The following is a 108,106-nucleotide window of genomic DNA, read 5'->3' on the forward strand; positions in this document are numbered from 1 at the left end:
CCCTGCACTACATGTTCCTTGTACCCAAGGATATAACAGATGAAAAAGGCTTGTGAAAGGTAGAATTCAAAGCCTGAACAACTTCATGAAAATCTATAATGAAAACAGAGCTATCAAATTGTGAGAACATGTTTTTTTGAGGAAGGTGGCAGTACTCCTCTGGAAAAACAACATATTGCAATGTCTTATCTGAAGTGGAGTCATCTAGCAGGAAAACATCTGTTAATTGGAGAAATTAGTATCGAACTGTATTATTTGCCTCCCCCCCCACCCCGGAGTCTTCTATATACAGTATTACGAGTAGCTTCCCCTGAAGAGAAATAGCATTATGAACAGCACTTCCAAGACCTTACACTGTACAGTTACTCGGATGGTTGTACATGACTGACCCAAGTTTTTAAAATGGGTGATCCCCATGTTAGCACACAGGTGCTGTTGACTAGCGTATGCTCCAAAAGCTAATATACTTTCCTGTTTATTCTTAGGATAGCTATCCAATGCAATAACATACTTTCCAGTATCTTCTTTTTTGTTTTTCCTCCTATCAGAATAGGTTTGGTGTTCTCTCATAAGATCTGGTTAGGAGCCACATATTGATTAATGTATTGTTTACCTTCTATCACAGGACCCTGCTTCCTTAATATTGTTTCTTCAAAACCTCAAAGTACTGCAGTATATCCTATTTTGGGGTGTTTTTTTTCCCCCATTAGCATGGCAATACTTTGGCCATTGAGTGTTCTGAATTCTGTTTTTAAAAGCAAGATGTATTGCTCAATACTTCTAGAAGCAAGGACAAATGTTAGTCTTCTATATGTTTTGGTTTACTTCTTGTTTCACATTTGCTTTCAACCACCTAGCAGTTCCACATAAAAACATGTCCTGCTGGTCAGATCCAGTAGTTCCAACAAACGCAGAATTCTGTCTCCCACAATCACTAATGAATTGTACCCGAGAAGCTACGGTACAATATCTGTGTACTGTCACCATCTGGTAATCAGAAGTCTTGTCCTTGAAGATGAAAGATTGCATTTCTGGAAAAGAACTGAAGATGGACTTCCTGGTGAACTTATCTGATTATTAATAAGAGTTTGTAGCATGGCAAATTTATTATTATTATTATTATTATTATTAATTTGATTCAATTTGAATTTATACAGATAAACTCACTCAAGCCTCCAATGGCTCATTTGTTCACAAATGGCTGTCACATTCTGCCTATTTAGAGTCCTGTAGCCCCAACAGTAGCTGGTCTATACAATGAATTTGTGTGCATGTCTGTGTGTGTGTTATCTGGGACCAGTATAACGAGCCAAACAGGTATTTTTACCACAATGTAGTGCTGGGGCCTTGGGCATAATTGCTCTACAGCTGCAAAGCTTAATTTTTGCTGTGAATGGAAGGGACCAGACCTCCCTCCTAGAACAGTGAAGAATTAGTGTTTCTCTAAATGTTTGCTGTTGCCAATTTTGTTCTTATGAACTTCCCACTGTGTATTGCACAATCTGTAGCTGCTTGCCATCCAATCCAGGAAGCAGCCTTTTCAGCTAATGTTGCTGACAGATGAACGACTGCGTGTCTGGCAAATCTTTTGACTTTCTACTGCTGTCGCTTCTAATGTAAATAAATAAATTGTGGTAAGAGAAATAATGGATTAGATTTTCTGGTTTAGCTCTATGGACACAGCACAGAATTGGTAACACAGGTTGCAGCCAGTAACTGGTAGGATAGTTATTCAGGACACAATACAATTATTTGTATACCCTGGAGAACATAAAAATGATTGTTTAAACAAAGGGGGAGTGTTTGTTCCAGAGTTGCATCACCATAGGGGAACACAGAAAATCCAGCTAACAACTTTGGGTAATTGCAGCTCCTTCAAGCAGATGCATTTTCATGTATCCATAGTGACAAGTTTCTATTTACATGTGTCATATTGGTACTTTTTTAAAAAAGTAACCACTTATTAATTACTCCTAATTGGACACTACACAAGTTCTACCTGATTTTTATGTATTTTACTGCCAGCTTTGGGTGTTAAACCTCCAAGGCTCCGAGAATGCTACGACAAGATGAGATTTTCCCCCTCCCGTCCCTGCCTTTGAAAAAATGAATGTCAAACACCATGAGAAAATTGGAAAAAGTCCTCTTTGGATTGGAAAAATGCCCCAAACCACAGCCTGGTAATATCTTTATTAGAACCGACCAAAACGACACAAGGTCATGATTGGCAGACTTTAAAGTCCTCCAGATCTCTCCCCTCAGGCTGAATTATACATCTTAGTCTGCAATTTATAAGAGAGCTGAGCTAAACTGCAGATGGTGATATGCAAACTCAGTTTAATTGGTCTCACTAGGTGCTAGGCACAATGTCTTGATTAGTGCTGGAGACAGAAATATTTCACTTCAATTTTAGTGTTTCTAAAAATGAAACAATAATTGCTTTGTTTCAACAGCCTTGGATGCATCCTAAAAACTGGCTGGCCACCTAATAAGGCTAATCAAATTAAATCTGTGTAACTCCTGTTTGATCCCTTAGAGACTTCTATAAATGGTGGTCTTTGGGGCTCTTGCACCATGCCCAGCCTCCCCCCTGCCCCCACTTTCTTTTTGTTCTAGAGAATTCAAAAGCTTGCTGCTCATGACTGTCATTTTATTTTGTCCTAAAAATCTGCTAGCAGGTTGTGGTTTCAGATTCCCCACCTCCACCCCCAATGAACCAGCATAACTACCTATGACTTTTGTCTGCAATGAAGAGCACAGTGTGCCATAAAGCTGAATGTCACAGGCATGTAGTTTCTGAAATGCACGAGTGTTAGAGTCAAAATCTTCGGATATAAATATGCTCTGAACATATTCAAAGGGTTTCACTTGCCACTGAGTGCAGCTGACTTGGAAGGTGATGATGGCTTTGCTATTGTGACATTGACTATGAGTCCTGTTAAATTCCTGCCTACAAGAGTCCCTGTGTGCTCAATAGGATTGCTATATCCGGTTCTGTTTCAGGCTCTGGAAGTTTTTCCACACAGGACTTTTAAACTCCTTTAGCTCGCATCTCCTCTGGAATGGAGGGTGTGTGTTCATATATTGGGCAGATTTACCCTGAAGTCCCCGCGAGCTATCAGGGAGCACTCCACACGTTTCTGATTTTTCACAGCACATTAGAGTGCAGTCCGATTTATATCCAGGGTGAAAAAAACCACTTTTTTTGCATTGGGTTTTTGGGATAACTTTTGAGTTTGCAGTAAAGCCTTCCAGAAAACTTGCAGTAAAGCCTGCTGTGTGAACTCCCTGGTGCCTTATTGGCTTTGTATCAAAGGACAGCTCCAGCAGGGAATACACAACCTGCATGCCTCTTTTAGGGTACTGCGACTATGTACTACAGTAAGCATATAAGAAGTCAAAGAGTACTGTCCTGTATAGAAGGCTTGTCAGGAGCACTTAGAAGAGTGAACTAGACCTGAAGACGGTGAATATGGCTTCTGTGATTGGAGTGTGAGACAGATCAGGTTGGGTCTACTTACCAGCCTACTTACATGATGTTGTGGGTTATCTACATTGCTAGGAAGCTGCACACACCCCAGTGCACTTATTACAAAATGTAGCAATTCCCCACCGCCCCCAGCTTGTATACTAAAGCAGTGCTTGGTTGTGCAGTTTACACAGAACTTGGTTCTGTTATCATTAGGTTCCCCAGTTAAGCCAATTCAGCTAGACCAGAATGCATACTGTCTTAATATTTTGATAATTTAATTCATCTATTTACATACTTAGAAATACCTGAAGACCAGTGTTCGCCATTTTTAGGAAGTTCTATCAAAGTAGTATCCCTATTTTTAAAATGTTGCTGTTCTTTTCATTTGCTGTGCTTGCAATTAAGATTAAGGTTCTCATACAGAATATTAAATTGGCCAATGTAACTTTTTTGGTTTGGTGCAGATGCATTGTGTAAAGAGTTCTACCATACTGCAGAAATGCTAAACAGCTCCTCTGAAAGTTTTTATTTTATTTACTTAGAATGGGTGGAGCATATTCATTAAGTCTGCATTCACAGAGATGGGGTTACCAACTTGTGACCCTAGCTCTGCCCTCTAATCTAGGGATTCTCAACATTGGGTCCCCAGACGTTTTTGGACTTCAACTCCCATAATCCCCAAGCAAAGGCCACTGGGACTGGGGATTATAGGAGTTGAAGTCCAGAGAAACATCTGGGGAGTCCCAACGTTGAGAATCCTAATCCATATTTGCATTAATGTTTTGAGAAACATCCACCCACCCTCGTCTCTTAAGTTGAAGCACAGCTTGGTTTCTCTCTGTAGCAACAAAACAGGTTCCTTAAGAGAGATCCCACTTTTCAGACATCCTTGAAAACAAAGGAGAGAGGATAGTAAAAGATTATTCGTTTTAATAACGAGCCTGAGGCAAAACTGTTGAACAGCGAGTGGTCTACACAGGGTTTTCATTAAAACAATACTGCCCCCTAATGGAAAGAATGAGTGGCTTCAATTTGTGAGTAGTTGTGTAATAACACCTTGCCGCTATTGGATATTCAAACGTATGTGGGAGGAGTTATCACTCTTCTTCTCTCATACACTCACTCACACGGTTTCCCCTTCTACCGTAAGAATTTGAAAAACGCTCCCTTGCTAACAATATTTCCTAAACTAGGAGGTGACCGTAAACTGCTCTGGAAATTAATCTTGCAGTCTACATACACTAATATCTAATATCATATCGTAGATAGACGAACACATCTATTAGAAGGAAAAGCCACTTGTTTCTTTGCTGCAGTTTTGTTTGCCACTTGTTTCTTTGCTGCAGGTCAAAGGAAAAATCTACTTGAGTTATTTTTAATCATAGTTGTGAATCTGAAGGACCCAGAAACAGACCAACAACTGGATCCAAAAGGGGCTGCCTGCCTTGGAAGTTATTCAATTTATTGGGACCGGTCCCGTTATGTTTGTTTAGCCTCCAAACCAAAGGTATAGTTTACTCTAGCAGTTCTGTAATTTTACACAATTACTATACGCTCTCAAATAATTGTTAACAAAATCCAGGATCCCTTTTTGGTCTCTTTGACAGAGACGGCTGCAGATGTCTGGTGCGAATTACAACACAGAAGTAACCCGACACGCACATGGCAAGATTTTTTCCTAGCTGCAGAAATTCAGCAATAGTCCAGGACCTCAGCCCACCGACATGATCTTGTATTCTTGATGAGAATCTCATTCCCCTGCAGATCCGCTTCTACCACTACACACAGTCTTCCTTTACTTTCAAACGAAACCGATTTCCAGAGTCGAACTGAGGACAAAGAAGATCGACTTTGCTCTGCTTACTGCTGCCGTACAACAGGCACGCCGCGCCACTTACTGTTGTTTCCCTACTTTAACTACCGCCGCAGCCTCGGTGAGGCCCGCCGCTCTTGTCAACAAACTACATTTCCCAGAATGCAAGGAGCCAATCCGCACATGCTCCTTTCCTGCGCCCTTTGCCCGGCTTCTTTCCCACTTGCCCTTTGCTCTGGCTAGGAAGGGTCTGTGGAGGAGTTTGCTAAAGTAGCAGCATGTCTGCTCCGCTGAGATTTGACGGGCGGGTCGTGCTGGTGACTGGTGCTGGGGGAGGTAAGCAGTGATCTCGGATTTGAGAGGGTGGGAGAACGGGTTGCCTCTGGAGCTTGGAGAGGGGAAAGGGGGCGTGTGGATGCCATCAAGAGACAACACACGCCACCTCCTCTTTGCAGATATGTTGTTAGGGAATGCGCAGATTCTTTTCAGTGCTGTCCAGGGACAAGAATGTAAGAACTAGCTTTTGGGACCAGACCAGGGTCTGTCTTGTTTCCAACACCGGCCACTGCCAGCCAGATGCCTCTGAGGAGCTAGCAAATGGAGCATAAAAGATCCAGTTTCCTACATCTGGAATTCAGAAGTTGTCCTGCCTCTGAATATGCGAGCTCAGTGTTCTAATCGCTGCTATGGCTGGTAGCTATGCATACATAGATCCAGTTTTCATGAAGACAAGGTGGTTATCGAAGGTGGTAGCTACCATTGCCTCTTCCTTGGAGTCGGTTCCTCAAGTTAATCATATTCTTCATGAAGTAATGCTTTTCAATGTGATACTTCTGCACCCTTTATAAAAAGATGTAATTTTTAGATATAAGATTTAAATAGGCCTGTCAGATTAAATAATGTGGGAGATGGGAAGAAGAGAATTGAAAAGATTGCCTGCCTCTCTGGTACTAAAGGTAAAGTGTGCCGTCAAGCTAATTGTGACTCCTGGTGCCCACAGAGCCCTGTGGTTGTCTTTGGTAGAATACAGGAGGGGTTTACCATTGCCATCTCCCGCGCAGTATGAGATGTTGCCTTTCAGCATCTTCCTATATCACTGCTGCCCGATATAGTACCATCGAGGATTCCAACCGGCAACCTGCTTGTTAGTCAGGCATTTCCCCACTGCACCACTTAAGGTGAGCTTCTCTGGTACTAGGCATAGCTATAATTGAACAGGGGGATGGGGGACAAATGTCCCTGGGCCCCTGAGGGATGGGTGCCCTTGTCAGGGTGATAGCTTGTTCTTTGCTGTTGATGTTGCATGAATGTATTCGATTATAATAGGTATATATGTTAAGTATTTCTAAGCTAGGAGAATGTGTGTGTGTGCATGAAGTCTGTGTGAGGAGTGTCTGTATCCATAGAAGCAAGAGAGAGATCATGCCAGGAATTTTTTGTTCTTCACCATGTCCTTACAGTTTTGCTGCAGGTAAGACAAGGGGTGAGGGAAGGAGGAGGAGAAGCAGGTGGAGATGGGCTCTCCTTCCCACTGCCCACTCCAACCTTGCTATGCTAGTATTGCCTAAAAGATGTGGGCAGCACTACAGTTCAGGGACTGTAGATTATACCAGTATAATTCTTATTTTACCTTCCCATCCCTTCAAATTAAACAACTGCCTAGAAAGATAGCAAACCTAGATTACAAGCCCAGGCTACACACCTACTGCTGACTTGTTTAACCAGCTCAAGAGGTTGGCTTGTAATTTCTTGGTGCCTTCCTAAAGTTAACCATCACTACCCTAAATACAAAATATGTTGGTTCTAGGATTAGGATCTGGTTCTGATCCTGTTGTTTAAATTATCTTTTGTTTTGTTTTTTGTTTTTTTGGTAATAAAAACAACCACCACCCTCAACAACAGTTTGTGTGAGTCAAAGATTAAATGGGAAAATGACTTGGCTAGCAAGCCAGAGGTTGCTGTTTCGAATCCCTGTGGGATGTTTCCCAGACGATGGGAAACACCTATATCAAGCAGCAGCGATATAGGAAGATGCTGAAAGGCATAACATAATGCGTGGGAGGAGGCAATTGTAAATCACTCCTGTATTCTACCCAAAACAACCACAGGGCTCTGTTGTTGCAGGAGTCGACACCGACTCGATGGCACACTTTACCTTTAATAAGAAATAGGTAAATGGAAACAAAGTCTTGCCAGGGCTTTAGAATCAAAGCACTTCATTCTATACTTGTACAAAGTGCTTGATTCAAAATGCCAGTACTTCAGAATCAACACAGTCTTGCCAATACTTCAGAATAAATCAGCTGTTTTCTAATTAGATTTAGTCATCACTAGGGCTCCATACAGTTAAAGAAACCTTAATTGTTTGTGTTTGATATGCAAATATTAGTTGCTCAGCTAAATCTGCGTTTGAGTAACAATACTTTTTTACGTGCCTTCCATGGTACACACAGATGCATCATCCTATTAGGACATTGCCAGTTGTGTGTTAGAAGGGAGAGTGTGTCTTCACAAATTGTGCTCCTGCTCTGCCATTTTATAAATATTTGCAGTAAAAATAATATATATTTAAAAGCCTACTACCTGATTCATCAAGAACACCTGTTTCTTGTCTTAAGAGACTATTAACTGATTAAACGTTGCAGTCCTAGTAATTAACAATATGTTGAGCTGGGGTTGCAAGCACTTAAGAAGTTTGCAGAGCCGGTTCTCCATGATTTTGTGCAAGCAGTAGTGGAAAACCTTATCCAGGACATAATGTACTAGATGGTGTTATAAGGTTGTGCCCTGTGTTGTGCAACTTGTCAACATCTTCTGCTAGTACAAGCACACTAGAATAGAGTGTGGAAACTCTACTAGAATAGAGTTTCCTTTCTTAGTGCAAGGACACTAAATGATGTAATGGGTAGCAGTTTTACTACTAGTAGTAGTGATTAGCACTGCCTGTTTGTTTAGTTTTTCTTTATTAATGTACTGAAAATCTTTTAAAAACCTGGATTAAAATTATTTTGATTAAAATTGTTCCCAAGAGTTTGGCCCCTGTTCACAGTGTACAGTGCTGAACTGGCACAGAACATTAAAATGTTACCTGTTAAAAGTTATTATAAGATCACCTATCCATCCACTCTTATTGTTTTAATTTTTGGGGGGATCATATTGTTTACAAAGTCTAAACTAAATAGTTTAATTTGTAGTACTGCTTTTCAATTTTGGCAAGTCTAAAGCATTGTGTTGTATTGCAACACTACTAGCTTGAAAATGTATCAAGTTATTACAACATAGCTTGTTCCAAAGTTTTAAAGTTAAATGTAGAGTTTAAAGTCCTCATCTAGAAACCATTTATGTAAGTTCTTTTAGACTCCAATCATATGCACACTTGGCTGGGAGTAAGCCTTACTGAGCAGAGTGGAGCTGAGTAAATAAGTACAGGATTTTTCTGTTAAACTTTCATAAATGCTCAGGGCAAGTAGGGAGACATTTGGGTATTGCTGGGATGAATTAAAACTGGGCAACAGGTTCTTCTAATGTAGTGATGATTTTGTTTTGATGTAACTCAGAAATATATGTTGTGGGGCTTGTCTCCTGGACTTGGAGAGATTCTGGATGAGGAATCTCTTGCTTCAGGTGGTACATACAAGTCCAAGGCCTGCTCCTGATCTCTTCCTCTTTACAAGTAGGAACATAGGAAACTGCCATATACTGAGTCAGGCCATTGGTCTATTTAGCTCAGTATCGTCTACACAGACTGGCAGTGGCTTCTCCAAGGTTGCAGGCAGGAATCTCTCTCAGCCCTACCTCTCTACCCCCCCAACCTGGCGGTAGTCTATCCCCCCCTGCACGATCGCCTTTGGAGAGTTGAAAGCCAGATCTTCCGTCTAGTATGGCACACAGCGTCCTTCCCTTTGGCCCGTGCGGTAGCATTTAAGGAGGTTGAGCAAGGAGGCCTAGTCCTACCTGCCCTGCAACCCTATTTGTAACTGAATTCATGTCCTACAATTTTGGAAACTGGATTTTCGTGAATGTTCATAATATGTCCAGCCTCTTGCAAAAAACCTGGGTCTCGCTTTTCGCTCTGCGTTGGCGCAAGTCAGCATGGGGCATACCATGGTGGGGGAAAGGATCTTTCAATGGTAATATCACACAAGTATTAAAAAGAGAACACCCGGACTACTTGAGAGATTTGTTATTCACACTTAAAAAATGGAAGGTTGAACCGGATCTGTTTAAAGGATCCTCCTCAGTTAAGCAACTAAGGAAAACAATTTATGGAGAGATTCTAGAAGTGGGTTTTTTAAAACCTGATTTAGAACATAAACGCTACAAACACCGCACTTCACAGTACTTGTTGCAACCTGATCACCCTATCGCTCTCTTTAAAGAGAAAAAAGTCCCTTTCCATTTATGGGACACAAGGTGGTGCTTATACCATCAAGTACTACCACTTAATGTGGCTAAGCCATGGCTCCCAGAGGACCAGCAAGAGTGCCCTAAAATCACTTGCAAACAGAAAGCTAGTGAGGGAAACCCACTCACATTTCTTAAAAGAGTGTGTGGTAGCCAAAAGAGTGTGGCAGGGAGTAAGCAAGCTGTTAGAGTGGCCTGATTTGGAAAAACAGACTTGGGAAGAACTAACCTCGGGTTTGAGCGATAGAACCTCTTTTTGAGGTCCCAGAAAGAAACCTTCAGGGAAATGGAACGGGTGCCCTCATACTAGGGAATTGGAACGTTCCCCTTCTCGTAATTAGTTTAGTAAACCTGTATGTCATTTATGCAATGCTCCTGCATAGGAATAGGAAGGGAAGACGCGACCAAGAGGTTCACGCAGATGAGACAGTAAATCTCTTCTGGAAAAGTTTGTATGGTTATGTGCAAAAAGACAAGAGTATCTTTTCTAAACAGCAATGGTACAAATTATGGAAATGGACGTTGGATGTAACCCCCCCAATTACCTGATGTGCCTTGTAATCCCCCACCCCGAGTTACAGTACTACCTGCATATACTTCATAACCTTGTGGGTTTCCAAATCCTTGTGTGTAAATCTTTGTAGATATATGATGGACAAACAACCACTTTGTATATAATTGTGCTTTGGCAACGTACTGTATGCTTTGGTAGATTGTTGGTTCAATAAAAAAAATCTTGTCCTATTAAAAATAAATAAAAATAAATCTTGTCCTATCTTGGAGAAGCCAGGGAGGGAACTTGAAACCTTCTGCTTTTTCCAGAGTGGCTCCATCCCCTGAGGGGAATATCTTACACTGCTTACACATGTAGTCTCCCATTCAAAGCCGCCAGAGCATACCCTGCTTAGCTAAGGGGACAAGTCATGCTTGCTACCACAAGATGAGTAGGTAGGAAGGAATTTAGGCTGAATGTAGGTCCTCTGAATTAAAAATTGATTGTTCTATGCCTCACCTGTAGTATATATGATATGTGGTTTCCGTTATGGGCACCACATATTAGAAGAAATTTGAGTCAAAACATAGAACTGTATATTTCAACATAAAGAATGAAAGGGTGTATGGGAAATATTTGTTTTCCAACATGGTGCCTATTTTTTCTGTTCTGTCTTCAGCGATGGCACTGACGTTCATTAAGCTAGTATTTACAGTGGATGAGACTCGTAGCTGACATTCAGACTCAGAGAAAGTTCCTATTTGAAATTGGGTCCCACAGATATGCTGCGGTTATTGTATAGTCATGTTTGGTAGCCAGCCTATGAAAAACTGAATGAATAAGCTTCTAAATTTTGACACAGCCTTGGATAGGAACAGTGTGTTACCAGTTCATCTTTACAGCAGTTGTTCTTTTTTGAGGGGGAAGGGGCAGCTTTAAGAGGGTTCTTATTGAGAAAACAACAAAAGGATATTGTGTATGTTGTAAAAACACTTTGCAAATTTGTATGCAGCCTGTTTTGCTTAACCATGCACTATTCAGTGAGTTTAAAGGCAGTTCATTTACTTGGAAAAGATTCTGTCCTTTTTAAAAACTTGTCACGGAACTTGTTTTAAAAAATGGCTCACCAAAAGAATTGTAGCTACAGTGTCAATGAGATCAGGACAGAAAAGGTGTGCATGGTCAAATGTCTGCCACTATGTAAAGCAATTTAGAATCTGTTACTACTTCAGGTGAATGCATTCTCAAGAGTCATGGAAAAAAAACATGTTCTGTATTCTGAAGCCTTTATTTCAGAGGAAAAATAAGGACCTTCAAACCATCTCTGCAACACTTTACACCCAGTTCAGATAATCCATCAAGCTATGGCTGTTAAACTGTGAAAGGGTGAAGAAGCAATGACAAGTCTAGTGCTGGAAAAAGCAGCACTGCATGTTGGGAAATGGTTCCTATTTTTAGAGGGACTTTCCTTTTTTTTTGGTACAGTGGTCCTTCTTTAAAAATAGTGAATATCACTGACCTAGTTGGTTAAATCATAGCTTTCTGTAATGTCCAAACTGGGAAACTCTAGCTTAACAAATGAGGATATAAAACCAGGACTTAAGAGTGTGTCTGTTTCCTGGTGCATGCATCATGCATCTCCTATGTTCATTAATGATAAACTTAAAATTTCAAGACTCCCAAACTAACTCTGAATGTAGTAGATTAACCCAAAGATTTTCCTTCCTTCCATCTTATTATACAAGAACCGTGGCTAGATATTTGCTGGCGCATATTCTAGTTGTGTAGTTTACTACAAGTGCCTCAGCAACTGAAAGGACTTAAGCTGTTGGCTTCTTCCAAGATGGCCTTCCTGAGTACACGACTGCTAAGTAAGCCTGGAGTACACATGTGAGCACTATAAGATATTCCCCTTAGGGGATGGGGCCACTCTGGGAAGAGCACCTGGATGCTTGCATGCAGAAGGTTCCAAGTTCCCTCCCTGACTTCTCCAAGATAGGGCTGAGAGAGACTCCTGCCTGCAACCTTGGAGAAGTCACTGCCAGTCTGTGTAGGCAATACTGAGCTAGACGGACCAAGGTTCTGACTCAGTATATTGCAGCTTGCTATGTTCCTAGTATCTCTGAGCTTAGTTTTGGAATTCTGCTTCTGAGTTTTATCTGTTTAGCAGAACCTGTAGGCAAAGTAACTTCATAATGCATATTACTTTTAATTGTGTATTCCTACCCCGCCCCCACAACTTGATTTCTTGTGCAGATTTCTTTTTGTTGGGATTATAACAGATGTTTTTGCTCCCTGTTAGGCCTGGGCAAAGCGTATGCACTGGCTTTTGCTGAAAGAGGAGCTTCTGTGGTTGGTAAGTTGTTGGTTTTTGCTTTTCTGCCAGCAGCCTTTGTCTTTCGTAACTGTGATTTTAAAATGCTGCAACTTGTTCTGTCAACCTTTGTACTAGATTAATTTGTTACTGACTCTTGAAGATCTCTCTCTCTCTCTCTCTCTCTCTCTCTCTCTCCCCCTCTCCCCATTCAGTCGTGGCTGACTCTTGGTCACTCTATGGAGTGATATTGAAGATCACATTCTATTATTGAGCTTTTTTCCTACTTAAAGTTCTCTGACCTAGTGTAGATGACAGGGCAGCACCTTGGGGTCCAGGCATTGGGGAGTCTCTCTGTGTTTTGTCATGCTTGGCCATCTGGCATCTTAGTAGTGATTCTTCTTGCCCATCATGCACTACATGTTAATAGGGAAACCTAGTGCTGTTAAGCTAGCTTCAGCGATCTTAATACTTTCCTGCCTCAATGGCAGTGGCATGCTATCTGGGATGCTTTGAAAAGAGCCCCCCCACCCAATACCATGCAGTCAAAATAATGGTATCTTGTTGCGCAGCTGTGTTTGTGCAACTTTGCACTGGAGCAGAGCTGCTCTGGAGTGTACCATCATCAGTGGGGTTTGCACACACACACAGCAGTGCGGGCAGCGTACAAGCCACATGCGTTGCATTGTGATGCATGTGAGCAAGAGTCTATAAAAACCCTGCATATAATGTTATGGGAAAGGCAAACTGCCATGGATCTTTTGAGATAATCTGCATATTTGACAGGACCTTTCATAGTGAGCAAGCTTAGGTGGTCGCTAAGCTTATGTGGTTGCCAAACTTATGTGGTCGCTAAGAATCGACATTGACTTGATGGCACTTAATCAATCAATCAATCAAGCTTAGGTAGCCATTTGCTTTTTCATTTGATGCATACCTCGGAGCAGAGGTATGGACACTGAAAAATGACGCTGGTGAGAACTAAATGTAGGCATATATTCATGCATTAGCTTATAATATGCTGGAAAAGAAGCCAAGAATGAGATTAGGAACAAAAGACAACAGGAATGTAAAACAAGTTTTTACAGGATTTTTTCTTTTTTCTTCGAAAGCATCCATTTGAACTGCTTTTCTCCATGAAAATATACTTACTAGAAATTCCGTCCCATCATTTTCTATGGCACTTGCTTCTAATTAGCAGTGTTTCCCATTTTTTGGATGCAGTCCTTAGCATACCTACTAGAAAATATGTCTCATTAAGACCAATGGGACTTACAAGTAGATAGGCTTATTAGCCTTGAGGGGCACTTTTACTCTATCTTTTGTTGGCAGCATCTGACTTGTGCTTGTATAACACATGCTGCCTCAGCCATCGGGTTTTTAATGGCTTCTTCCATAACATGTTATGATTTAATTCCCACAGTTTACTCTTATGTAACATTGGAGGAGTTGTGCAAACCACAATTGGCCCGCTGAGATGTAACTTCAAACTGCAGTCCTTTTGGGGAGTATGTTGTACATTGATTGATTAAGTGCTGTCAAGTCAGTGTCGACCCTTAGTGACCACATAGATAGAGTCTCTCCAGGATGATCTGTCTTCAAATTGGCCTTTAAGGTCTCTCAGTGGTGCATTCATTGCTGTCGTAATCGAGTCCACCCACTTTGCTGCTGGTCATCCTCTTCTTCTCTTCAACTTTCCCCAGCATTATGGACTTCTTAAGGGTGCTGGGTCTTCTCATAATGTGTCCGAAGTATGATAGTTTGAGCCTGGTCATTTGTGCTTCGAGCGTGTCACAGGAAAAACCATTGTCCACACGATTCTAATCTTTGTAGGTATAGACACATCACGGCATCTAAATATCCTTTCCAAGGCCTTCATTGCAAACCTACCAAGTGCTAATCTGCAGCGTATTTCATGACTGCTGGATCCTTTACTGTTGATGGTCAGTCCTAAACGGCAGAAGCTATCAACCGCTTCAGTGTCTTTATTATCAATTCTGAGGCTGATTACTGTACCCGTTGTCATTAGTTTAGTCTTCTTTACATTTAGTCGTAGTCCCATTTTTTCATTGTGCTCCTTGACTTTCATTACTAGAGCTTGCTGATCATCCACATTCTCAGCTATCAGAGTGGTGTCATCATCGTAGCGCAGGTAGTTATGTAATATATGTACAAGTTGCAGGGTGGAACTGTAGGCCAGTTGTAGAGCATCTGCTTTGCATGCAGAAGGTTCCAGGTTCAGTTCCTGGGATCCCCTGGTAGGGCTGAGAAAGACAGCCTGAACCCTTGGAAAAGCCTCTCTCAGTCAGTGTAGACACTACTGAGCTAGACGGACCAGTTGTCTGACTCAGTATAAGGCAGCTTCCTATGTTCCTACTGTTCATCGTTACATAACATCATAATATGCTTCCAATGCCAACAAGTGCACCAACATGGCCTGTGCCTCATGCACCTGCCTGCTTCACTGCCATCTCTACCTGCCACTTTGTGGCAGAAGTGGAGGCGGCAGCAAGGAGGGCGATGGGAACACTCGCCTGTCTGCCCACCTTGCCGCTGCCACCGCCTCAACTCACCATGAAAGTGGCAGGTGGAAGTGGCGGCAACTAGGAGGGTGATTGGTCAAGCAGTTGGATACTCCCCATAGCAGATAGAGGAGGCGAGGAGGGCACCAGCCCAGTGCCCATCCTCCTGCCCATCGCCTGCTACGACAAGGCAAGTGGAAGGAGGGGGTGGAGGGCGGCACTCTAGGTTCCGTGTGGCCCAGGCTGTTACCACCCCTGTGAGCTTTGTGTCCCAAGCAGGTGCTTAGCTCACTTTAATGGGTGTGCCAGCCCTGAAAATACTGTAAATGTCTTCAGAGTACAGCAACTGGATACCATCCTGCTGTCCCTAGGCGGGTACAAAGCTGGAGTGAATGAGCATATTATGGCCTTATGGGGAGGTGGTTGTGGGGGGGAGTTGCATGGAGCTGCAGATGGTTGGGAGGAGGAGTCTTGTCCCTAGGGCTGGCCCACGTGTCTGGAGCATTGTTCCCTCTAACAGGGATTCCCAGTTGTTGTTGACTACAACTCCCAGAATCCCCAGCTGCAATAGTCTTTGCTTGGAGATTATGGGAGTTGTAGTCAACAACATCTGGGAATCCCTGTTAGAGGGAACATTGGTCTGGAGCTCCCTACCCCCTTGCCTGCTTGGGTACCCCCACCTGGGCATCCACCTGCTGCCCCATCACTCACCAAGGCACCCTTCGGGCCACAGCAGGTGGTTGGCGGGTGCTGGGGAATACTCGCCTGTACTTCTCACCGACGCCTCTACAGGCAGTCTCAGCCTGGTGCCGATAATTCCTCCAAGTCCCGGCCTGGCCCCCATGCCCCCTCCGAGTGGCAGCTGCTCAGGGACAGGGTCTGCGGGAGTCCCACAGAGCCCATGTATACACTCACCCCTACAACCAGTTCCTGCAGCCCAGCGCCAAACAGCAACAGTGCAGCTGCCGCTCAAAGGGCCAGGACTCAGAGGAACTTCCAGCACCCTTCTACAGGAGAAGAGAGTTCCCCAAGTTCCTCAGAGTCCTGGCATGGTTGGCAAATGCTGCCTCTGATCAGCAGTCACTCAGGGGATGGGGTTATGGGAGAAAGCGTGCGCAGGTGCTGATGGGAGGAGGAGAGAGTGCTCATGCAGCCTATGCGGGGCCTGCCGGCCATGCTCCTCATCCAAGCAGCAGATACACTGCTAGGCTGCAGGGGATGGTTGGGGTGAGTGGGAGAGCGTGCATGTGGGGCCTGGGGAAGTGTGAGGCTTGGGGTGACTGCCCCAGTCACCCCATCTAAAGGACACACTCGACCACTTAAATTGTCACTGTTGGAACAATCGGGATGGGAACAGTGTTAAAACAAAAAAATATTCTGCTTTTCGGAAACACTAACAATAGTTTACTGATTCCAGACATCACACAAAACTATGGTTAGTACTAAATAGGAAGCTAAAACCCCTGAACAAGAAGGAAGATTGAAAGGGAAGAAAGGAGTCTATGGGCAGATGATGATTCAGAGAATCATCTGAATTTGAACAATTAAGTTTGAAGACCTGAATCTTAATTGCTGGACATGTTATTCAGCTTTTTAAATAGTTAAACCCAAAGGAAGTGGGTTTAGGGCAGTAGAAATATTAGAACCACCATCCTGTTTGTTGATGGGCATGAGCAACTTGAGCAGTAGGTATGACAAATATAAAAACTGACTCGTACAATGCTACTAAGCTAGTAAATGATACTAATTGATTCTCTGACTTGCAAATTTAGGCTGCAGTGCTTGGACCCATTTCTCCCTGCTGGATGCATTTTGAATTCCGGGCTTATATTGCAGTTTTTACTTTAGCAGGCAGCTCCAACAGCCAATGAGACAAGCTATTTAAACTGAACAGTTGTTGTAGCAGCTGCTGCAAAGTCTGAATATCTCATGCAGTTCCCTTTTATTTGGGTTACAGCTGTTTTGGATTATAGACTTATTCTGGAAGTAATTAGTTGAAATACAAGCCTTCATTTTCTTAAATTTTATTTTAGTGTAGCAGTACCCAAATTTTGATCAGAAGACCTGTAGCAGTGGAAGAGAACACCAAGAATCAATTCTTATTCTTGTATTTAGTTGCTAACATGTTCTAACACCCCACCCCACCCCACCCCCGGCCAAATCCTTGTGAATCCTAAAGTTTTCAATACAGTCTCTTCATTCTATTTTTAAAAGGTGTGCTTTTAAACAGTTGCTTTTTTGTAACAAAAACCTAGGTATTTTCAGCAAAGGAGCAGAGTTTTGCTTTTCTTCCTTCTTGTCCCATTTGTAATTCCATATGGCTAAAGCATGAACAAGCCATGCTTTATAACTTACAGCAAAAGACATCTGTAAAGGCTCATTCATGATGCTCCTAAAACCTATGGCACGTTGTTTCTCGATAAACTTCATTTGAGTTTTACATCTCTTTGTGCCAGTCATTGCATTTGTGGCTTTTCAGAACTGGCTGAAGATGATTATTTTGTCTTTGGGACGTTTCTGGTGGTGGGTGATAGGAAGGGTCTCAATAGAAGCTCAACATCACTTCAGCATATCTGATTTTAAGATCCAGCCTCAAACATTCCCAGCTAGTATCCATGTGAAGATCTGAAACTCCTGAGCTCACATACCTTATCCGAGATCTTGTCTATGTAATAACCCACAAGTGATTTTGCTTTTTGTAAGGTCAAAGATCATTTTCTCTTCAGTGAACTTGCTTGTGAATTGAAGTGGCCCTGCTAGCTTCACTTCTGGTTGGCACTTTCTATATTTTTTTGTTTACTGTGGTAGTTGAGTTTTAACCACATTGGGGCTGTACCTGCTTTACTTCAAATTTAAGGCTGTAGTCTAATGCACACTTACCTGGCAGTAACCTTTATTGAACACAGAAACATGATTAGTTACTTATTAAATCTTATTTATATCTCACACTTTCTTCAAGGAACTCTTCAGCATAAGTAGTCTTTCTTCACTCCATTTTGTCCTCACAACAACCTTGAAGGCTTTTTAGACAGAAGAATGGTGGTGATTCCAGGTCGCACATTGAGCTTTCTGGCTAAGTGTGGGGAGCAGTGCTATATATCCTATGGACTTAAATGTTTCAGACACTCCTTGTATAATGGGACTACACTGAGTTTTTCATTCTTATTGTTTGTGTTGTAATCCTGGATCTTGGCAGGTACTTTGCTTCATGAAGCTGAGGTCTTAAGCACTTCCATGATTTGGACCAGAAACAAACAGTTGTTTGTGTGGTATGGCAGATAAAAGGCTGAAGATGTAAAGATTCCTGTTGTAACACTTGGCTAGATTATGCAGTAGGCTCCTCCAAGTGATGGTATTTGGTCATGCAGGATACACACTGATAACAAGATTAGCAAATGTTTACTCGGGAATTGTAATCGGATTTCTGTGTAATCTGACTGTTTAGCTAATAACCATGAATACAGCCAGATATTTTTGCCACAGCACTTGCCATTTCCAACTGTGCAAGTGTCAAAAGTGGCATCTTTCTTTGGCAGTGGAAATCGCAGTAGCAAAATGCAAAAAGCTCTCTTTGCTGTTTTGCAGTTCCTTTCCATGCATGCCTGTTGTTTCTTTGGATCCCACGCAGTTTTCTAAACTCTGGTATATTTCAGTCTTATTTCTAGTTACACTTGGAATGCATAAGAAGGATATCTGCAGCAGTGAGCAACCTGTAGTTTTTAGGAATGTGCAGAATGACTCACGGTTGGAACATTCAGACCGCAAATGGAGTGCCCTTCAAATGAAAGGCCTGTTCTAAGCTCAGAATGGAACAACCCCATTCCAACTTGGAATACAGAAAACGTTAAGTCGGGTCAAGTCAAGAACTCCAAAATGGTGCTTGGAATGTTCTGAACCAGGTGGTTCAGAATGGAATGATTCGGGGCATTTTTCATTCAGTTCTGAGCTCAGAACAGAACACAAATGTTGTCCCGTGCACATCCCTAGTAGTTTTTTCTCCATGTAGAAATAGCATTAAATTTTCCAACCTGGTTTAATAACAATATTTGGAAAAACAACATGATTTTAAACTAATAATTGGACTTCTGCTTGATATTAATTTCATTATATTCTTTAACATGGATACTTTCTTCAGATCAAGTCTTTAAGGCTACTTTTTAAATGTGCTTGATTAACCCAGATTTATTATTGAACATAGCAGCAGAGCCAAGTGCTCAATTGCATTCTGTTGTTTAACCACAGGGGGGTAATGCTGCATCATGAAAAAGATCCCTGCAAGTGAAATTCAATCTTTTTAAAGTTTACCTCATAGGCTTCATATTGCATTACTATTGTGCAATCTGTGCACTCTGCATGCTTTGTGATAGTACCCAATTTATGTCTGAAAATATGCAAATAATTCCTTCGTACAATTTCAAAGAACTGATTGCTATCTTGATAAAAGATGAAAATAGAATTGCTATATCTGTTTGAATATAAAGTTGAATGCTATGAAAAAAATATTTTTCAAAACAACTGCTTATACCCAGGATTTTCGAGGCATTTTATCCACAAGATTTTCCAAACAGTGCTAGACAACAGATAAGCCCATTGTTATCAGTTTCTTACTCTCTGCCTTTTAAAGCCTGGCTTCCAAAGGACAAAGTCTGTCCTGATTATAGTAGTGAAATGCTATACAGTTGCATTTCAAAGTAGGCCCATTAAATTGTGTGGGGGTTGTTTTATTTTATTTTATTTTATTTCCTGTCAATTTTATCTGTATGGTGGTTCTTTTTAGATTAATGTTTCATAAGAATAACAAAACAAAAGTTTTGATTTACAACATAAGAGTTTTAAACAGTGTGAGAAATTTTAAGGAAACAGTGATTTTAATTCTGATCACCATCCAACAAGCTGTTTAAAAACTGGGTAAATCCAGTTTGGATATCTGCTGAAAGACAGTTGACTGGATCTGGTGCTCTTACTGTGAGGCCTGCTATGGCAGGTGTTCCAAATCTACAGGTGTAACATGATATATGGTCTAATCGGACTGGCAGTTCTTGTTCCTATCCCTGACCAATTCTGAGGGCAATCCTTGAATCTCTCTAAGATCGAGGGCTTGGCCTTATGGGCTTAAACCATCACCACCCTCTAAACTTTCCTGGAAAAACAACCACGGGAATTAAAACATTCCCAAGATGCCCTTGCTCTAACTGCTTCACCACTGCTCCACTACCAGGAGTTCACATGGATAAAAGCCTTGAGCAGGATGAGTAATCTGGAAAGATGTGCCCTCATTAACAAGTACTTGGTGGCATCTTCTGTCTCCTTATAGCCCAGTCATTATATATTCAGTAGTATGCTTGCTGTATAAAATTACTTACTGAAAGTAGGGCAGAGGTTCTCCAACCTGGGTCCCCAGATGTTGTTTGACTTCAGTTCCCATAATCCCCAGCCACAATGACCTTTAGCCATTGTGACTGTGAATTATGGGAGGTGAAGTCCAACATGATCTGGGGACCCAGGTTGGAGAACCTCTGTAGTAAGAAGTATTTGCAGTTGTGATAACACCTGCTAGATTGTGTAGCAAGTATACGTGTTAGTGTCACACCTGCATGGATTTAGTGGTCTTGTACGTATTGCCACACTTGTTCAGAACCTGTATACTTAACATGTGAATGAACTTTGTTTCATATCCTGAGAGTGCACCCCTTAGGAACCAAGGATACTTTGGGAAATAATCTGTTGCTAAGGAAACCTTTACTTTAGTCCCTGGCTGCCTACTCACTGGAGGTACAGACAGTCATCAGTCTGGCAGAACTGGTTCAGAAATTAGCACTTAACAGGAGCTTACTGTGTTCAGCAACTTTGCCATTTCCTCAAACTTTCCTTTTTGAACTGTGGACTCGATTGCGACAGCAATGAATGCACCACTGAGAGGCCATAAAGGCCAAGTTGAAGACAGATCATCCTAGAGAGAATCTGTCTATGTGCTCGCTAAGAGTTGACACCGACTTGACGGCACTTAATCAATCAATCAATCAATCACTGTGTGCAGATGGGTCCACTAGTCTAACAGAGTGTCACTGCAAAGTGTTTGGGAAGGACAAACAGGGTTGAGATGTCAGGATTTATCGAGGAAAGCTTTATTAAAGGAAAGGATGATGCAGTAACAAGTAATACATATAGTAAGTGCACTGTATCCAGGTTCTTACAGCATTCATGGCAGTGCACTGAAAGGCGCCCTCTCACATACTCAGATGTGGACAGCCTGGGGGTTGGGCTACAGACCACATCTCTCATGTTGGGAGAAGATTATCTCCTCATGTTGGGGGAAGATTATCCCTGTGTGGGAAAGCTAGTATTTCTAATCATAGGGAGAACATATCCCCAAGTATATTCTCTGTGTGTGTTCAAACAAAACTCTGCACTTACCAAGAACCTGGGAGCGGGGGGCAGCGGCAGCCCATGTCTGTGTCGGAGAGGGGACTTGCCTGCACGCCCTTTGCTAGGTGAACAGATTTGACTTTTAAAAAGCCAAATTCTGGCTTACATATCATTTGACCCACGAGTATACCGCTTAGGTTCTGGCAACTCTGGCCCTCTGGCAAGCCCCACTTCGTAGTCCTGCCCCTCACTGTCCACAGGTACATCATGATTACCATAATGCCTAAACAAGGCTTTTTAGAGGGATAAAATGGAAGCCTTAAAACAAAATGGGGCTGCTCTGGCCACACCATCTGCCTGCCTAAGAAAGGGATGGGAATTCAAGTACTGAATCAGCCATTGAAACCCTGACCGCATGGAAGTCACTCTTACTCAGCAGCAATACCTGAGGTAATGTGTGGATCATCTCTTGAGACCATAGAATGGGAAGAATGATTTTTTTAAACCTGTAAGTATCAGGTAAAATGCTAGTTTCTAATTTCTCTTCTATGTATACTACATAGTAAATGATCTTGGAGGTGACTTCAAGGGACATGGAAAGAGCTCTTCTGCTGCTGACAAAGTCGTTGAAGAAATAAGAGCAAAAGGTGGAAAAGCCGTCGCTAACTATGGTGCGTTCTATCCTTACTCGTCCTCCTTTTGGAGGACATGTGGGTCTGGGGAAGTGGAAGATGTAGTTCATTTTTTATTTTTTTGGTAATGTATGCAAATGGCTTACTTATTCAGCCATTGCTTATGGTTTGTCCTAGGAGGTATTTGGGGTTCTATGCAAATTGTTTATTAGCCGATACCAGACCTGAAGTTGCAAGAAAAGTAGCAAGCTGCTTGGTTTCTGTCATCAAAATACGTGGGAAGCTGATACAGTCTTTCTCATTGTTCTAAATTATTCTGAGTTAATGTTTGCAGTTTTGAGTATCCAGCGAATTTTTATGTAATTGTTTTAACTACTTGCATTAAATATCTTTATATCTTTCACTAAACAAATAAATTGATTGATTTTAAATATAAAGAAGCATATTGCATGCTGATTTGCAAATTACACTTAAAAGTGTACACAGAAAATTATCATGCTCTTGACAAAGGTGTCTTTGTCAGGTATCCAGACCATAGAATTAGGATTGGTGGCACCTCCTCTCTGCATGCTCATGCTGTAATAAACATGCAGTTTGCCCCCGGATGATGTGTGAAGTGATGTTGAGACACCCTCTTGTCTAAAGATATTGGGTGTGTGTGTCTTGCGACTGCATTCTTCTAGTTCCAAGCCACAACCACAAACTGAAGATCTATGTTACATGGGTCTTGAAGCATGTTTGTGTGATTCTAGATACTAATATGTGATACTAAAGCAGTTTGCTTAATCTAAATGGCCTTTGACCATTGTAGCTGAGGATGATGGGAGTTGTTTATCTGAGGACCCAGTGTTGGGAACCCTTGGGAACCCTTGATCTAAGCTGTCAGAAGCAGCCCTGAGCTAGGAAAGTAAAAGCAGCGTATGCTTATAAGAATCCAAACATGGTGCAATCCCAGTTAAGAGATTAAGGGGGCTCCCACGCCCCCCTTTGTCAGTGATTTAAATAAGTATCCACATAAAATGGCTTGGGTTTTGTTTGTTTTTAAGTCTGTGTACCAAGCACAGGGCAGGGCATTCCTGCCCATATTCCTGCTACTGCCTTCCCTTCCTCCCTTCCTAAAAGGAGACTGAGTGCCATAGGATCCTCCAGAATAGAATGCAGTAAGGCAGAGTGTGGCTAGGCCAGAGGGGTTGGAACTGGCAATTCCTTCCTGCCATGCTGGAGCCAAAGTGCCTTCCATTCATGCAGGGGGCACTTGGGATCCCAGCCAGTTTCCTTCTTTGTGCAAACTAATACAGAGGTACACATTTGTGTGAATAATGTATGGGTTAACCATGAAGGCAACTGGAAGCAATTCTTATAACTACAGTTGCTGTATTTGCAGGATTTACTGCTTTGTCTGTCTAGATTACTTCATTTCATATAACATTATTTATGCAAATACCTAACTGAGGAAAAGTTAGGATGGAAAGAAAGAGGTGTGTAAACTGGCCCTAAGGATTACATTCAGGCTCCTACGTGCCCCACCATGGTGGTATCTATATTTTAGCTGAGAAATGTACACTCATTGTGGGTTGATGTTCATTTCTTCTCTTGCCTCTGCAGACTCAGTGGAAGCTGGTGACAAGCTTGTGCAGACAGCACTAGATGCTTTTGGGAGAATAGGTATGTTTTTCTGGATCGTGTGAATTAATCAGTGTATGGAATGAATTTTTGGAGGGATGTTGATGCCTTGGTCCTGCCAATCATATTGTAACATATCTTGCTTGTTACAAACTGCAACCTGAACTTATTCCCCTTGCATACATAGGAAGAAATCATGTAGGTCCCAGGCTCACTGAGGCATTTTCTTGTAATGACAAACCACAGCATAATGTCTATGACTATGATCACTCAGAAAAATTAAATGAAAATAATGTAATAGTAAATAGTATTTAGTAAACAGTAATAGTAAATAGAGTGCATGTCCACTCTAGGAACAGAAAAGATGTGTGCTTATACACCATAATTTTTCTGTGCATTTGTTTTACAGATATCCTTATCAATAATGCTGGGTAAGTAAATTTGAATGTAGATTCCCCCCTCCCACCTTCCCATTTCATTATGTTATAACTCTTAATTTCATGACTATTTTGCTTTCTTTTCTTTCACTTAGTATACTGAGGGACCGTTCATTTACTAGGATAAGTGATGAAGACTGGGGTGAGTTGATTTTGTAACAAGATTCATTGTATATAGATGTGTTACGCTTTAGGCCGTATATAAATGTTTTAGATTTTTTTAAAAAAATAAATAAAAAGGTTTTCTATATGCGTTTACAAACTTCTTGCTTGTACTCCTTCAAAAAATGTGCAACCCCTTTCATTGTTTCTAGATATAATTCATAAAGTTCATCTGAAGGGATCCTTCCTGGTAACTCGAGCTGCATGGAACCATATGAAAAATCAGAACTTTGGAAGGTAAATGGCTTTGAGTCCTCACTGAACATATTGCAGATAAATGCATACAAGAAAGTTTCAAAATTAGTAGGATGGGAAAATACTTTCTGATTATGCCAGATTTATTATTGTTTCTCTGTAAGCTCTTAGGTGCTTTCAAAAACATTTTTGAAGGTTTGTGTAACAACTTTCTCTTTACAAGTTTACAATAATGAAAACAATTATCAGCTACTTATCAACAGCAACAGTTCTACATATTCTTCAGAAAATGTTATCAAAAGCTCTTCAAAAATGCCTTTAAACATATATCAAAGGCATCCAGAATTGGCTGCAATAAACCTCTCTTACTAGTCAACTCCTATATAGGATCAAATTCCCTGTGGCTTCATCTAAAAGGGCTGCTTTGCTGTTCCCAAAGCTAAAATAACCATATCCCTTCAGCCTCGTATAGCCCCTCAATTGAGAGGGTCTCCTAGTTCTTTGTATACCCCTCTTCCCACTAGAGAGGACTCAGACCCCATTGACAACTAGCCTAATCATTTCTTGAAGAAAAAGCAACTACATTTAAGTAATTTCATTAACAATGCCTAAACCAAACTTCTCTTTCTCCAATATCACTCCATAAAAAGAGGCTTTCTCCTTATACCATCTGCACCCTGAGACATGATTGTATATAGTCCTTATTCTCTAAATGAGAGTATAGAATAAAGAACCCATTATGTTCATAAGTAGCTAAAAACGTCCATGTACATGTTGCTGTTCTGGGGAACAAACTAGATGTGACAATTGCATCATTTGCCTTCACATTTTCATGCTTAGCTGCAGGAGGGAGATGGGACACAAATTCATCCCAAGCCATTTGTCCTGACTGGGCCTTCCCAGAGCTGCTATTTATCAAAGAAAAAAATGAAAATACCAGAGCAAACAATGCGATGAATATCACTCTGGACATTGCTTTTGATTTCATTTGTAATTATTCCAGTGTGGGTTTTTTAAAAATCAAGCCACCACTCAGTGAAAGCTTAAAAGGTAATATTTGTCACTTTAGAAGATTCGCATTTCCACATTCACCAGATTGGGGAGGAGCACAGTCCAGTCTCTTTCAGGGGTTTGCACTATCAAATGATTTGTAGTAGCCATTTCACACTCCCTGATTAGTGCTAGAAAGAGGATTGTTATGTGGCAGTACTCACTGAAAAATCCATTAATTGTATATTAACGGACATAACAAACATATCTATTAACTCTGGCCACTGCAGCAGGTTGTGTGAATCTGTCCTAAACCAGATTTTTAAAAGGATATTGGGAACAAAGTATTTGTTGGTCTCTTATTGACACTTCTAGACCTTGCTAGATGACTTAGCTTTTCTCTTGCTATACAGCAGTCTGCAAATCACTTTGGTGTATGAAAAAGTTAGTGCAGTTAAGCAAATGTTCATTCGCATAATTAGATCCAATTCACTTGCTTTTATTGGCTCATATTTCTACTTATATCAACTTTCAGAGATCTTGTTGCTATTTTGTTTAACTCGAAAATTCATTGCTTTTTTAATCTCAAGGATAATTATGACTTCCTCAGCTGCTGGAATATATGGCAACTTTGGTCAGGCAAACTACAGTGCTGCCAAACTTGGTCTTCTGGGTCTTGCAAACACGCTTTCCGTTGAAGGCAGGAAGTACAATATCCATTGTAACACAATTGCTCCTACTGCAGGATCTAGGCTGACTCAGACTGTTATGCCTCAGGGTAAGTATTAGTGGGAGTTTGGCTTTTCTGCTTCTGAAATACCTTCTGCTTTTGAATATATGTCAGTTCTTAAACAGTGATTTTAAATAAGAAATATAGCAATTGATGTGGGATCATGGACTCACATAATCATTTTTCTTCCTGCCCCCTCAAAATAGCAGAATCTCACAGAAATTGAGGTGGAATTCTGACAGTTTACTAGAATTATTTAATTTTCAGACATACTGTCTTTTGAGTTTATGTATGTATTCTAGGCAGCAGGTTCTTAGTCTTCTGTACTCCTTTCCAAACCAGAAGGAACAACAAGCCTCTCTTGAAGTTGTAAGAAACCAGAAGAAAGTTGCCTTTCGCCTTGAGCCTCAAACATGCAAAAAGGGGACTCAAGTGAGATTCTTTAACTCCGTATGTTCCCACCTCTGTGTTGCAGCAGAAGCATGGCAGACTCGTCTTTTCTGTTCCTTAGAATGCAGTGAATGGTAGTGTTTTCAGAAAAGGATAATTATAGCATAAAGAACAATATGCCCTTATATCCACTTAAGACATTAATAACATACACAAGTAAAGGAAGTGTAAGTGAATTGACATCCTGTATTCGCCGATAGTTAATGCCCATTGGAAGGACTACATTTTATTTATTTATTTTTACATTTATATCCCACTCTTCCTCCAAGGAGCCCAGAGTGGTGTACATGCTCACAACAACCCTGTGAGGTAGTTTGGCCTGAGAGATTCATTACTGGCCAGAGTCACCCAGTGAGTATCATGGCTGAATGGGGATTTGAACTTTGGTCTTCCCAGTCCTACTCCAGCACTCTAACCGTTACATACATCCACACAGGAGAAGCCCCCCCCCAAAGTTAATACAGGTGTGGACATGACAAATGCAACTTGTAATTCCAGTATATTTGCATTTCATAATGTTGAAAAATGCTCTTGGAATGGCTAATGATGATGCTATTTTGGAGAGATACCTTATCTCAGATGGCTGAATTCTGTTAAGATTCTGATCCTCTTAGCTTTAATGGGAAAAAAATGTTAAACATATATTGTAAAAACTGAAGGGCCACTGTATGCTGCTTTCAGAGGATGTTTTGGACTATTTGGGCCCAGGTTCCGATTGATCCAAAATGCTCTATGAATTTTGCATGTTGTCAGTGGCAGCCTATGACTGACAGTTTGGTCTTTACTTCACTTTTGAATGATTTCTAATGCAAATCTAGAACTGTCACATTTAGCATGTTTTCTGTGAGCTATCAGTTGGCGTTTCAGTGATCAGAAATGTGTATTCTTTCAAAGGGATAATTTAGTCTGTATTGTATGTGGTATGTTAGAAATAAGAATTCTAAAGCTTTGCACTTAGCACCACAGTAACCTCTTCTGGTCACTAGAGGCGTGATGAATTATGTTAATAGGTCTTGCTTGATCAGTTAAGAGTCAGGTAGAACTGTTTAGTTGCTGAACAGTTGCTGTTTGAGTATCTTGTTCAATGGCTCCCTTTTGGTATGTAATGTTTCTTAATAAAACTTTATTTGGTTTTTTAAAAATTCTACCTACTGTCTCTAGACAATCTCTTTAGCTACCTTTTTAGACCACCAGAGCATACTCTGCTGTGTGAGGACTTGAATGTGTCTTAACATACCCCTCAACATACCCAGAATGGAACTTCCCTTGTGAGGAGTGAATGTGGCATCATAAAAGGCATAGCAAGATTAAAATGATATACCAGATTAAAGTTAGGTCTGTTCAGATGTCATATGGAACCACAGTTAAAGCCCAGCCTTGCATGACATCCCTGAGCCTCAGGGGCACATGCTTCCTTCCTCCTCTACCCACACAAGTGTCTGCTTCTGATATAGGATAGAATAAACCAAGATTGGTTGTGATGTCTGAATGACCAATCTTGGGTTTTTTTCCTAAAAGATTTTCTAAAAGAAGATTTTGTTCTTCATACTTATGATAAATCACAATCTGTAACCAAGGTTTGAAGTGATTACATCGCATGGGACTAGGCTTTAACCATGGTTTCATGAGAAGTCTGAACCAGCCCATTGTGTGGCCATCATTCAACCAGTGTTTGATAAGCTTATTGGTTTTTGTCCATGTCGATGCTGGCATCTAATATGGGTTGGTTTTCTAAAACTCTTCTGTGTAAAATGTAAAAAGCCTTCACAATTTTTTATAAACTAAACGCAGCTGCAAAGTAGGTAATGCACTTTTCCTCCATATGTTTGGAACATCTTTAGACATCAGTATCAATTTCTTTGCATTTATTGCTTTCAAGAAAATCTTCCTTACATTGTACCAGATGTCTCATGAAGACTTTGGATATTTGATTGAAATATGCTAAGTGGTTAAGAGCCTCATCTAAATAACCTCTTTCTCTGTATGTATATGTGTGTGTGTGTGTGTGTGTGTGTGTGTATGTGTGTGTGTGTGTGTGTGTATATATATATATATATATATATATATATATATATATATATATATGTATGTATGCTTTATTTAATATACATAATATTTATTTAAATTCTAGAAATGCTAGATGCTTTCAAACCAGACTATGTGGCTCCCTTGGTCCTCTGGCTTTGCCATGAAAGTTGCCAAGAGAATGGTGGACTATTTGAGGTAATGATTTTCTATTATCTTTTCTTGTGTTGACTTATTTTTGCAACTAGCTGTGCTTTCCTGTATTTATGTATTTGCCTTTATTGGAGAATTTTCAGTAAAGTCTCAATTGCCTGTCTTTGCATGATGGGTAAAGTTTAAAATGTATGCGTTATATATGATTCGTAACTGGTTTTAAATGCTAATCTTGATCCATAAAATATTCATCTTCACCGAAAACCTGGTAGAATCCATTGCACCATAATTACATAACCTCATATAACTGAGACAGAATCTACAATATTTTGTACGTGCAAAATGTACATACAATTTAAATATACAATAATGCTTGGAAATAAGTTATGTTCCAGGAGAAGGACATCTTAAATTTTCTGTGTTTTCTCATCTTTCAGTAGTTTTCATCTTTTCAGTAGTGTTCTTTTCTGTATTATTAGAAATGCAATTCTTTTCACATAGCTTCTGTTTTGATGCCTAATATTTTCTTTAAACTTTATATGACAGGTTGGAGCCGGATGGATTGGAAAATGTAAGTCATCTTGTACATCTGGTCTGGTATTCAGAAAGGATTACACAAAATGAATACTAATTAAAACAGAATGTAGTAGACTTAGTTAGGAATGTAACATTATGACAGTTCTAATGAAGCATATAAAAGGTTTAAAAAAAATTCCTTAGACACATCAAAACCATCTTAAAGTGCTATGTTGGTAAATGGACTGCAGTGGCATGGACTGGTTCATTCCTATTTTGTCCATGAAGTTCCCCTTCCTTTGAAACTTGTCTGTGCATCCTTCACAAAGGTGTTTTGCTGTCTTTCTTTTCTAGATGGGTTTGCTTTTGAGTAGCTAAGTATTAGTTCCTGGAGGGTTGGTAGGCTCAATGGGATTTTACTTGAAATGGAATGGGTCATTTGTTAATCAGCTGATACCCACTCTTCGCTTTCAAGGTCATGCAAGCTACAGATCTAGATAAAGATGTCATTTTTTTAAAGATGTCATTTTTTTAAAAAAAATCCCTCTACTAATATGGTAGAACTCAGCAATATGCTCAACATAGGATTCTCAAAGTGTGAAAAGAAGGTTCTGCTCCAACAATCCTGACTGGTAACCAACTTGATGAATGTCTTCTATTGCTGCTTATTTAGTGCGCTGGGAACGATCCCTAGGAGCTATTGTCAGACAGAAGAACTTTCCAATGACACCAGAGGCTGTGCAAAATAAATGGGAAAAGATCTGTGACTTCAACGATGCCAACAAACCTCGGACTATTCAAGGTACAAGCAATGCCAATGGCGTAGTAAGGTTGGTGTGTGTCTGGGGAGGAAGTGAAGATGGGGCCCCCTCCCCCATATAGTTGTGGCAGAGAAATTGTAAGGACATGAGGAAAATCAAATTCTTAGAAAGCCCTTTATTTCCCTTCAATGCATATAATATTGCACCCTCTTCATATATGCATACAGTTTCACACACATACTTGTGGATGCATATTCCCCTATCTCTGAAACATTTTAAACATACATGCCTATTACTGTGACCTGATATATGAATGCATACACCCCCTAACAATGTTACTATCCCTTTTTGCCCATTTGTGCACTCTCTCTCTGTTTTTCTCTTTTACACACATACACAAACAGTTTATTCCTAAGCATGCGGTCTTGGGAGTTACAGTTTAGAGCTACCACATCTCAGAAATGGAACCAGAAACTTATCAAATTTGCTCCAAGGACTCTGGATACAACACAAGGACTTGACTTCTGAGGGCTGGCAAACTATGTACATAAAGGACAATAAAGTGAGCCATGGTCAGAGGTAGCCCTATGCTTCCAGACATAAGAAATGAGAAACATTGGAAATAACTGAGTGCTTACATCTGAGAGATTTCACACATGTTTTCATATGGCAGCTTGCACTAGAAAGAATGGTACAAGTGTTGTACCGGTACACTGCTGGAAAATTGAACATGTACTGAAATAATGATAGGCCTGGGGTTTTAATGTTCATTTTAACGATTTGTGAAGCTGCTTTCAAGACGGGATACATTAGTCCACTGCAAGTTTATTTTTAAAAAGACAGTAATATACTGTTACAAACACAAAGCAAAATAAAATAGTAAATATTATAAGGAAAAATACATTGGGATAGAAAACAATTTTCCTCATGTATTTTGCTATGTAAGCCATTTTGAGAACTTTGTTGCTGAAAAAGGCGTGTACTGTATAAATATTTTAATAACATAAGGCAAAGACATGAGAACACACACACACCAGATTGACTATAAGCAGTTTAGTACGGTATCTTCAAACTCAACAGCTCATAATTAACCAAAAGGTAGGAAAAAACAAAAACAGATGAATTTTGTTACAGCATTTTGCTTCTCTTATTATTTCTAAAGCTTTAAATACTTTTTGTAGTGATTAATTTCCTCACAGGAAAGTACACTATTGGGGTGGGGGAGGGGTTCTTACAAGTTTGTATTAAAATAGTTTTGGCTTAGACTTATCACCTTGTGCTGCTTTGAAAATGATTTAAAAAAAAAAAAAATCAAAAAATCTCACACAGAGAAGACGGGGAAGAAAGTGTGTGTGTCTGTGTGTCTGTGTGTGTGTGTGTGTGTGTGTGTTGCAGGGGGAATCTCTCTTTCATAGACATATAAACACTGTTATAGTTCCCAAATGGGGTGGGAGGTAGGTGGGGAAGAAACACACAGACTTTCAAATGCACACAGTTCATACAGGGGGAGAAAAGAGAAATGCAGTGTCTTAGGCGAGGGGACAAATCACACACACAAAACAGATAAGTTTTTTTTAATGTTTACTTTGATAATCTCAGCTTTTCCTTGTGGTTGGCTTGCTCTGCTTTTGCTTTCAAACGCCAAGCGGGGGAGGAGCACAAGGGACAGAACTCCAGGAGACCCAATTAGCTGCAGCAGCAGTGAGGGGCAGCAGAAATGGCAGAGGGTGGCCAGTCTTTTTGATGTGGGGGAGTAGAGAGAGCCTCTAGGGCTCCCAGAAGTGCCCAGGTCTCTGCAGGCCCAGGGACAGCGGTCCTCCCTTGCTTTATGGAAGCTATGCCCCTGAGCAATGTTAAATTCAGAGTGATGTGTATTACAGAAATTTGCTTTCAATGATAACATTCTGTGATCTTCTCTTCAAGGGAAACCTAGGAAAAAAATACTTACTTGCATACTGTTGTTGTTGTTAAATAGCTGAATATTACGGTTCATGAACCATATGTACCAATATGACCAGTACTTCTGGTAATGTCCGGTTTTAGTATGCATATAAGAAGAGTATTTAGTCATTTCCCCCATGAGTTACCTAGCTCTGTTAAGGAGTGTATAGTACTTGACTCTAAGGCTGCACTCCTACTCAGACTTTCCTGGGAGCAAGCCCCACTGAACCCAATGGAATGTGACATGGATAGGATTGTGTTGCGGGTATGTTTTCTGACAGAGAAATTCTTAAGAGTCTAGTTGCTTCTGTGCTAAACAAATGGTGTAGTTTGATTATTTTGGTATAAATAATGAGCTGTAGTTGTAGAAGGTGTAGCTCTCAGTACTGTCCAAAGTTTTAACACTGTAGATTATTTTGTATAGCAATGCATAGACTTCTGTCTCAAGGTGGAAGGGTAGCAGGCAGATAAAATATTTAGTATATTCCCTCTTTTATAAAAATCATGCAATACTAAGTCATAGTTGGAAGAGGCTTGATAGATTGTCAAGTCTGTCACGAAACTTACCTTTATCAACAAACAATGGATATCCATCTCTCGAAGGTTTGTGTTTGTGCAAGTGTGTATAGAGAGAGGGAGAGAGCATGAGTGCTGGAAGGGACATTAGTGAGTCCTTAGTCAGTGGAATTCAGGGACATTCAGATTGTAGGATTTATGCAATCTTCTACATGATGCCCACCGCACGTTAAGATCATCTGCGGAGGTCTGTCTCCAGTTACCACCAGTTTGTTTGGCGACTCAGAGGCAGGCCTTCGCTGTAACTGCTCCTGGGCTGTGGAATGCACTCCCAGAAGAAATCTGCAATCTGAATTCTTTATTGACCTTCAGGAGAGCCCTTAAAACCTATCTGTTTGGCCTGGCCTTCCAGGGTTTTTAATTAGTTTTAATTGTTTTAATGGTATAACCTGGTTTCCAGGGTTTTTTAATTATTCTGGTTGTTTAATTGTTTTTTATGATGATTTAATAGTAAATTGATGTTTTATATTGTTTATATTTCTGTTTTAACTGTTATTGGTTTTAATGGTTTTGTTTTAATTGTAAACTGCCCTGAGCCACTTTGGAAGGGTGGTATAAAAATTAATTAAATAAATAAATATCCTTTGGCCTTAACGTACACCTGTTTGTGGTAGGAAAAATACAAATTAAAATTGTCTCCTAATGTCAGAGGCTCTCAAGTCTAGCTAAAATAATATCCAGCAAAACCAACCCCCCAGTTTTTAGCTAGTTAAATGTGTCTCATTCCACTGGAACAGCTCTGGAAGATGAGTCTAATATCTGCCTCAACTTAGGAGTCAGGTAGTTTGTGATAGAAAAGGATGCAGCCGGCTTCTTTCTCTCTCTTCCTCTTCCTCCAGCAAAGCCCCTTGCACTGTTAATTAGCTGTGGCACTTTGCACTGAACCTGTCTGTGTCCTGTTGCACTGAACACCAGTTCTTGCCAAGCATTAATTTTTTTTAAAAAAAATTAAACCCTCTTACTGCAAATAAAGATGATTTCTAAATGTAGGAGTGTACTGAAAATTACTTTCCTGTTAAGACAAAGTTTAGCAGTTTCTGTGTAGGTGGTGTTGCTTGTGCATATAATATACTGTAAGCGGATATATATTAAATATTTAATAGCGCAAACCCCAATAACAGGATCTGATAATAGAATAACTAGTCTATCCTATATCCTATATCCTACTTATATCCTAACTGCCTAGAGATGAAAGTTTGGGGCGGTATACAAATTTGATAAATAAATAATAATAAAATAAATACTTGCTAAAAATTCAAACTATCTTTTAAAAATTCAACTGCAGACTACATAGCCCTCTGAATCTATCATGTCCTTAAATTTTTGGCTAGGTCAAGAATTAATCAGTGTGCTTCCTATAACACAAAACTACAGGCATAGCTGGGGTGTCTTTGATTAATCTCTTATCTGTGAGAATTAGCAAAAGAGGTAGGAAATGTGCTACAGAAATCTGACAACTAATTCATTTAATTTTTCAATGTAATAGCATTAGAAAGTTTCTCTGTTAAGAGAGCCCCACTCCTTAGAGCCTTGAGGCATTGAACTGTTAAGTAAGGAAAACTAATTAGTGTTTGCATTAAAAATGAAAGCTATGTTACTTTATATCTGCAAGTTCAAGCTGTCCCAGAAGATTTCATTAAAAACTATTACCAGCATTAATGTAAGTAATTTAATGCTGTGAAAAGCTATTATATACTAAACCATCATATATAATTATACAAAAATACCAATTAGTGTAAGCATTTACCTATCATTTTCCAGAATAGCCTAGAATTAGAACTGTAAAGTGTGGCTCATAATGATGTGTGGATATTTAGACTAAGTGTGTGGTCCAATTTTCGTTTGCCCCATATTAAAAAGCACTGACATTTGAGCTGTATCATTTTGAAAAGCAATGTCTTCCTCTATAATCAACTTCTAATTGGACTTAAATCTCAGTAATGAAAGAATAAAATTAGGGAGGTTGTGTATATCTTCCTTGGATATTCTGGATCTGTGTCCCAAAACACTTTTAGAAGCTAATGCTTAATTAATTTTTTGCTAAACCCGAACCTCTTGAATTGAAGCTTATTTGGAGACCAGTAAAGAATTCCACGGTATCTTAACTAACACATTTATAGTGGCATAAGCTTGGGGACCAGTATAATGCAGTGACTGGTAGGTGTTGTGCTTTGGTATGGGAAATTCAGATTCAGATCTCCATTTTGCTTTGAAATTCACTGGGTGGCCTTGGCTGCAGCTATTATACCTCACCCTAACCTCCTCACTGGCTTTTGTTAAGCTGGAAGGCCCCTTTGAGTGAGCATGGCATACAGATTCAATACATAAAAAATTAGTACCCTGTACAGCAAAACTAAAGAGTAATATTGTCGTGAGCAGCCTGGCTGTCACTAACACAACTGTAGCCAATCAGGCTACTTCAGATTCATTATCCATGAGATCACGTTCATTCAGGAAAAAGAGAGATAACAAGCGTCCCATAGAGACTAGAATTTAAAAGGGCTCTATTCAAACTAGGATTACATTCCAGCAATTAAGCATGCAGGCAAGCAAGCAAATACTTATTCTTTGTAATGTAGAATTCTCAACAATTTAAAATTTTTCATCCTCACTGGAAACAGTTAACAGCTAAAAGCAATTTCTGCTCTGAGTACAGTGGAGATACATTCCTGTCTAGTCCGGGCTAGCGGCCAAAATCAGTCTTATCTCTACTGCTGCGTAGCAACAACCCAGAACAATTCCCACAGCTCAACTCTTAACAGAAAAAGGCATTTCCTCCTACTTTTGCAAGCAGTTTAAGCAATTTTTAAAATCATCTCTTCTCCTCTTTAATACACTAATGAAGCTTAGTCATATCAGTTATCTCCAGTTTGTTCCCAAACAGCCCAAGTTTACTCAAACAGAAAGCCATGCATAGTCTCTGAACCGAGAATCCAAGACAGAGAAAGGAGGGGGAGAAGAGAGTTCATTGCTGACGTAGAGATATATGAGCCAAAGGGAATGTGAGGTGGAGGGATTGAGGGGGAAGAAAAGATGGTGGCACCGAGCACAGGCCAAGGCAGAATGCTGTTAGGCCAGTTAACGGGCTGAGAACAACCCTCCTGAGAAGCAAAGAAGACAGAGACTGAAAGGAGAAGGTACAAGATGAGAAAGGTATGTTAGTCTTGGAAGAAGGCATTCTTTTAGGCAGAGTTGTGGATATAATATTTACTGGTCCAAGCCGTCTGTGTCTTCAGGAGGCCATGGGAGGGGAGGAACGCCGAGAAGCTGTAAGCTGCCCCGGCAGCTGTGGTATAGTGTCCAAGAATGGCTATGAGGCACAGGTTGCTTTAACAGCCTAAGATCCCCCCCCACCCCGATAGGGCAGACATCCAACTCCCTGGGGTCTAAGTAGGGCTACTCTCCTAGCGTGCTTGCTTCTCTCTCTTTTTTGGAGGGGTATGTACGCCCCCTTATATAACCTCCCCTCAAACTGTTTGTCATATCTTTAATCAAAGACAACCACGTCAATTCTTTCTCTGGCTCCATCCTTAATGTAAACAATCTCTGGTCTCCCATCCTTGCATGGTGGGGTCCAGGACTATTGTTTACTTAATTCAAAAAGGAAACGATCCTGTTTGTGCCCAGCTTTGACCAGTCTGTGATCCTAACTGGTGCCTTTTCAGTTTAAAAAAATGTTACTTAGAGATAGCATGCAAAGAATTGTTATTAGGAAATAGCGTGTAAGAATGTTATTAGGAGTCAGCATGAATTGCTATTCAGCAGTTATTGTGTAAACATACAGGTGAGACTCGGAAAATTAGAATATCGTGCAAAAGTCCATTAATTTCAGTAATGCAAATTAAAAGGTGAAACTGATATATGAGACAGATGCATTACATGCAAAGCGAGATAAGTCAAGCCTTAATTTGTTATAATAGTGATGATCATGGCGTACAGCTCATGAAAACCCCAAATCCACAATCCCAGAAAATTAGAATATTACATGGAACCAAGAAGACAAGGATCGACGAATAGAACAATATCGGACCTCTGAAAAGTATACAGTGTACTGTGCTTCATTGGCCAGCAAACTCGCCTGACCTGACCCCATAGAGAATCTATGGGGCATTGCCAAGAGAAGGATGAGAGACATGAGACCAAACAATGCAGAATTGCTGAAGGCCGCTAATGAAGCATCCTGGTCTTCCATAATACCTCATCAGTGCCACAGGCTGATAGCATTCATGCCACGCCGCACTGAGGCAGTAATTGCTGCAAAAGGGGCCCAAACCAAGTACTGAATACATATGCATGCTTATACTTTTCAGAGGTCCGATATTGTTCTATTCTTCAATCCTTGTCTTCTTGGTTCCATGTAATATTCTAATTTTCTGAGATTGTGGATTTGGGGTTTTCATGAGCTGTACGCCATGATCATCACAATTATAACAAATTAAGGCTTGACTTATCTCGCTTTGCATGTAATGCGTCTGTCTCATATATCAGTTTCACCTTTTAATTTGCATTACTGAAATTAATGGACTTTTGCACGATATTCTAATTTTCCGAGTTTCACCTGTATGTACCCCTATAATATGTAGCTACTGATAATCCAAAATGTGGTTTCCTAAGACCTCCTAAATATGATTAACATAGCAGGTTTCAAGCTAGTTCTTCTCATTATTGGCATCAACATAGCACAATGCATAAACAAGCTCCAAGGCAGGACGGGGTAAATTTCCCTTCTCCTCAGGCCTTGACTACAGAATAAACAATTCCATTTCAGTTACTTTGGCTCACAGAAGCCAACTTCACACTTCAGTTTCTTGCAAACCAGCCATTTTAGACACAGACCTGAATTTTGCTTTTTGAGCCAGCAAGGCTTGTCCTATTCACTTGGTGCTCACCACAATATTGGTCTTAAACGTTTTTATTTAAAAGAAAGTAAGATTGGTCTTCGTGTTGAAGAGATCACACTACTAGCCCAGTTATATAAGAAAAAATCAGTTTCCCACAAGGAAATGAAAATAGGTAGAGACTGCATGGGAAAACCTCTAGCCAAGGAGCACTGGAGGAGAGCTGGTCTTGTGGTAGCAAGCATGATTTATCCCCTTTTCTAAGCAGGGTCTGCCTTGGTTGCATATGAATGGGAGACTACATGTGTGAGCACTGTAATTATTCCCCTTGCGGGGGTGGGGTCGCTCTGGGAAGAGCACCTGCATGCTTGCATGCAGAAGGTTCCAAGTTTCCTCCCTGGCATCTCCAAGACAGGGCTGAGAGAGATTCCTGCCTGCAACTTTGGAAAAGCCGCTGCCAGTCTGTATAGACAATACTGAGCTAGATGGACCAATGGTCTAACTCAGTAGAAAGCAGCTTCTTACAATTGGAGAGCAGGCAGCTACAAGGTATGACTTCATTGACTGAAAAACAGGACTTGTGGTTGGGTCATTTGCTACAAGGTGACTGGAGGGGGTAGAACATATAGGAACATAGGAAGCTGCCATATTCTGAGTCAGACCATTGGTCTTTCTAGCTCAGAATTGTCTTCACAGACTGGCAGCTGCTTTTCCAAGGTAGCAGGCCGGACACACTCTCACCCCTATCTTGGAGATGCCAGGGAGGGAACTTGAAACCTTCAGCTCTTCCAAGAGTGGCTCCATCCCCTGAGGGGAATATCTTGCAGTGCTCACACATCAAGTCTCCCATTCATATGCAACCAGGGTGGACCCTGCTTAGCTAAGGGGACAAGTCATGCTTGCTACCACAAGACCAGCTCTCCTCTGTCTCCTAAGTGACAGTGCCGGGGTGGGATTTCCTCCCCACTTTCAGCACTGAAACCATGAGTGCAGCTTGCACTCATAATGTTTGAAAAGGGCTGTTTAACCAGCATTCCACATAAGTTTATTCCATGGGCTCTGCCCAGTTTAAACAGTTGTTTAATAACATTGCCTAATGCATTGATGGTTTGCTTAGGTATTCTCACTGAAACATTTCTGCTGTGTTATGTGGCATTTGGTTATCTATTTTTATTTGTCAAGCTATTAATGCCCAAGCTGACAACTGTCAGAAGGCACTTAAATTTCAGACAATTCAGATAATCCAAGTTCCTTGGCGTCTTGCTTGGAAACACTAGCAGTGTGACCTTGCATAACATGAGTGTCTTAGCCTCCTCATAGCTAAACTATCATTATAAAACTAGTGATGGAGGTGGGACTGCAGAAGGTCAATGTTGTAACTGGGAGGAGAGCTGTTCTTGCGGAAGCAAGCATGAATTGTCCCCTTTGCTAAGCAGGGTCTGCCCTGGGAGACTACATGTGAGCACTGTTAGATATTCCCCTTGGGAATTTGGTTATAACATTTTGTTATAAGTGGTGGATGGCTGCTTACTAGGAACAGAACTATGGGAAGGTTTCTTTCTGAGTATTCTTTCGAGATTTCAAATCATTTTTTCTTTTCAGAGTCAGTCAGCATACTACATGATGTGCTCAGTCAAATAGAATCTCAAGATGTCTCCCTGAATCCTACAAGCTACAGTGCATCAGCATCTTCCCTAGGCTTTGACCCTGTAAGTAAAAATGCTTCTGCAAGGTACTCAGCTAAGAGTTGCCTGCAGCCAAGAAAAAAAGTACTGTGACATTTGAATCAGATGATGTAGTGTACTGTCTCGAAAGGTCACTTTTAAAATGAGGTAGAGAAGAGGGAAAAATGAGAGACGTTCTCCCACCTTTATCTACATGTTACATAAAATAATGTTTGAGGGAAGATTTTACAAATCTTCCCTTATAAACCTATTTCTTACTCATTTGAGAATTCACCATCTAGTCTTTTATGTTTTGTTAGGGAGCTACCATTTTTATGGGCATTGGCTTGTAAGAATAGTAATCTCAGACATTTTTTCAAAATATTATTCTTTTTTGACTTATACCCAGGCCAGTGTCTTACACACTGAAATGTTGTGTATAAGCAATGGAGATTTTGAAGGAGCTATAGAGGGACAATGGACATTTTCCTCTGCAACCTACTGTGCTCCCCAAAAATGTGTCCTTGAGACTCCCACCAGCCACAGGGATATATTTTTTGGAAGCACAGTAGGCTGCATAAGGAAAAGATTGGCCAAATTGCCTCTCCCCTGTTGTGCACAGAATGTTTGGATGGATGTAAGTGTTTTGTACTTTAGGCTATTAGTTCAATACTGTCCCTTTTTTGCTGTATTTTGCTTTCAATCTGCATATGAATACTGCAAGCTGCATTTTCAAAAGCTTAGTATAATTTGGGGATTATAATGTTCCCTGTCCTAAGGTTATTTGTACTTAATAGACTGCCTCTCTGTGTGTGTTCTCTACAGCATAAGGGTCTGTGGTATTGATAATCTATCTGTAGCAGTATTAGTTTAGGCATGATATAGCTGTCTTAATGAGTAGTTAGTAATTGGTGCATAATATGCACCAATCCTGGCTCATTAGGGCACACGGGGGAATGTTCTCTCCTGGCTTTGGGAGATGGTTAATTCTTCTCTTCAGGAGGGGTTTGTTCCATCAGCCCTGAAAGAGTTGGTGGTCCACCCTCTCCTGAAGAAACCTTCTCTCGACCCTGACAATCTGGATAACTATTGTCCGATCTCCAATTTCCCTTTTCTTGGTAAGATTTTGGAGTAGGTGGTTTGTGCTCAGTTGATGAGAGTCTTGGAGGAAACTGATTTTCTGGACCCTTGCCAGTTGATTTTCAGGCCACAGCACAGCATTGGTCACCCTGTTGGATGATCTTTGTTGTAACCTTGATGTAGGAAGCACACCTCTCTTGGTTCTCCTTCATCTCTCAGCGGCTTTCAATACCATCGACTATGCTATCCTTCTGGAATGCCTAAGTGTGCTGGACCTTGGGGGCTCTGTTCTTCAGTGGTTCTGGTCCTATCTCACTGGGCGATTCCAGTTGGTGTCAATTGGGGGTGAGTGTTCTGTGCCCTGGCCCCTTTCTTGTGGAGTTCCACAGGGCTTGGTCCTTGCTCCCATTCTCTTTAACATCTACATGAAGCTGCTGGGCCTGGTCATTCAGGTTTGGGGTAAGTTTTCATCAATATGCTGATGATACTCAGCTTTATATCTCTACCCCTGCCCAAACAGGTGATGCCATTCATGTGCTAGCTCAGTGCCTAGAGGCTGTCAGGACCTGAATGGGCCAAAACAAGCTCAGGCTTAATCCTTCCTAGACAGAGTTGCTGTTGTTCAGTTTGCAATCTGTCCAATTGCTGTGTGTGAATTTATCTCTTGAAGGGTTTGCGCTTTCCTTGAGAGAGACTGTTCGCGATCTGGGGGTCCTTCTGGACACACGGCTCCTGCTTGAACAGCAAGTGGCCAGCTGTGGCAGGGGTGCCTTTGCCCAGCTTCAGCTGGTTCACCAGTTATGACCTTTGCTCAACTGGCAGCCCCTGGAAACAGTAATTCATACCTTTGTTACCTCTTGCTTGGATTACTGTACTCTACCAAGGGTTGCACTTGAAAATGATTCGGAAGCTTCAGAATTCAGTGGCCCGCCTCCCCATGGGTGGCTGTAGATTTGATGGTGTTACACCTCTTTTATGGTTGCTGCACTGGTTACCTGTTTGCTTCTGGGTCCAATTTAAAATGCTGGTTCTCACCTACAAAACCCTTATGGGCTTAGCACCTGTGTATCTCCAGGATCACCTCTCTTGACTGGTTGTATCCTGTCCTGTGAGGTCTTCTTAGTTGGCCCTCCTTAGTGTCCTGGACCCTGGTGTGGTGTGTGATGCCTGGGCCCATAGGAGGGCCTTCTCTGTGGCCGCCCCTCTTCTTTGGAACACCCTCCCCCCTCCCCCAGATTAGTTCAGTCACCTCCTTAGTGTCTTTTAAGGCTCTTCTTAAGACCTACCTTTTTTGCCGGGCTTCTTAAACTTTTATTCTTAATTATTGCTATTGTTATTGTTCACTGCCTAGAGTCTTTAGAGGAAGGGGTATACAAGAATTTTTTAATAAATAAATAATACTTAATTTGCATTTTTGAGTGCTGCTTCTCATGGGTCATCATGATTTGGCATTTATCAGCCAAGATGTCTTGTTCGCTTTGGCTGTTGTGTGGATTCAGGATGTATATGCATACAATAATAGTGAAGTCAACTATATTTTCAGTGGCTACTACTCTTCAGAAAACACTCCATTTAGGATTGCCAAATCCAAATTTCACCTGATACTATTAAGACTTTTCCTGTTTTGGCTGGCCTATAATAATTGGAGTCAAATGAATGCTTTTGTGTCTTCAGTTGAGATTTTAAACTCTATAAGATTTAGTTGCCATTTATCCTGAAATTTACATGTTAAATTTCAAAGTTACACTTATTTTTAAAAGGCTATGCAAATCTGTTGTAACCCTTCAAGCTGGTCTTGTGGTAGCAAGCATGACTTGTCCCCTTAGCTAAGCATGGTCTGCCCTGGTTGCATATGAATGGGAGATAAGAAGTGTGAGCACTGTAAGATATTCCCCTTAGGGGATGGAGCCACTCTGGGAAGTGCAGAAATTTTCAAGTTCCCACCCTGGCTTCTCCAGGATAGGGCTGAGAGAGATTCCTGCCTGCAACCCTGGAGAAGCTGCTGCCAGTCTGTGTAGGCAATACTGAGCTAGATGGACCAAGGGTCTGACTCAGTACATGGCAGCTTTCTATGTTAGTTGTTATGGCACATGAATGGTTTGAAGGACATATAGAACCAACTCTCTTGCCTTTTTATAGATGCATTTCATGTCTAACTGCCTAATGGTTACTCTTATTTGTCCCAGGTTAGTGGTTATTTATGTCCCTATTACAACTGAAGTCCTTTTTGAGCACTTGGGATATAGCAACTCAACAATACGCTAATATAAATTCCTGTTCTTAATATTCACAGGCAAAGGCTATTGGCCAGAAACTACCTTCATCTGCATATGATTACACTCATTTACAACCCATATTGTATGCACTTGGTGTGGGTATGTCAACAAAAGATCCAGACCACCAGAAATTCCTGTTTGAAGGAAGTGAAGGGTTTTGCTGTCTCCCTACTTTTGGGGTTATACCAGCTCAGTCCTCTATGTTTAGTGGTGGACTGTCCAGCATTCCAGGGCTCAATATTGATTTTACAAAGGTAAGTGTGTACTACATTATTGGAGCTGGCGTCATATAAGAAATGTTGCTAAGCACGATCAGTAACCAGTTCTGTTATAGATTTAGTGACTGGAAGAGTTTTAAGACATGTTAAATCTCAAATATATTTATTAGCACTAAATGTGAAGTGAGTAGTAAGTAAGTAAAACTTTTATTTCAGTCATAGACCAGCAATACAACAATATAAAACAAATAAGAAAAAAATAAGATAATCATATAAAATCAGACTACATTGATACACATTTAGCATATTATATAACAGTATTTGGCCACAATATGAATAACATCCAAATTAAGATTAGTGAGCAAATAGTTTAAATAAAAATCATCTCCACGACCTGGAAAATTAATCAAAAGTGGAGCAGTGAAGTGAGTATAGCTTGACTTTAAAATAAAATAGCACAGTTGTGTTCCAGTTAGTTCTTTTCACAATCAATACACCGCATTAAAAACTTTCGGAAGTCACAAAATCCAGAGCTTGGTAGGCCCGGTTGATTCTGAAATACTACCAGCAATAGTCAGGAAATAATTCCAACTACCACTTGTAAAGAAATATTTTAGCTGTGTACCTCCAAACTATTAGGGGTTATTAGAACATTTAAATACAGTGGTCACATCATTCTAATGTCAATACTGATAAACGTTATTGTGTTTATGAACAAAATAATTGAATAAAAGCAATATGCTATATGAAGTTTATTTACCTTCTGTGATACCTGGGAGCTCTGCAAAAGGACCAACTCCAATTATTATTCCAATTAATATGTAATGTTGAGTAAAACACAGTCACAGGAGGAGAAAAGCTAATATGAAGGTGCAATAAAGATTGCTCAATACTTTGCAATTATATTTTGAATGATAGGTGCCTGAGAAAAGACGGTATCTAGTCTCTACAAGCCCGTAGATAACAGTACCTCATTGTTTTCATTGCTTTTTAAAAGGGGGAAAGGGGGACTTTTTTTTTTTTTTTTGAAAAATCCATCTGGGCCTTAACTTTTGCCATCTGTGCATTGTGACACATAAAATATCACCTTTACTTGAGGGTCCAATCTCCATACAGTAATGTCCAGAGTGGAGTGTGTCAAAATTGTGTTGAGGATATAATTCCCTTGAGTGTTAGTATAAGAATAAATATTCACTTCTGTTGCCATGTTGAAACAGCTTATTCCTTCTAAAATAGTTGTATCCAAGGAAGAGGTGTGGAGTGATAGCAAGTTCTATCAACAGTGCTGCTTATTTTTCTCCAGGTGTTACATGGTGAGCAATATCTGGAGTTGTATAAACCATTGCCGACGTCAGGTGAGTCTTCTGCACAATCCTTGCCTTAAAAAAAAGAAATCCTAAAAATATGGTGGACTACTTTGTTTCTTTTGTGAACAGCATTTTGTGCATCTCTATATTCTATCTGCAACTCAAATCATGGTATGTGTTCTGTGTGCAGTGTTTGTATTACATATTTTTTGTGAAAATATGTAAAATATTTCTGTTCTTGTCTTTTTAATGTGACATTAATTTTCTTTTGGAATTTTAGGAACACTAACTTCAGAAACTTCAATTGCTGACATCCTTGATAAAGGCTCAGGAGCAGTTATACTCTTAGATGGTAATGGTTAACATTTTTCTCTTAAGGCTATACATTAGGAGAAATTGTCTAACAGGCTGTTCAACAGAAGCCAGACACTATCTGTCAGTGATGCTTTAGGTCATTCCTATTCTAAGGAGGGGATTTGTCTAGAAGACCTCCAAGATCCCTTCCAAGCATCAAATTCTATAAATATGGATTCTAAACAGCCAAATCCAGTGTTGTAGTCGCCATAGCCTCCTAGATCTTCCTACAGTATTTTGCATCTCCATATCAGTTTGACCAGAACTGACCTTGCCTAGCAAAGCTCCATTGTGTGGATGTGCTATGTAAATTCTGCTTCAATGTATTTTAAAGAAATCTACTCTTTAAATGTTGTCAGTTGGAGCTGGAGAAGCTAAAGGCTAAATTGACTTTACACAGTTTATTTGGTGCAGTGAATGGTAAAGTGTAAAGAAAAGAGATGTCGTTGTGTATGCATGTGGATAATAACCAGGGACTAGTGAAGTGTCCCATTGCCCCGTGTCTCAGAGAGACAATCTTCTACACAAAGTGTGAATTGGAACTGAACTGTAGGAACGAAGAGACGCACTTCACTGTTGTGGTCTTTAACACTTCCGAGTCAGCCCAATATAACATTTTGTTTAGAGCATTTAATCTTCACTATTGCTTGGATTTTTTAATTAGTATTTAATCTACAGGGTCTTTTTGTTCAATACTAGATAATGTATGTGCTTTTACACCAGAGGTTGTTAATATTTCTTCTTTGGAACACTCTACCCCCCTGACCTAGATTCGTTCAGCCCCCTTCCTGTCTGCTTTTAAGGCCCTTCTCAAGATCCATCTGATTTGCCAGGCGTTTGCTCTTTAATTATTATTTTTTCTTGTTTACACAGTCAGACAGGTGTTATTGACTGGTTTGTTGGATCCAGACATCGAGTCCTTCCCAAGGACCTGGGATGGCTGAATTTTATTGTCAATTGTTATAGATATCGTCGCAGAATATAGGCTGTTCCCAGTAAAGCTGCATTTCGTAATTGGCTGATGGTGATTTCTGTGGCCCCTATGGTGTTGAGGTGCTCTTCACGGTCTTTTGGGACTGCACCCAGGGCGCCAATTACCACTGGGTTTATTTTGGTCTTTTTCTGTCACAGCCTTTCAATTTCAATTTGTAGATCTTTGTATTTGGTGATTTTTTCTTTTTCTTTTTCTTCTATTCTGCTATCCCCTGGTATTGCTATGTCGATTATTTTGACTTGTTTTTCTTTCTTCTCGACTACAATTATATCTGGTGTATTGTGTGGCAGATGTTTGTCTGTTTGTAGTCGGAAGTCCCATAATATTTTTACATCTTCAACTTCTTCAATTTTATGGTCCCACCGATTTTTGGCTACAGGTAGCTTGTATTTTTTGCAGATGTACCAGTGTATCATCCCTGCTACCTTGTCATGCCTTTGTTTGTAGTCAGTCTGTGCGATCTTTTTACAACAGCTGATTAGGTGGTCCACTGTTTCATCTGCTTCTTTACAAAGGCAGCACTTGCTGTTTGTTGTGGATTTTTCATTATTATTATTATTATTATTATTATTATTATTATTATTATTATTATTATTATTATTCACCACCTAGAGTCTTTGGAGGAGGCAGTATATAAGAAAATTTAAATGAATCTATCAATCTATCTATCTTTCTCAATAACATCATCATCATAGCTCCCCTAAATGCCTGCCTTCAGGCAGTAATGGGATAGATGAGGGATAATAAACTGAGTCTGAAATCCAACAAGACAGAGGTACTAATGATGAGGGGTCATAATTCAGGGAATGTGATAGAACTTCCTGTTCTGGATGGGGTTGCATTCCCCCTAAAGGAACAGGTACGTAGCTTGGAAGCGCTTCCTGGCTCAGGCCTCACCCTGGTGTCTCAGGTGGAGGCTATGGCCAGGAGCTCTTTCTATCAACCTTGGTTGATATGGCAGATGCATATATTCCTTGAAGATAATGATCTCAAAACTGTGGTGCACTCACTAGTTGCTTCTAGGCTTGACTACTGCAATGCACTTTACGTGGGACTGCCTTTGTATGTCGTTCAGAAACTTCGTTCAAAATGTAGTAGCCAGATTGGTCTCCAGGATTTCTTGGAGAGACATATGCCTGTTGGAAAACAGCTGTTAAGGCTGCCGATTAGAGATATGCAATTTGATTTGGCTACAAAACATTTTGTACCTGAATCTAGCTGATTCGGGCGATTTGTAGACAGAGTCAAATCGCCCCTCTGCTCAATTGCCCAGATTCGTGTACAAAACAAATCGCTGAGGTTCAGACCCGAAATTTTTTGGAGATTTGGACCTCCATTTTGTGGCCAAGTGGGTTGGGTTACAAAATGTGCCCCATGGCTGGAAACTAGCACCCAAATTTCAAAGAAATTGGGCAAAAGGGTGGTTTTTAAACTTTTTTTAAAGTTTGCTCATCTTTATGCTTTCCCCAATAGGGAATAATGGGGATTTCAGCAACCCCATACCTCCACATGGGGCGGGGGGGGCATCAGGGTGGCCCAGAGTGGGTTGTTGTGCGTGCTAGTTCCCAATGGGTGGAAGGAAGCTCCCACACAAATTTAAAAAAAAAAATAGCCAAAGGGGTGATTTTTAACAAATTTCTGAGGTCTTTAAGCTTTTTCCCATAGGGGAATAATGGGAATTTCAGCAGCCCATGAACAAAGAAATGCATTCATAATGTTTGGTGCAAAGTGATGATGAACTAAGAATCCACTATCATTGCTCATATTTGTTCATTTATCTTTGATAGAAAATGAATGACCTGAGAATCCACTATCAACAAAATAGTGGATTTTGTAACAACAAAACCCAGTACCACATGGGCTTGTGGTTTTGGGGGTGGTTGGCATCCCATTTGCACTACACCACAACCTTTTCTGGGCCATCCTGGTGCCCCCCCTCCCCATGTAGAATTATGGGGCTGCTGAAATCCCCATCACTCCCTATGAGAAAACACTTAAAAGATGCACATACCTCAGAAATTTGTTTAAAATCACCTCTTTGCCCAATTTCTTTGAAATTTGGATGGCAGCTTCCTTCCAGCCATTGGGAATACCACCCACCATAACCCACTCTGGGACACCCTGGTACCCCTCCTCCAGATGGAGTTATGGGGCTGCTGAAATACCCTATGGGAAAAAGCTTACAGACGTGCCAACTTCAAAAAATGGTTTAAAATCACCCTTTCCCCCAATTTCTTTGAAACTTGGGTGGCAGCTTCCACCCATTGGGCATTACCACCCACCCCTCCCTTTTGCCCTCAGAACCCCTTTTTGCCCCAAATCAGTTCAGATGCAAATAGAAACTGGGGTGATGGTACAGATTCAGACCCAAAACAAATAGGGTGTGATTCGATTTGGGTACAAATCAAATTTAAAAAATCAATTCGTGCATATCCCTACTAACAATATATTTCTGGGCAAGATACAGAGTGATTGTAATTAACTCTAAAGCCCTAAAAGGCTTAGGACCAGGTTACCTGGAAGAGCACTTTCTTCAGTATGATTCCCCACAGCACTTTAAGATAATTGGGAGATGTCCATCGCTGGCTGCCACCAGCTCACCTGGTAGTGACTTGGGATCAGGCCTTCTCTGTAGCTTCTCCTGGCCTCTGGAATGCACTCTCTGTGGATATTGTATTAATTTATTTGATTGATTGATTGATTGATTTCTATACCGCCCTTCCAAAAATGGCTCAGGGCGGTTTACACAGAGAAATAACAAATAAAGAAAAGATGGTTCCCTGTCCCCAAAGGGCTCACAATCTAAAAAGAAACACAAGATAGACACCAGCAACAGTCACTGGAGGTACTGTGCCGGAGGTGGATAGGGCCAGTTACTCTTCACCTGGTAAATTATTATTTATTATTATTATTAATTATATTTCTATACCGCCCTTCCAAAAATGTGCTCAGGGCGGTTTACACAGAGAAATAATACATAAATAAGAGAATCACCATGTTAAAAAGTGACTCTTTGCCATATTAGCAGGGGTTTATTAGAGTCTTAAGAGTTTTAGCAGCCTTTAAAAGAGCCCTGAAGACGCACATTTTTAGCCTGGCCATTAGTGAGTACTGAAATGATTTTAAACTGGTTTTAATTTTATTTTAATGAGTTTATCTGTTTTTATATTTGTGAACCATCTAGAGCCATCTGGATGAGGTGGTATAAAAAGCAAATACATAAATGATACCATAATACTTTGGCACAATTCCATAGTATTGAAATTAATATTATACATACATTATTTATTTAGAGGACCTTTGGAAAGCTCTCCCCCCGCCACCCCGAAAGGTGTGTCTTTGGTTCAGTGAAACTAAAATAGTTTCTCCTGTGCTCCATATTCCTGTCTAGTTAACACCTACTCTGGAAAGGACCTCGTGTGCTATAATCAGTTCTCTGTCTTTGTTGTGGGAGCTGGAGGCTTTGGTGGCAGACGATCATCGGAGAAAGCCAAGGTAGATCTTTGACTTATTTTAGAAAATATAAATACATATTAGTAAGTGTGTTAAAACATAATTTCATTTGGACTATTCAAGGTAGGCTTCTTGTGACACCAGAGTGAAAGGAAAGGTTGTGCTGTCGAGTCAGTGTCGACTCCTAGTGACCACAGAGCCATGTGGTTTTCTTGCTGGAATACAGGAGGGGTTTACCATTACCTTTCTCCCAGGGTGGATTTGATTTAAATCAAACTGATTTAATTCACGATTTAAATCACGATTTAAATCACTAGCAATAGCAATAGCAATAGCACTTACATTTATATACCGCTTTATAGCTGGAAGCTCTCTAAGCGGTTTACAATGATTTAGCATATTGCCCCCAACATTCTGGGTACTCATTTTACCGACCTCGGAAGGATGGAAGGCTGAGTCAACCTTGAGCCCCTGGTCAGGATCGAACTTGTAACCTTCTGGTTACAGGGCAGCAGTTTTACCACTGCGCCACCAGGGGCTCTAGTCAGTAAGGCTTGATTTAAATCATAGTTTTCTACATAAAGACTAATTCTTGCTGGTATAACTTTAATATGCAAGTAGATGAAGATTTTTAGAATAACAACTTTTCATATTAGTTTTTTTATCCCCAGTTTAATAGGTTAATCATTCATATTTGGACAACTTTTCTGTTGTACTTGGGAAGGAGAAAAATAATCATTACCTTAATAATAATTTAAATAGATTTATTCAACTGAAACAATAACATTACAGCATATGTTATTTGCTTAAACAAACATCCATGTTTGTTAACTAATTTGGCTAAACAAAATATATATATTTTAAGAAACTTAGACTGTCAGCCCAGCCTACACATGAAAAACTTAAATACTGTCCTCTGTAGCTCACTCGTCATCTTCATCTTCTTCTTTGTTCATAATCTGGAAAAGAAAAACAAGCTTTCCTGCTTTATCGGGTCCCAAACAATTTCTCAATTTAGAATGAATGAGTCCAAAGGAAGAGAATATTCTTTCAACGCCTGCAGAAGAAGCTACTGCTGTTAAAAGTGAAATCATTACTTGAACAGTCTCTAAATCCAAGTGCTTAAGTGACTTCCACCAGTTCACTGGTGTGACTTTCTTTAAAATATCTTCAGCAAACATATATTTCTTGAATGGTTCCCCCTTAGCTTTGAAGTTTATTATAGTTGGCATTACAGATGGATGATTGCTGGATACCCTTGTCATAGCTAACTCCTCTTCCTCAGCACTTAAGTTTTGACCCTGGTACTGGATGTTGACAATATTTGCCAAAAAATGAGCTGGAGACAGTACTTGTCCCATTCGTTTTTTTAATGCTTGTAATTTAATTCTGTCCATGTGTAGTTCTGTTTTTAAGTGTTCACTCAGTTCCTTCCAAATTTCAACAGCATCAGCAATAAAACAGCTATTTTTCTGTATTTTGTTTAAAGATTCAGAGATGGGTTTCAGGATGCTCAGCATATGTTCAACATTTCTCTTAAGCCCAATGTTGAGGATTTTGGCCGTGACAGTGCCATCTATTTTATCTCAATTTTGTTCACAAACTGTCATCAGAATAGGTCAGTTCTTGATATACTGCTCAAAACAGTCCACCACAGAGTTCCATCTAACATCTTGTGGGAGCGTTAGCTTGGTTCCACCCATCCTTTTCAGAGCTGCTGCAGCAAAGTGATTGTTACGGAAGTATTTAGCAATTTCAACAACATTAGTCTTTATTTCTGGAACACTTAAGTCTTTGGCTAAGAGGTGCAGCAAATGAGCACTGCAGCCATATGTTATTAGCTTTATATTCCCTTCCTGCTCTTCTAAATTTCTTCTCATCTTGGATACATTTGCAGCATTGTCTGTGACCAAACTGCGTACTAGACATTTGAATTTTTGTTCACATGTTATTATAGCTTTTACTGCCACTTCTTGTAAGTATTCTGCTGTGTGTGCATTTCCTGACGTATCAATTGTTTGTGCAAGGAAGACTTTCCCTTCTTCTGTTGTTATACAAGCACATACAATAGGATCATTGTAGACATTACTCCACCCATCAATACTTAGGTTAACAATTCTACCCTCCAGAGCTGTTGCACATTGCTCCATTTCTCTGTCATACACTTTATCCAGCAGTTTCCCTGCAACATCTGCTCTGCTGGGTGGACTGTATCCTGGTCTCAGTGACTGAACCATATTAATGAAATGTGGGTTCTCAGTCAGATGGAAAGAAGAGTTCGTTGCATAAACAAACTGGGCAATTTTTTCATCAATTAACTCTTTTTCTAATCTGCTAGTTTTTATCACAAACTTATCTATGGTGGTTCCAGGAGGGAAGGATTTTTTCTTTCTTTTAGGTGATAGTGATATGTGGCTGTGGGTGTCTGATGATGATGCTAATGAAGCACTATCCTGGATGGATAACTCTGAAACTGTAGAACAGGAGGATGGTGATCTTGAAGGTAGATAGTTTCCAGAATCCATGAATTCCCCTAAACAAAAAAGTCAATGCTGTTATTTTATTGTTTATACAATTTCTGCTTATTGTACACAGCACTGCCCCAAAAGGAATATTTGCTTTTCTTCATAACTGTACCAAATGACAGTAACATGCAGTAATAATAAGAAATATAATTTTGCTCAAACATGACAGTTCAAGGCAGTCTTTAGAAATATTATATGATTCAATAAAAATGTTTACCAACCTGAAGATCCTGCCTGTTCAAATGTGTTTCTTTGGTCATCTTCATCACAGCACTTCTCATGATGTTGCCTCATTCGGGCCACCAGGCCTTGCATTTCTTTGTTGCAGTGTTTGCATTTTGCACGCATGCCTGCCTTACCAATAGGTAAAGGAACTTCATTAAAATATTGCCAAACTGGGTCTCTTTTACGGCCTGCTGCCATTATAGGTTTTTTCCTCCAAGGAAAGAATGTGATAAACCTCAGGTCATACACACAAAAAGATCCAAAGACTTGTCTGTCTGTGGCTATGCAGTATTGTGCTCAGAAAGTTTCACTTTCATTTTTGTCTGCTTGCCCCTCCCTCCTCACACTTAATTTCACTTTCTTCTTGTGCAGATCTATTCCACTCCAAACAATCAGAAAAATATTGTTTCTATTCTATTTCACTGAACTTCTTGAAACTTAGCACTGAAGGGGTTGATTCTGTATTCATAGGTTTGTAGAACAATAGGATTAAGGTCTTTTTCTCAACGCTGTTCATGTCATAACATTTTTGCTGTGAAGAAGAGGCATGTGATCTCTGCTGAGTCAAATTCAGTTTTGAGAACTGCAAAAGTAAACCAAGCATCTGTGATAATATCTTGTAGGCAGAGAAACTGCCCAATAATCTTACAAAAACCTCTGGAAGAACATGACATTGTGAATGGATTAATGGAATTTATTTACCAAAAAAATTAAACATATACAGCCTTATTCTACATAATTAAAAAACTAATCTTTATTTCATGATGGAATGACCTTTGGATGGTAATATATTTTCCTCAAAAAGCATTTTATTTAAAAAAAATCCAATTTAAATAAAAAAAATCTGATTTTTTTTATTTTTTTAAAAAAATCATTGATTTTTATGCACCCTGCTTTCTCCTGTGTAGTATGAGATGATGCCTTTCAGCACCTTCCTGTATCCTTGCTGCCCGATATAGGAGTTTACCATATTCTGGGAAACACACCAGCAGGGATTTGAACCAACAGCCTCCTGCTCTCTAGGCAGGTTGCTTCCCCACTGTTCCATTAGATAGCTTGTCACCAGAGTACAGTGCTAGAAATGGAAAAGCTTCCTTCCCTGACCCACCCCAGCAAAAATAGTAGTGGTTCAGTTGTTTCCCCCTGCGAGTCCCCCCCCCCATTTTTTTTCTATTGTATTAACTTGGGGAAGCTTCTCTATTGCCCTTTTAACCAATGCTCCCATATTCCCAAAGCTTAGCTTTGCTGGGGTGTGGGGTTGGGGATTGGCACCCTGGAGGGCTGGTAGCAGAAGCCTTCTGTCTAAGGCCAGGGACATTCTCAGCCACTGCCAACATGGAAGCATGGGAACTAGTTTTTCAGTGCTTCTCAGTCCAATTGACTGAACAGGCAGGCATTGGAAGCTACATTCTCCTCACTTGTTGGCATTAATGGATGCTCCAAATGAATATCCAGTCTTTAAACAGAAGACCTATGCAAAGGCTACTAATACTCCTGGCTGCCAGTATTTACCTTCCATCTTCTTATGCTTAGACATGTTTCTATACCACTTTTCAGCAAAGATGTTTTTAAAGTGGTTTTCACAGCAAAATAAAATAGGGTTCCGTGTCCCAAAAGGACTCACAATCATAAAACAAAACAAACAGTACAAGGGAGGCAGTACCAAATAGCTACTAGAAAATATACTTTGCTGGGCTGAAGGAGAAAAAAGCTCTGGGCTCTAGAGTGGAACACTTGAATTCTTGAATGGAACCACTGAGGTTGCATCATTCTCTGTGTGGACTTGCTGCCAACTAACCTTTGTGCCTGACTGCTCCCTTTGCTAGCTGTGGGCATGCAGAGTGTCATTGCCCTTGGATCTTGGTGCCAAGCAGGCACCCAGCTGTCTCTCCTTGCCTGCTGCTTTGGTGCAACCCCTGACTGGGATCCCCAAGCCTTCCCAGAAGACCTTTGCCATGCTGCCTCTCTCAGGGTTAAAAAATAAATAAAGTCTAAAGACGCATCTTTTTTGAGACACATTTTAATGTCTTATTTGCAGCTTATATCTAGTGGATATTTAACTTTGCATCTCTTAACTTTCTAACTCTTCAACTTTTAAATTTTGTTTTTAACCGGATCCTGTTTTTAGTTTCTATTTTTACTATTGTTTGAGCTGCTTTGAGCAGTAATATGGACATGCAGGGTATAAATAATTTTAAATAAATAGTGATACATGTCTGTGCTGATTGGGTTTAGATAAAAATCTCATCCTCTGCTTAAAACTAAATTAAATACAAAACACGCAGTCATAAAATGTATTTAAGATGTATTTGTAAAGAAAAGGAACACAAATATTTATTTTTACTTCCAGGTCACGCTCAATCCACCTAAGAGACCACCAGATGCTGTTCTTAGTGACGTTACAACAGTAGATCAGGTATATATGTTTGCTTCTTAAAGAAGAATTTTGTATTTAAATCTTCATGTATGTCATTCTCATACCAGAAAGAACTTCAAAGAATAAGATAGGACCCAACCCCAGAGTTTACATCCAGAAGAAGTTTCTTGCTCTTCTGACAGAGACAAATGGCATGAAAACTTTGTACTTGCAACACTGTGCAATTCTGGATTATATTAGCATGAAAACAAGATTCCTATAGAATGATTGTTTTCCTTAAAACTGCCACAGTTTGAAAACCTAATGTTGAGAATTCTCAAATAACGCCTATCCATTTAAAGTATGGTTTTGTGTTGAGCTTTTGATTGCTTTATTCAGCTTTTAAGGATAGCTTACCTAAAAGAAAGAGTCAAGTTTACTGAAGGAAAAGAACAAAAATCTACTGGTTTGTAACTGCAGTCTGGTTCCAGTATAGCTCTATGGTAAATGCGAAAAATGCAATGCATGTGCAAGCCCTTTGAGAGGCCACCCATATTTTTGACCTGTCTTCGGTTCCGATGACTACAACTGAGAAAGCAAAAAGATTTGTTCAGCTCTTGTGTTCATTGTGTTAAAAGAGGAAACTATGGAGGGTAGCAAAATCAGACTGAGAAAATATTAAGATGACACAAAGTATTTATAATTAAGGCTAAATGAATTTTGCTCTAATCCGTTGGGGCCAGAATGGGGTTTTACCCTTCTTCTGGTCATCAGACATTACCTCAACAGCCTGTTAGATAGCTTGAAGTTGTACCCAGAGCAGAGCTGGGTGAGTGTTGTGATGAGGGTGAGTGTTGCTAATCCTTTCCCTCTCAATTAGATCATCCTAAGCAGTTTTTCTTTCTTTCTCAAGAAACTTGTTTGATTTATTGGTAACTGTGCATAGAGCACCTATTCTCTGCCTAGTGCAGTGGTCTTCATCCTTTTCAGATCTGGGGCTCATGTTTCATCACAACCTGCAGCAGGGCAATCACTTCTAATTTTTACCTTTATAATTGGCTATTTGCATTGCAGTAAACACATGTTTCTCTTAACGGCAAACCTTTTAAAGGTAAATTACTATGCCATTCAAAATTCCTCTTTTGGCTGGAGTCTAAAGTTCATTCCTGTTCTCATCCAATGCTGTGTTTTTCTGTATCACTACTCGTGACTGTTTTTTAGCTGAGAGGACAGAGGTAGGGTGGATGAATTTGCTGGAGGTACCTAAGATTTGAAGGGGGCTATATTTTTGTTATTTCCCTCATATCCAAAAGTAAATCCCTATGTGGGCCACTCTGCTTCTCCTGCACATGTGCTGGCTTTGTGCATATTTATAGGCTCAGTGTTTGGACTGGCTGTAAAGAAAAACAGATATTTTGAATTTTCAACTTTTAATTGACTACTTGCATTACAACAAACTCATGCTACTCCTGTATAGCCACCAAACCTTGGTAGGCATAACTGAAGATCTCAAAAACTGGGTGTCTGCTATGAGGGGATACCCTTGCGAGTATTCTCTGAGACTTGAAATTCCAGAACACTTTAAAAAAACAAAATGTTATCAGCAACACTTCTACAACCACTATGGGCCTGCTGCAACCAGTAATTTATAGCACACAAGTTGAAGAGCACTGAAATACAGATTGATCTGTGGGACCTGATTGTTGGGTGATCTTGCCTTTGTACAGAAGCTTAGACTAATTCTAAATGCATCCACATAATTTTTTTACGTGGTACATTATTTCCAGAATACCCATAAATATATGGTCTTCTATTAAAAGTAGCCACTACGATACAGCTTTCTTTCTATTACTTATAGTGAACACTGCATTTGCTTCTATAAATCTTTGAGTAAAATGGGAGTGTTGACAGGAGATCAAAACAAGTCTAGAAGCATTTAAATTGTTAACAATTTGTGGAGAGATGAATCAATCAGTTTTAGCCCCACAGGGGATACTCTGTGGCTATAAAGTTCAAAAGTATCATCTTATTACTCTTTCCTGCCAATTGCTGGATTGTTTTAAATCAATGAACAAAGAATTATTATGGTGAGGGATTAATCACACTACTGAAATATGTTCTCTGACCCATGTCTGATTGATTCCTTCTTACTAACCCTTTTCCCAAACCCATGTTAAGAAACATCTTTCATTGGAGACCAGTGGCGAGAAGCCTTCAGTGGTGATTTATGGCAAAAAGGAAATGATCATGTACAACCATTTGGCAATTTACTGAGTATAGAAGTAAAGATTGTGTCATTCTAATATATAATTCCTGTAATATTCTGTTTCCTTGTTACTTCTAGGAAATGGGGTGGAAGCTTGATAAAGCTTTAACTTTAATAATGGAACAACCACCCTCTCCCCCCTGCTAAAGAACTCACAGTATTGGTTCTAGATGTAAGAGATGGGGATAAACTCAGGCTTTCATGAACATCACTCATTTTCATGTGTTATCTTTGTGTTCCTATGCATTCCTCATTTCTTATGCTTTCTGTTTTGTCCCATTACTATTGCAATCTGCCATAAGGAGCCTTGATTGACAAAATATCTGTGTCTGTTCTTGGTAAGGAACTGCAGTTGTTGCAGTGATGAAACTAAGCAAGCCCCAATAATGCTGTTTCCACAGTTCCCTGGAAGCCGCCATTATTATTTCTTGTTTACACAGTCAGACAGGTGTTATTGACTGGTTTGTTTTATCCAGACATCGAGTCCTTCCCAAGGACCTGGGATTCCACAATTTTATTGTCAATTGTTATAGATATCATCGCAGAATATAGGCTGTTCCCAGTAAAGCTGCTTTTTGTAATTGGCTGATGGTGATTTCTGTGACCCCTGTGGTGTTGAGGTGCTCTTCAAGGTCTTTTGGAACTGCACCCAGGGTGCCAATTACCACTGGGATTATTTTGGTCTTTTTCTGCCACAGCCTTTCAATTTCAATTTGTATATCTTTGTATTTGGTGATTTTTTTCTATTTCTTTTTCTTCTATTCTGCTATCCCCTGGTATTGCTATGTCGATTATTTTGACTTGTTTTTCTTTCTTCTCGACTACAGTTATATCTGGTATATTGTGTGGCAGATGTTTGTCTGTTTGTAGTCGGAAGTCCCATAATATTTTTACATCTTCATTTTCTTCAACTTCTTCAATTTTATGGTCCCACCAATTTTTGGCTACAGGTAGCTTGTATTTTTTGCAGATGTTCCAGTGTATCATCCCTGCTACCTTTTCATGCCTTTGTTTGTAGTCAGTCTGTGCGATCTTTTTACAACAGCTGATTAGGTGGTCCACTGTTTCATCTGCTTCTTTACAAAGGCGGCACTGGCTGTTTGTTGTTGACTTTTCTACTTTTGCTCTTATTGCATTTCTTCTTAGTGCCTGTTCTTGTGCAGCCAGTATTAAACCCTCTGTTTCTTTCTTCAAGTTGCCATTCTTAAGCCATTGCCAGGTCTTGGTGATGTCTGATTTTCCACTTATATTGTGCAAATATTGACCATGCAGGGGCTTATTTCTCCATTTTTCTGCTCGGTTCTTGACTTGTAGGCCTGCTTTCTTTCATTGGTGTTGATTAGTTTCGCGTTATTGACCATTTGAAGTGCATCTTCTTCACTGTCCTTGATATATTCTTCAAGGCCTCTTTTCTCCTCCTCTACTGTTTGATGGACTTGCAGCATTCCTCTTCCACCTGAGCTGCGAGGGAGGTATAGCCTATCGACATCACTGCGGGGGTGCAGAGCATGATTGATGGTCATGATTTTCCTGGTCTTACGATCCAGGGTCTCTAGCTCTGCCTGGGTCCAGTCTATTATTCCTGCAGTGTATCTGATAACAGGTATAGCCCAGGTGTTTATGGCTTGTATGGTGTTCCCGCCATTGAGTTGTTTATTATTATTATTATTATTATTAGTAGTAGTAGTAGTAGTAGTATTTTACATTTATATCCCGCTCTTCCTCCAAGGAGCCCAGAGTGGTGTACTACATACTTGAGTTTCTCTTTCACAACAACCCTGTGAAGTAGGTTAGGCTGAGAGAGAAGTGACTGGCCCAGAGTCACCCAGCTAGTATCATGGCTGAATGGGGATTTGAACTCGTGTCTCCCCGGTCCTAGTCCAGCACTCTAACCACTACACCACACTGGCTCTCTTATCCCCTCCCCTGACAAATACAGACTTCTGAACAAAGCTCTAGTGGACAGCTAGGTAAAGTGAAATAAGAACTACAAATGTAGAAGTAAAAATCAGCAGAACTTGTTATGAGGAGAATAAGTGTATAATATATATTTTACAAGGTGACTCAAAATGGCATGTGGAGGTTAAATGAGCAAAACCTCACTCTGACTTTGTCATGTGAACAGTAATCCAGTTCTTTTTCTTTTTTTTAATACTGAATTTTGCTCACTGTTTCTGAGGTCTTGCCGAACCTCTTGAGGCAAGGCTAAAGAAGGCTGGGGAAAGGAGAGAAGCACTCAGACATTATATGGGAAGAAAATCTGAGCTATGTGAAAATGTCTGCAGGTTCCTTTAATATCCCTTTCTATATTGTTACTGAAGTAGTTGTGAAAATTGCAGGATGTGTGCATGTATTCTGCTTTACTGCAAGTTAGAGCATTTATCTACACTTTTTTTTTGTCTTCATCTCCCTTTCCCTTCCTTAGCTATCTCAAATACCCTTACATGGGGTTTTAAAGTTACACAAGACTGGCCTTAATTCACCGTCCTGGGATTTGTTAATCTATCAGATAATCTTGTGGGAATTAATTCCATAGAGAGCAGAACTAATTCTATCTTGGGCAGCTTTCTGTACTGTCTTTGGGCCAGTTGGTTGATTGCTCGATGACAGGAAAGTACTGTTGACCCCTAAGGAGCTGTATGGCCCCATCCTTTTCCATGTATGAAAAGGTCGTCGTCCAACTTTTTTTTTTTAAACAGATTTCTTGCTCTCTTCAGAGTTCCTTTCTTTGTAACAAATTTGAGTGGCAAGGAACTTGGTAAAGGCTTGAACTCCTTCGCTTATTTCTGCAGCACACATGCTGTCTTTTGTCGAGATTTCATGTGTGTTTGTGTGCACACCACCTGCTTTCCTATCTTGCAAATAGCTTATGGATCTTACATGCAAAAAAGAAACAAACTTCATGGAGCCTTTCCATGACTGTCCTTGAAGTTACAAGAACTTGCATGTTTTCAATTAGTATATGTGGTATTTGTTGTTTGTTATATTTATAAACTGCCTAACACCTACATTTCAAGGCAGTGTGTACACAACTTAAAACAATAAATAAAACTCAATTTAAAAACAATGAAATCAATTTTAAAATATTTTTTAAAATTCTATGATTTGACAAATTTTTGTTAAAAAATAAAAAGGCCTGAGAAAACAGGCGTGTCTTAAGTGATTTTTTTGTTTTGCATACAATGGAAAGTCAATTTTTAAACTTTTTTCTAAGAACTTCTCTTATCTGCAGCTATTTCCTATAGCAAATGGCACAATCCTAAGCATTTTTTTCAAGCCTGGCCCAAGCCCCACTGATGTCTGTGATGGTATGGTGAACTACTGTTCTTCCTTCCTTGGTATGCAGAACCTCTTGCATGCCTCTCCTCACCCCACAGCTGTGATCTCTTTCCCTGCCAAGCTCCTATTGGGCATAGCTATGGAAGGGTGGGCCCATGTTCACCCTTCTACCTGGTGGCCTCTTGGAGTGAGGGAGATAATGATGAAAATAGGGAGGGGTGTAGCTGGGGGCCCTTAGGAGCTGGGTCTCCTGAGTTCTTTGAACCCATCCACTCAATTATAGCTACACCCCTGGCTCCTATCTTCCTCCTTTAGGAATTCAGGCTTCTGCAGTCAAAGTCTACCCTTCCAGCTACTCGGTTTCCATCAGCAAGGGAAGGCTGTTGCATTCAAGCTCAGCTTTTGTTGGTTTCTGGAAGGTATCTCATTGGCCACTATAGAAAACATGCTGTATGAGATAGACCTTTGGACTGATCAAGCAGGACTTTTGTCATTATGTTATTTATTTTTATGAGGACAGAGCTCCATTATTACTTCCTTTGAAGGATGGTTTTAAATATGCTACTAAAAAAATAAGCCACAGCTGGACGTGAGGATCCAAAATATATTCTGATCATTAGTAGATTGTAAGCCTTGAGCTACTGGAAAAGAGTAAATGAAAAGAGGAGCAGATGTACCAAATATCCAAAGGTGTTGTAGAACTGAGCCTGAACCAAGGGCTAGAATGAACCTTTTATCTTTTCCAGAACTGGAACAGAATCTGAACCATTATCTGAAAGCCTCTGTAGAACCTGAGTTAAAGCAGAACCACAAACAAAATCAGGTTACCAATTCAGAAAAAGGGGCCTACCAAAGAGAGTGCCGTATGTGATACACTCACTTGCTTCTTCAGAACCAGAATTGGAATGTAATGAGCACATACAAGAAACCAATGGGGCTATTCTCACAATGAAGAAAATTGGGCTAGCCCGACTTGTATTCATCGGGGTAGCCTGATTTTCTGTGATTGTGAGAACCATCGGGCTTGGCTGCGAGCCCGGTGGTTCTAGAGCGGGTAACCCGCTTAAGAACCCCTACCCTAAAACCAGTGAGCGCTCTGCAAACCTGGTTTTGAAGATTGTGAGTAGCCGCGGCGCAACTCTGTGCTGCGCCTACTCATGAGGAGACCCCTAGAGGGGAGGTAAAAAGCTGCCTCCCAGCTCCGGAGGTCTCGCCAGCATGCCCTGTGTGCTCGCGCAGGGCATGCTGGAGCTTGCGGGGGCCAATCAGCCCCCGCTCCCCCCAGCCCCCGCCGGCTCCATCACGGAGCCAGCAATTGTGTGGGTGGCTGATTCAGGTCTCCCAGGGCTCCCTCCCCGCTCACCGGACCAAACCAGGTCTCACTGATCGTGAGACCCGGTCCAATATCCGGGAAGATGTATTCATTTTTGGTTTGCAAAGGCTTCTATACTCTGCCTTCTTCAAGGGCTGGGCCTGGGAAGTATTAACGAGGGACTGTACTGGAGACTTGCTTGTTGCTTCCCCTTTGTTTACATGGGTTTGGTCAACATACAGCTATAACGTGGAGAGTATGAACACGATACAACACGTATGTGAAGTGATACAACAGACATGTGAAATAGAATATATTTGGTGTCTCATATATGGCCTTTAAATGTCCAGTACAATGAGAACATTAAACCCTTGTTATTCGCAGGGGTTCCATTCCCGCCAATTTCTGTGGATAATGAAACTGCAAAGACAGAGACTTTAACCCTGTGGGGATTGGAGCAGGGAGATTAGGTTCCTTGAGCTTAAAAACCAGCTGGAAAACCTGGGAGGGGGGCAGAAATAAGTGTAGAAAAGCATAATACCTTGTCCTCTAGGTCTCCAGGAATGTTCCCCAAGTCCACTTATTTTTATTCTTTAAACAAAAAGGAGCCACAAAATGGCTCTGCACTTCAAAATAGTGGCCGGAAATGACATCAGAAGTTATTTCTGGCACCTCAGGAATTGTAGGTAGGAGAAAATTGCCTATATTTCATGCCATTGGTAAATAAACTGGGTCTCTAAGACATATCTGTGATACATAAAACCATGATCCGCAAAACCACAGATAACGAAGGTTTCCTGTAAATGTAAAATAATGTAGGAATATGTTTGGAGAAATGGGTTAATATATTAAGTCAATATTGGGGCAGGAAAACAGGAAATAAGATTGCAGAGTGTCAAGAAAAGCAAAGATAAGGATCAGAGTTGGATCCATTCAAATGAATAGGCATGAAAACAAATCTAAATGGGGGAAAGAGAGGTTGTGGAGGAATTAAAAGGAGATACTCGGCAGTAGACCATGCCCCCTCCCATGCAGCCAGCCTCTGCCTCCAATTACTGTATACAGTAAAATTCAACAGTATAAATAAAATAAGCATTTATTGTTGAGTACTTTAGAATTTTGTTTCATGCATTCTTTATAGGATATATTGCTGGCACTTACTTGCAACTGGTTTAGACCTATTTTGCTTGCTACACCACACTGTGCAATTGATTGTTATAGATAATGTGCCCTATTTAAATTTTCTCACATGAACTAGAACTGTTCACACGAGCCCAAACTGTGTGCCAATCTGGTTCCCAAACCTTTTGTATTTCTGAAAGTTGCCCATCATGTGCTATATATTTTCAAGGAGTATTGTTAATAATCAAAAATTGAGATTATTTATAGAGCCATTTTCATTGTTCATATATCAATTTACCTAACAAAAGGAATGAGAAATTGATTCCCTGTCTCAAATGCAATGGAGACACCAGCAGTATCCCTGGGAGGGATGCTTTGCTGGGCTGAACCAGACAGTGCTAACCCCTTGCTAAAGATAAGAGAGCCACCATTTTTTAAAAGTCCCTCTTCTTCAGTTAGCAGGGGGAACAGGTTCTCTTTCTTCACTTAGTCTCCACCAAAGTTATAGGTGTGCTGAAAATGATGTAAATATTAAATTTAAATAAAACATTTCATTACTGAATCCATAACTATGCACATTTTTGTATTTCATATATTTATAACCCATGACACATGTTTTTAGGAAACTGAATAAATTTATCAAATTATTGCAATAAATGTAAGTCATCAAAATCTGCTCCTTTTAAAAGTTGCTCTTAATTCCCAATATAAGTATATTGGGAATTCCCACTGCATATACTTCTATAAAAGTTGCATGTTGTTTGAAGGTACGTTGGTTTGAGTTTGCCATCCTTTCTTGCTGTACTACATTTCCCCATCAATACCAAGACATGTATAGTGTCTTGCTTATTGCCTTGGTTCTTGATAAACAATAGCGTTGCTCAGAGTGCCCTTTTGACTGACAAGCTCATTCGGCAGAACTCCATTAGCCCTGTTAGTATCAACTTCTGTCAGAGCAGCAGAGTTACTAGCACCAACAGAACCAGAAAGAAAAAGAAAAGATGTCTCCGGTAGGTCTTGGCTGTGTTTAGAGATGCACAATTAATGTAATTTGGAACATTTTAAACAGTATCTGAGCCAAAAAGTTAAATGCATGCTTAACTCGAAACAATGATTGTTAATTTTACCCTAGTTGATAATTTAACCAAGTGTTTGATTACTTTGCTGATTTTGTTTTGCAGCTTGAGATAAAATAGCTGTTTGGCTGGCTCAGGTTCAAGTGGTTGGTTTGGCAGAACAGAGTAGAAATGAATGGACCACTTAGAATTTATTTGAATGAAAACAGCAGATGCAAGAATCACTCAGGTCCCTGTTTCTCTGATTGATTGATTGATTGATTGATTGATTGATTGATTGATTATACCGCCCTTCCAAAAATGGCTCAGGGTGGTTTATGTGATATTAAAAATGATGTGATATTAAAAATACTGACACACAAATATTGCCTATAGGCAGAGGTGTATACATGGAAGATGTCATCTCAGCAAAAGATCTTAAGACCAATACTCATGAGTTGCTTCCTTCCTATCGAATTGGGAGCTATTAGATGTCTTCCAGTCCAACCCCCTGCTCAGTGCAGGAAATTGCTACAGTATCGCTGACAAATGGTTTAACAGCCACTGTTCTGAAAAACACTGGAGCAGGGCCATAGCTAGGGGAGAGGGGGCCAGTGTTCACCCCTCTCCCCAGCGGCCCCTCAGAGTAAGGGATTGAATGAAGAAAATAGGGGAGGGTGGAGCTGAAGGGCCCTCAGGAGCTGGGTGGTTCTTTAAACTCATCCGCTCAAATATAGGTACACCCCAGCTCTAGAGAAGGAGAACTCACCCCTGCATGAAGTAAACTGTTCCACTATTGCTCAGCTCTTACCTTTTGAAAGCTTTTCCTAATGCACAACCTGATTCTGCTTCTTGAAATTCGAACCCTTTGGTTCTATGTCTGTCTTCAGGAGCTGCAGATAATAGATGAACTCTGCTCATTCTTCTATATGAGAAAGCCTCTCAGCTTTGTGAAGGCATTAGTCATAGCTCACCTTAGTCTTCTCTTCTCCAGGCTCAACATAATCAGCTCCACAATCATTCTTCATAGCACTTTGTTTCCAGACCCTTTGCTAGTGTTTTCCCCTCTGAACCTGTTGTGGTTTATCAGTGTTCTCCTTAAAATGTGGTTCCCAGAACTGGTCACAGTATTCAAAGTGAGGTCTGAGCAGCAAAGAATCTTCTTACAGCTAGGCAAACCTACACCGTTTTGTGGAGGGTTGCCACAAACATGGGCTTCCCCTGTTGTCTTAAGCAGGGGTTCCCAGCGGGGGGTACTAGTACCCCTAGGCATACTCCCAGAGGGTACTAAGTCAGGACAGGGAGGGCATTACCTGACAGGTCAGGAGGGAGTATTGCATCAGTGGCTTCTGTATCTCCAGGATAATGTGACCACAAGGGCTGGGTTCCATTGCATGGATTAAGCTCAATGAGATGGTAGAATCCTGAACTATTCCAGTTCAGATTATACATAAACTTCTTTGCAAACATTTTGTTGAAAAGCAGTATTTTAGTAGGAGTGGTAGTAGGCTAGTGGCAGATTGTAATTTTTTTTCATGCTCTCCTATGTAAATTTCCCCCTGCATAAAGTAAATTCTCCCTGACATGCCATGAACAATTTACATGTCCTTGATGTGTTAATATATGACATGGTGACATTATATATATTTATGACATAAAATATGACATGATGTGTTAAAATATGATATCTCTTATTAATGCTAACATCATCCAGATTGATTATGAGATCCTTGATGAAAAATCCATGACCACTTACATTGATCACTGAAGTGAATAAGTAATTACAGTATCTATCCTTTTTCACCAATAGAATTGCGTGTGTGTGTGTGTGTGTGTGTGTGTGTGTGTGTGTGTATATATATATAAAACACAAACCCTTTATTTTAGGTATAGGAGTATATTTTATTAAAGCCTTTGACAGCATGGAGGAGAAGGTTCTTTTTGTGGGTCTCCCCCCAGCCTCATGTATATTAAAAACAAAAGTGTGATTGTGTAGCTGGCTTCAATTTATGTTAGCTTTGCCAGTGACCTTTATTGTTGACAGCAGGCAAGACTGAAAAATTGGTATAGACAGGTTGAATATTGCCTTTCCTCTTTTGATCTGGCAGAACTCTTAAATTGTTAGGAAATAAAACTTGACAGTTTTTGTTATTAGTTGGAGAACAATCCAAACATATTATGACTTACTTCAATCTAATGCTCCTAATCAGTTGGCTTTTGTCATGATCTAAAGATGGATCAGTTTCTATATGCTGTTAAAAACATGGGAAACTATGTTCATGTTGCCAGAATACAGAAAGCAAGGCATTTTGCAAACTCTTTGTGTATAGTGTTTCTTTGTATAATTAAGACACAATTCAAAATACTTCATTCTCTGTGTAGCACTACAGGCAAAGGAAAATTGGAAGCATAAATGTTAGCCAAGCAATTGGGATATGCCTAGTTACGCCTGGCATTACACCTGGCAGATTTGCTAAATACCAGTTTTCTGAAGTACATAGTAGGAGGAGGTTTCTGCATTTGGAACAGCTATTCCATGCCTACCTTACCCATACTAGTTGCATTACAAAGTGCCATGAAGGATTGCTTGCTATCTGTCCTACATATGCATAGCCTATTTCTAGATACCTCTGTGCTAAAGCAAACCGAGCTACTATATTATTATTATTATTATTATTATTATTATTATTATTATTTTATTACATTTATATCCCGCTCTTCCTCCAAGAGCCCAGAGCGGTGTACTACATACTTGAGTTTCTCTTTCACAACAACCCTGTGAAGTAGGTTAGGCTGAGAGAGAAGTGACTGGCCCAGAGTCACCCAGCTAGTATCATGGCTGAATGGGGATTTGAACTCGGGTCTCCCTGGTTCTAGTCCAGCAGTCTAACCACTACACTACGCTGGCTCACATTAGTAGACAGAAAAGCAGATCCATGAAACCTTATGCACATGACATACCCCAGACATTCCTGCACAAGGCAGATGTGGTTGTGTTCTTCCCAACCTTCTCTTGAAGCAAATGATGGTGTCTCTGTCTCAAAGCAGAGATCAGATATCTCGACCCTTGGCATTAATTGCATACCATTGCCTTTGTTGCGCATGACGGTCTATGAATTTACTTCAAAACGCCAGTCATTGTAACAAAATAGGCACTGCCCTTGTTTTTCTGGTGATGTATTCTGGCATACTGAGAAATTTCTTAGATGATGTTTCTTCAACTGAGAGAAAAGGTCATGTGTTTAATGGTTATGAGTGATTTTTCTGGAAATCCTGGAGCCATCTTAACAGTCTTGCTGATCCCTTCTGTTCTTCAGAGCATGAACACGTGTTTTTCATGAGTTGATCAGATGCTATGCAGAGCTTGTAGCGCAGCTGTATATGGATGTGGAAACTGTCTCTAACTTAAACATTTTGGATGGTGTCTATCCATTGAATTCTGGAGTCCCAGCTCTCCCAGAATCAACATCAAAAGAATCTTTGTGGTTTTGAAACATAAGCCTTTACAAAGGTCCAATAACAAAAAAACCCCAGTTGGACTGCGATAAAAAAACTTGAGTTCTGTTCAGTTCCACGTGTAATCAGGTAGCTTAATAGCAAAACAATACATGTGAGTGTGCCCACAGAAGACTGCCTGCCCAAAGAATCAATCTGAGGACTGAACACGGACATTTTTGAAGCGACAAATGAATTATAGAAGATCTTGTATTTTTGAGGAAAACATGGCATTATTGGGGAGTTAAAGGTTGTGCTGTGATCTAGGCTGGTGGTTTTTGCTTTTGAGTGTGAGTTGTTTACTAAGGCTGTTCATCAAATTGAAACAATAATTAGCTCCGATTCCATACAGCCTCTATCGGCAGCATTTTACATTGTGTCATTTTTGTTTTATGCAAAATTGTTAATATTGGCACTACCTGATATGTTCCATATCATATTGATCTGTATCAAACTCTATCTGATGATCAGATGGTTGTTTACATGCTTTTCTGTGGAGTTGCAGGTGATGTCACAAAGCTTTCTTGCATATTAAATCTGGTCATGTGCGATATGGAAAATACCAAGGGAATGGGGAGAGAATAGTGATGTGATTGCCATTGCTGCTTTAGGCTGCAGCTGCTCTATCTCCCTTCCATTCACAGTGATTGGGAGGAAGGGACATTGTACATTACAAGTTGTCTAAGATGAAACTCCACCCTTCTGTGACAATTTAGAGTGTTGGGGAGGTACTGCTTGCCAAGGAAGCCCTGCAACTATTTTCTGTGGACCGTTGTATTCAGTGGGACAATGCATCAATCAAGTAACAATTTATCAAATGATTTGATCCAGGCCAGTACAATTATTTGGATGCACAATTTGATAATGACCTGCATCGGAATCTAATTGAATCTGATAATTTTATCCATGCACAACCCTTCTTTTTATGTGCTATCTTTTTTCCTTGGCATCATTACTATCTGTCTATCTGTCTATCTATCTGTCTATCTATCTGTCTATCTAAAGTATTTGTATACTGCCCTAAACCAAGGGCTCAGGGTGGTTCACAACAAAACACTAAACAAAACATTAAAATCAATTAAATGCTAAAAACAGTTTAAAACAAATCAATAAACAATCTAAAAGTTAAAAAGTTTAGCCACCTACTGAAGTCTCGATGTAGTTCTTAGCACATTTTCTCATCATTTCACTTGTTGATTTTGTACACTGGTGGATGTTGAATATAATTGTTTGACCAAAAGTTTGCATTCAGTCGAATAAACCATGTAAAGATACTGCTATAGAATAATAAAACCCTGATGTATGCGTACACTTTTCACATGTTGGTCTTGCCAAGTTCCTTGCACTTGGTCAAGGAACACGCCTGGATCTATCAGTGGTATGGCCTATAACAAATACTGCTCCTAGCCACATTTAACAAGCTGCAACTTAAATTTAAAAAATTACTAACTTGTAAGGTTTTCTTTCTCTCATCCATAGGCTGCTTTGTATCGGCTAAGTGGGGATTGGAATCCTTTACATATTGAACCTGGTTTTGCTGCCCTTGGAGGTAAGCTTTAAGGAATCCTCACTTTATTTCATTAGTAGGAATGGAGAATACTTTTTCCACTTCAGCAATTGTGATAACTGGTATCCTTGGGGCGGGGGGACCAAATTCTTCATAGAACTTGCTTTTAAGCTATAAATTATTTTATTGAACGTAAGTGGCTTGCCCATAATTTCACCCCAGTCATTCTACCAGTTCTCAGAGGTCAAGAAAACCAATTGTAGCTGTTAAAAGGGAAACCAGAACTCCTGCTAGCTACATTTTGTCTGTACTGACTGTAGTGTCTCTCCAGGGTTTCGGGCTGGGGTCTCTCCCAGCCCTGCCTTGTGACACCAGGAACTGAAGCTAGGACCCTTTTGTATGCAAAGGATGTGCACTATAATTGAGCCCCATCTCACCTACCTATCTTTTCACACATTTTATTTAACTTTCTCTGGAATATTTTATTTTGAAAAGCTTTTAATCTTTAACAGTTTTATTGTGCTGAATGTTATTATGTATTTTCTTTTTTTTACAGCTGTGCTTTACTTCTGATGACTTATTATTATTTGATATTGTGTTTTAATTTGTTGCAAGTTGCATGAGACATTGTAGTCTGTATTGAAAAATATGAATGTCATAAAATTAATAAACTTTGCTCCCCATGCTGATTATATAAGCCAAGATCCATCCAAAGTGCTAATCATAGACTGTTGTGAGGTACTGCACATCTCTACTGGGATGTTAGAGGGTTGTTGTGGTTTTTTTAATTGAACAGCAGGATCCCACCTACCCCAAAATCATAAACAGTTTCAAAAGTATAGTAGCTGGGCCGGGTGCAGAGCATCTGCACTTCCGCTGCCCGGCCCACTTCTCCCAATCTTCCCACATTTTCTGGCTGGAGGGCCGGCTAGAAAGCTGTCCCGTTTCCTCCTTCCACCTGCCTGCCAATTCCCGCTGGCTGGGCTGGCCCGCCGCTACCTCATCCACCCAATTGGCTCATCCACCCAATTCTGCTTTTTCTCCTTCCTCTGATGCTTTCTGGCTGGCCAGCCACTCCCCCCACCCCACCCCCGCCACTTCTGGCTTTCTCTCCCTGCACCCCGGCCATCCAACCTCCCGCCGGCCGCCAGTACCGTCATTTTCCAGGCCAGCCAGCCATTGGCTGGCTGCCGCAGTTAATTCCCAGCCCGTTGGCTGGCTGCCACCGTTAACTCCCACCCCACCCATCCCCATCGCTATCCGGCAGTTCTCCAAACTCTCAGGAAAGCTGCCACACATGGGATTAGTGATGGGTACATTTAAGAGAATTAATTATATAGAATTATTATATTATATAGATAGGTGTGACATTTCTGGCGACACATTGTAGTAATCTAAGCTGGATGTTTCTAGAGCATACATAATATGGCCATTTATCTGACTGTCTTTGAGGTAATCCCATTGTTGCTGCTGACAGATAGTTTGCTCTGTGTGTATGTGTACATACACACATGTGGTCCCTCATACAGTGAGGGAAATAAGTATTTGATCCCCTGCTGATTTTGTCCATTTGCCCTCTGACACAGAAATGACCAGGCTATAATTGGAATGGTAGGTTTATTGTAGCTGTGAGAGACAGAATAACAACAAACAAACCCTCAAAAGCCCAGTGCCCAGAAGTCAGTGATGGATTTGCATTGTAGTGAGGGAAATAAGTATTCGATCCCTTCACAAAAGATGTCTTAGTACTTGGTGGCAAAACCCTTGTTGGCAATCACAGAGGTCAGACGTTTCTTGTAGTTGGCCACCAGGTTTGCACACAACCCAGGAGGGATGTTGTCCCACTCCTCTTTGCAGATCCTCTCCAAGTCAGAAAGGTTTCGAGGCTGATGTTTGGCAACCCAAACCTTCAGCTCCCTCCACAGATTTTCTATGGGATTAAGGTCTGGAGATTGGCTGGGCCACTCCAGGACCGTCATGTGCTTCTTCTTGAGCCACTCCTTTGTTGCCTTGGCTGTGTGTTTTGGGTCATTGTCATGCTGGAATACCCATCCACGACCCATTCTCAATGCCCTGGCTGAGGGAAAGAGGTGCTCACCCAAGATCTGACGGTACATGGTCCCGTCCATCGTCCCTTCGATGAGGTGAAGGTGTCCTGTCCCCTTAGCAGAAAAACACCCCCAAAGCATACCACCTCCATGTTTGACGGTGGGGATGGTGTTCTTGGGCTCATAGGCAGCATTCCTCCTCCTCCACACACGGCGAGTTGAGTTGATGCCAAAGAGCTCGATTTTGGTCTCATCTGACCACAACACTTTCGCCCAGTTCTCCTCTGGATCATTCAGATGTGCATTGGCAAACTGCAGACGGGCCTGTACATGTGCTGCCTTGAGCAGGGGGACCTTGCGGGCACTGCAAGATTTCAGTCCTTCACAGCGTAGTGTGTTACCAATTGTTTTCTTGGTGACTATGGTTCCAGCTGCCCTGAGATCATTGCCAAGTTCCCCCCATGTAGTTCTGGGCTGCTTTGTCACTGTTCTCATGATCATTGCAACTCCACGAGGTGAGATCTTGCATGGAGCCCCAGACCGAGGGAGACTGACAGTTATTTTGTGTTTCTTCCATTTGCGAGTTATCGTGCCAACTGTAGTCACCTTCTCACCAAGCTGCTTGGCGATAGTCTTGTAGCCCAGTCCAGCCTTGTGCAGGTCTACAACCTTGTCCCTGACATCCTTCGACAGCTCTTTGGTCTTGGGCATGGTGGTGAGTTTGGAAGCTGAGTGATTGCTTGCTTCTATGGACAGGTGTCTTTTATACAGGTACTGTAACAAGCTGGGATTAGGAGCACTCCCTTACAGAGGGTGTTCCTCATCTCAGCTCGTTACCTGCATATAGTGAAAAGACACCTGGGAGCCTGAAATCTTGCTGGTTGATAGGGGATTGAATACTTATTTCCCTCACTACAATGCAAATCCATCGCTGACTTTTGGGCACTGGGCTTTTGAGGGTTTGTTTGTTGTTATTCTGTCTCTCACAGCTACAATAAACCTACCATTCCAATTATAGCCTGGTCATTTCTGTGTCAGAGGACAAACGGACAAAATCAGCAGGGGATCAAATACTTATTTCCCTCACTGTACATGTGTCCAAATGTAGGATGGTGAAGAAGAAATAAAACTCTGTTTGCTTAACAGGATTTCAGAAGCCCATATTGCATGGACTCTGTTCGTTTGGATTTGCTGCCAGGCATGTCTTGAAACATTTTGCAAATAATGATGTGTCCAAGTTCAAGGCAATTAAGGTCTGTATGTTTCTATGGGTTTTCCTTTCCTTTCCCCCGATTCCTGCATACTAGTTCCCTTTATCACATTATCTGAAAAAGATGTAGGCATAAAATGTGTGATTGAGCCACAGTGACACTTCAGTTTTGGGGTTACTTGATACCTTATGTACCTCTCGGTTTACTAATGTGTTTTAACATGGCTATAATATTGCCTACAGTGATTATTCAACTCAAATAGAAGAAAATAGTAATCTGATGCATCATTTAACTTTAACGGGGCAGGGAGAGGGATTGCATGTGAATGGGAGAACATAAAAATTGAAAATAGCAGCATTGTCCCATGGGGGGTGGGTGGCGAAATGCCTTTATTTGGACCATACAGAATGACATACCATCTTAAGCATGCTTTAAGACTGCCCAGAACTCTTCATCAGGCTGGATGTTAAAAAAAGAAAGATGGTAGCTTTAAATTTACAGTTTGTAACAATCTTAAGATGGAGGACAGGAATTGTTAAGAATTGTGTTGATGAGCCTCACTTGGATTTCAATCTGCACTCGGGGCTCCTGGGATAAAGAGAAGACAATAATGATTGTTCTCTCATTTTTAAAAAGCACCAAATCCAGCAGTTTTCTATTCCATCCCTAGCAGTAATTGAAGCACACAGGCCTCTTGGAAGGGAAAGGAAAGAAGCAAAAGGGAAACTTGGTAGTCTTGGTAGTTAAAGCTGGTGATTGACTTTAGGTGACACATTGGCCACCTTAAGTCACCTAATCAATAGTAGCCAAATTTATAGTGTTGCACAGTGGTTGTAGGGCATTTAACACACACACCCCAGAATGTCCCTTCTGATGTTGATAACAGCTGTAGCATTTTTTAAAAGGCTGTTTTGTTCTAATTGAAAGGAAAAGAAGCTTCTTTCATCTTTCCTTTTGGTAGGTTCGTTTTGCAAAACCAGTTTTCCCAGGACAAACTTTGCAAACTGAGATGTGGAAAGAAGGAAAAAGGATTCATATCCAGACCAAGGTCAGAACAATGAAGCTGAAACATGAAGCTGTGGGGCGTGGGTGGTGGTGGTGGTTAGGGGACAAGCCTGCGAATGGTTCAAATCATACACACAGTTGTCCATGTACAAATCTCATTTATTTCAATGGGGACTAACCATTTTTGTGCATCTGATGGTTTTTCTAATTTCTGGAAAGCCTTGGGGCAAGGTTCTACTGTAGCCTGTCTTTCCCCTCACTGTTTTATCACCTACTAAAAACTACTCACACTATTACTCTCCACTTGTTGAAGACCCACACTATTATGTTACCCAAAGCATTATTTGGATTCATAGCTGTATATCCCTGAATTCAAAGTAAAGGAACCAGATATTGCCTTTGAGGCAGGTATGGGTATTTGGTGAGGAGCAGAGTGGTATTTGGTTCAGGAGGAGGGGACAAAATAGTACTGTCCCAGGAACATCTGGAAACACACAATACGTTTGTCTCAATATTTGGAATAGTTAGTTCAGCGCCTTTGCTCCAAAGACTTTATCTTGTCCCACTACTAGGCATGTGCAAACAGGTTCGACGTCAAACATGTTCATCGAACTGGTTCACTTTGACAGTTTGGGGTCGAACAGAACCAACCCCTGTGCGGTCCGACCCCGGACTGAAACACACACACACACATCCTATTTGGGGGGTTCATAAGTGTTCATTTTTTTTAAAAAAACAACTTACCCCCTCTGGGAGGGTTCTCCGAGGTGGTGGGGAGGGGCACGGAGGTTCCCCCTCCCCCTGCCAACCTCCGTGGCTTGCAAAACCGGACCGTTCAGCTGTTCTTCCGCCTGTTTGGGCCTTCCCCCTGGCGCAGTGGCCATTTTGGAGGCTGCTGCCCCTGCGCAATGGGCCTCTGCATGGCCTGGCAGAGGCCCATTTTAAACTAACTTTAAAAAAAAAAAGTTTGGACCCGGACCAGCCAGTTCTGTACACACCCTTACTCACAACCTCTTGTTAAGTACAAAGGGAGGGATTCAGAAAGAATTATACTGTTTAAAAGTTTTTCTAAGTGTGCCTGAACCTCCCCCGCCTCCCTCTCTCTCTCCTTTTAAAATTAGCACAAATACTTTCTGCATCTTTTAAAAAGCATGTAAATATGGTTGTTTATACTGCTGCTTGCCTTAATTCCCTTGATATCATGTGTGTGGGTTCCTGTGATTTCCAACTGTTAGCTAAAATATTTTTTCTTCTATTATTGTATCATAAGACTCAAAGAACAAGGTGAACTGAGGAAATAACTATTGCTTAAAAGCTTTAGAAGTAAATAATGATTTTAAAAAATAGAACACTTTCTCTCTACAAATTCAGCTAAATTGTTTCACCTTGTTGAACACTGGCAACCTGTCCTTGATGTTGGTTCCAACAGATAGTAGTGTGTTTGGCTAAAACATTTATCCTTTTTATTGATAAACCTGTATCTAATATTTGAAATAATTGAACTGATTGTTTCTTTTCTGCTCATCTGGTTTTTATCCACCAGAACATTGCCACTAATTATTCTTAGATCTTCTTCCATTAAATCACACTTCAATTTTCTTTATGAAAAGTTGCAAGCATAATTGTTCTGGTTTTAGAACAGTTTGCTTAGTGACATGCAATTATTTCAAGGCTTCTTTTCCCTTTTATTATTCCTTTGTGAGATCCTTGTTTGTTATGCCTTGAGCTGTTGTTTAAGATGCAAAGAGGATATCTCAATTGTAAATGTAACAATTGTACTGTTTATAATGTTTGGTACCTTGTCCAAAAGCTCACTGACGGTGTGGTGAACAAACCTTTTACAGGTCAAAGAGACTGGGGAGGTAGCCATTGCAGGAGCATATGTGGATCTGATTTCATCCTCTGACCAACCTTCAGCTAATGAACCTTCAGCTGAGGTAGAGAAAACATGACTGGTTCCATTATGTGATGTACTTAGTGTTGTGTGTGCTCTGCACTTAATAACTTTGGAAAAGCTGAGTTCTGTGGCCTATATAAATTGTGTTAATCCAATTTGTGTTAATTTTCTTCTGTGCATGACTGCCTTTGCTAGACATTGCTAGCATAGGAAGGGAGGGATGCCATCACTGTGGCCACAGTCATCTGGCCACTAGAAACTGTGATGTGCGCTTTTGCCGCCTTTCTCAAAGCTTCTGCCTTTTCAGTTAGCATTGCCCCCACAAACATCTAAACTTCACCGCCATGTGGGCTGGAAACATTACTTATATTATAAATGAAAGCAGACAATTCTCAGGATGCTGAGGTCTGCATTCAATTCCATTGGACTGCATGGCACTTGTTAAGTTGTTTGTGTGTGCAATTGAGATTGAATATACATGTTAGTGAGGAAAACAGCCTGTATAGTTTCTTTGGCAAAAGGAATCTTTGGCTCGTTTACCAACCAGGCGTACTATGAACCTAGCCATAGATGACTGTAGAATAGAACCGAGAGCAGCTGTGTAGCAGGCATGAACTTTAGCTACAAATTAAAATGCTATAATATGTCACTTTCCCCAAGCATCCATCTTTGTGTCCGAAGAATGTTTAGATCTCTCCGAGTCCACAACTACGCCAAAAAGGGCCACAAAATATATAAACAAGGAGGCTTGAAGTCTCTGCATGCAGTCATAAATCACAGTATGTGGGTTGTGGTGTGAAATCCTTCAGAGTTTTGTGGTGTTTGTGTGTGTGTATTAGGCACCAGAGTTGCTGAGTGACCTTGTGTTTGAAGAAATTGGTCGTCGTATCAAAGAGTCTGGAAATGAACTGGTGAAAAAAGTAAAGGCTGTTTTTCAGTGGAACATCACAAAGGACAAAATGACTGCAGTGCAGTGGAGTAAGTCAGAAGTTTAATTAATTTATGGAATGCCTTACTGCATCCTTTAATGAAGTGATACTTGCTCTAAGCCTTCTTGTTGTAAAGTGTGTGGTAACAAAACAATGGTCATTTGGGCTTAAAAATTCCTGGGCTTAATGCAAAAATGACTACTACTTAGAGTTAAGAAATAGTCCATTACAGAGGGACACTGTGGATGAAAATCAGGAATCTGGCATTCAAAAATAACAGCAAATCTTTCCTCATTAGCGGTATAAAAAGAATTGGGGAGTCTATGTTTCACATCTAGTCAAATTACTTGGTAACCTCAAGCCAGCCTGTCCTACAGCTTCAGCCCTCCCCCATCCAAAATATAAGGATAATTCTGATCCATCTTGCAGCTTTTCCTTACCCTTATATGTTACAAAGTATAATTTTAAACAATCAAAGAAGGATTTGTTTCAATCCTACTGACTTATCCAGAAGTAAAGAAAATTGCACTCTCATGCAAGGCAATTGCATTCTTCTGCAGAGGGGAAGCTTGAATCTAACATAGGGAAGGGAAGGGAAGGGAAGGTTGTGCCGTTGAGTCAGTATCGACTCCTGGTGACCACAGAGCCATGCGACCAGAGAGCCAGCGTGATGTAGAAGATAGCCAGCATGGTGTAGTGGTTAGAGTGCTGGACTAGGACCAGGGAGACCCAAGTTCAAATCCCCATTCAGCCATGATACTAGCTGGGTGGGCCAGTCACTTCTCTCTCAGCCTAACCTACTTCACAGGGTTGTTGTGAAAGAGAAACTCAAGTATGTAGTACACCACTCTGGGCTCCTTGGAGGAAGAGCGGGATATAAATGTGATGATGATGATGATGATGTGGTTTTCTTGGTAGAATACAGGAGTGGTTTACTTTTGCCTTCTCCTGTGCAGTATGGGATTATTGATACCTTTCAGCACCTTCCAGTATTGCTGCTGCCCCATATAGGAGTTACTCATATTCTGGGAAACACACCAGCGGGAATTCAAACCAGCAGCCTCCTGCTCTCTAAGCAGATTGCTTTCCCGCTGTGCATATAGGTGGCTGCAACATAGGAAAACTTCACACTTAATAGCGCTTATAAAGTCTACTTTTTAAAAAAAGTTTAAAAAATATTTTTAAAAAACACAAAAATAAGAATAATTTAAAAATAGGTTTTGGGAATTGTTTCTCCATTTCAAAAAAACTTAGCAAAAACAGAGTAATAGTTACTGGGACTTATCCATACATTAACGTCAAGAGCAAAGTAGAAACGTTGCAGAAAGATCAGAAGCTGGAGATCTATTACCAAAAGAGCTGGAAAGTTGTGATCCTTATAAATGCATAAGGAGCACCTGTGGGCAAGAGGGAAACATCAGCAGACTCGGGGTAACCCACAGATATATCGTTCTCTGCTGCTATAGGTCCAAGGGAATCTGACTGATGGATTATCTTGACCCACATGACTCCAAGAGGCAGGACTATGTAATTAGCAAAGCTTTAAGTTCGGGAGGAGCAGGCCCCTCCCCAGTTCTTTTAGTCCGGCAAAGACTCCTAGGCAGCTCCTCAGCACTACTACTTTCTCTTTCGTTTTGCATTGCTCCTGGTTTGTTGTTTTACTCCTCCCTCCTTTTCCTCCTGGCCCCAGTGGATGGTAAGACCCCCAGAGTACTACACGTACGTGTTCTGAGGGGGTCTTCTTTGCCTGTCCATTTGCCACTGCCGCCGCCCACGACCTCTCTTAAGAGTCTGAAGTCACGAGCGGACTGTGCAAGATCCGCAGCACTTCCTGAGCCGGAGAACAGCCGCTGATCAGCTGTTTGGCGGTGTTCCGGCTCCCTCTAGTGGTCAGCTGCTGAGTGGGGAAGCGGGCTGGGCAGAGCTCCCGCTGCTGTGTTCCCCGTCTCCCTCCTGCCGCTCCAAAACGGTCCAGGGCAGCCTGCTTCAGCAACGTGGCCCCCGGAGCCTCCCAGGCTCTCCTCTAAACGCGGGCCTGCCAAAAATGGCATCCGTGGCTCCGTGACCAACAAAGAAGGCGTCGGCTAGTCCAGCAACGGAAGGGGAGGATATGGCTACGGATATTGTGCCTCCCAGGGCACAGCCACAGCAACGGGTGGTCACCAGGAGCACCACTGCAGCCCAGCAGGAGGTGGTGAGCAGGGCCCATGCAGGGCCTAGTCAATCCTCTGACCCTTTATCAGGGGACCCTTTGGGGTCATCTAGTCCAACCCTGCCCAGTCCTTTTGCTAGAACTGTAACGCAGCTGCCATCTGATGTGCCTATCTCCTGGGGATTGTGGATAGAGAACCTTCTCTCCACCGCTTTTGAAAAATATGATGCCTTGCAATCAAAAAGGCGTAAGCGCTCTAGGCAGTCCTCCCAGGCCTCCTCCAGTGCTGAAACTGGAGCAACTCCACCTTCTGAAACTCCTGCCCCAAAAAAGGAAAGGAAAAGCATATTAAAAAATCTAAAAAGTCCAGATCCAGGTCCAGACAGCAGGAAACCATTGCTCACTGCTCTGAGGGCTTTGATCAAGGGTCCCCTCTCCCCGGGCTCACTTCCCTCAGGGATATAGTGAACTTGGCTAGTGAGACTGCCCAGGGCTTGGCTCTAAGACAAACTCCTGGATCTCCTAGGGATCCCATCCATCCAGCAGATCCTTTAGGTCAGGAGGACCCAGACCATCCTAGATCCAAGGGTAAATGGTCTGACTCCCTTGAACCAGACTCATCTAAGGTGCCGCTCAGGCTTGTTCAGGTCCCAGATTTTGCCCACCTGATGTTCAAAACTGTACTAGCCCTGGGGCTTGCCCCACCTGCTTCTCAGGAGGACCAGCCAGCCGGTAAAAGTGCTTTAGTTTTCCCCTGGCTCCAAACAGTCTGCCATGTCCCTCCCACTGCCTAAGCAGTTTGTGGAAGCGGCCAAGGCCCAAATGGTTGCTTTCCACCCCTTTAAAACGGCTACCGCCGTGGCTAACAGATTTTATACCTTCCAGCAAGAGGGTAGCAAAATACTCAATACGCCTCTCAGGGATGCTCCCGTCGTCCAATTAATTTCTGGTTCAGTGCTCTCCAGAGATGGTGAGTCTGCCCTCAAGGACCTGGCGGACAAGCTCATGGAGGGATCCCTAAAGCACATTCACGATTCTTCAGCCTTATCCATGAGGGCCTCGGCGGCAGCCTCTATCATAACACAGGCTTCCCTTATCTGGCTGGACGATTTGATACAATATTCTCCCTCTGACCCAATTAGATTGTGCCAGACCTTCCTAAACTTACACAAGGTGCAAGCTTTCATGGCGGATGCCACCCTAGATGGGCTACATTTTGTCTCTAAGGCAGCTACTGTCTCTATGGTAGGCAGGCGACACTTATGGCTAAGATACTGGCAAGTAGATGCCACGTCTAAGACGAATTTGGCTTCTGTTCCATATGATGGCCAAAAATTGTTTGGGGATGCGGTTTTTAGCGAGGTCCTTATCGAATCTAAGGACACGATGAGGGCTATGCCTTCTGCTGCTAAAAAACAGGACCGTCCCCAGGGCAGACGGTACTTTCAGCCTTTTTGCTCCTTGAGCTCCTCCTTCGCTGACAGAGACGGGGGGTCTAGGGCTCATCGCCCCTACTGGGGTAGAGCCAGAACACCCAGACAGCAGTTTGGGAACCGGGCCTCCTTCTCATTCCAATCCAAACAGCCTAAACAGCAGGCATGACGGGGCGGGAGAGGTGCCGCTAGGTGGTCGCCTCTCCTCTCACTGGCACACTTGGGAGGCCACCACATCAGATCTGTGGGTACTCTCCACTGTAAGGGAGGGCTACTCCATAGAACTGTCCAGCCAACCCTCCCACAGGTTCCTTCCTACTCCCTCGTCCAAACAAAAACAAAAGCATCAGGGCCTTCAAGAGGCAATTCGTCATCTTCAGGCCATAGGTGCCATAGAACCAGTGCCCATCCATCAGCAAGGCCTGAGCGTCTACTCAGTCATCTTTACGGTACCCAAAAAAGACGGGTCGATGCGCGCTGTTCTGGACCTAAAGCATGTCAACCACTTTGTGCGCAAGCACACCTTCCGCATGGAGTCCCTGAGATCCATTGCAGAGGCCCTGCATCACCTAGATCTGCTCATGTCCATAGACCTCAAGGAGGCCTACTTTCACGTGCCCATTCACCGGGCAGTCGCCATCTCCTCCGCTATCTGTATGAGGGAGTACACTACGAGTACAAAGCTCTTCCCTTTGGCCTCTCATCAGCTCAGCACATTTTCGCGAAGGTCCTGGCCCCCATGATAGTGCACATCAGACTCCAGGGCGTGAGGATTTTTTGGTATCTGGATGACCTTCTTCATTCATAGTAACTCCAGTCTGCCCAACTGGACCTGCAGACCACCATCCAAATGCTCAACGTTCATGGGTTAATCATAAATGAGGCAAAGAACCAACTGCTATCAGCACACCAGATTCTCCACTTAAGAGTCCTGATAGACACCCAGCTGGACAAACTCTTCCTGTCTCAGGACCGAAGACATACCCTGGAAAAAGTGCACCAGGTCCTGAAGTCCAGCTGCACCCCCATCATGGCTCAGTCCAGACTCCTAGGCCTGATGGTAGTGAGCCTACAGTCCGTACCTTGGGTTCGTTTCCACCTGAGGCCCCTGCAGTGGTTCCTCCTCCCATTTCATGCAGACATAGTTGTCAAGTCCAACAGGTGGGTGAGTCTGCCCCAGGAGGTTTGGCACTCCCTACCGTGGTGGATCACCGTCCCACACCTATCGGTCGGGAAGGAATTCCTAGATCCCCCCAGGATCATCGTGACTACAGACGCCAGTCAAAGGGGATGGGGAGCTCACTGTCAACAACTCTCTGTACAGGGCAAATGGTCGGCAGAAGTACTCCAACACAGCATAAACTGGCTGGAACATTCGCCTAACCCTACAGGAGTTCGAGGCCTATCTCCTTCACCGCCATGTACTGATCCGCACGGACAATATCATGGCGAAGGCCCACGTGAATCGACAAGGGGGCACCAAGTCCCGGTCCCTCCAGGCGGAGACAACATTGCAGTTCCACTGGGCGGTACTCCATGTAGCATCCTTGATGGCACATCATGTGCAGGGGGATCTGAATACTATAGCGGACTGGCTGAGCTGCTCGGACCTCATACCAAGGGAATGGCGCCTGCGTCCAGAGATTTTTCACCTAATCACAGAACACTTCGGATTCCCCCAAGTTGACCTATTTGCAACACCAGCCAATACTCATCTACCCTGCTTTTTCACGAGGTTTCCCTGCCACCAGGTAGAAGTGGTGGACGCTCTCTTGGCTCCATGGCCGCAGGGCCTCCTCTATTCCTTCCCTCCCACCCCCTTCTGGCGAGGGTCCTTTGTAGAGTCAAACTCCTTTGAGCCCAGATCATCCTGGTGGCCCCGTACTGGCCACGGAGGCCATGGTTCGCAGAGCTTCTCAACCTCGCCTCGGAACCCCACCTGCTACTGCCTGTTACGCCAGACCTTCTGCAACAGGGACCAGTTTCCCATCCAGGCTGGTTAAAGCTAGCCGCCTGGAAACTGAATGGCGCCTCCTGAAGAGCCATGGATACTTGGCATCAGTCCTAAACACTATGCTTGCTTCCATACGTTTGTCCACCAACTGAATATATCAATCCACGTGGAGAGCCTTCCTACACTGGTCAGACCACCACAGGGTCCCGAGAGGGTCAGCCTCTGTCCCTCATCTTCTGCAGTTCCTGCAAGATGGCCTGGACAAGGGTCTCTCCGCAAACACCCTGAAACACCAAGCTTCTTCCCTCGTGGGTCTAATATCGGGTACTTCTAAAGGTGCTGTCCGTTGCCATCCACACCTGAGACATTTTCTTCAGGTGCTACACTCCTATCTCCTCCGGTGGTTCATCATTTCCCCACCTAGAATCTGCATACTGTTCTCAACGCCCTCCAGGGTCCCCACTTTGAACCGCTGTCCTCTATTTCCTTACGCATACTCTCACTCAAGCTCACATTCCTAGTAGCCATCACCTCTGTGTGCAGAATTTCTGAGCTCAGGGCTCTTTCGGTTCACAAAAACCTCTGCATTTTTTCTGAGGACTCTGTGAGGTTAATCCCAGACCCCCTTTTATGCCTGAAGGTAGCATCTCCTTTTCACATGTCCTAAGACGTAGTGCTACCTTCCTTTTGTCCTCACCCGATTCACCCGGCTGAAAAAGCATGGCATAAGCTTGATGTCCGCAGATGCTTAAAAGCCTACATAAGGCTGACCAAACAGATACGGACCTCCGAGTCCCTATTTGTGTCCTTTCTGCCACGTTCTATGGGCCAGCCAGTAACTCCCTCCACCTTAGCTAGGTGGTTGAAGGTGTGCATTTCTCTGGCATACAAATCCTCAGGTCTTAGGGCACTCACTGAGGTTTTGGCCCAATTCTACCAGGTCAGTGGCCACCTCAGCAACCTTCTCCACCAACGCCCCTATACAGGATATCTGCCGAGTGGCAACCTGGCGGGCCCCCTCTACCTTTACCAGACACTATAAACTAGATATCTATGCATCTGCCCAGGCAGCGTTCGGGAGGCGTCTCTCCAGCAGGTGCTCCCTGCACGGTAGTTGCTGGTACCCTCCCTATTAAGACTGGAGCTTTGGTTTGTCCCATCAGTCAGACGCCCTTGGACCCATAGCAGCAGAGAACGGAGCATTGGTTACTCACTGTGAAGGGTCCTTCTTGCTGCGGGGTCCAAGGGTGTCTCGACCCTCCCTTGTGCCAGCTCCTACCTTCCAGGTCTCAGGTTGTTGTATTCTGCCATGTGTTTGCCGTAAGTTGGCCTAGTTGGTATTTTTTCTTTTGGGATGTGTTTAACTCATTTTTTCACCTAGTTTACCAGACGTGGCTTTGCATTGTTGTTCCTGTCACTTCTGGTATTAAAAGTACTGGGGAGGAGCCTGCTCCTCCCGAACTTAAAGCCTTTGCTAATTACATAGTCCTGCCTCTTGGAGTCAAGTGGGTCAAGATAACCCATCAGTCAGACGCCCTTGGACCCCGCAGCAAGAAGGAGCCTTCACGGTGAGTAAACAATGTTCCGGTTTCTACAAAAATCTAAAGGGGAAAAACCAAGGGGGCCAAACCCCTCCAAAATTGCTCCAATATAACTCTCTGGAGTAGAATTATGGTGACTCAGAGGGTGCTTGGCAGACAACCAGGGGCAGCTAATATTCAGTGTGGGGGCTTCAACAAAAAGAGCAGGAAATTTCTCAGCTTGACGAATACTCCTTCAAGACAGTAAAAAGCCATTCTGCTTGTGAGGAGGAAAGGTGTTAAAACCTTCACCATGCTATGGCACACATGCACACCAGGGATAGATGGCAATATTTTGTGTGGGTCTGTACTTGTTTTATTTAAAACTCAAAACTTTGCACCAGTTTAATCTGCTGAAAACTTCTAGTTAAATGATGGCCAAAGTTGTTCAGGCCTGATTTACTATGTGGTGCTGTTCTCCTGGCCTACCTGCTAAGCCTCCTTCCATTGTCAAATTTGCATTGCAGCTGTTCTTGCCTTAGACCTTCATCTCTGGACTTGTCTCTGTTCCCTGGCTTTCAGCTGTTGTGCAATCCACAGCAGCTGACAGCACTAGAAGCAACGTGGCCCCTACAGCTCATTGCTGTTGTGGGTGATGACTGAAACTCTGGCGTTTTCATCTAATGATAATGACCTTGGGCAGACTGTCCAAGGGAAAATGATGAGAAGCAGCCCTTAAGGAAATGATCTGCAGTTCTGGTCGACACAGCCAATACTTTTATTCTTCCCAAATTCACAAGTGCCAAAAAAGCTTTTATTGCTTTGTGCAATTGACTATAACCTCCTACCTCATATCATTCTGTATCATGCCAACCTCTTTATTTCGTTACTGTTCCTCAGTTGCTGGGGCATATGAAGTGGAATTAATATTTGCATGGAAGTGCGAATTCTTCTGCATAAAAGTTTAGAAACTTTTCCCAACAACAATCAGATTTTCTTTACAAAATGTATGGGATGTATTTGAGAGAAGAGCAGGAAGATTCATTCCCCTCCTCCCCATTTAAATCTAAGAATGTTTTTCAAACACTACAAGGTCTCAGTATTCCACATGATAAACATGCCTTGTGGAAAAGGACTCTATATAGCAAGAAAAGCAATTAACATTTCTATAGTGGATTCCAGATGTTCAGTGTGCTTTGCATACATGAAATGTGAAGGTACACTAGTATTATTTGCATAAATTTGCTTGCCTAAGGCCATGAGGTAAAATGTGAATTTTGGGCCTCATTCACTCACACTTTTAGCCATTGACTTTGGGCGTCATTCATTCAGACTTTTAGCCATTATGACAAGCCACTTCTGCCATTCCTGAAGAAAAACAATCTATTTTTTCATCGTCTGTTAATGACTTGCAATATTTTCACACTGGAACACTTGAGGGGGGAAAGTGTACAAGGTCAAGGAATAATCTTTTTGATCAGCAGTTGGGGGTGGGGGCAGGCTATAGTGGTAAATTCCTGTCTCAAAAATTGTCCTGTGAATAAGCTCTTTGAAGACTCACATAATGCAATTATTATGCTAAAATGGAGTTAAGGTTTAAAAGAAATTGATTGGAACCTGCCTGGTCTGAGACAGATGCTAAATTCTTTCAAATAAAGTATGTGTAAAAGTGCTTCAGCGATGGAGAAAAGTGTACTGTTTTTCAACACAGTTTGCAAAGGCATCTCTTACAAAGAATGGTTCTTTGAGAAGATATTATTCATAGGGCAGCTTCCAAAGACAATCACTTCCAAACTGTTGTCTCATCGATGGTGAAATTGCTAGGATATCATAATTAAAGATGTCAGCTTCTTACAGAAATGTTAACTTGGCAGTGGTGTTGTTTTTACACTCCCTGGTGGGGGCAAGGGTAGAGGGAATGGCTCAGGAAATCTGCAATGTGAAAATGAATTGGCAAAGCAAAATCTTGTCATAACATTCTCCACTGCAAGCAACATGTTGCCTGACAGCTTCTATACCTTGTTGTAGATCATTTTGGCAGTGCATTTTGTGCAGGAAATAGAACTTTGGGAAAGCAGACACTTTGAGGAATTGTTAGTGTTTGCTAAACAAAGAGGAGATCCTTGGCTACAATTTTAGATATTCTTGAAATAAAGCATTTAAAAAACAAGCCTTCATAATGAAACACAAAATCCTGTGTTAATATCCCTGTATCTTTTAGTTTATGAAGAAAAGCCTCTATGCTAAGGAAAACTAGAACTAAGTTGATTATGCGTTGTGTGAAAAAGTACTTCTGTTTGCTGGTCCTAGATTTCCTGGCAATCAATTTCATAGGATGACCCCTGGTTCTAGTGTTATGGGAGAGGGAGAAGAATTTCTCTCTATCCACTTTCTCCACACCCTGCATGATTTTATAGACCCCTATCATGTCTCCCCGTTGTTGTCTTTTTTCTAAACTAAATAGCCCCAGGTGTTGTAGCCTTGCCTCATAAGAAAGGTGCTCTAGGCCCTTGATCACCTTGGTTGCCCTCTTCTGTACCTTTTCCAGTTCTACAATGTCCTTTTTTAGATGGGGTGACCAGAATTGTATGCAGTACTCCAGGTGTGGCCGCACCATAGTTTTTTATAAGGGCATTATAAGATTAGCCGTTTTATTTTCAATCCCCTTCCTAATGATCCCTAGGATGGAATTGGCCTTTTTTTACAGCTGCTGCATATTGAGTCGACACTTTCAACGAGCTGTCCACCACGACCCCAAGATCCCTCTCCTGGTCAGTCACCGACAGCTCAGATCCCATCAGCATATACTTGAAGTTGGTGTTCTTCGTCCAAATGTGCATCACTTTACACTTGCCAACACTGAACCGCATTTGCCACTTTGTCACCCACTCACCCAGTTTGGAGAGATCCTTTTGGAGCTCTTCACAATCAGTTATGGATTTCACTACCTGAAAGAGTTTGGTATTATCTGCAAATTTGGCCACCTCACTGCTTACCCCTGCTTCTAGATCATTTATAATAAATTAAAAAGCACCAGTCCCAGTACAGATCCCTGGAGGATCCCACTTCTTACTTCCCTCCATTGCGAAAACTCTCCATTTATACTTATCCTCTGTTTCCTTTCTTTCAACCAGTTAGCAATCCACACATGTACTTGTCCCCTTATCCCATGACCGCTAAGTTTCCTCAGGAGTCTTTGATGAGGAACTTTGTCAAAAGCTTTTTGGAAGTCCAGGTATATTATTTCAGCTGGATCACCTTGATCCACAAACTTGTTGACACTCTCAAAGAACTCCAAAGGTTGGTCAGGCAAGATTTACCTTTGCGGAAGCCATGCTGGTTCACTCCCAGCAGGGCCTGTTCTTTTTTTTATATGCTTTACAATTTTATCCTTGAGGATGCTTTCCATCAATTTGCCTGGAACGAATGTTAAGCTAACAGGCCTGTAATTTCTCGGATCGCCCCTGGACCCCTTCTTGAAAATCGGTGTTACATTTGCTACTCTCCAGTCCTCTGGTACAGAACCTGATTGCAGGGATAAGTTATATATATTAGCAAGGAGGTCAACAATTTCACATTTGAGTTCTTTGAGGACTCTTGGATGGATGCCATCCGGCCCTGGTGATTTGTTAGTTCTCAGTTTTTCCAGACAGTTTAGATCATCTCTCGTCACTTCTACCTGGCTCAGTTCTTTAGCCGCCATCACCGAAAAGCCTGGTTCAGGAGCAGGTATATGCTCAGTATCCTCTGCCGTGAAGACAGACGCAAAGAACTCATTTAGCTTCTCTGCAACCTCCATATCCTCCTTACTAATCCCTTTCACTCCCTCATTGCCTAATGGTCCAACTGCCTCCCTGGCAGGTTTCCTGCTTCTGATGTATTTAAAGAATTTTTTGTTATTCCCCTTGATGCTTTTAGCTAAATGTTACTCAAACTCTCTTTTCGCCTCCCTTATTGTTGCCTTGCATTTCTTTTGCCAGAGTTTGTGTTCCTTTCTGTTCTCTTCATTTGGACAGGCCTTCCAATTTCAGAAGGAAGTCTTCTTCCCTTTTAGGACTTCCTTGACAGTACCCGTTAGCCATGCTGGCATCTTCCTGGACTTAGTGGTACCTTTCCTCTTTTTGGGTATACAGTCTAACTGGGCTTCTAGTACTGTGGTTTTGAGTAAACTCATGCACTGTGGAGCGAAGTGACTCTCCTGATTTTCCCTTTCAGCTTCCTTTTCACCATACTCTTCATTTTGGAGAAGTTTCCTCTTCTGAAATTCAAAATGTCTGTGTTAGACTTCCTTGGTGATTCTCTCCCTGCATGTATGCTGAATTTGATGGCATTATGGTCACTGTTCTCTAAAGGGTTGATGACACTGACATCACGCACCAGGTCCTGGGTGCCACTCAGAATTAAGTCCAAGGTTGCCTTCTCTCTGGTCGGTTCCAAGATCAACTGTTCTAGGCAGGGGCGTAACTACCATTAGGCAAGGGGAGGCAGCTGCCTGGGGCCCCCCACGCCTCGAGGTGTCCCCCAGAGGCAAGTCACATGTGAAGTGAGTGTGTGTGTATCAGCAGTGGGCCCATTTTAAAATTTTGTCTCTGGGCCCACTCCAGCCTCGTTACGCCCCTGGTTCTAGGGCACAGTTATTTAGTGTATCTAGAAATTTGACCTCTTTGTCATGACTTGACTGTGAATTTACCCAGTCTATGTGTGGGTAATTGAAGCCACCCATGATTACAGCCCTGCCTCTCCTTGACGCCTCCCTGATTTCCTGCTGCAACTCCCAGTCACTGTCAGCGTTGTGATCCGGAGGGCGATAGCACATCCCCAGTAGCACGTTCCCTTTCAGGCCTTGTATTGTCTCCCACAGGGTTTCTGTGGAGGACTCCAGTCCACCCAGGTTTTCTAGCTTGTTAAATTCTATGCCTTCTTTAACATACAGTGCTACTCCACCTCCAAGGCGCCCCTCCCTGTCTTTTCTATAGCGTTTATATCCAGGGATAACAGTGTCCCACTGGTTCTCACTGTTCTACCATGTTTCTGTTATGCCCACTATATCTATGTCTGCGTTAGCCACCAAGCACTCCAGCTCACCCATTTTGGCTCGTTTCTGTCTGTAGCATTGAAACATCTTATATCAATGGTGGAAAGAATCCAGCTTATTTTTATTTTGTGTGGTTGTACAGGAATACTTAGTAAAACGATTTTAGAGCTGTGACTTTCCTTTTCAAACACACGAGTTCACTATTAAGCAATATATGTCTACTATCTGAGCAGATGCATTACTATACCGGGAATTTAGTGTCTGTCTTCATCCTCTTAGTTTTCAGCCAGCACTAATTAGAGATAATATTTCCCCTTTCAAGTTTTCAGTTTAGCCTAGAAAAGTGCTAGTAAGGAGAGGCATTAAGCAACAGTAAAACCTATTTCAATACAGCCATTACTTTTCCTTGGATTACCTAGAAGAGCCCTGGAAGTCTGCCATCCTGCTTCCCACAGTGGCCAGGTAGGTGGCTCTGGGACACCCTCAAGCAGGGGATAAATAGTTAGGACCAGGCGGTTGGGACCAGGCAACCACAGGAGAAGGAGCTCTCCCCTCCCTCCCCCCCCGGTACAGAGCGGGTTTAGCGACTGGCCGCCTGAAGGGGCCGAGTAGGAATTTTTTGCTCCCAACGCATTGGCCACTGTTTGGGTTTTTTTCGCCTACTCCGTTCTGTGTCCTGGGTGCGTAGTTAGAGTTAGGTCAGCCACAATGGCAGGAACAGTGCGGGCGGGGTGGTAATTTGAGGGTTAGAACATCAGTGAGCACCCTTGGATATGTAAAAGGGGTGATGGGTTAATCGCTCCTTTGTAGCCTGTGCAGCACGGGGAGAATGATTGCCATGAACCCTGCTTCAGGACTTCTCCAACCTTTGGGCTGTGTGGTCCGGGGTGGACGAATGCCTAGAAGTATCCAGATCCTCTCTTACAGAAGGGGGGGGCGGCTTTGAAGGAATTGGGTGGAGTGTACCTGCCCATTCCCGAGCCAGGGTGTGTCGCCCAGTAGGGCGCTGGGTAGGATTTCAGAGTTCTGACCTGCTTCTGTTGGCCCGCACTGTTCTCTAAGGGTGATTAATCACCTGGTGTTCCAGTCTGCCATGCTTTGTGTAATAGTTAACAAAGTTGTGGCCCTTTTCTTCTATACTAAGTCTACGTGTTTTCTTGAGCTGGGGTCTGGGGACAATGTTTAATTTTTGTTTTAAAATGTTTTTAAATTGTTAGTTTTATTGTTTTTAATTTGTTTTAGCTTTTCATTGTTTTATGAGTTTTAATTGTAAACCGCCCTGAGCCATTTTGGAAGGGCGGTATATAAATTAAATAAATAAATAAAGGCCCTCACCCACTGTGCTAGCCAGAAGCTGGTATTCTGTGGTGTAAAGCCTCTGATCATAGCTTCCACATCAGAATATAGTTCCACATGGCCATTGTGACTCAATAGCCCGTGGTAGAGCTCTCCGCCATGATTTTGTCTAAAAGCTGCCTTCCAAAGCTATCTGAACCCCCTCACCTCAGTAGGTTCTGTAAGTTTAGAGAAGTACACTCTTTGTCTGAATCTACATCTAATCCATTTCAGTGGCTGACCACCCGAATTCTAGTGTTAGGGGAAAGGGATAGAAACATTCTATCTGCTTTAGATATCTGCTGTGCCATTCCCCTACAACCTGGGTGTCAGATCATGAAAGTTACAAGCAAGGGCCATATAGAGGCTTCATATTATAAAAAGCCCCTATAGTATTTATTTTTATTTATTTGATTTTGATTATACATATACATACATCGCCCTTCCTAAAGCAGCTCAGGGCGGTTTTCATTAAAATAAAAAAACGATAATTAAAATCGAGAAACATGTAAAGTGACTTTTGTGTGGTTTCAATGTTCCACTTGTTTCTTGCTCTTCATTGACATGTCTTACTATTCTGTGACTTCGTTAGCTGCCTTGAGCCATGGAAAAGTAGAATAAAAACTTTTTTTTTTTTAATCCCTTGGGCGCAGCCCTGACTAAGCACTGTTGAAAGCAATGAAACCAGTTAGACATGACTAAAAAGTCCCATTCATTTCAGTGGGGCTTAGTCTGGATGCCGCTCCTTATGCCAATGAGAGCCTTATTTTCTTGCTCCCAAAGCAGTTCTCCCAACTGCACACTCAGCACATCTCAAGCTATTTGGGAAACCAGTTCTTTGAAATGATGTGTAGAGATCTTGTTACACTCATCTCTAGAGCAAGCCAATACTTTGCAACAAAAAAGTTCTCCAAGTAATTATAGCCTGTTAAAACATATGTACAGCCTCTTCATTTAGATACTTAGCAGAGGATAAGTTGCAGAATGTGGTGGGAATCTAAGCAGCCTGTTGTAGTGTAAATAAAATCGAAAGATGCAAGTGCCTGGGGAAAACCAGTGTGGTTTGAGATGGGGTGATGGTGGTGATTTATCTCATCAATCCAGTCACTGTATGGTAGAGCTTCACTACATGGGGTAAACTAATGATTGAACAGGATGCCCATAATTAGGTAGATCTGATTTCTGTGTTAATAAATTAAGTATTCTAAGAACATTGTGGCTAGAAAGCTGGGCTTAATGCTAAAAGGAATTGGTTTTCATTGTATTTTTCTACTGTTGAGATCTAGGATATGTCTGAAAACTCAGAAATTAAGCCCATTGCTGTTAGATAGTCACAATGTTCTTGTATTTTTTTTATCCTAATCTGCTTTACAGCACACATTTCAGTGAAAATACCTTAAGTTCATGAAAATATTTTTTCTAGGAAGCATGCAACATTAAATTTGCTCTTAATTTTGACGATTTTTTCCAATCAGCCAATAGGTGGATATTGCACAGGCTTTGATAATACATTCCTGTTTACTGTTTCTTTGCCTTTATGTTTTAATTTTTGTTTTGTTTTCCTCAGCCATTGATTTAAAGAATGGGTCTGGAGCATTGTACAGAGGACCTGCCCGGGGTAAAGCTGACACCACTTTCACCCTTTCTGATGAAATCTTCATGGATTTGGTGCTTGGCAAAATCAATCCACAAAAGGTATAATCAACATGAGTGAATGCTGTCATCACCTGTAAAGTAGAATGTTAATGTTGCATTAACAGGTCGCTAGAGATTAAAGCACAAATCTAAAGATGGCTACAGAAAGAATATGTTTCATACATAATTGCCTGTCTACTTGGGCCACGTAACCATAATTCTAATCTTGTTAATCTTTGTTTCATTCAAAGAACCATAAATTGTCCCAGTTTTGCACATACTTGGATAAATATGGATAGAAGCTTCCTCCACCACAAATATTTTTGTTGTCTTCAATAGAAAAGGACAATTTTGATTGTGCAGAGGAGCACAAAAGAGCTCTCTTCTCCACAGATTTGAGTAGAAAAGCCCACATACGCAGGAATTCCATACAGAGGCACTCTTACCTCTGGACTTCCAGGCTGAAGTCCTGGGCCTCCACATCCTTCTTAGACCATCCTGGGTGGCACTAGCCTGCCACTGTGCTGGATGGCCGAGCATGACCTCTGCTTTAAAGACAGAAGGGGGAGTGGGGAAATAAATATGTGGGGTGGGAATATGTTGAGTGTTGAAATGTTTCTGCCAGTGCATGTTTGTATACATATAAAGGTGAAGTTGTGCTGTTGAGTCGGTGTCGACTCTTGGTGACCTCAAAGCCAGTTTTATATTGTTACATTTTTGTGAGTTCAGTTGCTGTTTGTGCCCTCAAGATCCCTGTGGCGGTGGGGGGTGGGTGGCCTCCAAAGGCCTTTGGGTCCTCCAAAATTACCTAGGTGCACTTCTGATTTAATATGTGTTTTGTGGCTCATTCTTATTTCTGAATCTCAGGGGGGGTTTGTTTTTGTTTTTTACAAAGAGCATAAACTCTGGAACTTAAATTGTGGGTCAGGACTAGAGCATTACATTAATGGTCTGATGAGGCTGCTTTGACTTGTGCTACTGTAAGACTCCAAAACGTAATTCCTAAGCTGTGGATTCATGTTACAGATTTAAATTATTCTTAAATCTGTATTCATACTTCTGTTGTTAGAGCAAAAACAGTTGGAGATGTGTGAGAGCAGGATGGAAGACAGAGATGTTCCTCCCCTCCCTTGCCTTTTATGTTTCCCCTTTAGACATACTTTCCCCCTGTGAGATATGCCTCATTAATTGGGCAAGGAACTTCCCCAGTCTATGAGAGTTCATGGCAGTCAACATTTCTTGGGCTAGAGGAAACAAAATCCTGCTGCTAACTCCCCAATTCGGAACTGAGGGCCAGATCCCATGTATTAACAGAGAACCAGTGATGGTATAGTAGTTAGAATGTACTAGGAGTGGGTAGACCTGAGTATAAATCCCCAGTTGGCTATGAAACTCTCCAGGAGTATTTCCAGACAGGGCTTTTAGCTCTGAATGGAGGGTGTGCTTTTGTACAATGGCCAGATTCGCACCAAAGTCAGTGTGAGATATTGGAGAGCACTTCACACACAATTCAGGTTTTTCACTGCCTAGCCCGATTTATGTCCGGGGTTTAAAAATATATATACTTTGCATCTTCTTTCTTTCTTTCTTTCTTTCTTTCTTTCTTTCTTTCTTTCTTTCTTTCTTTCTTTCTTTCTTTCTTTCTTTGCAAATTTGAGCTCTCAGTAAAGCCTGCTGGTAGGAAAGCTCTAGGTAACCTTGGGTCAGTCACTGTTTCTTACCCAACCTATCTCAGAGGGTTGTATTAAATAAATGGGATGGTTGGGGGGGGTGGCATGTATGCTACCCTTAGTTCCTTAGAGGAAGAGCAGGATAAAAATAAATAGCGAGTGGTATGATTCCTATTGGCACTTTAACATTTTGAAGTAGACATTAGGAGACCTTACCATAGTTTTTCATTCCTGATTGGATTCCCCCCACCCGCCCCATTTAAAACATCTAGAACATCTTTAGCTGGTTATTCAGTATTATTCTGTTTTCTTCTACTTGAATGAGGCAAGTCATGGCAATTGGATAGATTTGATCACATTTGTCTTGTTGTTCACAGCGGATTTTTGTCTGGTCGAGTCTTATTGTCCTGTGATTTTTTTAAGAAACACAACTCTGGGAGCTCAGGCAGACTATCTAATTGTTTTTTCCCCTCTGCTTGCTGTAGGCATTCCTCTCTGGTAAGCTAAAAGTTAAAGGAAACATCATGCTGAGCCAGAAACTGGAGACGATTCTCAAAGACTATGCAAAGCTGTGAATTCCCTACTGGACTGAGTTAGTAGAGGAAGGGGGGAAAGAAACCTTTTACAGATGACAGCCTGGGATCTTATGCAAATCCTGTGTTAGACAACTTTTAATAGACTTCATTGCTAATACGCAAGCTGCCTTGTTTCTTGCAAATTCAGATAGCTGGTGTGTATTAACGGGTTAACATGGTCTCTCTTCTACATTGCAGGCCTTTATACTTCCTTACACTTGTTCCCTCAGACCTTCTTCCAGTTAAAACATATGTAGTTAATATATTTCTGTATCAAATCTAAAACATAATTGAATAAAAGATACTTTGATACCACTCTCATGCTTCCGGTTCTTTTTCTCTCAGTGTCATAAATCATATTATTAACTGTGTTATATTTTAAAAAGGAGAAGAACTTGGAAGTCATTCGGGATTGATATATACTTCACCAGGCACAGGATTCCTAAGATTGTGCTATACGATTTATCATTGAGGCTGCATCCACTTATTATTAGGCAAGGCACAACTTTTTTTTTTTTTTTTAAAGCATGTTTTTTGTCTACACCACGGGCTTATCTCAAGAACTGAGACACCTGGGGAGAAGAAGAAACCAACAAGACACACCCTCTTCTCCCCCAGCCTTGCCTCATTTCATTTCATAGGTTGCCACATAGTTGTGCCTTTTTGTGAATCCCTTGTTTCACACACACACCCATTGGAAATCCAGGTTCTGACCTGGCAGGATTATGCAAGAGGGTTTTGAATTACCAATAGGGTCAGCTAAGTATAGTAGTCTGCGCTTGTTTGAGAAGCAACAAAGAATTGTAGGTTTTCTGGGATTGATTTCTGCTGATAAGTTAGTACCATAACTCAATGCAAGGCTTTCTGGATCCCTCACTTATCCGCCTACCTCCACCGTCCTGCAAAGAAGAAGTTTGTTGGTTCTTTGTAGCATCAAGAGCTCTACCATGCTTGTTGTGCCAAGGCAGCAAAATGTTCCTGTAAGAGCCATGTGCTCTTACAGTTGCATAGCCTAAAACAACCATTTTGCGTCAGAGAGATGTATCACATGCTGTTGTTTAGGGAATGTTGGCTGGCTAACATCAATAAGTATGCTTAAAAGAAGCAGTTATTTATCCTATGCATTGGGTAAATAAGTTGGAGCCTTTAGTTTCCTATCTTTTTAAGGGACCATTTGTACATGTTGATAGCTGTGCAGTTCTGCTTCCAAAGCAACTCCGGAGTTTGCTGTTGTGTCATGTAATGAATTGCTATCCTTTTCTGGGATTATAATGCATCTCATTAAACTTCTGTTAAGCCTTCAAACTAGGCCTATGTTGCAATAATTAGGTGGTGTTAACTGTGCACTTTTGAAAGCTGTTGGCTGTATTTTTTTAAAAAAATGTCATGTTTTTAGCGGAGCAAGATGTGTTTAGGCCTGCTTGAAGTCCATAGCAATAGGATAGCAAAATAATGCCACTTTTCCTTTTATTCTCTGGCAAGTTGAGTGAGTTTAGTGTGCTACACAACAGAAAAGCCAATGCAGCTGCAATAATTGGAATAAAGAGACTAGGTCGCTTTCAACATTCATCTTAATTAAGCAACTAGGATTCTAGGCAATCTAGAGGACTCATCTTGGAGATTACTCTACACAGACTTCTGGGTTCCCTTGTATGGAGCACTACAAACATTTGCAAAAAATCTCAATACCCTTCAAGGACACTTAATCCAATAACCTTTAGAACAAGAAATAGAATAATGGAGAAAAGGAGGATGCAAGGAAACTACTAGGGATGTGCAGAAAGTTTCACTGGCGAAACATTTTGAGTGTTTTGAGCTCGAAACACTAAAGCTAACACTAAATCTAAGGGAAACATTCCCTTTCTAACTTGGCAAAGAGGCACCTTTTATGTGGCGATTCTCTTTATTTAGCAGGGGGAGAGTAACTGGCCCTATCCACCCCCAGCACAGTACTTCCAGTGACTGTTGCTGGTGTCTGTCTTATGTTTCTTTTAGATTATGAGCCCTTTGGGGACAGGGATCCATCTTATTTATTTATTATTTCTCTGTGTAAAACGCGCTGAGCCATTTTTGGAAGGGCAGTATAGAAATTGAATTAATAATAATAATAAATAATAATAATAAAGTAGAGGGCTTGTTTAGAGCTTGAAACAGAACAACCCCATTTTGATCGAAACATTTCAACATTCCGGTGGGGCAGAAGAGCAAGAGGACATCTGGTGGTGGCATGGCCAGCCCCTCTCATGCAGCAAAGCACAGATGGGCTGTGCTGCATGTGCAGGTGCTGGACACTGAGTACATGGCAGAGAAGCTGTCAGTGGCCACAGATTGCCAGGTGGAGGGATGGCTGTCCTGGCACCAAACCTTCACCAAGGGTTCATGGTGACTAACAATGGCCTGAACATAGTGAAGGCAACTAAGTAGCTTCATTTTGTGTCCATCCAACCTGATCATGTGGAATGTGCTTGGCCTTTCTGGGGCTGTAGCTAGGTGAGGCATCCCCGCTGAATTCTTTGAGCGCTAGTCTGCTGCTTCCATGATGCTCTTAGGGACAGGTGCCACAGGATCACAGCTTGCTTCCACCAGAGCATAGATGCTCAAGGAGAGGCAGCTTGAGCTTGGCCTACCTGAACACCTGATCCCTCGGGATGTTATGACTCGGTGGGACTTGTTCTAACACCTGCAGGAGCCAGAGCCAGCCATCCATGCCCTGGGAAGGAGGTGTGGCTTGGAAGTGTGCGACCTATTCACCCAGGACTGGGGCTCATTTCCGAGTTTGTCTTGACACTCGAGCCATTCTTTGGTGCCATGAACAGTCTGTTTGCCAAGGCAGTAATGCTGAGTCAGGCTTTGCCCGCCACTCTTCTCAAAGAAGATGGCTGAGCTCCAATCCATGTTGAACAAAGAGGAAGCAATCACCTTGGCAGGTTGGTTGACGACTGGAGTGGTGAATCGGCGCAGGACACACTTGGGTGCATCGGCAGAGCATGTTTTGTCTTGCCTATGTGACCCAAGGCTGAAGGGCAAAGCTTTCACCCCTGACCAGCTGTCCAGAAGGAGGGGCCACCTGGCGGAAGAGGTTAGGTGAGCCCAAGAAAGGAACCTAGGATGCAACCAGAAGGAGGGTGCAGGAGCAGCTATTGCTAGTATGCAGTACTAGTTCACAAGAAGTTGGTAGTTCCGCCTCAGCATCCCACCCGGTAGTTCACAGAAGGCTTCCTTGGCACCTTGCCAGGGGTACGGGAGCAGCCCACTTAGTCCTGCAGCAGTGCTTAGTGTGTGCTGCACAGTGGCTGGCTGGGCGATGGAGCCAATCCAGTTTTGGGCAACACATTGCCACGTCTGGCCAGAAGTGGCTTATGGCTGCCAGATGGTTCCTCTCATGCCCACCAAGCAGTGTCCAGAGCGAGAGGGCATTCTGCAAAGCCGGGGACATGGTAATACCCCATCGCTCACGCTTGAAGGATGACTTGGTGGAGCAGCTGGTCTTCAAGAAAGCCAGCCCATCCCCTGCTGGGCTATCCCATGCTGACCATGGAGAGTGCCTCATGGTCCTGCCCACCCACTGCAACTCCACTGGCAGTTTGCCCCACCCTGACCAACCCCCAAATGAGATGTATCACTGTCTGCCCATTAACAACATGATAATTTATGTACTATCCATGGGGGACAATGGGGTGTTCTCTGCTGCTATGGGTCCAAGGGCATCTGAGTGATGGGTTATCTTGACCCACATGACTCCAAGAGGCAGGACTATGTAATTAGCAAAGGCTTTAAGTTTGCGAGGAGGAGGCCCCTCCCCAGTTCTTTTTGTCCTGCGAAGACTCCAGGCAGCTCCTCAGCGCTCAGCACTGCTCCTTTCTCTTTCTGCTACTTTCTCTTTCGTTTTTGGTTCCTGCTTTGTTGTTTTATTCCCCCTCCCTTTTTTTCTCCTGGGCCTTACTGGATGTCAAGACCCTCTCAGAGTACTACACGTACGTATTCTGAGGGGGTCTTATTTGGCTGGCCATTTGCAGCCTGAGACCTCTCTTAAGAGCCTCCAGTTGTGGGTGGGCTGTGCGTAATCCGCAGCACTTCCTGAGCCAGAGAATGCTGCCGATCAGCTGTTTGGCGCATTCTGGTGCCAAACAGCCAGAAAAAGCCTTCAGCTGCTGAGCGGGGAAGCGGGCTGGGCAGAGCTCCTGCTTCTGCATTCCCCGCCTCCCTCCTGCTGCTCCCAGACGCGCCAGGGCAGCCCGCCTCAACAACGCGGCTCCCAGATCATCCCAGGTTCTCCTCTAAATGTGGGCTTGCCGAAAATAGCGTCCACGGCCCCACGACCATCCAAGAAGGCCTCAGCTAGGCCGGCAGCGGCCGGGGGGGGGGGCATGGATACTGTGCCTCCCAGGGCACAGCAACAAGTGGTCACCAGGAGCACTGCTTCAGCCCAGCAGGAGGTGGTGAACAATCTTCTGACCCTTTTCTAGTCCAACCCTGCCCATTCCCTCTTCCAGAACTGTAACGCAGCTACCATCTGATGTGCCTACCTCCTGGGGATTCTGGATAGAGAACCTACTATCCACCGCTTTTGAAAAATATGATGCCTTGCAATCAAAAAGGCGTAAGCGCTCTAGGCAGTCCTCCCAGGCCTCCTCCAGTGCTGAATCATCACCTTCTGAAACTCCTGACGCTAAAGAGGCAAGGAAAAAGAAAAACATATTAAAAAATCTAAAAAGTCCAGATCCAGGTCCAGACAGCAGGAAATCATTGCCCACTCCTCTGAGGGCTCTGATCAAGGGTCCCCTCTCCCCGGGCTCACTTCCCTCAGGGATACGGTGAACTTGGCTAGTGAGACTGCCCAGGGTGTGGCTCTAAGACAAACTCCTGGATCTCCTAGGGATCCCATCCATCCAGCAGATCCTATAGGCCAGGAGGACCCAGACCATCCTAGATCCGAGGGTGAATGGTCTGATCCTCTTGAAACAGACTCACCCGAAGCACCCCTCAGGCTTTTTCAGGTCCCAGACTTGGCCCCTCTGATATCCAAAACTATAATAGCCCTGGGGCTTGCCCCCCCTGCTTCTCAGGAAACCCAGCCAGCCGGTAAAAGTGGTTTAGTTTTCCCTGGCTCCAAACAGTCTGCCATGTCCCTCCCACTGCCTAAGCAGTTTGTGGAAGCGGCCAAGGCTGAATGGTAGCTTTCCACCCCCTTTAAAACGGCTACCGCCGTGGCTAACAGATTTTACACCTTCCAGCAAGAGGGTAGAGAAATACTCAATACGCCTCTCAGGGATGCTCCCGTCGTCCAATTAATTTCTCATTCGGTTCTGACCAGAGACGGTGAGTCCGCCCTCAAGAACCCGGCGGACAAGCTCATGGAGGGATCCCTAAAGCACATTCATGATTCTTCAACATTATCCATGAGGGCCTCAGCGGCAGCCAATATCGTAGCACAGGCTTCCCTTATCTGGCTGGACGATTTGATATAAGATCCTCCCTCTGACCCAATTAGACTGCACCAGACTCTCTTAAAATTACACAAGGCACAAACATTCATGGTGGATGCCACCTTGGACGGGCTGCATTTTGCCTCTAAGGCAGCTACTGCCTCTGTGGTAGGCAGGCGACACTTATGGCTAAAATACTGGCAAGTAGATGCCACGTCTAAGACGAATTTGGCTTCTGTTCCATATGAATGCCAAAAATTGTTTGGGGATGCGGTTTTTAGCGAGGTCCTTATCGAATCTAAGGACACGATGAGGGCTATGCCTTCTGCTGCTAAAAAACAGGACCGTCCCCAGGGCAGACGGTACTTTCAGCCTTTTTGCTCCTTGAGCTCCTCCTTCGCTGACAGAGACGGGGGGTCTAGGGCTCATCGCCCCTACTGGGGTAGAGCCAGAACACCCGGACAGCAGTTTGGGAACCGGGCCTCCTTCTCATTCCAATCCAAACAGCCTAAACAGCAGGCATGACGGGGCGGGAGAGGTGCCCCTAGGTGGTCGCCTCTCCTCTCACTGGCACACTTGGGAGGCCACCACATCAGATCTGTGGGTACTCTCCACTGTAAGGGAGGGCTACTCCATAGAACTGTCCAGCCAACCCTCCCACAGGTTCCTTCCTACTCCCTCGTCCAAACAAAAACAAAAGCATCAGGGCCTTCAAGAGGTAATTCGTCATCTTCAGGCCATAGGTGCCATAGAACCAGTGCCCATCCATCAGCAAGGCCTGATCGTCTACTCAGTCATCTTTACAGTACCCAAGAAAGACGGGTCGATTTGCGCTGTTCTGGACCTAACACATGTCAACCACTTTGTCCGCAAGCGCACCTTCCGCATGGAGTCCCTGAGATCTATCGCAGAGGCCTTGCATCACCTAGATCTGCTCATGTCCATAGACCTCAAGGAGGCCTACTTGCACGTGCCCATTCACTGGGACAGTTGCCATCTCCTCCGCTTTCTGTATGAGGGAGTACACTACGAGTACAAAGCTCTTCCCTTTGGCCTCTCATCAGCCCCACACATTTTTACAAAGGTCCTGGCCCCCATGATAGTGCACCTCAGACTTCAGGGTGTGAGGATCTTTGGATATCTGGGTAACCTTCTTCTTCAGTCAAGGTCACTCCAGTCTGCCCAGCTGAACCTGCAGACCACCATCCAAACTCTCAATGCTCATGGGTTCATCATAAACGAGGGAAAGAGCCAACTGCTACCAGCACACCAGATTCTCCACTTAGGAATCCTGATATACACCCAGCTGGACAAACTCTTCATGCCTCAGAACCAAAGACATACCCTGGAATCAGAGGTATGCCAGGTCCTGAAATACAACTGCACTCCCATCATGGCTCTGTCCAGACTCCTAGGCCTGATGGTAGCGAGCCTATAGTCCGTACCCTGGGGACGTTTCCACCTGAGGCCCCTGCAGTGGTTCCTCCTCCCATTTCATGCAGATATAGCTGTCAAGTCCAAAAAACGGGTGTCTGCCCCAGGAGGTTTGATACTCCCTACAGTGGTGGGAAAGGAGTTCCTAGATCCCCCGTCCGTAGCCATCCACACCTGAGACGTTTTCTTCAGGCGCTACACTCCTATCTCCTCCGGTGGTTCATCGTTTCCCCACCTGGAATCTGCATACTGTTCTCAAGGCCCTCCAGGGTCACCCCTTCGAACTGCTGTCCTCTATCTCCTTATGCATACTCTCACTCAAGCTCGCATTCCTAGTAGCCATCACCTCTGTGTGCAGAATTTCTGAGCTCAGGGCTCTTTTGGTTCACAAAAACTTCTGCATTTTTTCTGAAGACTCTGTGAGGTTAATCCCAGACCCCCTTTTTTGCCCAAAGGTAGCATCTCCTTTTCACATTTCCCAAGATGTAGTGCTTTCCTCCTTTTGCCCTCACCTGATTAACCCGGCTGAAAAAGCGTGGCATAAACTTGATGTCCGCAGATGCTTAAAAACCTACATAAGGCTGACCAAACAGATCTGGACCTCGGAGTCCCTATTTGTGTCCTTTCTGCCATGTTCTATGGGCCAGCCAGTAACACCCGCCACTTTAGCTAGGTGGCTTAAGGTGTGCATTTCTCTGGCATACAAATCCCAAGGTCTTAGGGCAACCACCAAGGTTCTGGCCCATTCTACCAGGTCAGTGGCCACCTCAGCAACCTTCTCCACCAACGCCCCTATACAGGATATCTGCCGAGTGGCAACCTGGCGGGCCCCCTCTACCTTTACCAGACATTATAAACTAGATATCTATGTATCTGCCCAGGCAGCGTTCGGGAGGCGCCTTCTCCAGCAGGTGCTCCCTGCACGGTAGTTGCTGGTATCCTCCCTATTAAGACTGGAGCTTTGGTTTGTCCCATCAGTCAGACGCCCTTGGACCCATAGCAGCAGAGAACGGAGCATTGGTTACTCACTGTGAAGGGTCCTTCTTGCTGCGGGGTCCAAGGGTGTCTCGACCCTCCCTTGTGCCAGCTCCTACCTTCCAGGTATCAAGTTGTGTTTTATTTTGCCATATGTTTACTGTAGGTTGGCATAGTTGGTGTTTTTTCTGTTGGGATGTGTTTTAACTCATTTTTCACCTAGTTTACCAGACGTGGCTTCGCATTGTTGTACCTGTCGCTTCTGGTACTAAAAGAACTGGGGAGGAGCCTGCTCCTCCCGAACTTAAAGCCTTTGCTAATTACATAGTCCTGCCTCTTGGAGTCATGTGGGTCAAGATAACCCCTCAGTCAGATGCCCTTGGACCCCACAGCAAGAAGGAGCCCTCATGGTGAGTAACCAATGCTCCGTTTCAATTGTTAACTATGGCCAAAACACTTGAAGCATTGGAGCTCGAAACTGATCGTGAAATCTCTTTCATGCATATCCCTAGAAACTACAGACTGGTCAGTTAATAGTACAGAAAAAAATAGAACAGAATGACTGCTTCATAATCTGTAAGCATCTTGGAGGCAATCTTGGGGATTAGAAGAAGCCAGCATAGATTTGTTAAGAATAAATCCTGCCAACTATCTCCCCTCTTTCATGGAGTTACTTGCTTTATGGATTGTGGGAATGCTGTGGATCCAGTTCAGCTTGATTTCAGCAAAGCATTTAGCAAAGTTCATCAAACCATTTTAGTTAGCAAACTTGACAAATGTAGGCTAGATGACAGTACTACTAGCTGGATTCACAACAGGCTTTTTTAGAATGAAAACTGCACAAAGAGAGCTCATCCAGAGCTCCTCATCAAACTAGAAGAAGGGTTTGTGTAGAACACTGCAGAGCTCTGTCCTGGTCCCAGTACTCATCAGCGTTTTTATCAGTGATTCAAATGAAGGGCTTGAGGGAATCCTCATCAGATTACAGATGACACAAAACTTGAAAGTGAGCTGACACCTCAGAAGACAGGAATGGCATTTAGGATGACCGTGGACTGACATGACATAAAATGAAATTCAACAGAGACAGTGCAAGTTCTGTACCTGAGCAAGCTGTGTGTGTGTATGTGTGTGTGTGTGTGTGTGTGTGTGTGTGTGTGAGAGAGAGAGAGAGAGAGAGAGAGAGAGAGAAACTAACTAACTAACTAACACTTCACAGGTATAGAATGGAAATATTGGCCAGAAAACATGTGGAAAGGATCTCAGAATTATCACTGAGTACAAATTGAATGTGAGTCAGCAGTCTGGTGCAGCTGCAGAAAAGGCTAGTGAGATTTTTATGCTTCATTAACAGTATAGTATTAAGATAACAATAGTTCACTTCATTGCATACAAGTCAGACCTCACCTGAAGTACTGTGTCTAGTTCTTACCTCTGCTCTTTAATAATTAATGTAGAGGCTGCGAAGTCCTCTGTTGGGGGTGCTTTTCCTCTGGATTTCCTGCATCAATCAAGGGTTGACTAGACAGCCCTCCAACACATGATTCTAAGTGAGGCATCCCAACACTTGCGCTAGTTTACATTATCCAGTTCTCAACTATAACCTTTTCTGGTGTCTTTGAGATTTTTATGACTCCAGCTGAGAGTTACAGAGAGATCCTGAAGCACGAATATATAACAAATTTAACATATAGAACACAATCCTATGCCAAACAAGGTTAAATATTACCTACTGCTTGTGATGCCATGTTGCAATTTGGCTCATAATTTAAAAGCAATTCCTATAAACAAAATTTGTGTTCCAACTTGTTCAATATATTCTGGAGTTTGTATTGGCAGAAGTACCTGTTTTTCCATTGTCAATCTTAGAATGAGTAGTTGAATATTAATGTTCCATTTTACAACTGATCTAGCCTTTTAGATCTCTTTCGATCAGCAGAATGAATTTCATCTTGGATTTTCAGATGATAGAAGATGCTCTGTATCAGTATCTTTCAGCATTGGTTCTGCACACTTCTCTGTCAATTTCTTATTTACTTTAATCATTGCAGTTGCATTAGCCTTCTAGCACTGCAATATCTCAACTTTCTTTAGACTAGGACTGCTGGCATTTTCATGGTGCCCTAATTGTCAAGTGATGCTAGTGGCAGACACGGGCAGGCAATCCATTAGCAATGTCCAGGGAGCATAATGATCTTACTTAAGCAAGTATGAGATCTCCTTTTTCTTGTTAGCTTTTAATTTAGGAAGGAGTTGCAATGTTTCAAGTGGGTGAAGCTTTATAAAGGCAGAAAGAATGCATAAATGTGCTAAAGCATAAATAAATTCAACACATGGATCACTTAATCAATCCTTTATTATGGTCAATGACCAGAAAACAAAATAAACAAAAACCAAGTTGAGACAATATGATTCCAACAATAAACTAAAAATAACTAAGACAATTTAACCAGCTCTAGACAAATTTTTCAATTTATAAAACAAAATTTAGCAACATTTAAAGAAATCAAATCATTCTGGCCAGTCAGTAAATACTGAAGGTAAAATAAATCAAAATGGCCTGGAAAATTAACGTAAAAAGGAGTAATGAGATGAGTTCAAATATCCTTATGTAATAGACAATATAAAAGCACATGAGCTGTTGAATCAATGAGACCTGATCTGCAATGGAAGAGCCTGGTTCCACACAATACTTCCTTATACTTTCCTTCTAATACTGACATAGGAACTGCATTAATACGTGCAAGGGTTAAAGCTCTTCTAAATTTTGACACCGTTATCTGAATTGAATATCTTGCTCGCCTTAATGTAAGATTGATTGCTCTCAAATACGTCTCTTGAAAGGCGAGATTGATCTAATTGTCGTTCCATATCCATTACCCATTGTCTAAGTGTTATCTTAGCCTGCTCAAAGCCAAGCATCGTAGGAACTTCCTGTGAGAATCTATAATAATATAATTTCTGGTGGATAGATCTTTTCCACTTCAAAACAAAATTATCAGCCAGCATCAGTGGCGCTAATCCTACTGGGGGGAAAGACAGCCAATAAGTGAAAATACATAGCCATAGCTCCATCTCCACCCTAATTATATACCAGTTTCTCAGAAGAGAACCACATTAGGTACACACTGTACACTTGGAAGATATTCCTTTAAAATTTGGATTGTATGGCCTCCAGTTGGGCAAATTTTTCATAAGGTCCAAATTGAGCTCCATACAAAAGCTGTGCATGGGCTTTGGCTAAAAATAGCTTTAGAGCCGCTGGAATAAATAATGCACCTCTTAAAAGGATTGTATGGCTGAGGCAGATTTCTGAGAGTTCTGCAAAACATAATCCAAGTTGCCACTTCGCCTCCAGAAGAATATGCCTCAGTATTTAAAGATTTTAACCTGTTTGATTTTGTGGCCACTCAGTTTCCATGTGTGGGTTTGGCAAAGGCTAAGACTTTAGTCTTTGAATGATCAGTCTCTAAGCCTTCCTCACTGCAATATGAAGCAAGAGAGCGTACTGCGTGTTTTAAGCCAACTGGGGTCTGAGACAACAAAACCATGGCATCTGCATAAAGTAATATTGCGATGTGTGTGTTCACTAACTTTGGAGGATAATGGGCAGAATTATTCAAGATTCCAAATGATTAATATAGAAGTTAAATAAGAAAGGCACCAATATACAACCTTGTCTGACAGCTCTCTGAGTTGGAATTTCTTTGGTTAGGTAAATTTGCACACTATATCGGACTTTCAAACAGGAGTTTTCATAAAGTGCATACAATAAAAGTAGCAAACATCTATTTATGGAAGAATTCTTGAATTTGGATCACAACTTGAATATAAAAATTAGGACAAACGCAAACCTAAAGTCAATAAAGGCACCATACATTGCCGTGTTATGAACTAGGCTCATAGGTTTATTCGTATATTTTTTGACCATATTCTGCAAAATAAGAGCTTGATCCTCAGCCCATGGATGTTTTCTAAACTGTATTTCCTGCCTCTTGAAGGGACAAAACAATGCAGTGCTTTAGAGCTGTATGTAAAAAACTATCTTTGAATAACTTTGTCACTGAAAAACTAGTCTGATTATAAGTTTTGCCTCCTTTTTTCAGCAAGGGCTTTGTGCATTGTTCCTGCTGTCTGTATTATGGCCTTCTTGAAGCTTTTGCAATTCATTTCCATGTTCTACAAGCCAATTGAAGTATTACAGTTCAACATCCTTTTAAGTGACCTATTTAATGGCCTTTAAATAACATGTGAGAATACAAGTGAAATAGGAGCATAGCCCATAATGTGTGTGTGGCCAAGCTTTATCCTGATTGTGCTGCCAGCTGCAATTCCTCCAAGCCAAATTGCTCTTAATTAGGTTATTCTGGAGGATTTCACTGTCCTCAGGAATTACAGATCTCTGTGCTTAGTTGTCGACAGGTGCATTCCTTATTAAACAATAATTTGGATTATTGTGGTGATAAAAGGATGCTAGCTTAATAGCCCCCTGCCTATTTTGAGTAATACCTGACTTTGAAGATCTCCATAGCCATCTGCATGTAGATTGTAAATGTATTTTGTATTCTTTCTTGGCAGTCTCTGTGGCAGTATACTCCCCCCCCCTTCAGACCCAGTTTGTTCTCCCCCCAACCTTCTGTCGCAGTTGGTTCCCCCCCCCCTTCAGGCCCAGCTAGTTCTTAGCTAGTTCTCTACTTTATGCCCCAGTCTCCCCTGCCCACCCCCCACCTTCTGCCCCAGTGCTAGTTGGGGCCAGCTATCCCCCCCCCACACCAGCATGCCCGGCTTTGTCACTGGCCAGCCACCTGACCGACTGCTCCCCCCACTTTCTCCCCACTCCTCCCCGTGGTCAGGCCAGGGCCCACCACTGCTGCCTCCTCACCAAGGCGGCTGGGCGGCCCAGGGCCAGGCTGTCCCGCCGCCTCCTGCTACCAGCGGCCAGGCCAGGCTGGGCCACCGCTGCCTCTTCCTTACCCGGGCAGGCAGGGCCAGGCCGTCCTGCTGCCACCTCCTGCCTCCTTCTCTCGGCAGCCAGGCAAGGCCGCTTCCTCATGCCATTCTGTGACTCGCTGTCACCGCCTGCCGCCGTTTTCTTTTTCCTCCGTTGCCTGCCCCATCGCTGAGCAGCAGCTCCGCCCCTGCCTTTTAATTGGTCGCAGATGCAGCGAGGGCAGGACTTGCCACCCATCCCCACATCCCCACACAGGCTCAGCACCAGGCTAGTTGTGGGATCTGCAAACAAGTAGCATTGAGGTAAAGATGGGAACAACTTACGGCAAACTATAGCATTGGTAGGTGAATTTGTTCCTCAGGTTTCAGAACATTTTCAAGATGCATCTGGATGATGCTAATGTTGGAGATTGGGACTGCTGTCTCATTGTTCCTTTCTTTGCAGACAAGTCATTTGAGATGCTTTGGACATGCTGATCTTCTCTCTGAAACGCACAATTTGCTGGACCACACAGCACCTGTGCACAGTATATCCTGTGCAAATATTCTGGGCAGAAATAGATCCAAGTTTTCCCATGACATTCCCCTTCCTGTGTACTACTAAGGTAAAGTGTGCTGTTGAGTCGGTATTGACTCCTGGTGACCACAGATCCCTGTGGTTGTCTTTGGTAGAATACAAGAAGGGTTTACCATTGCCATCTCCTGTGCAGTATGAGATGATGCCTTTCAGTATCTTCCTATATTGTTGCTGCCTGATATAGATGTTTCTCACAGGGATTTGAACCAGCAACCTCTGGCTTGCTAATCAAGTCATTTCTCCTCTGCACCATTAGGTGGCTTCCTGTGTACTACTTGCAGCAGTGAAATGAACTTGGGGAAAAGAACTTTGAATCAGATCTACTAACTCAAATTTTGCTTTTAAAAAGGTCGACATTTTCATTTACATTTTTAGGAGTTTTTTGATAAGTGTAAACATATTCCGTATGTCAAGTTGATCTTTTATTGCCTTAGATATTTTAAGTCAATATCCAAAGAACTGTGCAACTAGTTTTCTAAGACCGCTGTAGAACAGCAGGTGTTTGTGTTATTGTTCAAAGACAAGGAAAAAAGTCAACAATGCTATTGAACCAGCTAGTGGAGGTTTCAGAAGTAAACTATAAAGAATGTTTGTAATTCAAGACAAACTCTGAAATGTGGCTTAATTTTGAATGTTGTGAAGTTTTCTTTAAACTCTGTGTAATGTTCCCAGTTGTGACTTCAGAAGCTGAATGCACCATCTGAATACAAAAGGGACATGCACACACTTCCGATGAGAAGAGGAGGGGTGTGCTCTAAAGTACTGAATGCTTCTATCTGGCTGCCCATCTGACCATGCATATATGTTTTGGTTGGGCTTTTAAAAACATTTTTTCTAAAAGGAGGTCAGAGCATACCTCATGCTGCATTAGCAGTTTGCACAGTGACTCAGGAAAACAATCTCCTGACCTCCTTTCTTTTTTCCTGTAAAAAGAATGAAAAATTAGGCTCTTCTAAGGCTTAAAAAGGAGAATAACTATGAAAAGTAAAACACTTGTGGAGGAGAGGTAATTCAGGTGGTTTAACAGATGAAAATTCAAAGCTGTTGAATAACATCCTTGAAATTGCATTTAAAGCCTAGGGTACCATAATTATGAGCTTTTCCCCCAGAGGGCAAACTTCAGATATGCTTTATCTCAGATTAGGTAGAATTAACTTATTTTGTGCCAATATCTAGACAGAAACAATTTATAAAGCCCCCCCCTTTTTTTTTTACAGTGGCGGCTTTTTGAATAAGTGGTCATATAGATGAGGCAGATGGTATTAAAAAAACATTGCTTGTTTCTTTTCTTTTTTTAAAGGATAGAACCATAACTCCCTATTGCATCTTGGGCCAGAGGAACACAGAAAACTGCCTTCTACTAGATCGTGCCATTGGTTAATTTAATTCAGCACTGTCTATATGGACACTGCAGCTCTCCAAGGTTTCAGACAAGCTGGAGGTGCCAGGAACTGACCCTGGGAACCTCTGCTTCCAAAGTTCTACCACTGTGCTCCTGACCTTTCGTCTAAGCATATACAAGCATGGTAACTGCTGTGGTCTCAAAAACAAGCTCTATTGTTCTATCATATTCCTATATCTATTATCTGATTCACATTTTCCCCAGCCTTGTGAATTCACAATTCATATTGAATCAACCCTAGTATTTCCCAGTGTTGAGTGCCACACAATATTGTGGCCTATACATATTATGTCCTGGGTGCCCTGTAAACCTGTAGGATAGCAAAAGTAAAAGAAACATTTTATCTGTCAACCTATGGATCACTATCTTTCAAAGTATCTACAGAGTATGAATGACAAGAAATTGTCGGGGCAGGCTGGTCTGTGTCGGGCCAAGACCATTTATGTGGTAGGCATCTTGGTTATCTCTGAAAGAATGGAAAGTTTTTAACTTTTCAAAAACTAATTACAATAGTCCCTAAACTATTTCTGGAAAAATGGAAAGGCAAGCAAGCATCCCATTACATCAGCTCTTGGAAAAACCATTTGGGGAGATTGTAACACAATGAGAGTGGATTGCATGCTATTCTTCTGAACATAGATGTGGGGGCAACTTGCTCTTGTCTGCAAAACCTTTTAACTTTAAAAGGCTGGATACTCATAGAACAGCAAATGTCACTGACACAAATCCCAAGTAGGTGCGTTTAGGATTGGTGTGTAAGGAAGCAGTCTCCCTTGATGGCATAGCTTTGGGTGGGATTCTTTTTTCCATCAGATTCACCCAGCCTTAAAAGAGACGCCAGTGTTTTAATTTTACACTTGGCTCCCCAATCTTGTTAGCATTTTCTGAATGCTTTTGAAGACAACTTGCCTGTAGTGGTACACACTGAACCAATTTCAGCTTGGTATAGGAATTTGATTGTAGTGCATGTCACTCACCTTTCCTGAGATAATTAAATTTTGAAATAGCAGAGTAATGCTTCCCTTTTAATACTTGCCTCTTC

General features: G+C 42.0%; 1 protein-coding gene across 1 annotated transcript; it reads left to right on the top strand.

Annotated features, from left to right (window-relative positions):
* The first annotated feature begins 4,664 nt into the window (after window positions 1-4,664).
* HSD17B4 (hydroxysteroid 17-beta dehydrogenase 4) lies at window positions 4,665-92,615 on the top strand. The gene is made up of 24 exons (XM_053298366.1): window positions 4,665-5,621; window positions 12,485-12,538; window positions 21,948-22,055; window positions 23,622-23,681; window positions 24,049-24,070; window positions 24,172-24,218; window positions 24,391-24,475; window positions 26,014-26,201; window positions 28,735-28,826; window positions 29,328-29,352; window positions 29,971-30,099; window positions 39,016-39,122; window positions 42,451-42,687; window positions 43,955-44,006; window positions 44,239-44,310; window positions 48,698-48,801; window positions 53,860-53,925; window positions 67,874-67,943; window positions 71,096-71,202; window positions 72,122-72,208; window positions 74,010-74,102; window positions 74,902-75,040; window positions 89,988-90,115; window positions 92,211-92,615. Exons 1-24 carry the CDS (start codon window positions 5,564-5,566, stop codon window positions 92,298-92,300), a joined length of 2,220 nt encoding a protein of 739 aa, XP_053154341.1. The 5' UTR covers window positions 4,665-5,563; the 3' UTR covers window positions 92,301-92,615.
* Window positions 92,616-108,106: the final 15,491 nt, after the last annotated feature.

Source organism: Hemicordylus capensis, chromosome 2, assembly GCF_027244095.1.
Source record: "Hemicordylus capensis ecotype Gifberg chromosome 2, rHemCap1.1.pri, whole genome shotgun sequence".
NCBI lineage: Eukaryota > Metazoa > Chordata > Lepidosauria > Squamata > Cordylidae > Hemicordylus > Hemicordylus capensis.

Bases quoted from the DNA above. Each gene is read 5' to 3' on its own strand.
- HSD17B4 (XM_053298366.1), top strand. From the start codon at position 5,564: ATGTCTGCTCCGCTGAGATTTGACGGGCGGGTCGTGCTGGTGACTGGT. The intron at 48,802-53,859 runs GTAGATCTTTGA...TTTTACTTCCAG, and splicing joins GATCATCGGAGAAAGCCAAG to GTCACGCTCAATCCACCTAA. The intron at 67,944-71,095 runs GTAAGCTTTAAG...TTTGCTTAACAG, and splicing joins TGGTTTTGCTGCCCTTGGAG to GATTTCAGAAGCCCATATTG.